The following is a 106,617-nucleotide window of genomic DNA, read 5'->3' as shown; positions in this document are numbered from 1 at the left end:
ATGCACCAAAATGTCTCAATTACCCTTAAAATTTAATTTCATTCCAAACATATCATTTTTCCTACCTTATCACTACCATCATCTTTGTTTGTCACACCACCCTTCACTTTTACTCTCATCTCATGGTTTTCTTCATTGCCACTTTTCACACTTAATATATGTGAAAACATTTCATGCTTTGTAAGTGTGAACTGATGTATGTTCATTCCCTCATCACCTTCTTCCTTTCGTTTTAAGTGTTTCACACTAAGTGATGGTGAAACATTTTCACACTCTTGAGGGTGAAATTTGAAAATATTTAAAATTAAAAATAAAATTCTTAATCGTTGGTTCCTTCACACTCTTGAGTCTTGAGGGTGAAATTTGAAAATATTTCACACTCTAAGAGTATGAAATGAAAATATTAAAAAACCAAAAATTATTTTTAAAAATAAAATTATTAACAGTTCAATAACTCACACTCTTAAGTGTGGAATTTGAAAATGTTTCACACACTTGAGTGTGAAATTTCATTATAAAAAAAACGAAATATTTAAAATTAAAAATAAAATTCTTAACAGTTGGTTCCTTCACACTCTTGAGTGTGAAATTTGAGTGTGAAATATGTGAAATGAAAATATAAAAAAACACTCATGATATTGAGTATGAAACACAATTGTGTGAATCGAGTATGTTCATTCTCTCTTCACCTTCTTCCTTTCGTTTTAAGCGTTTCACACTTAGTGAGTGTGAAACATTTTCACACTTATTGAGTGTGAAAATGTTTCACAATTAGTAGGTGTGAAAATACTATTTCACAACACTTTGATTATCTCTTTATAAGAGAGAGTATTAAGGAAATTTAAAAAATAAAAGAGGGTGTGAAATTAATAAGGGGGGTGTTAAAACTAATGCCACCTCACAATTGGGACAAATATATATGGTAGTGAATATTGTAATATATGGTCAACTTTATTTTATTTTTTTTACGAAAAATTTAAGGTGGGGAGAATGATGCCTCAGTCCAAAGCACGGAAATCTATCGGATTCAAAATAACACTTAGAGTGAAGACTTACACAATCTACCTTCAACAAGAGAACATGTTACTACAAATTACGAACAATATAATGTCTGTGGGCAAGCTAGATTACACTAAATGAAAGGGCATACGTTCGAATGCGGGAAAATCATTTGTTATGAAGTACTGTCACAATTTTCTGAGCTGGCTTTCACTAGTTGAAGACAAGAAAAAGAAAATATTACACAAATCCATTAATAATAAGTGGGCTATATAGCTTTCGTTAGTCAGCAGGATATAATGATATATATAGCAGGAAACTTCTTGGAAATTCATTGAGTCTACTATTATTATTATGATGACCCCCCCATATATATTTTTGTGTCCTTTTTTCTTCCCCAAAACAATTACAATCCATTGGATAGATAGATAGATATGGTAATTTTCTGGTTTCTACTGCTTGTGCTCAGAATGAAAGATATATTCTATATGTCGTAGATGATCATCTTGTTTTGATATTGCTAATAGGGAAGGACCTGAAGCCACTCACATGGGAGTGGGTACACCTATCTTCAGCCATTTTCTATAGCAAACACAACAAAGTGGAAAGTGGAAACCATAAGTTTTGTTTGTTTCCCTTGTCCTTGAACATATATATGGTCTATGAAAACTGAAACTTATCACTAGCGAGGACAGCTCAATCGTACATAAGAAAATTCGTGGCAGTTTCACAAAATTGTCCGTTAGCGCACATCAATCAATCAGTAATCCTAACCCTAATGCGATAGCATAGTTTGACGACACGATGCTCTTTACTTTCAACCTCCAATACATTACAAAACAAGGGTAACAATCGTCCCCAAATATATTGAAGATGCCATGTAATGTTGAGAAATACAGAGCAGAAGCGCTTATCGTTCCCAGAATCAAGAGATGAAGCATTAAATGCATGAAGCAGCACAATGAGTTTGCAAAACCATCAAAATAATGTTGTCTAAATGAACGTTATTTTATCAGTACAACATAATTAAACAAAATTATCAATGGCAAAACCTGCTGTAGCATAGTGCCAATAGCAACCATTACACTGAATTTTCCTTGACAAAAAAATCTATATGGTTTCCAGTCATTCATCATCAGAATAATTAAACTTTATTGAGTGGGATTGTAGATCAATTGGTCCTCCGCGATATGTCCCACGTTTTTTCTTGGTCTTCTCATGACGAAAATCCCTGTATGTAGAAAAAATTATACACATTATCATGATTGAACATATTTCAAACAATTACCATATTAAAAAGATCTGATTTAGGCATAAGAAGGGCTTCAACTATACATGAAACTTGGCATGAAAATCTCAGAAAAGCTAAACTACGTTTCTTAATTGCCAGTTAAACAACAGATTTTCCATTGCAAGATTCACAAACCAAACATTTATTGGAACAAACTTCGTGAATTATTTATAGCCTGACTAAAAAGCACTAATCCTACAATGCTAAATTCACTTAAAATCATTTCATTTTCAAATGCATGACACAAGTTCATACAAGTGGAAGCACAACTACTCCAATATGAAATAACAGACCTTCCTCTAACTTGGCCAAGAATTTCTTGTGCTTTTGCACCATAACCATTCTCAGCACCATCCTGCAAGACAGATACACCGATACAAATTTTATGAGAATGCAACATAACAAAAACCACACCACTAACTGCATGGTAAAGCTATCAATTTATCACACCTTTGCCCAATAAGAGTTATCCTGAAGCCTCTCATCATGAAATTCTATCTTGTCAACTTGTACACGTTGAAATGCGGGCTTTGGCTGCAATTACAAAAGCACGAATTCCAGCATAAATCTTAGCTTCAGTAGGGAAATGGGAATCTTAAATTCATTTTCTACAAATAAAAAACTGTAGAAGAAATATAATAATCATAGGCAAAGAATGAGCTAAGAGTTGACAGATAAAATTTAACCGCAGCTCAAAAAGCACATAAAGAAGAATGGACAGACAGTGAGTAGATATAGGAGAAGAAAATAACTCAAGATAAACATGTAGGAATTTGTAATAGTCAACTATTTCATTTAATGGAACACTAGAAAACACAATAACCTGGAACTTTACCAAGGTTTTAGCCTATATTCAAGTATTGATGTACTAATTCTCCATAAAAAAACAGATTTCCTAGAAAATGAGGATAAAGAATAAACTTAAACTGGCATTAAACAATGTGCAAAAAAAAGGTAGATTCTAAATTCTATCGGAGAACAAATAAGCAAAAATCACTCAATGCTATGATTTCAAAGTATTTAATCTACTATCTAAGTACATATTTACAGAATAATCATTAGTTATGGTATACCTCACTTGATCCCTTGGGCTGTTTCTTCTGAGATCTCTGCCCAGATTTCTCAGTAGCATTCTCAAGGTATCCATTCGCTTCCTTATTAGCTTGCTCGTTAGATGTCTTCTGCAACTTACCTTCATTCAAATTCTCTATTTTTCTGCGTTTGGTTTCTTCATCTGCCTTTATCTCAGCAACTTGTTGACCATTTTCTTCAGAAATTTGTCTTTTCCTTTTCTTAGAATCTTTCTTCTCCTCGGGTGTCACTTCTTTGTTTGAGGCTTTAGAGTCTTCTTTTTTTGAAGCAGTTTCATCAGGATCACCATTCTGCTCTACTGCATCACCTTCACTACTTCTTTTGTCTTTCTTTTTAATTTTATGCTTGGACTTTTTCTTTAATTCAGCACCATTAATAACTTTGGCATCTGTAGGTACATCATCCTTAACTTTATTCTCTGTAACCAAAGTCTGTGACTCCAATTGGTCATCTCCCACATTATCAGCAAGAGATTCAGAGACTAACTTGCTTTTCTTTTTCTTCTTTTCCTTTGATTTACCCTCTTCCTTGTTTTTGGAGGGCACACCTGCAACTAGCAAGAAGTAGAGAAGCAAATATAAAGAGTTGATTGTCAGAGCTCGGGAACCAACAGAATGAGATAATGAGCAAGTTCTGGAAAAGAGGAATTCACCATTACAAAAAGGTTTTTGAGGATTTAAAAGCATACCTTGCTCCTTTTGGTCATTGACATTTGACTTGACATCCTGGCTACTGAAAAGACATGAAACAACAGAAGGAAAAGCTCAATTAACGTATAAACGAGACCTAAATAACACTTAAAGATCCAAAACATCGTTCACAAAGAGAGACTAACTGGAGCAGCAGCGATTAGAAAAGTGACATCAGATTGGACCAACCTTTGTAATTAGTAATTACTACTGATTATACATGGATACTCAACAACATCTGACAAGGCCAGTTATATTGTCTTTTAAGCAAATTAGGAATAGTTTTACATGACATGAGTTGAGGGTTTTCAAAAGAAAACAATAACTAAAGCATCGGTGTGCAGTTTATAGGATTCAGCAGTATGTTAAGATAGACCAGAGTGTCAGAACCCTCAGCGAAATCTCTTTGCCTATATACAGGGGCATAAGGGAAATGATTAAGTTTATGGCTCCTTTCTTTATTTAAAGAAGTTTCACATAGGATAAGTGTAAAAAGATTTTGTAGTGTTTACAATGGAAATTCGGCTCTATGTTTTCTCTTACTTTTTATGATTAGGAGATTACTTGACCTTGCCTCAGTTATAATTTTTCTCATAACTTTTTCATTAGGACAGGCAATACTCAAGAAAATAATCCCATTAAAATATATAGAAAAATCTTTTCTCACTACTTTCCTGAAAGATTTTAGCAACCAGACATTCCAATGCTTTGATGTAAACCAGTGTTTTATTGATCACATGATTAAGTATTAATCTGAAACAGGATTATAGTAACATTATGCATACTTTAATTAAACATAATATATTTGGACAATTATATTCATAATGCCACACCAAATAGCAAGACATTTCAAAAATACAGCTAACGTTGCTAGTCTTACCATGTTTCTAGATATTTGAGGAACAATTCTTCCAGATCAACTGACGACTCATCCACATTATCCTTCTGCAACACAATCAAGAGCGGCAACATAAAACAAGATAAGCAAAATCCAGTCAAATTAATAGCAAAAAGGAAAACATAAATCCAGGATCCTGATAAACTCTAGCTCATAAGTGATAGCACGCATAACGCGCTCACTTTGCTTTGCTATGTATGTACATAATTCAAATAGTTTCTAACTTGTTATCCCAGCAAGAAAAGTTGACAAGGCACAACACCCCTATTTTAGACCTAGTATTACGATTAACATCATGTAGAACTCAGGATATCTATCACAGCCTCCACATACTACTCCTTCCAATTAGTTTTACGAATCAAAAATCATGTTGCATAACCTGAAAACATGCATGACATAAGAGCCACTCACATATAGAGCATAAAAACAGTGAAGACCTATTCCCTAATGTATCACCACAGCACTATTGTGCAATATCCTATACAGTGAAACCCCATTGCCCAATGCTACACCATTATCGCTCAGCATCCAATATCTAACTAAAAGTTGTAAAATTCATCAAGCATAGAGTGAAGCATCATATAGTTTCAACCAAGCAGCAAAACCCACCTCGATTTTGGCTTCAGAACGAAATTTTTTGAGGGATTTGGATAACCCACGTCGGTCGAAGTAACGGGCAATGGATTGGTGAAGAAGAAGCCTCTGTTCCAGTGTCAAGGTGAGGGTGGTTCCATTGTCAGCGTCGTGCTTCATGGTTTGGTTTCTTAGCAGAACCTGACGAGGGGTGAATGCGAAGATGGTAGAGCTGCTTGCTTTGTGGCTTGGTGGAGTTGCAGGCATGCGAATTGGGTTTGGTTATGTAGTAGCAATCACACCAACCACACTGCAAATGGTGAAGAAGGGTTGATTTAGGGTTTAGGGTTTCATCGTTCAAGTTTCCAACACTTTCGGCTCGTGCGGGCCTTTGCCACTGTGTGTAAACTTACTGTTGGATTTTGGACATATTAAACCTAGGTTCAATTGCAGACCAAAAAATCAGGCCCAATAAGATATTGGAAATGAAGTGAGGGAAAAAAGTGTAAGCTTAAATATATGTTTAAAGTACTTAGATTTAGTGACCAAAAAAAAAAAGTACTTAGATTTTGCCAAGATCGGTTGGCACAACTGGCTTCAAGATCCGGGTTTAGCACTCACCTCCTAAAGGTCGAGGGTTCGAATCCCACTGGGTTAGTAAAATCTCAGTTGGTGGGCAACCCTCCTCGGGGAGATCCCTCGGCGCTCCTTCTAAGAGTGGGCCTCTGGCCTCCCCCACATGTCACTAGCGTCCTGCCCGGTACTCTTGGACATCGGACATATTAAACCTAGGTTCAATCGCTAACCCCAAAAACAGGCCCAATGAAATATTGGAAATGAAGTGAGAAAAAAAATGTGTAAGCTTAAATATGTTTAAAGTACTAGATTTTCTAAGACAAATCAAATTTACACATTATGGATAGAATATGATAGGAGATAAAATTACATTATATCATCATGTATATCGTATTATAACCGGATGTGATTTCAATATCGTATTATATCTCCTTACTATGTCCATCTAACGAACTCTTAGTGTTAATTAAGTACGTTGGCACTACCTTAGTGTTACATAAGTGAACGTTATTCACTTGTGCCAATGGCTTAGTGTCGCATGAGTCAACACTATTCACTTGTGTGAATGGTTGACGCTAATGAGTTAAAGTTAGTATTGCGTAAAGAGTTTACCCTCATATTTCAAGTTTGGCATCGGTCTGGCCGATGCAAACAATGACAATGTTAGTTTAATTTTCATGATGATGTGGAGTCTTTTGTTTATTGATTAAGCGTCTTGACTTGGTGGCTATCGTGCGCAAGTTTGACAATACCTCAAACATCATGTTGCTATATAATTTATGATGAATTAAGAGACTCCTGATTCATCTTGGTTCATCCTAAAATTTATAACAACTTAATTCAAAACGTACTAAGAATCCCTGTACAATACTCACTAACTCACATACGCTCAAGAAACCAACAAAAGATCTAGCCATCACACAATTTGGCGTTGTCAAATTTTTAGGTGATATAGTACACAAATTCATATAGATAATGTCTACAAACATCAATTTGTGGAGTAATGATATATAGTTTATATACACACTTCACTTTCTTTTCCATCTCATTTTCACTCATTTTTCTTCATATATTTCTGCATTTTCTGTCACATCACAAATTATATCACTCATTTCTTTCTTTTTTCTTCATCCTTACATGAGGTGGAGGTGGAAATGGATGGTTAAGAAAACATTATTGCAATTTGTGGTTTAGGTTGAAAAACTCAAATGCTTTGTAAACAAAAAAGGAAAATGATGTTTATACACCTCTCCACCTTTACGCATTGTTTGTTTGTGTAGAGTTTCAAGAGAGCGAGTTAGAAGAGAGGGAGTTAGGGAAGAGATGGGTGTTCCACCCTCGTTTGGTTGGCAAAGGGAGAGAAGAGATAAGATCTGAAATGTGGGACCCATGACCTTTTTTAGGTCTCTTATATTTGCGAAGAAAGTTGGAGGGGCTTTCACTAATTTTTTGACTTACCAATTTTACCCTTGGTTTTTCTTTCTTTCTAGCATGTTAATTGCACTGCACTTTGGGCGCGGATTGACAAATCATTTCCGAAATTAGATTGCTTGTATAAATGATTTTCTATTCTCCAAATTATAGATTTCATTCTTTTTCTAAAAAAAGTTTTGCTGGAGGTAATTATCTACATTAAATTTAGTTGTTTAAACTGAAAATAATAATAATAAAAATAATGTTGGGTTAAATGTCATTTCATACAAAATTAATCTTATCTCTTTCCACTCTCTATTCAACCAAACAAGGGGAGAGAGAAGCCACGTCATTCTTTCTCTTCATTCTCTCTTCTCAACTCTCTCTACTCTATTTCTAACATATATCTCTCTACTCTATTTCTCTCTTCTCAACTCTCTCTACTCTATCTCTTTCTTCTCTACCAAACAAAGCATTAGAGAGATGTAGAAATAAAAGAGAGAAAAATAAGTGATATGATAAGTAATGTGATATAATATATGAGAGAGATAGGAAAAAAATAATTAATGTGAATGTAAGAGAAATAGGAATATGAGAATATCAAAGTTTTAAAAAATACATCTGCTTCTACGCAGTTTTTTAAAATTGGGTAAAAAAAAAAAAACTTGTCGTCATTTTCTTATTTTATTTTTAATTTTACACTCATTTATGACCATGTGAAACCACTAGAAATTACATATTTTATTTATGTCCAACGGTAAACTTGTTTTTACACAAAAATGATAAACATAACAATACATTTTTTTCTCACCAATTTCTTGCTTATCTATCTTATCGATCTCTTCTCATTTTCTCCCATCATGGTACGTACAACAAACAAAGGATTTAAATGAGAGTTGTCTATTTGACTAAAGTTTATGTAAATTGCTCTATCTTAGATGTCCATAATAATTTAACTCAAATTTTATGTAGGGTCATCTTTTACACACTCCATTAAAATGTGGTAACCTACTGGTGTGTCTAAACATGAACATATAGTAACGTAACATAGCTTAGATTTTTTGAGTAGGCGATAAGATAAGATATGTATGTATATGCGTGAGAGTGAACCGAAAACAAGTTAGAAGTAAAAACCAACAAATATCTTCAACTTACTTCTATGAATGAAGTAATGAACCAAGAAGCTAAGGAACTCGTGACTAAAAACTTTTGTGAAAATGGTACAGGGTCATTTTCCATGGGCTCACATCTGCAGAAATGGAAAAACCATGGGCAAGGCTTCTCAAATAAAGTGCGGTGTTTGGGTAGCTGTAAATAGTATCTCACAACGCCCCAACCGAATCATGAACCCAATTCACCGATGCCTACTATAACGACAAATCATTGAGAGCAACCTTGTGAAAGCTACTCTCATTCCTTTTTTTCTTCAAATCTTACGTGTTCATCAATGTCTTATTATCTTTTAATGGGAGTTTGGATTTAAGTGTAGTTATTAGAATGATACTTGTGCTATTTAAAGTGATTCTCAAATCACTAGAAAGAGTAATACTCAAACTGAACGTAATGGTTTAAGTAGAAACGATCGTTGAGGTCATTAATACATCATGCTGGATTAATGAAACAAGTTTTTTTAGGAATTTTCTCATCGGTTTAATTTTTATGCACTGCGTCAACCAATCAGAAGCAAAGAGCAGTAGGTAGGAAAATGGCCCGATGAAAGAACATAACCTCTGCAAGGACAAGAGATAACACTGCAAGAGAAGATAAAGATGTTGTCGCAAGAACCTCACCATTAGCAGAATCAGACGCATAAACAAAGACATCAAAATTGACTTTCACTACACCTCGAGGAGGTCGCGCTCAAATAAAAGGAAGCTCCCAAGAGGTTGGTCGAACTGAGAGGTTGGCAGCCACCACAAAAGGATGCAAGGCACCAATACGACGCAACACACGTACGAATCTAGAGAAGTTGATGCTTTTCTCAGCAAGGCATATTCTTGGTTTCATTGCTCGAGATTGTCATGGTTTGGTGTTGACAAATGACAAGTGCAACTTCTCATGTGGAGGCTTTGTCCCTAGACTTGATTGAAGCTTTTGGTTTCCGTTAGGCGTTATCTATGAATTATAATCTGTATTTCCGTCAGATTGATTTACTTTGAGACGGATTGTTATCAACTTAGCTTATCGATGTTCTTGAACTTTTAAATGGATATTCTCAATTTTCAGTATTCAAAATTACATTTTTAATTCTCATAGGGACTTAAATAAGTGTATTTCCAAAATTTAAAGTTATGTTTGTAAATAAATTGAGGGACCAAAATTAATAAATCCCTAGCTATTTGTAGAAATTAAAACACATTTAACCCTTGGAATAATCTTCGAAACATCGAACACATCGTTGTACAAACTTGAAGCTCAAAAAATAAATGGTTGTGGCATAAGCGTTACTGGCGTTTTTGGTTCTTTGTTTGTCATTGTAGGTCCAAACCCCTTCCTGGCACATTATCCAAAAGCCTGTCTTGACATCACACTGATGAATCTCCCAAGGATCCACATGTACCACTCATCACTTTCATACGGATTGCTATGATTCATTTATCACGAAACAAAACAAAATCAACAGAAAAAAATTAAATTAAAAGAAGGAAGAGCAAACAGAGAATTATAATGCAACATGGTTTTCAAAAACCCCTCAACATTTCAGATGCATATCGATAAAATCAAATGCATGACACCTTCAAACAAAGCTTCAATTTCAAACTGACCCACCATGATTCAAGGTTTTGCACAAAACGACATCTTAGAAGTGCAGAATGGGTCCTATGGTAACCGGTTAGACAGCCTGGCCCCTATTCAGAAGAACAATACAAACAACAGAACAAAAATACCATCATCAATCCAATCCTCATTGTTCAAGATGTTTCCCAAATTTGGTAAACAAAATTTCCAATTTCCAAAAGGATTCAAACATTTTGCTTTAAAATGATGCAACAGACACAAATGATCATCTCCGATTAATTCAATGACTAATTAATTACATTACATTACAAAGCATCATCTCAACCAGACACAAATCTCCGACAACCTTAAAATTTACAAGCAACCCAGAACAGGGGAAAACAGAGAAAAGAGAAAACACCATGTTTTTACAAATTCTAGAAAGATGGAGATGAAGGAAACTAAGGATTAATAGCTAGTAACAGTAGAACAGCTCTAAACGACGAGCACAGAGAGTGCAAAAGTACTTCCTCTTGATCTTGAAGCACACGGGTAAAAAGCATAGCCTGGATTGAACCTCAACATCCATGGCTTCAACTTTGCCTCCACAGTGAGGACAGGACCCTGGTGCTTGTTGCTTCCCCAGCTGCTTCTCTTGGTCCTCGCACACACACACCAGCCACATTTTTCTCCTGCTGCAACTCGCTCTCTTCTTTCCAATGGTTTCGGTGGCCAACTTGGGAATATTTTTTGGGTTTACAATGGTTGCATGTGTAGAGAGATGTGGGCGTTTCCAGTGTGCTCCAGGCGGTGATATTTATAGAGAAAGGGTTGGGTTTGATGTGGGTGAATTGATAGTAAATGCTAAATAAAGTAAGTATTTGTTTTTTTTTTAAGAAAGTAAATATTTGTTACAATCATTCTAGTTTTAGATACTCCCCTCAATAATATTGTAACATTGGTTATGAGTTAAAAAAAATAAAATTTTTAAAAGATTATTTAGTCACCTAACCTAAGGTGATATATTATTGATATTGGGTGATTTAGAGGTAAAAAACTATAATTGTTTTAGGAGTAAAATATACTCACAAGTCACACCTCCTAAGGTTTCTCGTAGCAACACTATAGAATAGAACTTTACTATCTAAAATTAATACTTCACTCTGCTCCCTCTAATAAATTAGCCTCATCTAAAAAATTGACGCTAACGGAATATTTGTTGAAACTAAATATTATTTAATTCATATCTTCAAACAATGGATAAAAATAAAAAATATTATATTTTTTTTTTACCTAGTGAAGTTTGAAATACCTTATAAATAATTTTACTATTTGAATCTATTTTTCTTTAAAAACAACACAAATAAATAAAAAAAAGTGTGAATATCCACTTTGTGCATCGTCACATAACGCAATTTTTTTTATAGGCAAATATTAATTGTTAAATTAGTACAAATTATCATTCATCAGGGTTCGAACCCTGACCCTTCACCTGTAATTATTGCACCTAAAAAAGTGCGATTGTTCAGGATTGCGATGATAATTGTTGTTGGTGCAATGATTAGAAAAAAAAAGGCGTTGAATTGGGGGTGGCGATAGTGGAGGCTATAAGGGTGTTAAGCTTGGCATGGCCCTGCTTTGTGTTTGGGATTAGTCATGGTAGAATCTCAGTGTGAAGTTGTAGTGAAGGCAAATTTTGAAGCACAATTTTTATATGGATTTCACTATAGCTGATATATATTGCCAATTGGCAAATGATTTTATGATTGATTCATTTCCTTATGTTGGTAGGAAAATCAATTTTGTGACTGACAACTTGGCTAAGTTTTCTTTATCTCATGATAATGAAGTTTGGAAGGCCAATTTTCTATCTTGTATTTATGTTTGTTCTCTGTCGGACATTATGCTGAATTTTTTCTAATTTTAATTTCTTGTAGAAGTTATAAAACTGAAAATTTTATTTGAGCATAATATGAGTTATAATATATACACACACTTTTTTACTTCTTTTTCACATTCATTTTCCACATCTTTACTTTCTTTCTCCTTTGTACTTATCTTTTTCTTCCTCTACCTTTTCACACCTAAAAAATGAGGTGTGAAGATATAATTATTCAACATACGTCCATTCAACATTATGTTGATATCAATGCTTTCATGTTTACTGCAGACATATATAGGGAAGGTAAAACTAGAGGAGGTGGCAGCTTCATAACTAGGCACTAGCAATTGCATTTTTTTTTAAACTGCAATTTCATCTTGGATTATTATGATTAATTAATTGATTAAGCCTTCTTAAACTAGTTTTGATTGTATTTGAAGAATGTGTCTGAAAAAAATGTACTTTATGGATGACCGAAAGCTAGCCTTTGGTTTAGATGTTGTTAAGTTGATGAATTGATTCACATCATCGTTTTCTCCAATAAGTGGGAGATTCAAATTTAAGTCATACGGAGTAAAATAGTACACTCAACTGAAAAAATACAAGTTGAACCGATTGACTCTTGTAATTAAGTATGTTCTTGTTTTATATTTATGGTAATTCGTAAATTTTGATAAGGTTCTATTTTTTATTTTATATAAGCCATATCAAATATACTGAAAAGAAGTACAATGGATACTTCAATTCAATACAAAAGAAAAAAAGAAAACTAAAGTAAATGTAGCAACTATACAACAATAACACCAAGGATCCACCAACTAGGTGAAAAAAAAACCCACCACCCACCACCTCCAAGGAGAAAGATTATAGGAATCATACCTCATTAAACCTTACCAGGAAAATCCCTCTTGGAAAAACTTAGTGAAGGAAAAAGAGTACATAATTACTATAATCGAAAGGTAATCTTCAAGGAGAACTGAACAGAAGAACATAACCACTAAATTAGCAAAATCTCGCTTTCCAATCCAATAACATCAAAACAGTGCAGCAGCCAAAAAATACCAGCAACATTATTACCATTAAGATGAGCACAGCGCAGCCACCATGCCTTCGAATTCCTTTACAATGCAAAAGGACATCACACCAAGAACAAAATACTAAATAAATAAAACCTTTTGGAGGTTGGAAATTGGATAGACGATAAGTGGGTTTGGGACTTCAAATGGTCTGAAAATGTGACAGGTGAGAAAGCTTCTCAACTCGCTACAATGGTGAGAATTGCTTCATCATTCACATCAGTTAGGGGAAGGAGTGATGCCTGGTGTTGGGTGAGAGAAAGAGATGAGATTTATTCAGTAAAATCCGCATGTGATGCCTTGCGTGTCTTTGATGTCGAGAGGGAAGAAGCTTGCTTCAAATTGTTGGGGAGGATCGGGGCTCCTTCTAAGACAACTTGGTGCGCAGACAAATTACAATTTATGATCCTCGCAGCCCTTTATGTGGTGTTGTAGATGAATCAGTTGGGCACTTGTTTCTTTTCTGTTCGCGTGTTTTGCATGTGTGGTCGATGATATTGGGTTGGCTTGGGTTTTGTTTTGTGGCCCCTGCTTGGATGATATGACATTGATTTATCGTTGATTTATCTCAAATTTAGAAATAGAGAATGAAGATACAAATAAAAAATCTTTAAAGTAAGCAACAAACAATCAACTCATTCAAATACCCTTCTAATTCACACGGGGTCTTCACATGAAAAAATTAGGCGAAAAATTCATTTAAAGTTTCCTCATTAAAATATAACAGAACACAGTGAACGCAGAAGCAATGATTTCATGGGTGAGTTCTAGCTAATTTTGATCCTTCATACCATTAATTGCTCTCTGCTTTAAACGTTTTGATGAATATCTTATCTCATATCTTAACAAAAAAATAACTTACAGTAAAAAAATTATAATTGCAGGAAAAAGAAGAAATCAACATTATGGAAAGATATTTTTTTTGGTGCTTGAACTGTTAAGAAGATGATGATTTTTATAGTCTTTCCTTGAGTGTATGAAAAATGTGCAATTTTTGAAAGAGATTAATGGAAATACACTGTCAGTGTAAACCCACTTTACACTGACATCCAATAGAATTCCATCTTTTTGACACGTCATATTAACATTTTAAAATAATTTCATATTTTTATTCAATTAAAAATTAAAACAGTGCACATCTCAACCCTTACGCCTCCCTCCCACGTCTCTGTGGCTCTGGAGTTGTTGCCTCCATGATCACCACTGGATGAAACTCACACTCTCGTATCATCGTCGTCGCTATCCACCATTGCTCCGGCGGAAGCGTGACGGAAACGTCTGCACTGATAACACACTCGGCGGCCCAAACGTGGATCTCTGAGAAATCACAGAAGCTGCGATTTGATTTCTCACAAGCAACAGAACAGAAAACACGATTCAACATTATTGTGTTATCTCACTCGTTTTCTTTTTATTTTTTGTTTTCTCCCTCTGGTTCTTCATCTTATTTTCTGCACTATTCTGATTTCATTTTGGCCTTTTGGATCTGCAACCAAAGTTTGACCTTTTCATTTTATTGTCACAATAGGGAGATTGGAAGAATCAATTAGAGCTTTGGCTTGTGAGGAGAGGATAAGAAGATAGAGTCAATAATTTCTGATTAGAATCCATGGGGAGGTTGTACCACGCCGCTTGCAGATAAAAGAGAGAGAAGCAGAGAGAAAGTGAAGGGAGAAGAAAACAATTTTTCTTTTTTTTTTATTCAATTCATTTTTAAAAAGACTTTTGTGACGTGGCTAAATGGAGAGATCTTATTGGATGTATGTGTAAAGTCAGTTTACACTGACAGTGCATATCCATTAAACTCTTTTTGAAAATTTTAATTTTATTTAAGAGTTAAAACTAGTTTCCTATTTTTGAAAATGACGCAATTTTAAATTTTTGTATCCATTCCTCTTATTTTGTATCTGTTCCTCAAAATAATCAAATGTGCTTTTTTTCTGAACGAATTCGGCTTCTTGAAAAACATAAGCATATTCTTCTTGAAAATTCCTCAATTTCAAAAAGGAATTAGTCTTTTTTTTTGTGAAGGGTTAAATTGAGGAATGAATATAAAAAAGGAATTGTTTTTCAATTGATAACACACCAATAAATGAAAAACATGTGGCATTTAATATGAACCAATGACAATCAAACATGTGGAAAATCATGGTAAAAACCAATAGGTGTAAAAAATGTGGCATTTAAGTTACAATATAGTCCATTTTGGTGGATGAGCTCTATATATTATTAAGATTTCATAGTGGTCTAAACAGCGTGTTTTGTTCAAACGGCTTCTTAACGTTAAATAAAAATATATATCTTTAAAGATATTTTTGCCTAGTTTTAAGGGTGTGACCAAGTCTAGTTAGCAAAATATCAGGAGATATTCATGTATGTCATTAATAAGGGGAGCTAGCATTCGAAAACTGCAACAAAAGTTCCATGAACAAATTCGCAACATGACCCATCTGATCTGATCCATGATCTATCTAAGATGATTCCAAGTTTCTAACATAATGCATATAATTGTCAATTTCAAAACATAATGGTTCATCAAATTCATTATACGGTGTCTAAGGATCAAATGTCTGATGTGCAAAAAAAAGAATCATAGGAGCAGAACAAGTCAGGATATTGATACTCAAAACCATGCTCGAGCATCGCTCTCTCTTCTATCTTAGCAAAATATCAGGGGATATTCATGTATATCATTAATAAGGGGGAACTAGCATTCGAAAACTGCAACAAAAATTTCATGTACAAATTCGTAACACGATCAAGTCTACTTAGCAAAATATCAGGAGATATTCATGTATATCATCAATAAGGACGAGCTAGCATTCGAAAAATGCAATAAAAAATTCATGAACAGATTCGGAACATGATCAAGTCTACTTAGCAAAATATCAGAGGATATTCATGTATATCATTAATATGGGGAGCTAGCATTCGAAAACAACAACAAAAATTTCATGAACAAATTCGCAACATGATCAATCTGGTTTGATCCATGATTTATTTAAGATGATATCAAGTTCTAACACAATGCACATAATCGTAAATTTTGAAATATAATGGTCCATCAAATTAAGCTATACAGTGTTGAAGGGTCAAATGTCTCGTGTTCTGAAGAAGAATTATCAGAATATTGTTACTCAAAGCCATGCTTGAGCCTCATCTATTTGTTATCTTTGGAAACAACTCCAAATGTGTGCCACCTTTCTCCAAATCCAAAAGTCTTTATAAACGCTTCCTCCTCAAATAAACCATTAGCTGAACCAAACAAGCACGGGTATCGGCAATTGATGTCATGTTCCGGTCTTGATCTAGCATCAATTATTTGGAATAAATCCTAGTTAATGGCCCCCTCATCTAACTTCTCAAGTATTGGTGATAATACATAATACAAAAAATAACCATCTACGGAACCATGCACATGATTACATGGTGTAAAAACCAACAATCCTCCCTATTTCTTCCCCTTCCTTTTGGGCATAGCCTGTGGCTCCATCAAAAAACTAGAGACGTGAGAACTTGCCGCAGACACATCTAAGAACAAGGTCATTCTGACCCTTTTCGTTTTTAGAAGATCTCGTTATATGTCTTCAAAATACTTCACAGTAGCGAGTTTGCTTGCAGTGGTTAGAAGCCCCAATTGATTACCATCAACATCTGGCATCGTGTGACCAATAACATAGACACAGAGTCGGTCATCCTTCTCTGAATTTGCAATAAGCTATGCAATTTCTCTCACTATATTTTGTTTAGAGGGTTCGCTGCCATGTATAAAGTCACACAATAACTTGATATTCTGTTTCTTGAATCCAAACCATTTGTTAAATTTGTTCTTCATATCACGTAATACACTATAGCTCCATGAGAGCTTAACTTCATCCCGTATTTTGAATAAGTTGGACCTATTAATAAAGCTTTCTCTGTTCCTACATCCTAAAAATAAGTATTCGTAAGAAACTGAGAAACAAAATGTGTATTATTGATAACAAAATTAGAGAATATTACAAAATTTACGAACTTATTAATCCAAACACATGTATGAATATTGAGTGAAATATTTCATATTCAAGGTATTATCAACCACAACATATACTTATTAGCTTTTAATAAAATGTAGTGTGAGTGAAATTATTGAACACTACGTTAAGCATCAACTTAAACCTTTCACTACGGATGGTGGTTGTAGTCATGATAACTACAATATAAGAAACTTTGGATAAACTAATTGAGATATTTGATGCGAATATATTGTTAGGTTCTTAAGAGAAGTTAGGTCATCTTGGGCCAGAAAAGTGAGAATTTTTTTAAATAAAGAACATGAGTTGTTAACTTATTAGTAGATCCATACTATCATTCTACTCCGGTTTTTGACATCCGTATTATATTTTATATCTTTTTATAAAACTCTAAGCTTGTAACTTCCCCATCTTCCATCTCATCTCGGAAGAGTGGGCACAACACCACATGTCAAAAATAACAACCATAATCCTCTTTGTTCTGACTGGTGGGGCTTAAGGCCACAAGTCCTTTTCGAGATCTTTTTTTAATAAATTGAAGAATGCCCCTCCATAACACACATTTAGTAAGAAGGTCAACATGACTTTATTTGGTATGTGTTATGTAACTTTTGCAAACAATTTTGTTGTTTCATAAATAATAGGTTAATTATATGAACACCATAGAATTGGAAATTTCACAAATTTAATTTTAAAATTTAAAAAAATTGACATATACCTTGAATATATTCTTGGTTGGCTGCCTCAAATGTAATGTGTACCTACATAAATGACCACTTAAGTAAAGTTTATCATCTCTCTTTCTGTGGTATTACGATTTGGCATCATATACTTCTTTCCAACATCTTGCACCCTTATTATATTCTTTTCTTCAAACTCCAGGTATTTCCATAGATGGTTTGCAATGCACTATATTTCCTGGACTGACCAATTAAGTCTAACTTTTTCAGGTTTTTTGGAATAATACAGCCAACTTTCTTTTCACCACTACCCTAAAACAAATAAATTAGAATTGTTATTTAATTTTTTTTTGCTATATAAAAAACATCAATGGATAGTATATACATGTGTAGCTCCTTTTTTTTTTTTTCTGGAACTTCCATTCCCCACACTAGAACTTCTATTCCCCTCACTCATGTTTTCTCTTTTTCTTTTCAAAGTATTGTTTTTCGTTTTTTCCTGCATTCATGAGAAATCACATGAGTCTATTTATATTAAAAAAATATACTACAAATTACAAAGCCAAGAAACTATGGTCTTTGATACCTGGAAGGCTTCTTCATCATCCTCAAGCCATGCATTGACAATGTCATACAGATTTATGACACCATCACTGCCACTTGTTGCAAGCATTTCTGTTTTTCTTACCTACAACCAATTCCCTAAGCTATATGCGAAATTGAAACTCAAATTCTATAAAAAGTACTCCAATAATTGATATTCATATATTTTTATGTACTAGCTTAAGGACCAAGTCGGCCACAAATTGGGCTCGTCCCGCCAACACGCAGAAATAGTGTGGGTTGGACTACATTGAAACCCCTATTATTTCTTACAAAATAGAGAGGATCAAGGACGTGAAAGCAATTTTGCCTAATTAGTATATTCAACAGTGCATTGGTAGAGCAATTAAGCATGCAAGAAAATAAGGGATATAATAAACAGTCAACTAGTACCTTATTTTCATAATGATTATGTGTAGCAACACATATAGTATCTTGTAGATTCCACACCCTTACTGAATCATCAGTGCCACCGGACACAACTTGTGTCGTGTTGCAAAAAGTGCTTTAAACACGCTTGTGCCAGCTTCAAACTCTTGCAGTTGCTTGCTTCTCTGATGTATGTATGTTTCTTTATTTGCTATGCATTTGAGGTTTCTTTGTTTGCTATGCATTTGAGGTTTCTTTGCTTGCTTTCTTTCTCTGCTTGCTTGATTGAGGTTTCTTTGTTTGCTTGCTTCTCACTCTCTGAACCGTCTTCTATTCTCTTCTGTATGCATTTGATGGTCTCTGATGTATGTATGTTTCTTTATTTGCTATGCATTTGAGGTTTCTTTATTTGCTTTCTTTCTCTGATGCTTGATTGAGGTTTCTTTGTTTGCTTGCTTCTCACTCTCTGAACCGTCTTCTCTTCTCTTCTGTATGCATTTGATGGTTTCTTGCAGTTGTTTGCTTCTCTGATGTATGTTTCTCTGCTTGCTCCTGAGTTCTCTGACCAGTTTCTTTATTTGCTTGCTCGTTTCACAGCATGGAGGCACTGCGCTTGAAAACACGTGTTCCCGCGTTGCAGGAATTCTACGATGGAGGTCCCTTTGTAGTCTCTTTTGATGGATCAATGATAGCCTGCATCTGCGGAGATGCCATCAAAATTCTCAACTCCACCACCAAGTCATCCATCACTTCTGCTCCCCATGGTTACCCAGAATCACCCAAGGCATTATCACTTTCTCCGTGCAACCGTTTCCTTTACACATCTGCCAGCCGCGAAATACATGCATGGGAGGTATCCACCCTCACAAGATCAAAGAATGTGTGGAAAGTACAAATTTAGGTTATTCAAATTACATTACATTTCAATTCAAATTAATATATGTCTGTTATTGTGTAAATGATGATGGAATTTAGGGTACCAAAGGAACTGTGACTTGTATGGAATGTCATCCTTCTGGAAAGTGGCTTGCTACTGGTGGAGATGATAGGAAGGTCCTCATCTTTAATGTGGATTGTGACTCCGGCACCCATTGCAAAAAAATTCTAGTTCATGGTGCAATTGTTTCTTGTGTTATGTTCCATCCAGATCCGGATAAGCTTCTCGTAAGTCTCAAACTTTATCCTTATTCAATCTTTTTTCATGTATCTAACTATTTAACTGATTAAGATCTGATTCGTGCCCACAGCTTTTTTCTAGGAGTAGTGCTGGCGGAGAAGTGGCGGAGACTAAGGTGAAACTGCGTTTACGAGAGAATGAAGAGGATTGTGAATGAATGTGGTGAAAAACCCTAGTCGTCTTTCTTTGTTTTTACTAGTGCTTCAAAACTAATTGTAAGAGTTTCAAAAATGATAAAAACTCATAAATTATTATAAGATTATGTTGAGTTAATACCCAGGAATAAAAGGAAATATTAGTGACAAATAACTTTCATCTCATTATATGGAAATTAAATTTTCACAAAATATGGTAAGTTACATGCATGAGATTGAGATTGTTAAATTCATATTTTATACGAATCTATAAACACTACAAAGGGAGAACTTATTATCTACTGTTCACTAAGAGAGTTTTATACCATGTGTGTTGGTCCACTATAAGGCAATGTGTGGGTTTCTTTTTGTTGCTTTATCTAATTTTTTTGGCCCTTTATTCTACTTTTTCCTACTTTCTTGAGCATGAATGCCTGAAAAAATTTCAACATTTGATTTCACTTTTCTGCACCAATTTAAGTTAGGAGTTTACTTTACATGAATTTTCCTTATATAAGGCACTCCAATTGGGCATAACAATGGTGCAATTGTGTTTCCAATTTATTTACGAGTGAGTGTGAAAGATTTCATAGCAAAGGAAGTGGCTGATTAGGACGATGAAGTGGTCACCGTTGCTCGATTCAAGGCTTTTTCCGGCCAAAGATCTTATTGGAAGCTCAACTTCCTTTTCTGGTGAATTTTGATCATCCAAATCGCCACCCATTTTTTCCTCCTCCGAGTTTGACCTTCCCAGGTATCAAGTACTAGGTTTTCCCCATTTTCCTCCTTTGCCTTTTATGCTCAGAATTTCTTTTCGTCATTTGTGTGTGGCAAATGTTTATTTTGTTCTCACCTCAAAATTCCTTTAAAAACGAACCTTGCTATGGACTAAATTTATGGAGATGCTTGGAAAGACTTGAACTTTAATATCTGGATTTATTAGTCTCTGTTCTACCCTCTGAAACATAACAAATGGGGCATTGAGCTACATGTTTTATCCTTTTGGCAAAATTATAGAATGAGTGTGTGTTGGGCCTTGATTTTATTGCAAGAGGCTTCGCTGGAGGAGGTCACTCGAAAAACACTTGGAAGAAACACTTAGGTCTAACGTCACATGTCATGAAATGAGAATCTTGTTTTGCCACCATCTTTAAAGAACATCTCACATAACCTTATATGATGATGACTATGCTAGTGTAGACACAGAGCATGACGACCCTCATCATCAGCGAGGGAATGATATCTAGTAGAGACGTTAAATGAATTTGTGTAGTTTAAGGCAATTGGATGAATGCTTTATTCTACGGTGGTTTGAAGAAGCCTTAGTTCAAAGACAAATACCTTATTCCCATAAGAACGATTACATGGGATAAACTAAGGACTGAGTTACATAGAGACGAAAGTCACACTCGACAGTGACGAGTTAAACAAAACTATTAGGATCAAAGTCTTAGTAATAAACGACCCCATTGATTACAACTTCATCCTTGGACGACCATCGTTGAATGCATTCAAGGTCGTCATCTCCACTTCTCGTCTACTAATGAAGTCCCCCACAACCCCATTGATTACAAAATCATACATAATGTTGAGAAATTAAATAGACTGGCACATAGGGTTTCTTGGTTCGTAAGAAGAAGCATAACCATGAACTGAAGTTGGAAATTTAAGCAAAACCATAAACGAAACACAGTGAAAACCTATCAATAAAAGTTGAAACCAAAAAGTGAAGTGAACGTAAAAATGAAGGTGGTAAAAGGTCCCACAATTTGAGAAAGGTGAATGTGTATTATTGATATCAACTGAATCACAGAGTTAACAATTGTATACATAGTCATTCTTATATCTACTACTTTTAACAGAGTGAGAAAATTGAAATATTACCTCTGTTGCTTCAGTTGTTTTTTTGCGCTTGGATTCTTCATCATCTGAAATTTTTCATTTTCTTTTCTTAGTCTTCTTTTCGTGTTTATAAACTAAGTTTTTTGTCATACTCACAGGTTTCTCAGATTGAGGAAGAACACTATGATCAACAACAAAATTTCTCTGTTGCCCAACTACTACTTCAAGAGCCGTAAGGACCATTAAGGGTTGTCCACAAAATTTGACAATGAGCTCATTGGCAGCAACATAAAGTGGATGCTCATCTCTCAAAAATTATTTTTTCAATCATTGAACCAAAAGATTATAGTATGATAGATTTTCTCAGACAACTGTATGATATATTAATCAATTAGTTAATTATACTTTTAGTTAGTTATTTGGTTAAGCAATTTTTAACAAAGTAGCTATAAATAGTAGTTACTTACTTCGTACCCAGTGTGAAATTGAATCAAAAGGTCTTCTCAATTTCTCTACTCTCTACTCTTTGTTTCATTTCTGCGTCAATGGTATGAGAGCCTTAGCTAGGGCTCTGCCATCACGATTTTGATTTATCAATGTTGAAGAAATTATCTACTTCTAACAATCCAGAAAATGAAGGGTCAAGCAACAATGATCTGATGCAAAATACACAATCTCCTTTTACATACACCCTGGTAAAAATCCATCTTCTTCAATGGTGAATCAACCTCCAAACATGCGCAATTATCAGGCATGGGCTCCCGCCATGAAGCACGCATTAGTGTCCAAGAATAAATTCAAGTTTTTTATGGAAGCTTTACCACCTTCGAATTCGTCCAATCTAGTGCTCAAAGGAACGATGTAATACCTAGTCCCGATGTAATAACCTAGTCCACTCATAGATTTTGAATTTGGTGAGTCCTTCTATTGCACAAAGCATCGTCTATGTTGAGATTGCTGATGATGTGCGGAAAGATCTCCGAGGGAGGTTTACACAGGGCAATTTGATACAAATCTCAAAGAATTTCAACAAGAAATTTCTGCTTTTAGACAAGGTAATTCTTCAGTCACAAACTCTTTTACTGAATTAAAGACACTTTGGGAGGAGCTCAAACAATATAGACCATTATCGTAGTGTAATTGTCGAGTTTAATGCACTAGTGAAACGCTTTCTAATGTGAAGAAATACAAGGAACATGATTACATAATTAGGTTTCTCTAAATGAGAATTAAGGTGTGGTTAAATATCACGTGTTGTTGATGGAACCATTTCATATTATGAATTGAGTGTTTTCTCTAGTGCTACAACATGAGAGACAAACTGGAAATTTTGTTTAGATAGATGATCACAAATCTTTGGTAATAGAGTGGTGCAAGGAAGTCATTGGCAGAGGAAGAGGTTATGGTTCTTGAGCCTCATTTTCAAAGTTTCAGTTGATCCAGGGTTATAAGGGTATTTTCGTGTAATTTGTATTTTATCTTTATTTATTTTCTGAGTTTTAATTACTTTTTAAGGTATTTTTATTTAATTTTCGTAATTTCTGGTTTTATGATTTTATCATTTTTTATTTTGATTTGTTAGGTTTTATATGTTTTCTTTATTTTTATTTAATACTTGAATCTATATTTGGTTAGGATTTTGATTGTTTTATCAGGAAAAAGAATAAAAATGAAGAGAAATATCTTGGCCCATCATGGAAGTGGCGCGATCGCGCCAAGTGCGTTTAGAAGGGGGCTATATTTCGTTTTAGGGAATTGGGAAGCGTTTGGAATAGTTTGTGAAGCCTTTTCATTTGTAGATCAAAGAGGGGAGAGCCCTAACAAAGTTTGGAGCTTGAAGAACTCCTTTATTTTGATTTGTTCGTTGGATTATGGAAGTCATGCTTGGATAAACTCTCTTCAATACTTGGGGTTTTGATGGATTCTTTTGACCTTGAGTTTTGATTTTTCTTTGTACTCATGAAATTTCAGTTTAATCTATGAATTTCTCATATTTAATTATTGAATCCAAGTGCTACGGATTATTTTGCTACTTTGTATGCGATTGAGAGATCGATAGGAAGTAGAAAACCAATGAGGAATTGATTGAGATAGCCTACGCCTTAAAGATAAGGGTGACTTTCATGTGTTGTTAGTAACTAGGAGCGTTAATCCTCTAGTTGAACTCATATGGGAACTAAGAGATTAGTGATAGCAGTTTGATTGGAAGTTTTGCGTTATCATGTCGAAATCTAGGCAAGTACTATTGATAAGCTAGATAATTCATGAGTCAATTGAACTTTTAAGAACATAAGTTAGAGTGATGAAATCATAATTCATATTGTCCTTTTTTGGACTATTTTTTTCGTCACAAACGTTCTTTAGAATTACAACTTTAATATTACTGTAGTTCACAACATATGTTTTTCACCACCTTTGTTACAAGTCTTTTTAGTAGTTGATTAGGTGAAATTGATTTAGGCAACCGCAATTGATTGTTATTTGCTAGTGCATGCGAGGTGCATTCAATCCAAAAATCGTTACTATTTGATTAAGAGATTGAGAGAACTAATTGTGCCTACGCGCTCAACAAAGAAAGAAGAGCTAGCCAAGTGAATACCACAGTGGAGACATAAGAGGAGATAAGGCTCCTGGGTCGATGATGTCTTGAGGGTATTTTGGTCTTTTCAAGTGTCGTTCCTCCTTTTATTTTCATTTTTTAGTCTTTTATTTTGTTTTGAGTTTTCAAAAGTTGTTGCCAATCTAGAATAAGACTCACGATTACCACACCGTTAACTGGCTTAAAATGAGATAATAATAAAATAAAATAAACAATGAAAAAAATAAGAAGTTTAATGGCAGCCAAAAGCGTAAAGATTTGTATCACATTTCATAACAGGCAACAAATAACCAAATCAAAATCTGTGAAAATAATTTTTAGTGGTAGAAACTCTCCATTTTTGGATTTGCATAAATGAGATGAAAGATCAAAGAGGTAAAAAAAATGAATGTAGCTACTATTTGTCTATGAAATTCAAGATTTGAGACCACCATAAAATAACCAATATACTTAATTGGCTTCTAATTGGAACTTCTTTAGATGAAAAGAATTCAAATTCTTAGATATATTAAGAAGTTTAATGTCACCGAAGGGAATACCAATGGTTGCTTCAATTTTTCCCAGAACGTTCTCTGTCTCCATGTAGGGGAAGGCTAATGGGTCAAGGTTAGAAGATGAAAAGGACAGACACTCGGAAAGTTTTGGCAACTAGAAACCTATTTTTCTGGTTTCTAAAACAGTGTAAAAAAAGTTTTTAATAATTAGTATATACCAAACGGATTGTGTTTTCAAAATAGCATTTAGAAAGAAAAAAAAAACTCGAAACTTGCAACCACCCCAAACCAAATCTAAAATTATATAAGTTGGTGCTTCTTTCTATTTTGTGACATATATATCCATCTAGATTTTAAATTTAAAAACTAAAAACAGATTTCGTATATAAAGTATTTGAAACAACCCCATAAGAGCAATTCATAATGTACATTATTAGATTATTTTATCTCTTAAATTAATTCATAATAGTAAAACATGATAGGTGTTCAAATACAATTTTAATTTAATGTAAGAAAGCACCCGTGCACGGATTACTTCCTGGATATAATACTACCATAAGACAATTAATTCATCATCTTATTGATTAACTCGTTGATGGAATCCTCACGGTTCCCTGCATCTCCACCATTCTTGAATAAGGTTTTTGATCCCTTAAATCCATCTGAAGGTTTGTTGAGTTCAAAGGGCCATATAAATCTGACGACTTCCTTGAAGTGGGGACCAACATTATAAATTTGATGCACCATGTCTTCCATGCATAAAATACCAAACTTACCTAATTCCTGCATGGTGGATATTGAAAATCACAAATGCAGTCAAGTGGAGACAAAGAAATTAAACCCAGTAACGAACCTGTAATGCTATCTATTACCTGCCCAATAATACTATCCGTCAAAGAAACCTTTCGCTCGTCTATTTTTGCATGTCCTTTCTTGTAAAGTAGCTCCTTTATGCTTTCAAGATTTGGATATCTTCAAAAGAAACAGATTCTCAGAAAACAAAAAAAAAATCCTCAGCAAGAGAAATATGATTTTTTTAGGAAGAAATTTAGCAAAAACTAGTGCTCAAGAGGGCAGTGTTATTCCACCCAATGTGAATACAGCACAGAGCATTAGACTTTGCTGAAAGATACTCGCTTGACGCTTCATTCGAATAAAATGTTAGTTGGCTAAACATTGAACATTGGAGTGAATCACTCGGGAAATAAGGGAGCGAGCAATCAAGGGACTAATCAAGGAACCACATAAGGAATGGATTGATATCCGCTTTATAATGTATTTGAAATGTTATTATAAGAAAGGAACGACGCCGAGGTGATGGTATATTCCTCACTTTTTAATTCTAGGGCCAAGTTGGATCATTCTTGTTCTAGCTTGGCCTCCTAGGATTCATTGCATGAACAATTCCTAATCAAACTTACATAGAGAGAGGTACAGCTCAAACTCGCCACACAGAATTTTAGAAGTTCAGGTCATGGGAAAAAGTTTTGATTGGAATTTTGATGATGGAAGAGACAGCTATAATGCAATAATAAATGGATTTTGATCAGCAGAACATAAGAGAATTATGTAACCTATCCATCTACCTTTTAAACTAGAAATATATGAAAGTTCTACCAAGCTACCCTTCCACTAGCATCTAATATCATATCATAATCAGGGATGCATGCACCTTCAGCCCCTACAAAAAAATTCAAATATTACACAAATAGTATACTTAGTATTCGGATATGGAGTCTTATATTGCCTCCACAAAGCTAGAAGTGCCCCCTACAGCTAAACTCTAATGCTTTGTTCAGTTTATGAGAGAAAATGAGAAGAGAGAAGAGAAGTAGAAAGAAAATAAAAAAAAGAAGAGATTTTATAGGCTGTTCAATAAGTAGAAAAAGAGAAGAGTAGAGAAAGCATGATGTGTTTCTTCTCTCCTTTGTTTGGTTAAATAGAGAATGGAAAGAGAGAAAATTACTTTTGTATGAAATGATATTTTTACATTAAATATTTATAAATAAGCATGATAACAATGAAAAGATAAAATAGAAAAAATAGGTAACAAAATTACTCTCACTTTCTCTTCAAATTGGTGAGACTACAAAAAGGTTATGGGTTCCACATATTTTATCTATTCTCTCTTACTCCCTTACCGAAGAAAGTTGGCTTAATCTCTCTCATCTAACTCTCATTCCATAATTAACTCTACCAAACATAATGTAAACTTCTTACTTTTTAAACTTTTATTCTCAATGTTGTGATCCACTCTTTGGTTTTATTTCCTGGTCTATAATATCCATTGGATCATAGCTTAGTTCATCATTTCCTTTCTTCTACTCTAATGGTACAAAACTGAGAGCTCCAATAATCTGAATCCCACTTCTTCATCTAGAACTAAGTTCATTTTGATACAACAAGTAGAAGCTACAAAAGTTGAAAGAGTTTCTCCGCTATGAATATTATCAAGAACTAGATGTGAAATCATATGGGAGATGGCTGGTTAAATAACTGTTTAGTTACTTATATGGAGAAAGAAGCATTTGAAAGTGTTGAAAATGAAACAGAGTAATAGTAATTTGTTATGCTTTTAATGTTACAAATTTTTGTGTGTACCCACAACTCAATTTTTGGATATGTCGTTGAACATAATAATTCATACACATCCAATCCAATATAAAATAAGAAGAGTAGACTCTCACCCATAGGTAACATATGGTGCCACTCTCTGCAGTTTGCTCATGATTTGCTCAGTTGACTTCACAAAAACTGCACTGAATAGTCTTCTCAACCCCAAGCTGAATAAGACCTTTCTGGTTATAGGATGGATGTATTTTTTCCTAAAAGAATCACAAGAAAGATGTTATAACTTTTCACAAAATCAAAAAGATCAAATTGAAAAAAGGGTAAAAGAGAGCTACCCCTGTATCTGAATGATTACTACGGGCTTGAAATTTGAGGTCACTATTGCTGGCGGTATCATCATGACTGCACCAGTTAGGACTTTCCCTCCCGTATTGGGCATCACCATCTAGGAATTAAGCAGACATGAAATATTCAAAATCTATATATAAATTGTATATTGCAGATTAGATTAGATGATGAAAATGAATTAATAGGAAAACAAACAGCTACCCCCTTTATGATGAAAAACTTTTTGGGGCCAAACTTTTTCCAATCCTTTCTGTATTTGAGGCGGACTTGCTTCATTTTTTGTCCATGCACACATGGAATATTCCAAATCTATGAATTGAATATAATATTGCAGATTAGATTAGATTAGATGATCAACATTAAGTGTAAAAGAGGGTTGAATAGATGATTAAAAGAGTTACGTACCGTCTTTTTGAAGAAAAAGAAGCCACTGGCCTTCCTCCTAGATTTGTTTTTTGTGAGTGTCAATGTAAACTATGAATTGCAGATCAGATTAGATTAGATGAAAAACAATGGTAAAAGCTGCTTTCTAATGAAAAAAGAAGCCACACCACACCACACCTTGTTTGCTTCGCTGTTGCTCTTGTTATTCTTCTTCTTCTTCTCTGCAATATTGAAAGCTTCATCTAGTGTGAATTTACGACGGGGTAAGGGTCTCTGTATATACTATAAATCAGAGGATATTGCAGATTAGATATTAGATATTATGATGATGAAAAATAATAGTAATGAAAAAGAAGCAACTCAACTCACTGACCATAATGGTTTGAAATTTCTCCATATCTACCCTGAGGCTGCGTTTCCTCTTCTTCTTATTCTTCTTTTTCTCCATATCTAACCTGCCGCTGCGTTTCCTCTTCTTCTTAGATAAAATAAAATTGCAGATTAGATATTAGATGATGAAAAACAATAGTAAAAGCTTCTTCTTCTTCTTCTTATTCTTCTTCTTCTCCTCTGGAATAGAGTTGAGAGCTTTTGCTTCTTCCTCTTCTTCTGCCATCTTCACTAAAATCAGTAAAACAAGACCTAGAAAAGTTAGCACTGAATCGTCGCCGATCACAGCATAAAAGATGATGACAAAAGGGAGGAAAGAAATCCAACTCTTCTAAGTTAGGGTTTTCCTTCTTATCAATGTAAAATTTATCTGTATCTTCAATTAGGGATACAACAGCTCATAAATTAAAATTTAATCATGTGATTTTTATTTTTATTTAAATAATATGTCATATATTTATTTAAATATTATTTTAATAACCTATCACATTATTCACATCTAACAATCTTCTATTTTTTTTTTTGTTTCTGAAAAATCTAACTGGTTTTTTATGAACTTAAACTAGTACTTTTTACCCGTGCGATGCACGGGGTATTCATTTCGTTTTTGTGTGTATTTTTTTTTTAAATAATTGTGTTATTTTCGTTATGTTTATTGAAAGAAAAACTTAGGAATTAAAAGAAAAAAAATTGAAATATAAGCAAACATAAATTTGTAATTTTTCCCTTGATGAATGTGTTTGTTTTTATTTTGTAGAAACGTAATTATTTTGTTTATTTGTAGTTCCTGTCCTCTTTTTAGTCTGGGTTTTAATTAAAAATGTAATCTCCACTACGTGGCATAAGAAGTCTTTGTCTATGTAAAATATCATCATTCAAATACTCTCTTGTTTCTTTCCAAACAAATTCTTCCCTCCAGAGTTGATATGATAACAACAAAGTAGCAAATGTCTTCTAAGATCGTTTGTAGCAACCCAATGAAAAGCTTCTATTATTTCATCAATGTATTCTTTACCATCTTCGAGTAAACTCATCATATAGCACACGTCCTTAAATGTGTCATATGTAGCTTCATGTACTTCTCATATGTTTGGAAATGAATGAAGCCCCCGTTGTAAAATTTAGCAATAACCTCATATAATATTCACTTTTTATAACATGTAATTTTTCAAAAATTGTGATATTTTTGTTATATTTAATAAAAGAAAGTTTATGAATTAAAAGAATAAAATTAAATTTAGATATAAGAAACCATAAATTTGAAAGTTTTTTTTTTTACCCTAAAAAAAATTTATTTGTAAACCATGAAAAATTAGGAAGCTTCATTTATACATGGAAACTGCCCAATATAAAGTGGAACGAAAACAAAGAGGAAATCATTACGAAATCAAATAGCAAGTTATAACACATTTAGACATTTTAAGCTAATACATTATTTAGTATCTAATTCTGCTTTTTTTATTTGTTTATCTATACTCAACGTTCCAATGCATTATTGCATATGCCATATTTTTTTTGGTACATCGAAAAGATAAATTGCACCTGCTAGGAATCGATCCCTAGACCTTCCCTACCAAACTCATATGTGTTTTAGCTCCTTTCACTTGAGCTGTCCTACGGGGTGCATATGTCACTTTTAATTAGGCAATTCTGTTTTAATTAGTCATAGATTGCATTTATCAATTCCTTGTAGCTGTTTCATGCGTTACACTTCATCAGATAGTTAATGTCATTCATATATAATCTTTTAGAAGCCTTTTTATTTGCCTATCTATACTTAACGTTCCAATGCATTATTGCATATGTCACGTTTAATTAGTCATAGATTGCATTTATCAATTCCATGTAGCTGTTACACTTCATCTGATAGTTAATGGCACTCATATATAATCTTTTAGAATCTTAATTATTATTTCAGCTACTCAAACAAAAGTTGAATAAGTTCCAGTTCCATAGATACATGAGTGCTTTGTTGGAAATTCAGTTGCTGCTCTCAAGGGCTTGGGAGGTTTCTATTACTCATGTTCCTCGAGAGGGCAATGAACCGACGGATTGTCTAGCGGGATTGGGAGCATCTATGCAATGTCCATTTACTGAGCTTGTTGTTCCCCCTAGGATGGTGTTGCATCTCCTGTCTTTGGACAGGGAAGAGCATTAGTTTCTTTGTTTAGTTTTCCTATGTACAAAAAAAACAAAATTTGAATAAGTATACTGGTATTTAACAACTGACTTTCAGTTTTAATTTTAATTTCATTTTAAATTCAAATTTCAACTATTAACAGTTTTAAATTGCATTTATATAAGCTTCATAATTTCACAATTTAATAGAAGGAATTTAGAAAGGTGCACTGTCAGCTTTTAAATGCATTGGTGAGGAAAAAACATGGGGAAGAAAGAAGTTTAAACATATTGGGAAAAAAATAAAAGGAAAACCTATCAAAGGTAAGTCCTAAGTCATGCCTTAGAAGTTCGAAAGTTATCAGGTTCAATAAGCATATTGATTACACCACCCTTTCTTTAAGTTTAGCATGGTTCCTACGTGGGTTGTTGTTGAGTTTATGGGGTGGACCTAATGAAGGACAACAACAAAGTAAGATTAAAATCACATTGTTTTTATTTTCTAATTAGCAATCCCTTAATTATATCACAACCAATAGAAAAGAAGAAACAGATGAAGGAATGACTCATGAATAATAATTATTCTACTAAGAAAATGTTTGGAAAAGAATCATGTGATCTTAATGGTGGTATGGTTCTTACAAATTTTACATAATGCGAATGATAATGCAGAAAAATAGGCTTTGGGTCCAAAGAAGCAACAATGGTTTCATCAATTGCTGCGACATTTATCTGACAACAATCTGTAAGCACATAAAATTGGATTGGCAAGCAAAGATGTTCCTGAAACTACAATAGCAGCTCCCTTCAAAAATACCTACAAATATCAATGACATGTTTCACAATTTGCTGCAATTCATAATCAAAACTTACAATTACAGCCACTAAAAAGAAAATAGCTAAAGGTACATGTACATTTTTTTTGAAAAAATGAACTTATCACCACTAAAATTAAAGTCTTAACAAATTTAAGGGATGCTGTCCAAACATGTTATATTTATGAGAATTGCAGATAATTTCCTAGTGTCAATATGTCAGCAAAGGAGTCTAACCTTGGGACTTTAATATTATGATCTCTTTCAATAGGACAAACATGAGAAACATTTCAAGCTTCAGCACCTCTTGAAAGTAAACATGGTTTCAGTTTCATAATTTTAGGGCTCCGATAAAGAGATGTGAACACAACACACTTCATCTGTTGTCCTTCCAAGCCATTGTCTCATCAGGTTTATTATCACATTTCTTATAAACTGAATTGCTTTGTGAAGCAATCCAATCTTTCTCCCTATCAGTCTTTTTTTTTTCCAATCCTCCATTAATTTCATCACTGTGTGTTACTCTTGCACAAAATCACTGCTTAATCATTCCCATGTAGATCACATTTTATAAAAAAAAACACTACAGTCTGAAAGGGGTGAGACTGCAATTTAAGTTTGTTTATAGATCATAAAAAAAGAACATACTTGTAGTTTGGAAGCAGAAACCATCTTCACTCCTTCGCGTTTTTTTGGATATTCTTCACACTCTTCATCCGGTTATGAACTGCAACATTACATAGATCCATAAATCTAACAGAACAATCAAAGAAGAACAACAAAATTAAGAAAAATAAGGGGAAAAGAAGGGAATTTGATCATCATAAAAAAAGAATATACTTGTAGCTTGGGAGCAGCAACCATCTTCATTCCTTGGTGATTTTTGGATATTCTTCACACTCTTCATCCGGTTATGAACTGCAATATTACATAGATCCATAAACATAACAGAACAATCAAAGAAGAACAACAAAATTAAGAAAAAAAAAAAGAAGGGAAATTGATCATACCCTCTTTAGTTCAAATAGAGCGGAATCCAATTAGAGCTTGGTGTCTGTCAAGAAAGTGGAATCAGTGAGAAAAAGGAAAGGAAGAGAAGGTGCATTGCAGAATTAAAATTCAACATAATCCTTGAGAATGCAAAAGTGAGCCTATGTTAACCTAGCAGTTCATCCCCTTTCATACATGACATAATCTCAATCCCCCCAACTTCCTGGTTCTATAGCCTATGAAACTCAATGGAATTTTACTAATAGATGGTAGTAACACAAAAAATAATCAATGCAGGTCCAGATCCAATTGAGCAACAGAGGAGAAAGGCAACTTTTAGCAGTTAAATGCTTCAGAGCACAAATTAGAATTAAGCATTTAATATGACTACAAAAGAATTTCATTTGCAGAATAAAATTAGTTATACAAAATTAACCAAAAGGATGGCGGTATATGCCACATTAGTGTCATCAACCACTTCAGAATACATGCACAAAAATGATTAAGGATATGCATGCATAAGATAAAATAGTGTGGTTAGTCCATGAGCATACATGAACATTTCCTAAAAAAGCAAGAGGGAAACTATCTTGTATACATTGATAAGGCACAAATGGAAATGAAAAGAAGATGTTCATGACATCAGTGTCATTTTATACTAATTTTAAAGAGCACACTTTTTGTCCGTTTTCTTGGGGATGCACCTCTTATAAACTTTTCAACAATACCTGCTTTTCAGTTTCAATTTCTTCCAATTTAAACTTTCTATACCACACACTCAAAAGCTCTAAGGAATGGAACCATTGATAAGTTGTGCTTGATTTTTCAATTTTGTTGGTGGAATCAAATAGAATGAAACCTATGAGGGTAAAATAGATTTGTAGTTACTATCTTTTTAAAACAAAGCTTGGAATCTCAATCAAAAAACAGATAGCATAAAAAGAAGGTGTAACAATAGACTCTAAGGTGGGATACACAGCACATAAAAAACTCTGAAAGCTTTAAAGTTGTTACCTTAGCGTTGCAGGAGAGCATAAGGCATCCTAAATTGGGCCGATTAAGAAGAACATATGAAAGGCAAATCAAAAGTATGAATAAACATTCAATAAGTTGTTGGGTAGAATTAACACTAACCAAATGGATAAATAATAAAAGATGTTACCTTGGCCTTGGAGGAGAACAGATGGCAGCCTAAGTCAGAATGCAGGATCAATTACGAATAACACATGAAAGGCATATCAAAAGAGTAAGTAAATTTAAATTAAAATTAAAAGCATGAAGCAGTGGCAGCGATGGCTCGGCTGAGGAAGAAGGAATGGTGCCGCGAGTTTGGGTTTGATGGAGGTGGAAGGGGGATCTTATATCGCTGGAATGGGGCTGCAGAGAATGAAGCGGCTGAGTCAGGGGAGAAACAGAAACGAAAGACTTTAGAAGAGGTGGAAGATTGAAGAACGAAAACGTATGGCGCCTTCAAGAGGTGGAAACGAAAACGGCAAACACAATGATAACATCCAACGAAAAATACTCATGGCAAAAGGCAAGGGAACAAATGGCCACGGTTGAAAGGGAAGGACGGCTAAGATTTAATCCACAACTAATTATATTGAGATTTACTAAATTGTCCATAGAGAAATTATCATTCATGTTAAATTGTGTATTAAATTACAAAGTTGCCCTCAAAGCTGCAGAAACTCTGCTTATGTTATACTGAAGCACTTTTAATCTAGTGCCTAAACTTTTTCATTTACAAAATATATATATTAGATTACTGATAAGTATGGTCATAATCCAAATTTTAACGTCTTCCTAAATATAGATTAGACTACTAATTGTATAAGCTGAACATATTGCCTTGCTAAAGTTATGAATATACCATATATGTATATAGCCAAATATGGGACTACATATAGCTTTGCTGTTATGGAAAATATTGAATTAAACCTTTACAAACTTTTAACAATTAATTAAATAGAGGATATGGATTCAATTATCAAAATGTACAGGTTTGGGAAGAAAATGATTCCAAAATTTATATAAGAAAAAACACATAATGGAACAACTTGTAAAACCTCAAAAGAAAAGTAAGAATTTACTCACCGGGTCCGGAAGTGGGAAACAACGGAGGGCAGATTGCAGGCGGGTAAAGGCTGAGGCAGAGGCCTTGCAATAGCATATCCAAGTCTCAGCCTACAAATTCTCCATCACTTATAACATGTTTGAATTCCCTTGATACCCACACTCTTCTCTAGCCAATGCCTTGAGCATGTTATAGCATGTTTGAATTCCCTTTATTCCCAGTTTCTTATCTAACCAATGCCTTTAGCATGTCTAGCTGTGAAGAGTTTTCGATAAGCACCACCTGAATTTGGAAATGTGTTAGTAAAGATCTCAACCACTTGAAAAGTAAATTGTGAACATTTTTCAACTTCAATAGCTCTCAATCTTATTTTTTGAAATGGAGAAACATAACAAAGAGCAACACTTAAAGGAAAAGTAATACTAAAAAAATATAAATCCATTATTTAGCAACCAACCATCCTCCCATCAACAAACAAAATCAATTTAAGGGAGTAGCTACATGGGGGAATAAAACAATCGCTTACACCATAAATAAAAAGAAAAAATCATTTAGATCATTGTAGAATGCACCTGGGGAAGTCATGATTTATGATTTCTTTCAACTTGAAGAAGAAGAGTATAAACTAATCTCAGTCCCCATCTCATCATCTAAAAGCTTTAAATTGTGGAAAACTCCTAAACCTGAAATGGAAAAATAAACATGGCGATTACTTTTCGTTCCTCTCATCATTGTTATCATGAAACCTTTGGATTGACAGCTGCTTATTCACTTATAAGGTCTCCTTGAAATTTCAATCTAATTATCATCTTTGATCCTTCTTATCATCTAATTTAAATATATTGTGAAACGGTTAGAATCAAGTAGAGTTGGGATTTTACATCCTTCAAGTGGCTAAAAATAGATCCTTCCTTAAACAAAGGCACTTCCAAAATCTCAAACTGTAGAACATCAAAGGTTTTAGTTTGCAGAAAGTACAACCGGCACACTTTCCAAGCAATTGGATAACAAAATTGACAATGCAAACATAAGCTTATGAGGGATGCCGAACTTTGGCTGGATTTAGAATCAATCCCTTTGTCTTCCGCATAATGCAACCCATGGTAGAAGTAAGGCTTAAACAACTCATGAAGACATATTTGAGAACAAATAAAAAAAATCAGAGAATGAACAAATAATTTAAGAAATCAGTGGGAGATGTCAAGTTTATGGGGGAGCATTCTCTTTTCTGTGTGAATGAACAAATAATTTCGCAATTTAGAAAGGTGCACTGTCAGCCTTTAAATGCATTGGTGAGATGACTGACACTGAAAGAAAAACTTGGATTTGGAAGGGACTCATTGATTGTTCTTTCCATACTTCTAGGCAGCAACTATTATCAAGTAGTTCATTCTTTATATATACACCCAAGAAACGAAAAATTTATCAAAGATATGCATACATTATAGTGGGCAGCACCTGCAAATCAGTTTCTTTTCTAAAACAGGTGCATCAATTATAGTGAGAATTATAAATAAAGAATATAAAATCCACTCAATAAGCACAAATTGTAAGAATACCTTTGGTGGGCAAGTCACCTATTCACTTTATTTCATAACTTCTAGCCTCATCTGAAATTGCAGGTAAATAATATTAGAGACTGAAAAAAAAATCAGAAGATACTATTAGATAAGAGGGCAGAGAGATCCTTTCTTTAAGTTTAGCATGGTTCCTAATGAAGGACAGCAACAGAGCAAGATTAAAATCACATTGGTTCTATTTTCTAATTAGCAATCCTTTAATTAGTTCACAGCCAACATTAATCATTCTGCTTTGACTCTTCTACTTAAAGCTCTCTTATAATTTGCACAGGTTCTGTTAAAACACCTTCAGACCTATAGTTTTTCTCAGCATTTTCAGTTCTCATCTCTATTTGGTGTTGCAAGCTCTTAGATTCCATGACAACCCATTTGTTAGTTTTGAAGTGAGGGATCTGATTTGGGTTCAGAGAAAGGTGCTCCTAAGATTAAACAACACAAAAACAAAAACAATTAGACTAAAAGTAAGATCTACTCAGTTTTTAAAACTAGGCATACATTAGAAACCAATTATGTATTTGGGACATTAGTAACAAATTAGGACAAACATCCAAAGCTATGTATTTTTTTATGGAAATTCTTTGAGGTAGACTATAGAGCAATTGATGAAAAAGTACCAAACACAGAGAGAACATTCATACCTAAAGCGTGAAAGGGAAACCAACAACAGCAAATTACCCATATCATATAGCCATTCATGAATCTGAAATTCCAGAGACAGTTTGCCTCATGCTTCAACAAAAACAGCAAAGGAAAACCAAAAAACCAATTATGTATTTGGGAGCAAACTGCTTTTTCTATAGGAAGAGAAATTTAAGACCAAATATACAAAAAAGTCTGGCCCTTTCAGGGATAATAAAGAGAGAGGGAGAGAAATTCCAGTACCGTTCCTTTGATTTCTGCAAAGCTAGTGAATCACAATCAAGATCAATCTAGTGAGCACCCAGCCAGCAGCCACCATTTAAGGAACAATGTCCGGTGCCAAACCTCAGCCGTCTTCTACATCAGGATCAGGGAAGAAAAAAACAGAAGGGTAACGATATCAGATCAGGAAAAAAAGGGAACTATATCAGTTCTGAATCCTAGAGACCAACAGAGATGAAATACATACCCAAACGGAGCAGACCACCTTCCGTAGTCTGATTCGAACCCTCCAAAAAATCCCTTGTCTCTGTTTGTTCGCATAACTACTCATGAGATCATAACCCTACTCTGATTCGAACCCTCCAAAGAATCCCTTGTCTCCGTTACAACACTGAAACGAAACAAAAATTCAAAAAATAAAAAAACCTGTGAGAAACGGAGCCTACGGGATGGAAGATGGTGATTCATGTCGCAGCCACAGGAGTCTTTCTGAGAAGGAATGATCAGAACCACGAAAAGGGGAAGAAGGTTCTGCAGAGCGGATGCATCAGGAAGAAATTGTAATTTTTTGTTGTGGAGAGCGGAGACTATTTGTGCATATAATGGATAGGAAGAATGAAAGACGCAATGTGTCTGCGTTTTCAATTTCGTGAAACGGCTGTGAGAGAAGGAGAAAAGGAAGAAGGTAAGGTGAAAGGGAAACTGATATGAATGAACGCCTGAGATTAAACCTGAGTGAAATAAAATGACCTTTTTACAAAAATACCCATACCCAACTCTCATAGATATTAAAATAAATTGCTGAAGGAATTTTTTGCCCCTAAGGCTGCAAAACTTTGCTTTTATAGATAGATTTATAGATATAGTCTACTTAATTAAATAGGCTTTTGCAAAAACCTTTAAGTCTTTAACTGTCAGGCCAAGTAATAAGACTTTATCGAGGAATTCTCGCCGATATGGATGTTGACAGCGTGGGAGGCCAGGGTTTCTCGTTCAGTGCTCAGCCGCCGGAGGAGCAAGCTCGGAAGCCTACGTTTAAAGAGACGGTGCTCGGGAAAGCGTCAGAGAAGAAGGATGAACAAGCTCGAGATCTTGTGGATGCGGGAATAATGAAGATGGATTTAGTGGATGGCAACAACTTCTTTCCCATGTTTGATTTCAAGGATGACGAAACCTATGAAACAATCTGCAAGCCTTGGGAAGGTTGTTTAGTAGTGAAGTTGCTGGGAAAGCATATTGGCTATACTGCCCTATGTGAACGTCTGAGATCCTTGTGGAAACCGTCAGGAGGGATTGAGGTGAGAGACATCCACCATGGTTATTTTCCGATCCAGTTCGATGTAATGGAGGATAAATAAAAGGTTATGATCGGAGCACCATGGATGATTTTCGATCACTACCTATCTGTTAAGCCATGGACACCGGACTTTGTGGCGGCAAACACCAAGATCAACACGACCATGGTGTGGATTCGCATACCGGATCTTGGGTTTCAGTTCTATGATGAAAGCATTCTTATGACACTAGCTAAACCGATTGGGACTCCAATCCGGGTAGACATGAACACCATGGCCATGCAACGTGGAAGATACGCAAGAATATGCGTAGAGATTGATCTCAACAAGCATGTCCTTGGTAGAGTTGGATTGCGTGGGGTTTGGTATAATGTCGAGTATGAAGGTCTCCATTTACTGTGTGCCTCTTGTGGCTGCTACAGTCATCTCGGGCGGAATTGCAATGCACCGCCGAGGCAACCACCGGCTCAGCGGGAGAAGGAGGTGGCGGTGGGTGGTGAAGCACTTGCTAGGGCACAAATAGTGAGTGTTGTAACGCCAGTTACTCCAACAGCAGACCAGGCAATGAATGATGCAATGATTAGGGATGAAGCAATCAAGCCAATTATTCCAATTAAATGTCTTGATGATGCCCATGGTGAATGGCTAGCAGTGACCAAGGGGAAACAACCAGCAAATTCAAAGAAGGATATTCATGCGAAACAAACACAAAAATGGGGAAAGCCAGCTGTACGAGGTCCATTGAATGGCAGTAGTGCAAAGACATCACCGTTGGATGAGGGCAGCGTGTTGAATGATGAGGATGGCAATAAATTGGTTACCAAATCAGTAGCTGTCCAACATGGGAAAAAACGCACAAGAAAGGAAGTTTCCATGCCAGGAGCCAAGGTCCCACCTCTCATGCAGCATGACAAGGGAGGCACTTCGACTTTGAACAACAAGGGGACAACATCGGTGCAGCAGGGAAATGACCAACACACCATGGTGATAGGGAATAAGAAAGTTTATGTATTGAATGATGGAGTGCATACCACAATGAACCTTCAGCCTCAAGGGGGAAACCGATATGCTCTTCTCGAGGACTCAAAGGAACAGCAGGAGAACTCCACTGCCATGGTTCTTCATGGGGCCAGCAACGTTCCAATTGACCCTGGAGATGCCACCACAAACTGCGGGAATTAAGCTCCCTCGGCGGCTAAACTGCTTTCTAATTCAACTCACTGACCATAGTGGTTTGAAATTTCTCCAAATCTACCCTGCCGCTGCGTTTCCTCTTCTTCTTATTCTTCTTCTCCTATAGAATATAGTTGAGAGCTTTTGCTTCTTCTTCTTCTGCCATCTTCTCTACACGTTAGTGTTGCATGCAACTGTAAACTGAGAGACACTGTCGAGTTAGATACAAATCGTGGAGACCAAACAGAGTGTTAATACTCGCCGCCGCTAAGACCAAACAGAGACGCACATGAGAATAACTGAGAGTGAGTTTGATTTTTTTTTTTGGTCAAAAGAGTGAGTTTGATTTGAGAGTCTCTTTTTCTTTTCTTATTGCCTGTGCAATTGGATTGGGCTCGGGGTTGGGGTCGGGCCGGGTTTTTTTAATCCCGCAAGAGTCTGCATAGATTTTACTATTTTAGCTTGTATCTTTTTTCCTTTTTTTGATATATAAATCAAAAAAAAAATCCAATGTTTTTGAATCTCCCAATTAATTTACATGGTAATTTGAATCATCAACCTAACCTATGAGAGAATGAAATTTTTTTTTTTTTTTTGAAATTGAGGATGAAATTTAAACGCGGAGAAGGTTATGATGAATTATTTCAGCCCAAGTTCATACATTTGGTATTTACTCAAGGAGCAGAAAACAAAAATAATTTTGATGATTGAGGTTGAGGAGGAGTGGGAATAATTTCATGATTTGTCATGTCATCAATTATTTAAACCTCAAAGCTTCATCAGATTCGATACGTGTATGCGTGTGTCATCATTCTCGTTCATTAACTATTATTGCTTAAACACACTTCACAAAATCCAAAACCACAAGAGAAGCTTTCTTTCTGCAACTCAACTCACGATCTTTCCAGAACCCCAATCTCTCTGATCTGATCACACCAAATCGCATTCCCTCTCTTCCTCCGAAACTGCTCGGAACCATCGAGCAGTTTCGTTTCAATTCCGATTATGCAGCATGACCTCAATTGAGCTCTGATTCTTCAACCATGTGGTATAATTCATTCTGGAAATCCAGAGATCGTTTCTCCTTGGATCAACTCAGGTCAGTCACACCTTCATATTCGCTTCAATTCTTAGGTCATTCAATAATTGATTATCCTGCTTTCGATTTTCGATTTTCGATTTTCAGGTACTTAACTGACCAATTGACCAAAACTCAGATTGTTAATGAGGTTAACAAGGTAATCAAATTCAAATCACCCCCATTCAGCTTAAACTTCATTTGATTTTGACATTTCGTTCCCCTTTTTTGCTTAATTGTGGTGGTGTTATGTGTTGAAGGATTTTGTTATTGAGGCACTGAGATTGATTGCGGAGTTGATAATATATGGTGATCAACATGACCCGAGTTTTTTCGAGTGAGATTCCTTGATGATTAATGATTATGTTATGTTTTCTTAGTATGATTGATTGTTGTTGTTGTGCTGCAAGTTTATTATTGTATCCTGGTTTGGCTTGTGGCAGATTTTTCATGGAAAAGCAAGTCATGGGCGAGTTCGTGCGGATTCTAAAACTTAGCAGGACTGTTAGTGTTCCTCTACAGTTGCTGCAAACAGTCAGCATTATGGTCCAGAATCTGAAAAGTGAACATGCTATATGTAGGTTGATTATCAAATGGATTTCGTTTCCTTGTTCAGAAGTTTATAAATGGCTTGTAATGATGTTTGATGGATTAATAAACTTCTTTGCTGAAAAATATTTGCAGATTACATGTTTAGTAATGAGCATGTGAACTACCTGATAACGTATTCGTTTGACTTTCGAAATGAAGAGCTGTTGTCTTACTACATATCCTTTTTAAGGTTTGTTTTTAGCCTTGCTTTTTATTGCACTGGTGAATGGTGGTTGGTCGTTGTACTTCATAGAATTAGTTTTCTGAAGCCGGTGTATTTTTTGTTGACTTTCTCTATCATTTGTATAGTATTAGCTAATCAGTTCTCTGGTTATATGTCTTTTGGCTTCTGTAGAGCAATAAGTGGAAAACTGAACAGGAATACAGTTTCGCTGCTTGTGAGGACTCACGATGTAAGTTTTATGCTTCATGAATGTTGCTTGCTGGATATCATGTTCGTGGCATTAGACTTGTAATGTATAGGGTCCTATATTTTAGGGGGGGGGGGTGTTTTTGGCTTGTTAGTTGGATAAATGTTGCTGTTTTTTCTACTTAGATCGGAATTTTATTGAAAATCTATGGTTAGAAAAAATAATAAGGGAAGGAGGAGAAAATGAAATAGATACTAGAAAAACTTGTTTTAGATATTTCCCCAGTGGATGACTTTGTCACAGAAGCCTGTTGGAAGGGAAACATTGTTAATAGTCAGTGACAGTCAAATCTTGTGAGATCATTAACAATTTATTTTTGTGCATTAACACAGTTAATCATTTATGTCTATCAATTCTTTTAAATATAGTCCGTCAAGATACGGACCTATTGGAGCTTATCTACAAGAAAAAGCACTGAATAAGCTCCAATAAGTGCTCTTTGGTTTGCATCCAAATGGGTTAATAGTTGACTTTGTATCTTTTGGCTTGGGAGAAGTTAATTCTGCCTTTGTTTTTGAGCTGGTCCAATGTCTTCAATGTATCTTTTTATTCATTTAGGATGAGGTAGTTTCATTTCCACTGTATGTCGAGGCCATACGCTTTGCATTTCATGAGGAGAAAATGGTTCGCAATGCAGTAAGAGCTGTGACCCTGAATGTTTATCATGGTGAGATTTTATTGTTTCACACAGATCCTCTTCTGTAAATTTTTCTCCTTCCTTCCATTTCCTTCTTGAACTCAATTTTTATGCTAAAACAATTTCAATTTTCTAATACGTTGCTGTATAATTTTCAGTTGGAGATGACTCTCTTAATAGATATATAACCAGGGAACCTCACACGGATTACTTCTCGAACCTGGTTTCATTTCTTAGGAAGCAGAGCATGGATTTAAGTAGACTGGTCTCTACTGCCCTGACGTAAGAAACTTCTTTTCTCTTTCATATACTTGGTTAATATCCCTTGCGTCCTAAGAGAGCAATTGTGGTTACTGAATACTGTGACAGAAATCCAGGCCCAGATTCAACCTCTACTGTTGTTGATGCTGTAGATGAAATTGAGGATAATCTATACTACCTTAATGATGTTGTCTCTGCTGGAATTCCTGATGTTGGGAGGATAATTACAGACAGTATTCTGATGGTTTTGATATTTCCAATTCTTCTTCCTTCCATGAAGATTGTGGTTGATAAGGTATTCAGTTATTCACTTTATGGCTTTGTCAGATCAATTTCATCCACTTTCATCTTTGGTCAAAGATTTTTGAAAAAAATTGCATATGCCGATCTTGATTCTTATGCAACTTGTTCTTATTAATGATTGGTAGCACATTTATCCAGGACATCCAAAGTGGTGTTGTCACGTCTCTGTACTTACTTTGTTGCATCCTGAGGATTGTCAAAATCAAAGATTTGGCAAATACCATAGCTGCTGCTCTTTGTTATCCCTCAGAGGCCTTTGCAAAAAGTTCTGGGGGTAATTTCAATGGCCATACATCTGATCATGATTTCACATCTGAATACCAAGTGTCAGATAATGATAATCTTACCAAGCGTGATACAATACACTCAATGGTTGATGTTCCACGCTCTTCTAGTTCTTCAGGTTATCAAACAGAAGGTGTTCTTATTCCAAAAGATTCTAGCAGTTCAAATTTGTCTTTAAGGTAAAAGCTACTATTTTTCACTTCAAAATGTATAATTTTTGTTACTATTTTTAAAGACTGAGAACAGTTCGCATGCTCAATTATTCAAGTGCAAATATATAATATTGTGTTGTATAAAGAAAAGAACACAGTATGGTTCTAGGCTTCTTGTTTACAGCCTTCTGATGATTTTTTGAATTAAAACATGTTTCAGTTAAATAAAATTTCTTGGTACATTTTTCATTTGTATAGGCTTCAAATCTATTTTGTTACCATTTAATAATGGTGCAGTTGTAAAAATTGAAGTTATGATTTAGACTATATTTATTAGATTTCTTGGATTTCTATGATTGATGTAGGGAGGTTTTGCTTGCATATGTTACAAAAGGAGATGATATCCATGTTTTGGGCTCTTTAGGCATGCTTGCAACTCTGCTGCAAACTAAAGGTTGTGTAATTGATTTTTCCTTGTTAACCATTGCATCCTTTGCCGTTTTCTTAATATATATCTCTCCATTCTCTCGTTCTTTAGAACTTGATGAATCAATGCTAGACGTGCTGGGGATTCTTCCACAACGCAAACAACACAAGAAACTCTTATTGGTATGCGTCATTCTTCCGTTTTGACCTTTTTCCTCATGTGAGCATTTGACAGTTGACATTTGCATGCTTTTCTTTGTTTAAATGTAAGTTGTATTGGGGGTAGGTTCTGTCAAGACAGATGAAAGATAAACATATGTTGAAAACTGTGTCCCAACTCCCAACTATACCACAGCTTGATATTTATAAAATGAATGCAATAAATACAAAGATAATTTTCCTAAATCACATTATTTACATGATATATTGAAGAACCTAGACATTTACACTAAACCTAGACATAGTAATACACATTCTAATGCTCCCCTCATGCGCCAGTTGAAGCAAGTGGCCAATGGGAGAGACAGGTGGTGCGGCAGCAGATGGAACCTCTGATGACGGTGAAATTTCAGGACTGGGTCAATTTGATTACGCTAGAGGCAATGGTAGTGATGGTTGGCTGAACTGTGCATGGATGGGGTGGTAAACATCTTTGAGACATGTGGAGAGAGAAAATGGTCAATAGAAAAGGGATCATCGCAGACTTGGTGATGTACCAGAGTTGAAAATGATCAGCCTGAAAAATTTCACTGGAGGAAAATGGATCCACCAAGTATGAATTGTTATAGGAGTTACCTCTAAATACCATATTAAGAGGATTTAGCTATGCTCAAAATAAAGAGGGTTCCTTCTAACAGTTGATTAGGAAAACAACAATTGGGGTTTTATTATTTTCATAGTTTGTTATTTATGGTAAACGGATCCTATCCAGCCACCTGTCGCTCTATCTCTGCAACAAAAACCATAACCATTCATTTTGCATCCAATAGTCAATTTACCCGAGATTGGTATCAAATTTAGAAATTGGTTAATCTACCCTTGAAATTGATTAATACTCTGCTGCAAAGATGCTAGACGGAAGAGAGGGTCCAAATCCTTATATATGTGCATGTATTTTAATATAATTTCAACTGTTGATTTTTCAACCTTTTTAACTCTTCAATTTATCCTCTAAGGTGAACCTAATGTAGAAGAGCCAAAACCTAAGAGAGAGAGAGAAAAGTATACTAAGTTGAAAACTATGGTTCTCAATTACACCATGAACAATATGAAGAGACCTATTGCTCACGTTGGACCTTGTCAATGGATTAAGTTTTGCCATTGGTGGAGAAGAGGGGGGACACCTAGTAGGAGGGTGTGAGGAAGGAGAAAGAAATTTTATTTTGTGGGTGGTATTTATAGTAATGTGATGTGATATGGCCTAGTGTGTCAAAGCATGATATTCTTGAATGAATATTGGTCCATGTGCTGAGTGTTCAAGCCTTCAAGGAGTAGATGAGGTGCTTGTGACTTGTGAGAAGGGATATATAGTGGAGTAGAGGAAGAGTGTATTCATGTGGGTGGCATGTCAGCTATGTTTTGAAGACACAATCTCCTTTTAGAAGTGATGACTGATGAAATGAAAGAATGAGTGGCTTAGGCTGTCTTGAGTTTCTTGAGAGCTGACTTGTGAATGAGCACACCTATGGCTGATTTGATGGTATAAAATCACGAGTCACGTATTTTTCAAAATACTCCTTTATATGATGTTGTGCCTAAGTGTATATATGTGGTGCATGTCCAAAGGATAACTATCTTTTAAGGGTACAAAACCCGCTGACTTGGCAATTCATTTCACTTTTGATGAATTTGGTTTCATTGTTGAAATATCATTTGATTGGGACTACATATTTGGTGCAGCAAGCTTTAGTTGGTGAGGGTTCAGATGAAGAACAACTGTTTTCTACCAGAAGTAGCTTAACTAGGGATGGAATTGGCAGTGTTCTTGATGTCTATCATGAAAAGATCAAGGTTTGAATTCCTTCTATTCTTCAGCAGTTGTTGATTTATTTTTATTTTCATTACCAATTTTAGAATCTCCTGGTTGGTTTCCTTACATTTACCATGTCTAACAGGAACAGTATGGGGTCTCTTTTCAGTCTTCTGATGTGGGAATAAGCCCTGAAGTACATAGATTTCAGGTAAGTGTTTGTATTTAGTAGTCTTACTGATATACAATTTCTATAGTTTCTAATGATTTTTAAGACATGGAGCTGTAACCTTAGAATACTCAATGTTTGTTCCTTATGGTTAGTGGATATAGGAGCTCTATGCATGTATACCAAATTCACTCAACCCCATTTGAACTGCCTTCTGGCTTCTGGGTTTCACGTTTCAGTTTCGCTGTGGAACACATGCTGGAAAGCTAACTGATGTTCTAGCTGCACATGACCTGTTTGGGATTTTTAACACAAATATGGCTTCAACTTTGTATCAGACAAGCTAAAAGGAAGGTATCCAATGAAAATCATAGATGGGAATTGACTTGTAGTGAAAACCCTACTCTGCGGCACTGCTGCAAACTAAAAAATCAGAAAAATATTGGTTTTGTTGTAAAACAAGAAAAGAGGGGAAAATACATGAAAGGGAGTCCGCTGAGGTACTGCTATGGACCCTTTAAGTCCACACAGCCTCTTATAATCTACTTTTTTTTTTTTCATTAGCTGGAAATGCATTAAGTGGGAGCAGGTAGGGAAGGAAAAAGAGAGGAAGTGACTGACTTTATTTGAATGCAGCACATAGCAGCCACCCCCTAAAAAAAATAGTGGATCATCAGTCGCTGCGCTTGATTTGTTGGCTGTGCAGCGTTGAAGACTGCATCATTGTGCAACTGAAGATAAAATGAAATAGAGAACTAAAAGTCCGAATTTGGTGCTCTATTAGTGGGGCTAACTTAGGGAATTTCACGCCCATTGTGCATCGTGGCTGCTGCAGTGCTCAAGCGCTCTGCTACACTATTTAGGAGTGGGCAAGAGCAGCTCCACTCAGCTATGCTGCAATGGCCACCTAATATCTACTGGAAATGAGTGGTTAATGTATGTGCGTTTGTGTTATATGGCCACCTGTTGTGAAAAAATAAGGACGAAGTGGGCAGTTCATGACCTTTGGTGATGTTGTTAGCGTGAGCATAAACGGTTTCTTATTTTTTAGTATTAAATTAGTTTGGTGGACTGCAATGTACTTAATCTACGATGTACTTGTCTAATTATTTAGAAATCAGAAGACTTAGTCCGAGCTGTAATGCTTTTGTTGGTTTTTCATCTGTTGCTTGTCTGTGCCGTAAAATGGTGAAATGTTACTGGCATCATTTCCCTTTTCTTCTTATTAGCATTTAAAACCCACGTTTTGAAGCTCCATATATTCAGAATTAGAATTCTCCAAATGCTAGTTATCAGTTACTTGTTCTTTTTAATCATGGATGATTTTTTTTCTTCTGTTTTTCTTAAACGTTTGGAGGTCAGCTTAATCTTAGTTTGTTATGTTTTAGTTCTGTACTCTTATTCAGTGTGCTTTTCAGGTGATTGATGCATTAGCGAACCTCTTTTGCCGGTCTAATGTATCTGCGGCGACACTATGGGACGGTGGTTGGCTTGTACGCCAGCTGTTTCCTTATAGCGAGTCAGAATTCAACAGCCATCACCTTCAATTACTGAAAGTAAGAACATATGAGACTTTTCTAGCTATACTGACAATAACTTAATGTCCCCGAGGGTTAGCTCAAGTGGTAAAGAGCTAGGGGACATAGGGTGGGGAGGGGAAGGTCCAGGGTTCGAATCCTGGAAGGGAACTTTGAAGGGATTTTCTAACTTACTAACAACTAACCACTAACATTTGCCTATCAAAAAAAAAAAACTGACAATAACTTAATACGTTCTCTTAAGATTGCATAATGTATATAATTGCTTTGTAGGTTAAAGTAACATTGCTGCTTGCTATTATGTAGATCAAATAATTACTTTCTATTTTCTGAAATATCAGTTCAGTACATCTGTTAAGATGGAAGTTGGGTCATTTTGAGAGAAGATACTGATACAAAATTGCATAAAAATCTAACTTCCTTTTCAAGTGTTGTCATCAATCTAAATTTTATTATCCTTAATTGTGCAAATATGCTAATAATTTAAATGATGAACAATCAACTAATACATAAAACACCTGGCCCTAGATATGTTATCATTCTCATTTGAGTGGCTCACATTAAATGTACCTGAAGGATTTCAAAATTCAAAGAACAATTAGGTCAAAATATAGGAATGGGGTGATGCTGAAGAGAATACAAATTGAAACACACACAAAAAGGAAAACATGAAAAGATATATATAATTATATATAATTATATCTTTTTTCTATACTCCTTTTTTCTACAATGGATTGGCCACATTGTAACCATGAATGTAGAAATTCATGAATACGATACATACCAAGAATGGAAAAGAGATGATCAAAAAGAAAAAGAAAAAACATTATAGCAAGGGGAAATCCCTCTCAGTGCTTGTAGTGTAATCTGTACTATTTGTCTTTCCTAATCCAATTATGTAAATGCTCCTCTAATACAGGTTTCTTACAAGAATTGTTCTTCTGCTCTTGTTGAGGAGGTTAATGGTATCTGGCCTGACTTTCTTATTCCTGTTCTATGTGATGAATGGAGAAAGTGCAAAAGAGGTGATTTTCTTATGATATATTTTTCTGCTTGATTGTTGCTGTGTTTGAAAAGTTTACGTGATCTTGAGCTGGAAGTTTTTAACTGTAGCAATGGAGTCGTCATCTCCTCGGAAAGAACCGGATTGCATGCTTGGGCTACAACGAAAGTTCTCTTCAGAAGGTAAGCTTGTTTCAAAATTCATTTTCCTTCAGCATTCATTTATTTACTGCAAATGATCTCTCTGCTGTTTATACAGACAGCATTCCACACAGGTCATCTTTGGCTGCTGGAGAAAGAATGCACGAGTTGGTGAAGGTCTGTGCTTACTTTTTATCCCCGACCCTAAAGAAAACATTTTAAATTTTTTTACAATTGATTTATAGCATAAAAATGTGAATACTGTGGTATTCTCAATTGTCGTTCTTATGGATTTTGTTTTTATGTATTTATTCTCATTTAGGTATTTGTACTACAACACCAACTTCAATTATTCACTCTTGGTAGAGCTTTACCCGAGCAACCTCCAATTAATCCTCCTGGTGATCTCCCTACAAACTGTCGTGCCCATACTTCTGGGATTGCCGCGTCAGGCCCGAAGGCTGGCACTGAAGTTTGCATTGGTTAGTAATATGAACTGCAGTTCTTGTATTCTCTCCACTGGTCTTAATTAGGCTGCATTTCGAAGAGTTTATTGTATACGTATACAGTAGTTTGCCACTGTTAAGTTCCATGTTATCTGTCATTCCTTTCTGGCCAATAGATGAAGGCTACATGCTATTGCCTTAAACCAGCAATGAACTAATTGTTGTCAAATTTCTTATATTTTCCATTTGCAGTTAATGCCGTGCGTTGTAGAATATGCTTTGAGAGGGGTAAAGAGCGACACTTATGCTTTATAGCAATGTCTTTAGGAGTATCTGGTTGGATTATTCTGGCAGAAGAGTTGCCACTGAAGACGTCCTATGGAGTCATTCGGGCTGTTGCACCTTTGGCTGGATGCGATGTGTGTATTGTTGTCTAAAACTTGTGCATTTAATTTTGAGTGAAGTTGTTTGGTATTATTGACAATTATGGTGAAACTAACAATCAATACTTATCCTCATTGTCTAGCCCAGGATTGATGATGATCACTCAACATGGCTACACTTGTGGATCCGTTCATCCTCTTTACCATTTCTAGATCCTGCCAAATTCAATGGTTACGGGAAAATGAAAAGAAAAGGTTTAGTAGATGGAAGATGGACATTGGCGTTCAGGGATGAGGAGTCTTGCAAGTCTGCTTTATCCATGATTGCTGAAGAGATCAATTTTCTGAGTGATGAGGTTCATAGAAGACTAAGGCCTTTGCTCAACCTTGAAACTGCAACAGATCCATCAAGCTCGCCTGCAGATGACACCCCTTTGTATAAAACACTTCAAAATCCATTGTAAGTTCTCTGGCTTGGTGTACAATAGTATGTTGTTTGCTCATAGGGTTGGAAAATATTAAGTCTCGCCCCTTTTGTATATGCCCCCCAAGATACATACCAGATTTTAGATTAGTAACTGGTACAGTGTCATTCTTTTTGACATTTTGTATACTAGCCTTCCTTTATCCGATGTGTAAGTTTAGCCTTAGTTCTCATTTTAGCAACTCTAACCTAGGCCCTGAATCTTTTTTTTCATATTGCGAGCAAGCTTTTAAGCAAATGTAAATCTGAGGGAACCTCATCAGGAAAGTTTTTTTCTCCTTTTTCGTGTCCTTGTTTTCTCTTGTTTGTAATGAAGGTCTTTATTTTTTATAAATTTGTGTTGATGGTAAGCATATTCTTTCTTGCTCCATTATCCTGCATTGGGGCAGGGTGTTAATACTCTGATTATTTGAATTTCTCACTGCAGCAATTCCTTTTGATAATGTGTACATCCTTTGTCACCCCTTATTTTTGGCCTTGACAAAAGGGTGGTTTTTAATTTTGAAACATGCTATGTTGTTGAAGATTTGCAACAGCTTCAATAATAGGCTGTCTTCATCGGCAATGCAACAAAGTATAGTTCTTATGTTCTCCAGCTTCATCAAAGCAGCTTCACTAAATTTTTCTTTAAATTTTGTCTCGAAGTGAGTGTTAGTATATATTCATTTACACATAACACTGGTCCCAATCAATACCAAAAGATTGTTCCCTGCATCATGGAATTGCTTTCATAATTTGTAGACAATTCAGATACAGAAGCTTTATTGAACTGTTAAGATGACAATGTATAAGAATGGAAGATAAAAAACTACCCAGAACAACACCATTGATATAATAGATAGTTTCATTCATCTTTAACCAACTGTTGAGTCCCAATCAGGGAAATAAAAATACGAATACATGACAAATTCTTCATTGAGAATTGTTCTTAGGCCCATACCTTCGAACCCTCTCATCAATCCACTCCCTCATATCCCCCAACACAAGGTTCGCGGACTCATCAGGCTCCCCTTGAATCAAAGAATGGTACATCCCATCATAAAGCTTCAAGGTCTTATCCTCACAGGAAGCCTTCTCATACAAAAGCTTCGACGACGAAGGGCACGTGACACCATCAGCAGTACCGTGAGCCGTAAGAAACGGCGTGGTCACCTTGGAGAAATTATCCTGCACATACTGTGTAACCCTGAGAAGCTCCCTCATGGTGCCAACCCTAGGTGGGCCCGTGTACCTCCTGGGGTTCGAGGCAATGACCTTCAACTTCTGGGGATCCCTAATGGCCTTCCCTACAATCTTGTTATCAGGCATGGCTGCCCAAGTGTCAGCAACACCGAACAGGAGACCGTAGAGGAAGAGATGCACCCTGCTGGGCTTCATGTCCTCCGGGATCACGAACAGCGGCGCGGAGAAGATCAGCCCGGTCCATACCTCCGGCTCCGATTTGAAGTACATGAGGATGGTGGCGAGCCCGCCCATGGACTCGCCGAAGAGGAAGGCCGGAAGGGCGGAGTAGGACTCGCTGCGGCGGACGTGGAGGAAGAAGGAGAGCGAGGCGGAGGCGACGCTGTCGAGGTCGCCGAGGTAGCCGCGGAGGCCGTCGGAGCGGCCGTGGCCGAGGAGGTCGGCGGCGAAGACGGCGTAGCCCCAGGTGGCGAAGTTGATGCAGATCTTCTGGAAGAGCCAGCCGGTGTCGGAGCCGTAGCCGTGGGTCATGAAGACGGTGGCTTTGACTTGGGTGTGGAGGGGGATGAAGGACTGGGTGAAGATCTTGCCGTGGGGAGTGTCGAAGTGGGATTTGGTGTTGCGGACTCCTTGGGAGGTGTAGTATTCCTCTTCCGGCATGTGGCCCCAGAAGTTAGGGGGTACCTCCGATTCCGGTGCCATTGCGATTGGGTTGTGTGACTCTGCGGTGTTGGAATTGGAAGCGGGATTGATGTGAGAAACGTAAAATAGATATAGGAAAAAAAAACTGAAGTAGGAGGGGGAGTTGGTGGGTGGGACCCATGGGGGTGGGTGAGCTGAACCTACTACCCCACCACCACCAGTCCACCACTATGAAATCGTGGCTGAGGTTGGAGGAGTTGGGTGCGTGCGTCATGCGTGATTTGATTAGGTTGGTGGGTTTGGGTTATGATATGACAAAAATGGCCCATTCAGTAGTTGGCCTGTTAGATCAGTAGAGTCTTCGATGTCACTGTCCAAGTCAACAAAATGAATAGAGCTGACATGTTAACTTGGTAAAGTTTTGTGTTTGGATAATATTGACCCGGAGATGATAATGGATAGTTGAATAAACAGGGGCTATAAATGGACAACCACTAACGCTTTGATTGTTTTTAAGTGATATATTATGAAATATTACTTCATGAAACGCAAGAATGGGAAAGTTTTAGTGTGTTACTGTGTTAGTTGTTGAGAAAACTTCAGAGATTTAACACTGTATGATCTGTTTTATTAGAAATCAAGTCTTTTGTAAGTGATTCAGGTAAACTCAGCCACAATGAAATTGAGTCCTTTTTGTTAGCGTTCTAGACTCTTAAGATCATTTTTTGTCTTTGTATTAGAATGAAGACGCTTAACTGGAATGAGATGCAAGTCAAAGAACTACGAAAACAAGTAACTTGAAAGAACAATGTGTTCTGATCAACACTTACTTTTATCTAGATGTGAAAATAAGAAATGAATTGCCCGGAGACAATTCAAAAGAGATCAGCAATCCGGTGGATATTGATTAAAAAACAAAAACAAGCAAATATTGAAACTAAATTTTTTTTTTTTTTTTACAGAAAAGTAGGATTTTATTAATCAATTACTAGATCAGACGAAAGAATGTCGTTCAAACTGGACGGACATTCTTCAATCCCTACAAAGCAATAATGCGAAAAAGCGAACTTGACTAAAAAGTCTGCAGCCTGGTTGCTCGTTCGACGAAAGTAAATTGATTCAACTTGTCCCCGAGGGTTAACTCAAGTGGTAAGAGCTAGGGGACATAAGGGTGGGGAGGGGAAGGTTCAGGGTTCGAATCCTGGAAGGGAACTTTGAAGAGATTTTCTAACTTACTAACAACTAACCATTAACATTTGTCAATAAAAAAAAATTGATTCAACTTGAATGAGATTGAAATAACAAATTGTATTAATCAAGCTAAAGGGTAAAATGGTCAACTTACTTGACACTCTTGCTAATCACGTAATAGCAAACTTGAGGCATTCAAAGCTTCTCGTAGCTAATCCTACAGATAATATTAAAACTAGAATATAATTTTATAATCTAATGTCATACACTTTATAGTTTATATAACTCTCAAACACAAAGATAAGTAACTTCCAAGAATTACTTTTGAACGTAAATGCTTCGAGTCACTTCAAATGAGTCTTGTATAACATTATTCAAATTAACGTTAAAGACCTGTGCTTGTGTTGTCTTTGGATCTTCGAGCTAGCCGTGCTTATTGACTTGATGTTAAGGGTTTGTATCTAGATTGCCTTAAATTCGTGACTTGGACTTGTCTTCAAATTTGTTCCTCAAGCTAATCTTGAATACTTTGATTTTGACTTGGTTTTAATGACTCATGTCTAGCTGTGGTGACATAAAAATCAACGTTAACATACATAAGCTAAAATATGGAGCTCATCCCCTAACACTAACGTGCTTTGGATTGTATGCCCAACATAAACATAAACATAAACATGGTGAATTACATTAATCTCTCTACTCAAATGGATTATTATTAAATATTACTATATTTGTAAATTGTCAACATGGGGATGTAGCTCAAATGGTAGAGCGCTCGCTTTGCATGCGAGAGGTACAGGGTTCGATCCCCTGCATCTCCACTTATCTTTTTTCATTTTGCATTCCCTCTCGCCCGACCCGATCCAACTCACCTAACCCGACCCACATTGCGTACCCTAAACCGTTGAGAGGCGCGAGGTTTTATCAATTCTGACGGAAACAAACAAACAGAAACCGGAGAGGCGCGAGAAAATGTCTCGGACGCTAGTGCAGCCGATCGGCCAGAAGAGGCTAACCAACGTCGCGGTGGTGCGTCTGAAGAAGCACGGCAACCGCTTCGAAATCGCGTGCTATCCCAACACCGTCCTCGCTTGGCGTTCCGGCGTCGAGAAGGACATCGATGAAGTATTGCAGTCTCACACCGTCTATACCAATGTCTCCAAAGGCGTTCTCGCCAAGTCAAAGGATCTCACCGCCGCTTTCGGTACCGATGATCACTCCGCCATTTGCTTACAGGTCCAGTAACACATTCAATTCTTTATTTCCAGTAAATTACTTTCAATAGTGCTGATTGCTTCATTTTTAGGGTTTAATATGAACAGTGCTGTGTTTTTTAGGGTTTGATTTGATTGTTTTCGCTTTCGTTCGAGGACATGTGTGTGAGTGTGAGAAATGATTTGTGGTTTCAGATTTTGAAGAAGGGGGAGCTTCAGGTTGCTGGTAAAGAGAGGGAGTCGTTGCTGTCTAGTCAGTTTAGGGACATCGCCACCATTGTGATGCAGAAGACCTACAATCCAGAGACTCAGCGCCCTTACACTATCAGTATGATCGAACGCCTTATGAAGGAAATCCATTTTGCTGTTGATCCACACAGCACTTCCAAGAAGCAGGTTTCTCCTATATTCATGTTATTAAATAAATTTTTATGATGGTTTGATGGTGATTATTATTTGTATTGAATGCGATATCGGTATGTAAGAGTGTGTGTATTTGTAATACAGGCTTTGGAGTTGATTCAGGAGCTTCAAAAGCATTTCCCTATAAAAAGGTGTCCATTAAGAATACGCGCTGCTGCTCCTGAGGAGCAAGTGCCTGCCCTTTTAGAGAAGCTGAGTGAGTGGAAGGCAATTGTTATTTCTAAAGAAGGATCTGCTTCTCAGTTATCTGTTGTAAGTCATCTGTTATTCCTAGTTCATGATTTCATTTCAGTCTGAAAGTATCATTATAATTGGTGGTTTAAAGATAAAAGACCATGTTTTCTACAGTTATGTTAATTCCAGGAATATGTCAGTAACTTTCTTTCAACTGCATCTGTTGTGGTTATTACTTTATACTCATCAGCAAAATAAAACTGGAAATAACATGATCAAATATCTGGTAGTTGCTATTAGCTGATTGTATCTGATATTGGTCATCCAGTTGTTGTTTCTTGTAAGTTCTAGCCAGTGTAAAGCAAAGAAGAGTACTAACCGATGTAGAATTGAGTTTAGTCTTAGGATGTCCTTCCTAGCGGCTATCGCCACCCTCATCCCAACCAAATAACCTATTAAAAAAGGCAAAGGAGGAGTCCTTTTGTACAATTGTTCCATGATTCTTCAACTACAAGTGTTATTAATCCCTGATCCCTCTTTAACATTAACAAAGTAGAATGCTTTCTAAAAGTTTGTGGGGGTCTGGTATGTATGTCTAAATATATGTATATGTATATGTATATCGTTTATCTTGTTTCTGCTAACCGTGTTTTAAGGAAGATTGGTGTAACTTCTGTTTGGGTTGCAGATTTTTGAATTGGAACCTGGTCTATATAAGGACTGTCATGATTTCATAATGGATAAAATGCACGGAAGATTTGAAGTTCTTGCGCACTCTCTTTATGTGGAGGGGGATACCCAGGTAGATCAATACAATGATGATGAGGATATGCATGCACCATTGTCCAAAGAAACAAGTGAATCTGTGCTTGAGCTGAATGATAAACTTCAAAAGCAAACAATTTCATCTACAAGCAAGCCAGCAGAGGGACAACAATCAAAGCAAAACAAGTGCAACACATGTAATGTTTCTTTTGAAGACTCTAAGCTGTACAGGGAACACCACAAGACTGACTGGCACAAGCACAATATGAAGCGCAAGACAAGGCAACTCCCACCGCTTACGGAAGAAGAGTGCATGGAAGATATGGAGTTGGGTGACTCAAAATCTGATTTAAAGGATTATTCATTTTGAGATGACAATTTGTGTTAGATATGTTACCAGGGAGATCACTTTATGTGAAGTCTTGTGTCTACACTTGAACCAATTTTGTCATGATAGTCTGGGTTATTGTAAAATGTTCACAGGGAAATCCTTAAATGGAAATTACCTTAAGCATACTACATTAAAAGTTACAAAGATTAATGCACTTCGTTTTTTGGTTTGCCTGGCAGTGTAATAATTACTAATTACCATGCATATGAAACCAAAGATGCTTGTAGAATGTAGATTTGCTTCATCATGGGGCAGTGGTTAAAGAAAATGAAGCTGGTTGTCTTTGATGTACTGTATATACTATATAAACATTGTTGAGTATTTTGGTATATATGTTTAAATTTACAAAATCTAGCAGAAGCATTTTGAATTAACTTTATGATATATACTTAACTTGAGAATTATCCCAGTTGTTCCAGCTCAGACTATCCATTGATATGCCATAAAGTAGACTCAGGAACCAAATTGGCAATTTTGTGTTCTAGAATCTAAAATCACTAAGTAACGTTACAAAAGTTGAGGGTATTTTTAAAGGTCAGGTATTTGCTGATGGTGAGAATAGGTAAGAGGAATAATAATAGTTTTGCCCTTAGTGAATCGTGCATATCTATCTCTCTCAGACTAGCCCACCTTATGAAGAAATTCTACTGCACCAAGCATTTTTTCCAACTATGTTCCTGAACAAGACATGTAATTGACAACCCAATCACTCTCAATTCCAATCTGTTCCAACTTATCAATCAATAAAAATAAATAACTCACTACCTGTATTACAACCAATAAATAACCCAAATTTTCAAAACCCTGGATGACTTCTCCGCAATTATCTCAATTGTATTCGCTTGCACATTGCATGGGTCTTAGTCAATGTGCTACTCAGAAGTTACATATCTAGAGCAGCAATATCAGGAAGTTTAACAGTTCAGAACTCAACCGCGCCCATTGTCGAATAGGAAGAGCCACAAAATCTAAAAAATTTAAAATTGATTAACCCGTTGTCATGCAGTAACTATGCCAAAAACTTAAGTTGTCAGGTAAAGTATACATTACATCTCAAAGTTGCACAACATTCCCATCATATGGTCAATCAATTGACACACAAGAATTTACACCTTGGCAAAAATTGATAAAAACTTAAGTAGAGTGGCTTCTATCTCTACATAGGCCTTTACACCCACATTTATCCTACTACTACAGAAAGAAAGAAAGCTTCCTACTATTCTTTACCACCTAACCACATAACCTGATATTGGAGGTGAACGACAACCCAATTGTAGGTTGATAAACCAGGACAAGTTGTCCTCTATGCATCATTATTCAGAATGCTGGACCAATAAGACAGTAGCAAAGGCTGCACACAGCACCTGGATCTAAGTGGAGAGTAGGGAACTCAAACATATTTTCAGGGTTTGCTTAGTATAATCCTAAAGCCACAACCAATAACTACTTGTAATCTATTCGACCTTCCTTTCTGCCATGTAAATGATGTGGAAATTTCTCTTCTTGGTCTACACTCGATTCCTCTTCATGAGCATTTCTAGTAACAATTCTTAAAGGGTGGGCCTCTGTATTGAACACCCATTCATCAAGAGAGATGAGAGATGAAGGTGAAAACAAGAGATAGAGGTACTTGAGTGTTTCTGCGAGGAAGAAGCTCTGCATCATGTTATCTTTTGCACCTGTGGTCACCTACAATAGAGCACCAAAGATAAATTGAAATACATTAGCTGTCCCAGAGACCAAAGTGTATTACAGAGAGTACTCTCCACAATACTGTATAACATCCCATATATAATCTACAGTACACCCCCTATTATCACATATAATCCTAATAAAAAATTTCCCCTAGTTATTTTCTAATCATAATTGCAATTAAGAAGTTCTGCCACCAATTCTTTTCCAATTGTAACCGCCATCACACAGTTACCCCAACTGTTCAGCCATAGCTTAGTTATGTTATGTTGAACACAAGTTAGAAACATGCAAATCCTTTTTATAGAATCATATTACTTATAATGCATAAGAAAACTTTCCTCATAAAGAAAGAAAGAGAGAAAAAAAAGGAATCTATGAATTCTTGATACAATCTGCAGGGTTTTTGTTTCATGAAGATTATTATTAGAACTTTTTGGCAACGCAATTGTATATTTTTCAAACAAGTTTGCAACAGAACATGAGCACTTGACAAATGCATGCAGCAATTTCATTCAGGGCTAAGAGAGCAAATCATATTGGAGAAGACAGTGAAAAAGGTTTTAAGAATTTTTACATCTTTGAGTCCAACATATCCTGTCTCAGTCCGAGAGTTCTTTTCAAATGCTTGGAAAATATTCCAACCCCATTCTTGGTAAGTCTTGTTTCCAGTGAATCTCCAGAGGTAAAACAGTGACTCAATTGTTTCAGGTCTTAGGATATTCCACGAGGTACCAACAGTCATATCCTACAATTTTATTTACCTTAGCACATATAGTATCTTAGGGGATCAGGAGAACAATATGGGAACTAAAGATCCAAACCTCATCCTTGCGAAAGTAATAGTTCTCCCCTGCCAATTTAGTTGGCGTTGATTGGTAGAAATTGTAACAAGTCCATGCAAGCTGAACAACAGGATCAATGAAATTCAGTATAAGTTTGAAGAGAAAATGGAAATTTCTTGCACAAATTAGTGCTACTAATTAAAACATTTTCTTCTTTGGGAAAAAATTAATTACATAATATTTAATTATATCTAATATTTCAAATGCAGTGTGTTTTGGGCTACAGGATGGAATCTAGTTCTTTACTCTGGTCTGAATGATGGGTGCAATTCCTAGGGGCAATTCCCTCTAATTAACTTCTGATTGATAATAGAACAACTGTGCAGCCCACAACCAAAATTTCTAAGAACTGGATTAAGTTTCAGCTTGATTTTTGGATAAGCCATCAGTCAACGATAAATCACAGATAAAATATCATAAGTAGTATATATGAAGATTAATTCAGAATTTGGTGACAGAAAGTCCTATGCCTCAACCTAGCAGCTAAAGCTTTTAGAAAACTTGAGCCTTTGGTATTATAATTCTTGAACAAAATGCCAGGTCACTTGGCAAAATCCAGGAATTGCAGTGACTATGCCTTTCAGAAGCCATTCTCTTTTCAAAGGGCTTACTTTATTCAATATCACGCATATTTCTTTCTTTTCTTTTCTCCATGACAATGAGGTTACCATAGCATGAACAATTTGAAAAAAGTTTTATAGTAAGAAATTACAAGATAACACAAATAGTTCTAAAGTAATACCTCCTCTGCTAGAGACATATATTTGTCACCTTCCCTGGAAGATCCCAAAGCCAGCATCCCGGGAACAAAACATGCTAATTCATCCATCTGAAAGAGAGACAAGATCTGAGATTCTTTTCATGATATAATCATCTTAGATTGAATAAAATCCTTTTCAAATAGCACCTTGTCAAAGAGTCCATTTCCAAGCTTCTCAGTTATGTACACAAAAGATGACGGTGTTGACTTCCTAATCAAGCTCTCAAGACCTTTCATTGATGTCTCCCACATCTCCCTGAACACACAATTTTCTCACACATTTAAATATACACAGATCCAGATGCAGACATATTTCAAAGCTGAACTTCCATATTAACCAGAAGGTACTAAAAAAAAGGGTGTGTCAGATTATTGTAGCATCAGACCAAATAGAAATTGATTGCATGTTAGTCACAGGTCAGGTGTTTTGTGAAATATACATTGTGGAGAGATCAGAAAATAGCAAAATTAACTTTCTGTTCATTATAAAACTAGTCTCAAGTTTGCAATTTTGGGTACAGAATCTATGATAATCCACACTATGGCTTCTTAGAAAAGTTATGGCAAGAAAATGTGCACATATTGCATCAGGGAGAGGCAGAGCAAAGAGCATGGCTTGTTACACAGGAAAGCTGGATCGGTAACTTCTTACCAAACAAAGACTATATATTTGCTATTTCAAAGGATAGTTGACATTTCAAGTTCATCACCTGTAAAATTTTACTGTTTCAGTCTTGTTCCCTTGTACCCAGGCCTTGAGTAGATACTCATAGAAGCTGCAGCACATAAAATGGCAGCCTTTTTATGCAAAGGATGAGGTGAATGAAAAATACCAAGCAGTCAATAACCCAGCGAAGGTCAAACATGCCAGTTGAAATTTACTTTAAACATATTGTGCCGCTATTACTAACAATTAACAGAAGACAACACTTAGTTGAGTTGAGCAGCTATTCTGGCATTATGCACCAACGTTCTTCCTTTAAAATATGTGAAGTTTATGCACATGCATGAAAACATCTCCAATCATAGGTGACCCATCACTACAACAAACATAAAAATTATTATAAATCACCATCCTCCCTTTCAACCCATAAACATCAATAATTCCATATCTGTGGTAATCATAACACATGAATATGGACTTGTTTAGGTCACTAAAGACTATCTATAAAATTCAACTAATCATACTGTTCCATTCATCATTTCAGGTCAACAACCCATCTGTATTTTCTAAATAAGGCTCTCATAAAAGAGTTCAAAAGAATTTGGCTTCAACTTGCACCTGAATTTTATCTGAAGATATAGTCAACCAACTTAACCTAAATGACCAACAATTGTAAGATCACGCAACAATGATGTTATAAGATTAAGATATTATCAGTGTCATCACCTATCACCCATAGCACCAAACGTAATAGCTCCACTTGGTTTAGTTCCAGTTTTTGGATCAATATATATGGGAAGCAACCCATCTTCAGGAAAAATTTTACGAAACTGTTTGATGACCTTCTCAGCCTGAAATATCAGAAGGGTCATATGTCAAAACTGATATAAAGAATAAACTTCTACTCTCGCACAAAATCACTACACTCAAAATCAGTGTGCTTAGAGATGGGGAAAAAGAATACTTAAAACCAGTTCACCTCAAAGGAAGAGAGACCTACAAAGTTGAAAATTATTGGTTGCTCTAAACGGGAAAAAAAGAAAAAAGAAAAAAAGGAACACATAAAAAGCAGCAAGATATTTATTACCCTTTGCTGGTATTTGGGGTCATTTGTTCTTTGAGAGAGAGCAATAAATTCAAGCTGCTCTGAACCAGAATCTGCAAGAATACTGTTTCCCTAGTAACAGAGAATATTTAATCAAGAACATAAGACAGGCAATGCTAGGAAGCTGTTCCTACTTTTCTTTTTCACTACTCAAGTTATGCACTACTGTGATAAACAGATGCAAGGTGCGCTGATTTTTACTAATCAAATAAAACCAGATAACCATTTACAAGAAAACATAGAAAGGAATACTATTCTCTACAGCAATCCGAATCCTCTTCAGTCTCTATTTATAGCTAATAGGAACTCAAGGTTAGGGGTTAGTTAGTTAGTTAGTTATACTTAGTGAGTTAGTTAGAATGTTATTGAGGCATGTAGCCTATAAATAACAGACATTAGAGAGTTAGGGGTATCTTTTGTATCATTTGGGTATTGGGATTAGGAAGAGGGTGTGGACTCTCTAGAGGGTGTGGACTCTCTCTTGTATTCTGCTCTAGTTCCCAATTTGGGAATTAGGGATTTGTGAGAAATAATATCAGATTTCAGGGTGGTTCTATCAATAGCCCTAGCAACTATTGCAAACAGTATCCAGAGAAACGAACATACCCGTGTCCACCTAGGATTATTTGTATTGCCATTTTCCAAGTTAATTCTGTTGTAGGGGATTCCTGAAGGTGTATCCCAAGCAGGCAACAGCTTATCTGCAATATCCCTAGCCTTTTCAAGGAAGACTTTGTCCCCAGAGAGATCATAAGCACTAAGAAGTCCGCCCAAAACTCTGAATAGAACCAAAATAATACACAGATGAGAGAAAATAGACTAGAAAGCAAAGTATGCTGCAATCCGCAAAGTAGCAGCAATTATCAGCTGAGTGGAGAAAGCACTTAAATAAAAATAAGATTGAACCTTCTAATTCAACCTTATGGTTGTCTCGAACACACTAACTTCAATGTTCTTGTTAAAATGCAATGATTCTGCAATCCACCTGCAATATATATCATATTAACTGCTTCGAATATAACCAATCTTACAATACAGAAACTAAATCATGAAATAATAAAAACAGTATATTAACATTCACCTATCCATATGCACACAAGAAGAGTGCTTATGAAATATCACCCAAAACACAGTAAATGAGGGAAATCCTTTCTTCTTTTTGATTCCTCAATTCAAACCATAGCAGAGTTGAAAAATAAAGTAAAAAGAAAGCAATAACATACACACATAGTTTGAAGCACACATATATAAGCAGGATAGCACCATTATCAACTACATTAAAATAGAAGACAACTCACTCGCTAGCTCTTCTGAACTGGGAATCAAGCCCCATTATAAATAGCGTGTCAAGTGAATCTACTAAAGTTGCTCCTAGACCACCAAAACTGTCAACACCGTTCATCGATTGTGGCTGTGAGAGGAATAGCAAGGTAATTAGTTGCGTAACTCAGAATTTATCAAGGAGGGAATTGAAGAGACAGAATATGAATGAAAGATAGCAAATACTTAGTTACAAGGGGAAACACCATTCCAAAGTCCAAACTTTGAACTATAGCTAGCATATAGGAAATAGAAGCTTGTTATGGTTTCAAAAATTATTTTTCGGTCTTTACTTTCAGGCTGAAGACAAAATATACAAATGGTATGAATATAATCATGCATATTATCAAATTTAGCCTAATGACGCACAATGCGGGGCTAGTTGATCAACTTGTTCAGTCACTAACTTCCCTCTGGTAAAACATAAGATAACTCAAATACCTTAAAAGCATGGGAGAATCAATGCAAGCAACATACATAAAAACCATCCCATCAAGCAGTAGATGAAGAAAAACAACAAAACAAATATTATATATAGTGGAAAACCTTAAGTTCATCCATGCCCCATGCATACTTTTCATAAGCCGTCCATGCATGAAGCATAGCATCTTTGACTTTCTCTCTTCGATGTATGCTAATAGGATCATCCTCAACCGAAACAACATTGGTCAAATCATTCATTTTTTCATCATTTTGTAAACTTTCTGCTTCAGAGCCTTTCATCTGGCCCTTTATCTCTTCCAGCTGCAAATCCATTTCAAACAACCCAAACTAAGCCAAAATGCAACTAAAAGAGCAAAAAATTGAAACTCTGCAGATCTTACTGTATTCTGCAAGCGTGTAACCTCTTCTTGTAATCTCAAAATATCCTCCTGAAACAGAAAAAAATGGGAAATATGATAACCAGATCAGAGTATCATGTGGGGTGCAATTAGACCAATAAACGAAGAAAAACCAACCTGGTGCTCCTTGTTGAGTAACTGGCGATCATAGACAAGCCATGTGAGAGCGATGCAAACGATGATGATCAATGCGAGTCGTTTAGGCCTCTTGATGTAGTAGCGAGGTTGAACGTAGCGCCATCCACGCCATGTGGAGGATGAAGAATAAGATTTCTTCCCCATTGTCTTGAATCAAAGGATGAAGGCAGAAAGGAAGAAGAAATTGGAAGGGAAGAACGTGAGGAAGAAAAGGAGAGTGAGTGGTGAGAAATGGAGTATAAATAGAATGAGAATGAATGAATGGTGCTTGCTACATTGTCGGTGTGAAATGAGAACACAAGTGTAACCTTAACATGAGGAATGCGAGCAATGAATGTCGGAGGATTTTGGAACAAACCAGGTGAATACTGTTCTGTTGTGTTGTGATGTGGTCAGAGGTTAAGATAAACACCCTCTCTTTAACGCCGCATTTTGTCATGCTAATTTTTTTTCTTAGATTTTGATTTTTAAACATTTTTCCACTTAAATTTTCTTTTTATTTATTTTTTGTCACATTATATAACTTCTATTTTTATACTTTTTATGGCCAGTAGTGTCTAAATTTGACATGACCCCAAGCAGTAGAAATAAAAAATGATAATGGTTGTAAATTGTATATGTACCTTCAAAGTTTAGATATTTAGTGAAAGTTTAGATATTTAAACACTATATATAATTATATATACATGTTCCGATTCCGATATACAGTGAAAAATTGAGTACACGGTGAAAATTACGATGAAATTACGGTGATGGGTGAACAATCACAAAAATTAAGAGAAACTATTTTTGTCTTGCCATAATTTTAATTCATTGTCATTTTTCACCATGTGTATTTAAACATGCATGAAGTGAATCCGAGTATACAATTTGCATCAATTTGTGAAAGCATCACTACTCACAAACAATTTGATTTGTTGTGCCCCGCCTCAAAACTAATATTTTCCACTAGGTTCTTTTGACCTATCATAGTTTTAATTGTAAGATCACAATTCAAGATATTGGACATTCACTTCTCATACATGATCTTGTTTTAGTTTCTAATTAACTAGCTAGTCATATCATATGCATTCTTTGTAAAGAAAGACAGAAAAGGACAATTTATTTTACATAGTGAGTTTTTTATAAACTGAACAAAATATCAACATCAATTATTGTTACTACATCTGAAGGAGTTGGGGAATCCAGGTCGGCTTTATCCTTTTTATTCTATTTTACAGTGATTAGAAGTGCTTCCTTTCATGGTCTCAAGCAGTGACTGTTGTCTCCACAGCAGGCTTCTCAGGGCATGCAACTTCTGATTTCATCCCAACCTCCCATAGTTCAGGCAGTGCCTCACTTAGGTTGTGAATGCTTTCCAAGGCATAATCTGCACCTTTCACTCTCTGGGATGTACCAACCTGCACAATGTGACAATCAGAAACTACTGGACAAAATTCTTCTTATGAATTGAGATGAAAATCCATTCACATGATCTAGTATCCAAACACACACTTACCAGCACAGTGTGAAGACCCGTGCGCTTTCCAGCTTGAATGTTGCGGACACTGTCCTCAAAGAACAACTGAAAGTACAATAGTGAAACAAAATAAAAAATGTAAGCAAATTGAAAAAAAATATTGGAGAAGGTAACAAATTTTGACTATAGAAGTCACAAAGGGAGATTTTGTTACGGTTCTGTGTGGGTTAAGGTTGGCTATCTTGAGAGCCAATTCAATGGCTTTCTGTGAAGGCTTGGATATAATTGGTGTGTTTGGCAAGTCTGCACTAGGATCAGGCTGAGCAAAGTGCTCTATGATGTCAAAGATTTTAGAGCAGCTTGCACCATTTGAACCAACAAACACAATGTTATTCTCTTCATCATCCAGAGCAATGCTCTTGTGAATTGGATTAAGGGTCTCAAAGCATGTGATTCCTTCGAAGCAATCTTCTAATCCAAGCCTGCAGAGTACCTTAATTGCATGGACTTTGTCTGCATTTGTGAAGATCTATTGACAGAAAACAAGAGAAGTAAGCTATTGGTGAAGTTTCAAAAATGGTACTTATTAAATGAAAAGTAAGACTTAGTGTATTTGTTTATCCATTGGACAGCTGCATGTGAATGTGGTTTTTCTCGATCCAACAACTTTGGTCAGTTGAAAAAACTGCAGAGTCGAATATGCCAGTTGAGCGTGCTTTCAATTGGAAAACAAACCCACTCTTACATGTTTATAAAGAAATGCATTCCCATTTTGGTTATAAACAACTTACATGTTTCCTATAGGGGAGGCTTAGCAACAAGTTCCTCAGAACCAGGTCTGGTTTCAAATTCTCATAAGGTAATTTCCCATGAATAAAACTGCAAGCAGAAATTCAAAAATCATTATCACCATTTCAGAATAAACACATGAGCAAGGTTTTGAATTGTGGTCGCGGTATCGGTCACACTCAGGTTTCCTTGCGGTCCTTCGTATTGCGAAAAATTGTGAACAAATGTTTTTCCCGGCCGTAATCACGGTCGCATTGCGGTTTCGGAAACCTCCAAAACCTTGACATTACGGCCGAAATCACAATGGCGGACCTTGATTTAAAACCATGCACATGATTAAAAACATAATTAAGAATGTGATGGGGAAAAAAATAAAAAAGTGAACCTGTGATATTCATCATAGTCAAAGTCATATCCAATTGCCTGAATAGAAAATGAAAAACAAATTACAAAAGTTATCAGCATTTTCAGAACTTAATATCTAAACCATATTTAGCTAGAAATAATAAGGAATACAAGGTAATTAATCAGACCCTTAGGCCAGCAATAGTAGTTCCATAGTTATTGTAAAGGAGGTTGGTCAATTCATCAGTTTTCTTTGGTTCTATGCCAAGCTTCTCCACCATGTAATCTAAGATTAATGATATCACTCATGTCAATACCCAAAAAAGCAGCAATTACAAAAGACATTAATTACTGTGAATATTGTGGCACAAGTATGACATAGTTGCTTACCTTTAATATTTTGGTGACATGCTTTTGCAAGACCAGAACTGAGGGGATACAAAGTATCATCTAAATCTGTAGAACAATCTCAATGGTTATATAACATACTCGAATATGAATTTTTTCAATTTGTTACTTGAAAAATGTCCTGATTACAAAACTTACCAAAAAGAAGGCAATCATATTTTGTTCTCTTAGCCTGCTGTTTGAAGCAGTCAGCATACTCCATTTCAACAAGAGAACCTTGGACAAAGAAGAGTGAACAAACTTAGTGCCTGTTTGGTTCTTCGTTTGCGCCTACATATACCAAACAGAGAAGTAAGATTTTGCCTAATCGACTTAAATGTGGATCGGCTTTGAGTTCATCCAAACCTACACTAAGTTTCATTACAACTTGAACCTACTAAAATTTATATGGGAATTCATTTTGATTCTCAATTTTTAGAACTTCAGGGCTTTTGCAAAAAAAAGGGGGTGCATTTGTGAAAAACATAGCTATGTTATGGTACTTGATTGCAAAATTTGTTCCATGCTAGTGAATTTTGAGAATTTCAAAGCAAAACATTACAACATATTAATGTCAGATGTGTTTCAATGATCATGAAGCCATGGTTCATTGAAAATATAAAGCTGAAGGATTCAGAACAATGACAGAAAAAACAAAATGCACTGGATGAAAGAACACCTGAAGCTATTAGTTAATTACCAGAAAGGAAACAATCAATGATGCGTATGGCTTGCGAAGAGAGTATGAAGAAGAAATGCTATGAAAGTAATGTAGATGAATTGAAGGAAGCAAGAGAAAGACCAGGCGGAATGGAGGATCAAGAGGTGTAAAGTTGCAAAAGTGTGTTTGTTAAGATAAAAGGTTGCTTCTGTAGCAGGATCTTTGAAAATGAATATAATAATATGAACTTAATTTCTTCAATAACGTTTAATTTTGAAATACAATCACCATTGAAACTTGTACAATGATAATCACAATTTCAGTTTTACTTCTCAACGAAAGTGGCTGCTAATTTAATTGGTCAAGTTTTTCTTTCCTTTTGTTTGACTGAATAAAAGAATCAAATCCGATTTTTCGTTTTTGTTTTACAGAAATACAATATTTCCTTTGTGCACAAAGGGTGTTCTGAGACAAAAGTCAGAATCTCTTTTGAGAGATAAAGATCATCGAAACGAGTTTTGACTCTCCCAATAAATCATTTTTCATATACACGGTCAGGTCGAGATTCGAACCATTGTCAGCATGCTTAAAGGACCCTATCCGCTATCTATCAAGTGTGTCATGATTTGTTGGTAACAAGTTTCATCATTCAAGTGTAGAATATGCTAGCTGCATCAGCACAAAATGGAGGTTCACCGGACACAAGAAACATGCACCTCTTTTGTAAATTGAGCTATTTGATTGCCTTCCATAACCATGTGTACAATTTAAACACGGCTAAACACAGAAAGCAACTCATTATGTCTTCCATATACGTATCAATGTATTATGTATGTAAGCATCAGATTTTGCATATTCCATCACGAAATTGGTATGGTATTCAGGAACAGAAGTTAGATCTACATTCACAATGCAATTATTGATGACACGATAAATCATGATATTTTGCTAGAAATTGCAATAAATAAGCTCCAATAAGTACTCTTTGCTTTGCATCCAAACATGTAGTTAGTCCCTTAATTTAGCATCACCAAGAAAAACAGCCACATACAAGGTGAATTGCATACAAACATGGCACATGCAATCCTACATTTTGAAGCTTTTCCATCCTTAAGTGTAGAACAGGAAACAAAACATGCAGAGTGATCATTTATATGCAGAAATCATCATCACATAAAATTGACAAACTGGAGGGTTATATATCTTGGGTATATAGCTTGAGCAATTTATATGAAGACATTTTATCATCTTAAAAATGCTGACAAATTTTCCAACCTGAGACTTTCCCCTCCTTTATCTAGCTACAACCACACCAAACATACCTTATTAATTATGAACCTAGCTCATTGGTTTGCTCTTCTTGCAAGCTTCACTTTTGCCTTGCAGCTTGAAACCAAAATCAAACTCTAACATAAGCATGCAAAGTTCTCAAAATCTTCTCCTCTCACATTTTCATTCTCTAGAGCTGGCGAGTGCAAGAATGAATTGTGAAAGTGGTGTCTTGGTAGCTAAAAGGCATGAGTTTTCACGGTTGAAGAGTGGGGCGAGGCTCTCCCTCACATGCATTTGTTTGAAAGCCATCAACACACGTAGCCCTTCCTCCGAAAAAAAAGGCCACCTCACCTTGTTCATGCACTTTGCATGATGATTCTTTCTTTCAGCTTCCCACCTAAGCATTTTTTCATTGTTGTTTTCTATGTTTAAGGAAGTGGGAAAATGATACATCTACATAGTGTCAAGAAACATTTAATATGAGAAAGGAAGACAAGAAACATTTAATATGAGAAAGGAAGACAAGAAAAGATACGTAATAGATGTAATGACAAAAGGGATATGTTGAGAGATAAAAATGGGCGTCTGCACTATTTATATACCTGAGTATCATTTCCGAAACAATTACCATTACTAATGCCACATGAGTGCATCAATGCTCATTGTGTTAATGGCATCCGCCTTAAAAATTAGGTGATTATGTGTGTACATAAAGATTTAAGTGGATATAAAAAAACATATGCGTTAGTGATGGTTTTTAGATGTTGCTAACCTTAGTGGCAGTTAAAAATCGTCACTAACTCATATGTCCCTGAAATTCATGAGTTCATCTAATATTTTTCTAAAAAGTTTGGTCTTTCTAACATAAATTCCACATTAATATTTTGTTTGGTTTAGAACAGATAATGAGTAGAGTAAGTGAGAAGATAAGTAGAGAGAAAATAGTAAGAAAAAAGTAGTTTTTATAAAAAAAAAGGTGAATTCTGTGGTACCCAAAAATTATTTTGGGTATGATACCCGCAATGAGTGATTTAGTAGATTTTTGTTATGTGAAATATGGTTTTAGCCGTCAAGGTTTATTGATAATAGAGAGGACAACATCTGAAGATCGTAACCGGTGAACGATGGTGCCCGACACCTCTGTTTTGAAACAAATTTTTTGCAATGCAAGGAAGAAGAAAGGTTGGGGACTGTCTGGAGGATTACTTTGCAAATAATGATAAAAATATTTAACATTTAAAATTTAGAGCATGTTTTTTCTTGGTACACATCATTTAGAGTATGTATGATTCAATCAAAACATGTATGTCATTGATACACATCATTTTAGGTACCGTTCCTTGATCTGGGTTAAGGTACCACAGCAAACACAAAAAAAAATTGGTAAATAGAAATAAAGAAGAAAGAGAACAAAAAATGGGTAGATTCTCCTTTTTCTCTTCATATAAAATGACATGTTTAGCTTAATTATTAAATATTAAAAATCAGTAATAAATAAATCGTTCGAAGTTTGAAATTGTTACAAGTGAGAAAAACAAAAAGGCTCACTTTATCGGTTCTCTTCTCATATATTATGAGAAGACTACAAAACAAGTTCTGTTCCACATGCTTCCTCTCTTCTCCTTTTCTCCACTATGAAACCAAATGCAGTTGGTGCCTATCTCTCTTCCCTACCTATACATGTGGATTTTCTCTTTGCACAATTCATGTGTAAACAAACAAAGTGTAAATGCAATGTTCAAACTGACAATAGAAAGTGCAAAATAGTGGTGATGATGAAGGTGTCAATGGTAGTAGTTATGGAGGACTCTCAATGGTGGCAGCGGCAATGATGGTGGAGAATAACTGGCAATGTCAAGGTATCAGATGTCAAGCAATAGATCTGATTGAGACCAAGTAGCGTGTGATGGATGCGCCGAAGGGTATCCGATGATGAAAACAATAACAATGAAGGGTGTCAGATGGGGACAATAATTGGCAATGGCAACAATGGAGGTAAAGGTTGTTGACCAGTGATACCGAATGCTAGCGGAGGCTGTGCAAGTTGTCTCATAATGGTTGCAATGGTGTTGAAATAGATAGTGAGGGTATTACGGGTTTTTAAACTAAAAACGATAGTCAAAACTCAAAACAGTTTTTCTAGTTTTAAAAACTGAGCTAAAATCAATTTAAAATAGAGTTCAAAATAATTAGTTTCAATAACTTGGTGTGCTTAACAGCAAGTGTCCATAGTAAATATTCGTTGAAGTCCAGAAAACTAAAGGCTTACTGATTCTGTTTACAAGATGAATTACACAACATCTCCAGTTAAGTAAACCAGCAGAAGGATCAAGGTAGATGCCACAGAATCAGCAATAGCAATCAAAGGATATTCTTATTACATGCCCTTCATTATAATTGATTATATTTGGATTACAACCTCAAACTACAAACTACTAATGATCAATGGCACTAAAAAACATAAAGGATACCAGCATCTATAACATGGAATGTCATCGAATGTGCTGAAGATGTTATCCTTATTGTGACACGAGATAAAATTGGAATTTTCCTAAAAGGGCACGCAGGAAGGAATAGATTATAGGCTTTTAGAATATCAGCAGCTAATGTTCTTTTGCTAACAAGTCCTTTACATATTTGGCTTCCGGAGCCAGCCAATTGCCCCTCAAGACCATCTGCAAAGATATGAGCCAACCTCTGATTTCCATCCGCAAAAGCATTTAAGTGATGCCTGATTTTCTTTAGCAACTCATGTGCATTCCTATAGTCATCTGCGGCAACAGCTAGTTGACAAAGGACCAGAAGTGTTCTTAAATCAATCATTTCTGTTTTTCCACTTCGATTCTTGCTACGTCCCTTCACAGCATTGGAATCTTTTGATTGACTACTGGGCAACACTGTCTTGTTTGTCATATTCTACAAAGCATCACGTCGAGCTACATAATGGTCCTTACCACCCCATGTGCCATATATCAAACATATTTGACCGCATTGTTGATACATAGTAAATTTCTGCTCGCTGGCTGCTTTTATTTTATTCAACATCTCCCCCTACACGGTGAGGAAGCATCCTTCTACATGGTGACAGCAAGATAATTTATCACAGCATCAGCTGGTTGCAGCTATATTCAGAGACTGCAATCCCAAAAACTGGAGTCTTTAGCCCATTGATTAACTATCTACTGAACCATCCTCCAAAGAGATTGTCTTTAGCCCAGAGTCTGTAGATATTATCAGACTCATCTGTAACATTCATAATGACCAGCTAAACAGATAACAATACCAACAAAAAAATAACTGCATTTGCACGACCTTTCTGCATAGTCAGAAAAAATAATCAGTAATTGCCAGACACATGCATGATTGTTGGCAAAATATAGCAGAAAAATACAAAATCATGCTTAACAATGGAAAATACTACTTAACTTTAGAAGGAAGCCACTTGAAATAAATACATAGAACAGATGCCACCAAGATAATGGAACATTTCATAGAGAACTGATCTCACATATGGTTGAAGAGGGCGTGCAGAAGAAAGAGGGGGAAAAAACCCTCATCTCTAGTACAATAAATTCAGAAGAAAAAATATTTCAATAAATTCTAACTTAGCTATACAACATATTCAACAATAAAATTCATTTGAGTGGTCTAGACTCTAGAGATTTTGCATCAATGGAAACGATGTGTATATTCATTTGTTTCATCAAAAAAAAATTGCAGCCTTCTGAATGATGTCTAGCTCAGTTCAAGAGAACCCATATCAAGCTAGATGTTTTCAAATTATAAGAGTTAGGAAACCAGTTCCAAATAATCATTTGAAATATATGTACCATGGAAACTCATATAAAAATAACTTTGCCCAAGCACTGCCATAGTGAGTTAGAATATAGTCTTCTGCTAATCTTCAACATCTTCTAGAAGAAAACCTGTCTCCATCCTAGCATGTCCTATACTTGCACCTATTAATTCCAAAGCGTCTGTGATATGTTCACTTTGTGGATGAGACTGATCCCCAGAAAAAAATGCATTTAATTGATCATTTACATTAACCGAAGACCACCCTGGCTCCTTTATGACTCCCTTTGACTTCATTAACATCCTTATATGTGCAGCTTCCCTCCATCTCCCCCTGGCAGAATATATGTTAGCCAGAGTGATATGAGTTCCAGCAGAATTCGGATCCAGGCGAAGTATCTGTTCTGCTGTCCATCTTCCACGCTCAACATCCCCATGAACCCTGCACGCTCTTAGTAAGGTAGACCAGATAACATCATCACTATGGAATGGCATGCTTTGAATCATATGCTCAGCTTCACTCAAACGCCCTGCTCTGCATAGAAGATCAATCATGCAACCATAGTGCTCTTTTGATGGACTGATCCGGTACTCATTAGTCATTAACTTAAAGTAGTAGAAACCAAGATCAACCAATCCAACATGGCTACAAGCTGTCAAAACCTCAATGAACGTTACAGAGTCTGGCACTAAACCAACACTGCAAAAATTTTCAAACAAACTAATGGCCTCTTGGCTATAGCCATGTTCGGCATACCCATTAATCATTGCTGACCATGATACAGTATCATTGTTTTTTATCTCATCAAAGATTTTTGAAGCCTCATGTAGACTTCCACATTTTGAGTACATACTAATTAGAGAACTATGAACCCTTGCTTCATGATCTACGCCCATGCACAGGACATGAGCATGCACCTGCTTCCCTTGCTCAAGAAGTGCCATGCTCCCACAAACACTTAGCACACTAGAAAGAGCAAATTCATTTGGTTTCGGCCCTTCCCTTCTCATCCATGAAAGATAGTTGAAAACTTCTTTTGCATGTCCCGCTTGAGAATAAACAGAAATTATAGTACTCCAAGAAATAATATCTTTTCCAGTCAACCCATGAAACACTACCGAAGCTGGCGCTAATAGCCCACAATTTGAATAAAACTTAATCAAGGAATTTGCCACCGACAAGTAATCTACAAAACCTAGACGCAATACATGGCCATGTATCTGCTCCCCCCACTCAATGATAGCAAGATTTGCACAGGCAGTAATTACAGCTGCAAAAGTGTATTCATTAGGATTGACATCAGATTTCCTCATTCTTTTAAACGCTCCCACTGCACTTTCCTCTTCACCCCTCTGTTCATAAGTTGTTATAAGGTTTGTCCATGAAACTACATCTGGCTCCCTCATTTTTTCAAAAAACTGAATGACATAGTCTGGTTTCCCACATTTACTATACATGGTAGCAAGGCTATTAATAATGAACATGCTTTCATTGAACCCTTGTTTTATTGTTTGTGCGTGTATGGCCTTCCCATCATGTAACGAACTTGAATCGGCAGATGCTTTTAGTGCAATGGCAAATGTGTATGAATCATAGTCAACTTTTGATCTCCACATTTCAGAGAAGTACGATAATCCCTCCATACTATATCCAGCCTGTACAAGCCCCACAATGACGGCAGTCCATGATACTACATTTCTTATTGCCATTCCTTCAAAGACTCTACAACCTTGTCCTATTTTGCCTACTTTCATATACATGTCGACCAGGGCACTGCTGACAAATACTGAGTTTACCAAACAAGATTTCACTGAAAAGCCATGCAACAATTCTCCAAAACACACATTCATGCCACGTGCGCAAGCCTTGAGCGCTACACTAACCACGAATTGATCTTTTTGAACTCCAGGATGATGGGTCCACATACTTGAGAACAAGTTCAACGCTTCATTGGAGTCCGAGGCATTGACATATCCCTTTATTAAATTGGTCCATGAAACCTCATCTCTGTGAGGCATTTTATCAAACATCTCCCTCGCTTCACGAAGTTGGCCCTGTTTCACTAGTTGCTGCAATTGAGAGTTGAGTTCACGCATAATATGAAGAGGGTATGCATTTGGAGCTAGCTGTTCTGGTTTTTCTTGCCAGGTCAATTCTCTACATTCAGTGGCAGTTCCTGTAAATATACTAACTGGAATGAGATTCAAACAGGTGCAGAAACATGAATACATTGAAATAACCATGCAAATCTTACGTGTATAGTTTCGAACTGTTTACCAATTCATACACAATTTGATAGAACAAAAATAAAATCACCTGCATAGGGATAATTGAGAGTGGAGAATAGGGGAGTGTTTGGATGGAGAGTGGATGAAGAGTGGAGAGTAAGGCCAAGTCGCCGGAAGCAGTGTCGGAAAATGCGCATCCTCTCTGGCTTCGAGAATGAAACCTCAAATTAGAGCCTCGGCGGGAACATGTTGTGGTGGGAGGGACACTTCTTCGATCCTGCCTGCAAGTTTAGTAGCCTTTGGAAGTAACTAGCAAACCAGCTTGCACCGTGTTTGAGGTGTTTTTTAGGAAAATGTTATTTTCCTAAAAAAGTTTGATGGACCTTTTTTTTTTAAAGGTATACCAACCGGCCATGAGATTCGCAATGTGATAGAGGATGAGGAATGAGTTTTTTCTATTCATAATGGTTGAATTTAGGATTGTCAATCACTTGCTTAAGAGTCGAAGTATTGAGTCATTGCATGAGTCCAATTGATTAGTTTGATTTGATTTAATAGTTCTTTCTGTTTTTTGTTTAAGAATAACAAAAAATGGTCTTTTATTGAGTTCTTTTTTATTTTTGCTAATTGTCTTTTATTGAGTTCTATTCTTTTAAAAATGTACTCCATTCATAAAGAAGAACCGGACATAACGGTCAATACATCAAAGTGATCAAACACAATAAGAGAAGAGAGCTCAATGGGTTCATCAATCCAAACAACATTGTTCAATAAAAAAGAAATCAACTAAACAAATATTAAAATGAGGAATAAACAAAAACTAAAAAAATATCAAAGCAAGAAAATAAACCATTACGGTCACAAACAATAGACGTAAAATACGAACTACGTGTAGAATGGCGGCGCTTTTGGATCTCAACCAATTGAAGATAATTTGCTCACAGCACACTCTCCTAATGCAAAGCTCTTAAGTCATAAAAGAGCCTACCTGTTAGAACAGCAACACGAATACAGATTAAGAGTAAAGAGAAACACACGAAAGCTTTGTTCACGCAGTTCAGCCAAATTGCGTACCTCTGCGACTATAGAGCAGTTATAGTTCTATTTATTGATTCTCTTTTGAATACAATAATTAGGGTTACAGAATTACAAGCTTATATAGGCATGGTCTGCTACGCAGACCCCGACCCATTGCTCCAATGATACTGCCTATGAGTCATACTCAACAGTCAACACTACCATAGGCTAAGAGCCTCCACGATAGCCAAAGACAAAAACCTCTACCGGTGACAACATCGTCGCTGGGCCGCTGCTAATTCCACCTCACCATGCTCATCTTTAGCAACAAAATCAAAACTAGTCAAGCTCAAAAGAGAGACAAATGCATCAAAACTAAGCTTAATAACCTCCCCAACAAGACAACACTTGGATGATGGAAGAATCATTTGAGCGGAAAAAAAAGGTAACCTTGCCTCCTAAATACAGTATAAAAGAGCGAGGAAGAAATCAATACCAAATGAATTTGCTAATGCGAAGAAACATATTATAAACATGAGGTACCTAAATATTTTTTATGTTGAGTTTTAAAATATTTATGAAATTTATTGATAAATGAATATACCGATTTTTATGTAAGTATTGCAAATTGTAATAAAGCTTGGGGTTTACAAAATTCATATCAATTTTTTAAAAATTTTAAAAATAAAATAAAGCTCAATTGTTGTATTAAAAAAAAAAACTCAATTAAGAATATGAAGCATTGTCGTCAAAATCAAAATGAATCATTCATCACAGAGCATCTGGTATCCTGGTTAAGACAAAGCGTATAGCTAGGGCTTGGGTGGTGTCATCATCGTTATCTTGTTTTGCTCTTGGTAGCCATGGATTCTCTGCTAGCAAACTACGCCTCTTCAGACGAAGAACAAGATCAACAACCACACAAACCAACCCAATCCACAAAAACCACAACGACGTCGTCTTCTCCTTCTTCTTCCTTCTTCTCCACTCTTCCTCCTCCCAAATCATCATCATCATCATCATCTTCTCTCTTTCAATCTCTTCCTCCACCCAAACAACCTTCTTCAACCGAAATCCCTAAACCTAAATCCCAATTCCAGGAACAACAACCCAAAAGGGTTGTCCAATTCAGACCCCCAATTATCCCTCTACCTAACCCCACCGATCTCGACGACGACGACGATGACGAAGTTGATGAAGAAGAACAAGAAGAGCGAAACAGAAGAAGAAAATTGGAGTCGTCCACTCAAGCACCGTCGGTGAAATCATTCTTGTCCACCATTCCTGCACCCAGGAACACCGCCACTCTCGGTGTTCAATCGAGTTCCGGTTCTGGCCGGAGATCCATCATCGAAACCGATGCACCAGCACCAGCACCGGCACCGGTACCCGCACCGGTACCGGAGCTGCCGGCGTCAAGTTCTGCAGGAGAAGAGAGCGTTGATCAAAATGCTGCTGGTTATGAGAATTACCAGTATGGCACTGAACAGTATGATAGCTATGGCAATTACAGTTGGGGTACTGAGCCAGAGGCTGGAGCTGTTTATGGAAATAATGGTGGTGATGATGCCTATGCAAATTATGCTGCCTATGGGGATCAAGGACAAGGACAGTATGAAAGTAACTGGATTGATCGCTCCGTGCCGCCGGAGGCATCTGGGGTTAGTGATACTACGGTGATATTTCCTAGCAAGAGACGGAGGAATGAGATTCCCACGGAAGTGATTGAGGTGAAGCAAGATGAGCTTATGAAGAATCGGCCAAGAGAGGATCAAGCTAAGATCACTGGGATAGCTTTTGGACCCTCTTACATGGTATTGTTTACTTGTGTTTTTTATTATTTAGCCTTTGATTTTCTTAATTATCGATTTACATATATCTTGGTGCATAATTCAAAATGATGGGGAAATAAAGAGGAGATGTAAACCATAGAAAATGTGATAGAGGAGTAACATTTTGAAGAAACATTTGACCACAGGATATGGATTATGGAACTGAAAATGCAAGCCAACAAAGTATACTCAGCATTGTTTAGATAAAAATATTAGATGGATGGGTGGTTACATAAGAAAAGATAAGATAAGATGAGGCTGGAGTCATACTTATTGTAGAGTAAGTGTTTAGACATGTGTGGAGAGGGTAGGCTAAACGGAGGATAGTTCAATAGTTAAAGTTACAGAGAGACCAAAGAAAACTAAAGGTCAAACCATTAAGTAAGATTTGTAGTTAATTGGTCATTTCTTAGACATGAATCATGATGGAGTATGGTGACCACCTAGTGGGAAAAATCTTGATTGTTGTTGTTGGTGTGCACATATCTATCATGGTTTTTGTGAAACCTGAATTGGATTAACTAAATTTCAAGGTTAAGCTACTGCTGTTTGTGTGTTCGAGTGTGTCTTGGTTTGTAGTGGCTAGGTATTCAGTTTTTTGTTTGTTTAATGTTGCTTCTAATACAGCACACATATCAGTGTTGATTTAGTTGGGAATTTTTTGAATTCACAAAAATATGTCTGAAATAATTTTTGAGCCTCATTAAATCTCAATTTTATGGGAAAATATGCTTGAACAGTAGAGGAAATCTGGTAAGCTCAGTAGAGGGCTGGTTTTTTGGTAAACAGTTAGGGGAATATAGAAGGAAAAGTGGAAAACTGAAAAACTTCAATTTTTACTTAGAAAAATCTAAACTCCCTTGTTAAAGCCCCAAAGCCCTTTCTATATAGCACAGAAACCATTAAGAAACATCTAAATCTTAGACTATGTCTAATTTTAGCTTACTTAAATAACTTGAATTAATAGAAATTAAAAAGCATAAACAAAATACAAAATAACACGGCTATAAGATCCATGCTGAAGTAGGATGAACAATACCCATCTACAATAGTCCAAAGGCAATCATAGGAGATATGTAAAGGTGATGCACATAATGCTTACTTTGGTCCCCAAGGAAGTGGTTCTGGACACAGAATAGAAGGCTTCAATTTAGTGTCTTGCATTTTTGTGAGCTGCAGAGGAAATTCATAGCTAATAGATTTCGAAATAAATAGTCAGGGTATTTTATCCTCGGTAGTTATTCCTGGAGGAAGCTGAGTGTTGGGTAGATCATTTTGGCTCAGTTTAATGTATATATATTTTTGTGATAGAAAGAAGGGTAGACCTTAGGAATTTTGATTTGAGGAAGGATGATTAGATTTCATTAGACCGGTGAGAAGTACAATGGTTGAGCTGTTTAGAGAGGAACCTTCAGCATCTGCTAGGAAGCAGAGTGGTGCAGGAAGTCTTTGTGTTCATCTCTGTCTCACACTCTCACCACTAAGGCAAGTGACAGAAGGAAATGGAATACAACTTATTTTGCTGAGTATGAAAAGGATATATTTGAGTCCATCAATTATTCTAAAGCATTATAAATTTTGAATATTGGATATATTTAATTAGCTGTCCTAGAAATTTCTTTAACAATTCATAACTAAATTTAGGAGATTGAGGAGCTTCCTCTTCAGCTATACCGTGTTGAAAATTACTGATAACGTGACTTTTTGTTTGAAGAGTATGTGTAAGAAAAAATTTAGAAATATAGCAACCTTGAAAACTATAACCAATATTAGCCCAACATAACTGTTATTCCTACACTTAATTTTTCCGTACCCTGATTCTACACACCTCTATGTTATGGGAAGATAGAGGGGGGGGGGGGGAGTGAATTTTTCTCTCCCCTTTTGCCTCCAAATGGTAGGTGGTGTAGGAATGATACATTGTGGTTTGCAGAAACTTTGGATGTATGTGTGGTATGAATGAAAATCTTTCAAAAAGGTGTCGGCTTGAGTATTTTTCACATGTCAGTCAAATGGCTCATGGGATAATATTATTGGACTGTTTCTATACTGATATATGGGAGCTTTATCTTCTGCTGTAACTATCCCTACCAAAAATTACACACAAAATTTGAAGATAATATTAGCTATGATCAAAATTACACACTTGTAACTTTCTATCTACTCCCTATAAAGGTATGTTTCTATTGTTATGTTGTATTTATTAACTTTTTCTTCTGTAGCCTGTCTCGTCGGCAAAAGGAAAGCCCACAAAGCTGCATAAGAGGAAGCATCAAATTGGTTCATTGTACTTTGATATGAAGCAAAATGAAATGAAACTGGCCGAGCGGCGGGCAAAGGGCATGCTTACCAAAGCTGAAACACAAGCAAAATATGGATGGTGATTCAGGGATGATGCTGAACTCTGTGAATGCATGTTTGAAATCACTCTACAGTTGATTATGAAGACAAAATTAATTATGGGGAGGAACTTTTGTCTGTAGTTTTTTAGTGCTAGAGTTTATTCTAAGCTTACACAAACAAGTTTTGTGAATTTGTACCATGATTTACAAAGTGAAGCCTTTGTTTTTCACTGTTCTGAATGTATTCTTCAGCTCTGTTTTTTTAGTTCAAAGGATGAAATTTCATCATAATCTGACCATGGAATTTCAGACAGTACAAATTTTATCCTTGTGTTATGATATGAGTCGTGATAAATGGAATCATATTTCTTATTTTCTTTTCTCATTGCAGATTTTTTATAGCCATTTTTTATTTATTTTACACAACTTTAGAGGTCAGGTTTTTTTAATATAACTTCTGTAATTTATCTTTTTATCCTTGCATTTTGACGAGCCAGAAAAATAATGAATTTGATAAATTTAAAATTGATCAAATTTCATATGAAAATGTGATGATATAAAGGTAAAAAATAAACAATCTAACCGTTTTTGGTACCCTTATTGGCCTTATTACTCTATGCTTGGAAATGAAATAAAAAATGCCTTTGAGAAGCACTCGCTCGCATATGTAATGTGGTTTGTAGAGATGTTCATGCCATTGCCAGGATATAATTAGGCAATATGAGTAACGTTGACGAGCAACTATCATGAAGAACAACAAATTGAAGGCATGGATTTTGAAAATATCAAAATGAGGGACATAGGAGGACGCAATTTCCCATTTTCATATATAAGCTGTACTCGATCATTACAATCATGCATACAAATTTGTGATAATCCACAGAAAGATGAACTAGACACTAGACAGACTCTTTTCCATCTGAAACTCCCCAATTCCATGACCAGAAAGAAAGTCTGATTAAAACGTTGAGCCATTGAACCCAAAGAATGAGCGCTGCATGCATCAGAAAACCAATAAAATGAGCAAATAAGCAATGAACATATATTACAAAAAGCTGTGACTATGACATTCAGCTAATGAAAATGAAGCTGTTTGAAAGGGTGTTATTGAGTATTGACACATCCACCACAATAACATGCAAATTCAAAATAATGATGAAAAAACAAAACCATAATACATCAATTTTGTATGAGAAGAACAATTCAGGAAATAAAGGACCACATGATTAGATAATTGTAGCAAAAATACTCTGCTTCTGCAGACAAAGTATTGCTAAACAATGACCAGAAATCAATCTCTGCCTAAATAACTTGCCATCAATTCCTTGAGAAAACAGCACTAACCCAATAAACATTATTCAAATCATGATTGGATTGAATGTATACATAGGAATCCTCCAAATTCAAAGAGTCAAACCGTTTCAATGCATGAAATCGCTTCACATTGAATAAGAATACTTCAAACAAGCTAAACAGTGTGGACAGGAAGTAAGTACTAGTAAGTAGTAACCAATGTTGATTTGCAATCTTCTCAGAATCATATAAGGCTATAAGCTTGGCTTATCAAAAACAAATATAAGGCTATAAGCTATGATCACAGAGCAGAACTGCAGAAGAATGCAGCAATTTACCTGAACATCATAAAACTTGATATAGAAACGGGAGCCATCAATATATAGCTTAGTCTGAAGAATTTCCGCAATTGTAGAACTCAATTTTCCATTAACACTTGGACCAAGACCCCCAATTGAGATGAGTTCTCCATAAGCAGCTGGTTCTTCAGTGCCACCAAATGCAATAGGCACTCCCCCATTCAACAAAATCATCACATACTGAAATAAAAGCCAATAAGTAAGAAGACACAATCCAATTGCTGAAACATAAAAGAAGTGTTAATTGGTAGCACTACTGCTAAGTGTTGAATGAAAGTAGCCTAGGATAAAAGTATTTGCATTGAGAGAGTAATTTCATCAAACAATTGGTGTTCAAAAATGAAGTGAAAAGGGGAAAAGTGGGGCTTTACAGATTCGGGTTTTCCGATGATCTTTGCAACGGCTTTGGTGGCATCCCTGAGAATGTCGGAAGCAACCACAGCGTCCACAGGTATGTTTGTGAAGAGGTTTAAGGTGGGCATGGTGTTCTGGTTCTTGTTGCTGTTGGCAGCTATACTCACAGTGACCCTGGTGGTTTGAGTCAAAGCCTTCAAGATAAGCTACCTATCCCTTCACATACACACAGACCAAGTTAACAAAGCATAGGGGGAAATTACAAATTAGTCTCCTTATGTTTCAGTTATTTTTATTTTTAAATTGTGTTAATTTGTTTGGACGCGTTTACTATGGACCAGTTTTTGCTGGTCCATGGTTACACCACCTGCTTTTTACCTGCTACTACAGGTTTTGCAGGTAATTTGTAATTTTTCAAAAATAAAATAATTAATATATTATAGTATAATTAGTTATATAATTAGTAATGTTAATGTATGATTTAAGCTAATAGGATCAGTTCATTCATCATCAACAACCTTCACCTCTTTCCTTTTGTTCCTCATCTTCAACTCCAGACCACCATCCCCAAGAACCCACCAGAACCAGAACCAAAGTTTATGCATCTTAAGTCTCTTTCGTGGTGGGTATGGCTCGATCTGACTCTGGTTCGTCTGGATCTTGCTCAAACAGGGTCAAGAAGGAGGTGGTTGGTGGAAAGGGGGAGCTTTGGGGGTGAGGGAGGGAGGGTTTGAAGGAGATGCAAACAGCCAAGCCACACCCACCTAGCTTGGTTTACTCAGGGACAATAGCAAGAGGAAAAGAGGAAGAAAAGGAGAAAATTTTACCATCTGCTTGTATCGTTTGTCAACCTGGAAATAATAGGATTTTGAAGGAGGTTGAGTGGTGGAACTTCCAGATCCTGTAGGCACTAATCATTCTATTATATATTAATTATTTTTTTTCAAAATTTCAAAAAATACAAAATTACCTCCAATAACAGGTTATCAGGTAGTGGTCTAAGTTTACACCAGTGAAAAGTGGTCCATAATAAATTTTTCCAATTTGTTTGAAATATAGCGACAGTTCCTCCGAATAAATGATTTCTCCGATTTTACGAGATCTAGCTTGTGTATCATTAGGCTAATACATTGTTCTTGTTGGTTAAACAATATAAGACTTTGAGGTTTATTTATTTATTTCTATCCTTTATATCTTAATAATTCTAACTATTCACTTTTTTTTATCACCATTAAATTAAGGGTAATATTGATAAAATATAATTAATACTCTCTTAAAATTATAAAAGTGGTAAATAAATACAAATAAGAAAAGTCCTTAAAAATTTGATTAATTAGTATATGACCCACGAGAAAATTTTAAATTATATGTAAGTTTCATTTAGTTTATAAAGAATTTGTTAATTTTATTCTGTAATTAGTTTGAAAATTTTATGTATTTTGTCACAATTGTGTATATTTCATCTTAGTTACGATGAATGATCCTAATATGTTAATTTAAAATTTTAAAAATATTAAGTTTTTGTCAAAAAAAAAAGGTAAATATTGGCGTAGTTGATGTTGCAAAGCACATTATTTTAGGATCAATTTGTGGCGATGTCATTTTTCTTTTGTAAACTATAGAATATATGTTTTATAGATTGAAAAAATGAAGCAAGATGAATCATAATAAGACAATTATTTGAAATAATGAATCCTTCAAAAAGAGACATGCTATGCTAAACTTTTTAAAATTCAAAAGTAGTTTTTTTTTGTATAAACATATGGTACCGGTCACCCTTTATATGTCGCTAGATTCGAGATTTAATCACAGTTAAAGTTCTTCATCACTTCCCAATAGTGTATTAGATATTACTCCTAGATAGCTAAAAATCACAAAAATAATTAGATATTAGATCAAATTTGTTTTTAAATACCTAAGAGTTTCCAAAATTACTCATCAGCAAATGTAAATGTAAATGCAAGTACATATGACATCACATCACACGTGATGAGCAGGTGAGGCATGACATTGTAGAAAGTGTGACGCAATCCCCCAATTAAACCCTTTCCTTCCTTCCATTTCATTCTCCGATGGCCACACCGGACCCAATCCTCAACGGCACCACCTCACAACCACTCACCGAGCCACCCCCCGCCGCCGAACCTGAATCCGCCGACAAAAGATGGCCGGGCTGGCCCGGCCACTGCGTGTACCGGATAATCGTGCCGGTCCTCAAGGTCGGCAGCATCATCGGCCGCAAAGGCGAACTCATCAAGAAGACTTGCGAAGAGACTCGAGCTCGCATTCGCGTTCTCGATGCTCCCCTTGGTACTCCTGATCGAATCGTGAGAATTTTCCTCTCCTCCTACTTCACTTCACCACCTTCCTAGGGTTTCCATTTTTCCATTTTCATTTCCTCTAAGTTATACGTTTGCTTCGTTTATCGGTTTCAACTTCATTTTGATTCATGATTGTTTAATTTGTTGATCACTTTCAGTTTAATCATGAATGTTGTTTAAATTTTTTGTAGGTACTTGTATCAGGGAAAGAAGAGCCAGAGGCACCTCTTTCTCCTGCAATGGACGCGGTGATAAGGATATTTAAACGCGTCTCGGGATTGGCTGAAATTGAAGCAGCTCCTGGGGCTACATTTTGTTCCGTCCGTTTATTGGTGGCGTCGACTCAGGCTATCAATTTGATTGGAAAGCAGGGCTCTTTGATTAAATCCATACAGGAGAGTACCGGTGCTGCTGTTAGAGTATTGACTGGAGGTATGCTTGCTAGTTGCTACCGCAGTTATCCAATTATACATGATATATGTCTATGTTGTTTAATTGTTTACTTTACTTCTTCATTGCAAGTTAGCAACTATTGTTTTGTGTATTTTCTTTTTTGTCGTTTTGACTAATGTATTATAAAATTCGCTGAATTGTATCTTTAATTACTGGTGTTTGGTTAATTGATTTTCTATGGCATGTTATTGAAATAAAGGGACTTCTTGTCTTTTCAGCCTTCCATTTGGTATGTAGTTGCCAGGTGCTTCTGCAAGGATTTTTTTCTTTGTTGCACGCATCTTTGAGTGGAAATTCTTGAACATTCATATATTAGTTATGCCATGTGTGAGATTTATTATTATTATTATTATCATTCTAAAATAGTTCATTGGCTTTTCTTTTCTTTTTCTATTTTTTGAGCCTAATTAAATTGGCTTACCAAATGCTTGCTTTTGGAGCCTAGTTTGCTTGTGAAATTCAATATGACTAGATATTAAGAGCATGGATAAGACTCTTTCAAATGAGCTTATTTCAAAGCGATAAGTAATGATGTATCCACCCTAGATTTAATTTAAAATGTGCTGTGATCTTAACCCACTAAAATTCTTAAACTCAAGGGTTGATAATACATCTTTATTTGCTCAATCAACGACAAACTCAACATAAAGTTTTTTCCTTTAGAGCTCTGTTTTTTTTTTAATGTTCCTAAAGAGAATGAGTTTTTTTCCCTCATATTTTTGGTTCAATGATGGAAGTGGTTCTGAAAACAAATCATTTTCGTGACAGATGAGCTTCCATCCTATGCTGCTGCTGATGAGAGGATTGTGGAAGTGCAGGGGGAACCCTTGAAGGTCCTTAAAGCTCTGGAAGCAGTAGTTGGACACTTGAGGAAGTTTTTGGTTGATCATACTGTTCTTCCCCTATTTGAGAAACCTGTAAGTTTATAGCTTTTAAATTTTAATTTTGGCTTAAAAAGTTGATTACAGTGCATATCTTGTAAGTTGGGCTGCTTTTTTATCTAGGTGGTGGGTTTAATATAAATATGTATTATGTAATCAAAGAATGTGTAGAATTTTTTTTTACTGTTTATTAACGCTAAATATGTTTTTTTTTATAAGGGCAATGCTACAATCTCCCAAGACCGCCAGACAGATGCCTGGGCTGACAAACCATCACTGCATAGTGCTTCACAAACTAGCATTGTTGCTGATATTCCTCTTTCAAATAAAAGGGATTCTTTCTATGCTGACCGTGAAAGTCAATTGGAGTCATTTATCTCTTCCTCGTCAATGTCATTATATGGGCAAGACTCATCACTTTCTGGTCTGCGTTCTTCAGCTCTTAGTCGTGCCACCCCTCCTATTGTTACAACGGTTAGCAGTTTTAAGCACTCGTATTTTATTTATGTACTATTTCATATGAAACTTCCTTGGAAATGTGAAAAGTATCACATTTTGCTTTGTTTTGGGTCTATTTTTACCACTTTTTTAAAAAATAATCATATATCATAATTTTCTACTAGGAGCTTACGCAAGGCGTTTTGTTAACTTCACTTCATGTCGTTCAAATTTTAATCGCTGTGATTTATGTTGTTTCTACTTATCAGGTAATACAAACAATGCAAATACCACTGTCCTATGCAGAGGACATAATTGGTATGCAAGGGTCAAATATTGATTACATTCGCCGTACTAGTGGAGCCATATTGACTGTGCAAGAGAGCCGGGTGCCTGATGAAATCATTGTGGAAATAAAAGGCACCTCATCACAGGTTCAAATAGCACAACAATTGATTCAGGTAGGAGATTTGGACCTATGAAAAGAAAGTTACATTTTTGTTGGGTTCTTTGACGCTTAGTTTTGTATGATAGTGAGATTTGCATAAGAATATGAACATGAACATGCACATGCTTGGATAGGTATTTCCATATTTGTTTCTTTCAGCAAATGTTATGCGCATTAAAGTCATTTTTTCAGCAAATGTATTGCATTCTGTAGTTTTCTCTTAACATGTTTCTTGCTCATATCTTTGGTATCATGCTTCACTTGCTGCAATGCTTTAGGCACTTCCTATTTGTTGATATTCCCTGTTCTTCATCTTAGCAAAAAAAATTGTAACACTTAGAAGTTACCACTCAATAGTGCAATGGTAATACAAGTAGAAATGAAGTGGATCTATCTGTTTTTAAATATAGAGTAGTAGGAAATAAAAGAAATGAAGATGGTTTCACCTGTCTAGCTTAGTTGGGCATTTGTTCTTGGTATTTTGCTAGGAGTTGAAGTCTGCGCAAGAAAAAAATTAGTTTCCAATTTTTTTGTAAGTACGAGTTTAAACTTTCAGGATATTATTTTGTGGGCATCACCTCGAGTAGAAATATGATCATTATTCAGTGGGCGTCAGCACAAGAGAAATATGACCATCAATTTTATTATTTTTGGATACACAACCATTATTATTGAGTTTTACCTGACCCAGTCTGAATAAACCAATCCTTTGGAATTTTTTTCTCATCTAGCTGATGAGAATCGACTAACTTTTCCTATTCATATGCTAAATAGACTCATTCACCACTCACCAGACAACTTTGGAAAAAAGACACATTTCATCTTATTCTGGGTTTTTGCTAAATTCATTTTGTTATCAGACAGATGAAATTAGTAAATTTTCCAATATTGATGTGTTCCTCTTGTAGCTGGTAGGGTGTGTTATATATACTTTAATGTCTATAAAGCTCCTCATTATATCCCGGCTGCCTCTTATGCTGGACTATGTTACTAATCTTCTTGGAAATAAGGGTTTACCATGATTATTATTCTTTTCTTTCAAACTTATTGCTCTTAATTAACACCAAAGTATAAATTCATCTTGGAAGAATAGATTAATAAATACTTTGCTGATAGAAATGTCTTCCTGTGTTACAGGATGCTATAACCCATCACCAGGAACCTGTCGCTAGTAGTTACAGCAGGTTAGATGCAGGTCTGAGATCTTCTTACTCTCAATTGGGAAGTTCATCGTATCCGTCGTCTTCATTGCCCTCGCAACCCTACAATGGGTATGGATCTTCTGGTCTAGGAGGAGGCTATAGTAGTACTTTCAGACTATAAATTGGTCTCCCTATGTTCACCAGGATTTCATAGAGCTAAAGTGTTATAATTGGGCCTGATCGGAGAGAATTGATGTATTAAGCCACCAAAAATACGTTCTTTTATCTGATGTAATGGGGCAATTTTCACTGTGGCTAAGAGTTGAGTAGTGCAATAGAAAATGTAATGAAATATTAAGTTATTAACCATTTTCATGATATTCAGTTTCCTTGTGTATAAGTGCATTGACATGAAAGCTTAGCTTCTATAGGGTTTTGAAGCTATATTATGTATCTGTTATTTTAGGGTTTGCTCTGCTTATTTTCTTACCTTGTCACTGTTGTAATATATTTGCTTAAAGCTGCCCTAATGTTAATGTGAGGAAAATTTTCAATGCTATACTCCTTCGCAGTAAATTCAGACGCTTTGTATGTAAGGTCGGTTATTTGTCATTTTAAATTTTAATTAAAAATAATAACTATCAAAGTTGTTCTACAATAGAATAGATGGCATTGGTTTATGGATTTGACTATTTTGCTATTTCAACAAAAAGTGCATTCTAACGGCAAACTACTAAACGAACTTTAATTATGTGTAGGATGCATTTTGTCGCTGTTTTAAAGTTAATTTATTGGATTGGATGTCTGTCCTTGCAGTTTTTGTAACCTGATATTGTCTGACCAAAAATGAAAAATATTACAATTTCACTGTTAAGGTCAAAACTCCAAATTTCAAGTATATCTGATAACTACTGATCTAGAGACATTTACATTTGAGCTAAGATGTGTTGAGAGGACAAAATGAGCAACCAAGGCTGTCCATGCTTATGGATGCTGGATCCAATATATGGTCCCCAATCATGTGTTATTTTGTAAGCATATGTTTTGCTGTACAAGATAGTGACACCCTGCTCACAAAGGTGGCTGAGGCTGGTGACCCATGTTAACCTTGTAAGGTCATTTTAAATTTCAAAACCATTTAGGTTTCTTCTTTCTTGGGTATGTATGTATGTATGCTGCAACTCCCTTGCAATTTGCAGAGATAGATACCGGAATGAATGGGCCTCATTTGGAATGAACTGAAATATATATAACCAAAGAACAGTGCCTCTACATAGATATCTTAGAGTTCAAGTGATGATATTTCTGTTTTGATTGCAAGTGCTATCTACTTTAGGTAATTTTGTTCGAACCTTAAAAATTACTATAAGCGGTTAAACTTTGCTTTTTGAGCATTTTCAGTTTAGATGGAGAAGACATAAAACAAATTATAATTTGAATGGTAATAGTTTTTATTGAAAGTAAATCATAAATGTTTTTTTTTATAGGCAAATATTAGTAGTTGTTAGTAATGTTAGTAAATTAGTCTTCCTCAGAGTTCGAACCCTCTGAACCTTTCACCCTTTACCCTCTCAAACCATTATATCTCTAGCTCTTACCATTTGAGCTAACATTTGGGGACCCTGCAAATTGTAAATGTTACTTATACATGCTTTTTTCATCGATACACAATTGACACTCATATAAGCAAGCAATGGATTTTAAATACGATAAGAATTAAAATCTTTTTCCCCTCCTTTAAAACAAACTTTGTTTTCCCTTTCTTTGTATAATTCACACAATTTATCTTGTACTAAATATCATACCTTAGGTGTCTGTACTGTATACACGCAAATGAGCAAAATTCTAGTCACAAAGGCTTCAGGTCGTTTGATAGTCTCAATTTGTGCTTATCCCATTACTATCATATTGTGTCAATTTCATTCATTTGAATTCAAAATTTACGGCATGTGTATCCTAGATTTTATCTTATGTTCATTATGATTATTTGCGTGGAGATAATTCTTTCAACTCAATAGAAGCCCTTAAGTCCACAAAGAATCAGATTATATCAAGTGTGGCTAGCTACAATCCACTCGTTAAAAAACTTGTACGAATTGAAGATAATATTTTGATAACATGAATAACTAATGTGTGCTTGCAAGCATATCATAGAGTCACATGTTTTGATTAAATTTGTACCTTATATAATCGAACGCTCCCTCTGCCACGAGTTTATCCAACTTCAATGGCTGTGGGCATTCCAAGTCACTCGCATGTGATGATAAGATACTGACAAATATCAACTATCACCCTATCATATATTAGTGGGCTCTTCAAATAAGTTTCTTTGGATTTATTGCACTTAAATATGTGTCTAAAACAACATGATGTTCAATATAATATAATGTATGATTAGTGATTGAAGTAAGAATTTGTGTCTGTTTTTCCAGATACTATCAGAGTACCTCTGGCTAATGTGTGCCAAAGCACAGCGGAGTAAGAAGCACAGAGCAAGGATATATGTAAACGAGTCAATAAAGAAATTTTGAGAAAATTCTCTAAGTATATAAAATCTATGAATGTGCGCAATAATGAATAATTCTTAATATTGAATGATTAAATATGTATTTATAGTGTTTTACATATGCATCTATTCAACATTTGCTAATTAAGTTATCTCATTTATGACTTTTTATAACCTAGCTATTTTTTTTAGTTTGGAAATAAAAAACAACAATAACAAACAGCAAAAGAAAAAAAACTAGCCCTTCTCCATAAGATTGGAGAACTTCGGTATAAGGAGTGGACCAATACTTCATCTCAACCTTCTCCCCATCCCAAATTTTACTAAAACATCTGCTGTCGCATTAAACTCTTTGGAGACATGCTGGAAAACAACCTCTCAATCCTACTAAATTAAGCTCCTAGCTTTAGCCAGATAAACAGTACAACAATAAAGATTAAGGCTATTAATAACATCCAGACAATCAAGTTCACAAACCAGCTTTTACACGCCCATATTCCAAGCAAAGGCGAGATTACGAATAACAACTAACAAGTCTGCCAAGTAATTGCCTTCGGCTCTGGTCACGCGTGAGACCACTCACGCCCATAACCGAGTCTCTCCTATTATAGTTCTCATATTTATTCAACTTTAACTCACCTGTATCAAGAGCTGTCTAACCCCCTAACCCGCGCCCCCACGGTAGCATCCACAACATGAAAGACCAAACATCATGACTCAATGTCATATTCTTCCTCCATCTCTATATCCACCACAAGTGATGGAGAAGGTTGATCGCATGTGCATGCTCAATAATAATCTAGCCATTTATCTGATGGCCATCAGTTTTATCTTTAGACAAACATAAACTTTTAGTCTTTTGATTGTTCTGACTGATTAACATAACACTCAACTGTTCAATAGTTTGCTTATCAAAAAAAAAAAACCGTTCAATAGTTTGAGTCAACCAAAACAATTATGGATTGGCATTTATAGTGCCGAGCGAAATTAATGCCTTTTCAATTAGATTTAAACAAGTGAATGTAAAATAGCTATCTATATTATTTGGCGAACTATGTGGTACCCAAATTTTTTTTTGAGTATGATACCCGCATTAAGTGATTTAGTACACTATTGTCATGTGAAATAAGGTTTTAGCCATCAAAGTTTATTGATGATAGAAAAGACGACATCTGGAGATTGTGACCGGTGAATGATCGTACCCGACACTTTTGTTTTGAATCAGATTTTTTGCGATACATGGGAGAAGAAAGGTTGTGCACTGTTTAGAGGATTACTTTGCAAATAATGATATGAATATTAACATTTAAAATTTAGAGCATGTTTTTTTTATTAGTACACATCATTTAGAGTATGTGTGATTCAATTAGAACATGTATATTATTGATACACATCATTTTAGGTATCATACCTTGATCTGGTTTAAGCTACCAGCTACCAGAGCAAGCAAGCAACCATATTATTTTATCTAGTAAAAGTGATATGTTTGATAATTTAGTTTATATATCGAATTCTATATATACATGAGAAATGTTTCGGTGTGTACTATAGAAACTATGCGGATAAAATGTTTTCTTCTATTTCATGATATCGGTAAAATATATAAAATAAGTTTTTTTTGAAAGAAATATATAAAATAAGTAAATATCTCGTAAACAATATTTTGATTTCACCTAGGAATATGCATCTGGATATTTTCTCTAAATATCTTATCAGAAAAGGTCATTCGACACCGAAATAGAAACAAAAAGTGTAGTGTTCATTTTTATATTCAATTTTAATTTTATGTTGTATTTCATCAAATTGAGAAGAAAAAAAAATCAAAATTAGTTAGTGAATCAAGATAAAAAAAATCAATAAATTAATATGTTAATTAAAAAAATAAAAAGAGAGTAATGATATATACACACCTCCTTATTTATACACTTCATTTCCACCTATTTTTATTTTTATCTCTCTCCTCTTATCATCTATCACATCTTATATTTTCTCTCTCTTACTTTTTCTTTTCTTCCTATCTCTCTCCTCCCCCACCTCTTTTCACCTCAATTTAGAGGTGTGGACAAATAATTATTGTTTTTTATGCCATATCTGTAAATGTTATTGATATGATTTTTATCTTGTTGAAAAGCTAAAACAGATGTTTACGACTTTTATAAACACTCATTGACCTAAATTATATGTCTACTGAGTCATTTTTGACTTAGAATAATTAAGAGATTGTAAGAATAAATAGTGTGTTAAGTAAACCAACGATCACGTTGTATATTAAGCTCATTGTTATCTCTGCAAGTTAATGGGAATCCTTTATGATGGATCTTTTGAGCGCAGGGTTGGTTTTAAGCCGCCTTGGTTCTTATATCATAAACTCGACCGTTGCATGGCCGCTTGGGCTCTTGCTGGGATGGGTTGTTCATTTGCTATGTCATCTTGTCCGCCTTTATGGCACTCACTTACTGTGACACTTTTGGTCGGTTGAGATGTTGTTGGCTCTTTTGACTTTGTGAGCCGACCGGAACACGTGTGGATACCATAAAATCTCATATTATACTACGATTGAGTCCTTCTAAATCCTTCCACCTAATGTAGAAGCAAAGGAAATGAGCGTGGAAGCTTGACCTTGCCACACAGGTGAAAGTGACGAGACGTAACCATGAAATTTTTAAACAGATAACAAGAAGTGTCTTTTTTTAACCATTGACCAAAGGAGGAAGGCACTCCAACGGTCTGAGTTCACTAAAGACCTCAAGAGGATCAGACCGAGAAACTAAAGAAGTCAAGACCCTGAAACCAATGATCGACTTGAAGTAGCATGAGCCTAGTTCCAAAGGCTTTTGTAGCTAGCCTCTAGCTACAAGCCTTGGGGGTCTGTGTACCATCGTGGATTTGGATTGAACCGAGCGTGTGTCCAAGCTGGATGAGCGATCTAGGTCCATAATCAAGTTAGTCGACGTAGAAGGAAGACTTGGCCCGCTAGAAGATCAATCGTCCATATATATTCTCCCTTATTGGTTTAACAAATTCCTTGATTTCTTCCCCTCTTATGTAACTTATTTTTCCCAGTAAATTATCGGGGTATAATGTATATAGACTTAGGTTTGGGGCTCTCTCGCCTATATAATAGGAGTCTGCAATGCTTATTGTATGTTCACTCTTTTAGTCGAATACGACTCTAACTTTGTTTCTCTCAATAGACTTGACTTTTGGGTTTTATTCCGAAACAACTTAAACATTTCATAAATTTTAATTGTATGAAAAAAATTCAATGTTGGCAAAACTAGATCGGATGGTCCGACTGCAAAGTGAGAGCTTGACCAATTGAGTCATTTCCATAATCGAACTGCACGTTAACCAATCAGAACCAATTTAGGCATTTTGTTGTATTTTTTAAAGGACTCCAATGTCAGGAAGGAAAGATCATCTTATCATGGTGCACCATATTCTTAAAATTGAATGTTAAAAAATTAATTCTCTTATCGGATGTAGGTTAAAAATTTACACATTTGGTGCGATTTTAATTATTTATATATTTAAAAAATATTTAATTAGCACTATTTCGACTGAAGTCTAATTATTAAACTTTTAACTGTTATCTCGATTAGTTCAGTAACCATCTATAAAAACCCAAAATCTCCTTAGCCTCTCTTAAAAGTTACTCCCTCCTTCCGTTCCTTATTAACTGTCAATTTTGAATAAAAAGATTTGTTCATATATATATCTGTCCACTTAGAATTTCAAGAGAGTATTAAATAATGTTTTTCCAAAAAATGCCCTTGTAGAACAATAAATGAGGAAAGATAATATACGTTTTAAATGGCGAAATATGAAATCAAATAATACTTTTATGAAAAGTAACAAAATTAATTGCACTCCTTAATATGTGTGTTTCTTCTCTTCCTGGACAGTTAAATAGGAACGGAGGGAGTATAACATGTCACTCACAATATCATAAGTTTTGGTTAACATGGAATTGGTGTATAAGGATAAGAGAATTGAAGAATAGTACGGGTTTGATTCATTCATTGTAGTGTGGAGAGAGTTGGAAGGTTGTGGAGAGTGGGGGAGAAGAAAACACAAGATTTAGAGTTGGAAATCTGGAGTCATTGAATATAATAACGGCAACGTATATGGCTGAGTGCCACAGATAAAATGCGAAAGGCAACAAAAAGGTTGAAATCATTGGACACCACCACCTCTTCCTCTTTCCTTGATACACGTGAAAACTGACGAACCGCTATGCCAGAAAAGGTATGCCACGTAAGCCAAGAAAATCTGAAACATCCAATCAAGTCATGCCACATCACCAGATAAGAATCCTTCCCCATATATATCTCCCGTAAAGCCCTTGCATAGGTATGGCTTGTATGAAACAATTCTGTACATTCATGCTTGTGCTGGCCATGCTTAAAGATTATTTCCATTACTTATTTACTAAACTGCCCACTAAGTTCAACCATAACATAATAATTATGATAATTTCATTAAAATTTTAGGGTTGAATGTCATTTTCAATAAGTTTGATTATCACCACAAATTCCAATGTCATGAAAATTCACAAATATCTTTTGTTTTTCCACTGCAAAGTTAAAGTAAGTACAAGGAAATGTCATCATTCAAATTTCAAACCATTGTTTATGCAGCAGTTTCCATTCTACTAAAAAAACTGGGTTTGGATCTCTCCATCCATGTTCCCTCCATCCTCTCTGCATCTAAATCTGAGCCATTGATTTTAAAATTTAAAGGCTTGGATCAATTTAAGAAGAGAGAGAAAACATGAATTAATCCTCACCTTTAAAATTTAAAATCGATAACTCAGATTTTGGATAGAGAGGGGATGGAGAGGATCCAAATCCAAAAAAACTTATAAAACCGATGAGAATTTTCCTTTTTCAGTAGAAGTACATAATTTCACAGTTAGTGCTGTACATAATTTCACAGCTAGTGCTGTAATCAAATGTAGCACTTCACAATACTCCAAATACCAATAACATCAACACATTTATTTATTTAAAACTATGTATGCAAGCCATATGAATATAATTTAATGCAGATAGTAAAAATGGAAAAAATGCCGGCTCGGTGTATTATATGTACCAAAAAAAAGTGTGTTATAGGTAACAAGATACAACAACTATACTAGATAATTGATATCCTGAACAATGTATATGAAGAAAATTTTATTAGAAAAAATCTACCAACATAATGCGATCGAGTGAATTAGTCGGTTGTGGAAATATATTGTACACAAAAAGAAATTAATTGCATAGGTTTGGTCTCCGAAAACCAGTACACTTGGGGTTTGCCTAGCACACACAAAATGTAAAAGAAAAATATCTAAGAACTTAACAAGTGAAGGATATTAACGTTCCTTAAAAAAAGGACATTAACGTAAAAGAACAAGGTAGAATAATTGAAGAGGTAAAAGAGAGAAGAAAAAAGAAAGCTAATAAATGGTCCCCATCAGTCGGAACAGCAGAGAAACTGAGTATTGTCTCTTCCTCCGTTCTCATCCTACACACACTCTGTGCTCCATTCCACTCCACTGCAATACAAGTGATTCAGTCGGTGGGCTTATTCCCTTCTGCCAGTTGCCTATATCTACATCCTCCCAAACAAACCTCTTCCTTTTATCTACTTCGCCCCGTGACCTCTCCATCATCTTATATCTCACTTACTCAAAATCAATCAATACTCCTCTGCTCTCTCCTGCTTTCATCTCTTCAATCCCTTCTCATTGGCCACCTTCCCTTTCCCTTCATTCTAGGCAACACCAATTTTGGTATCTTTTTCAACTCCCAACCAAATGCCCTCTTCTCTTCATAGTCCTAATTCATAAACAACTAGCTAGTTACACCCTTCCTTCTTGTGTGTGTTACTGTTTTCTGTTCTGTTCTCTAAACCCCTTGGCCTTTTCTTCATTTATTTATATTTTTTTTTAAAACAAAACAACTTTTCCTTCCTTGTTTTCTTTTGGGTTTAGGGTTTTTGTACCTTTTCCCCTGTTCCTCAATTCTCAGCTAACTTCACTTCACAACCATGTCACTGCAATTCTAGAACAATATACAGTTACAGACATCATTCATTATATGAATCTAGAAATGTCTTCTTCGTGTTTGAGTGGTGCAGGAGGAAGAGCAACCTACGGATTCGATTTGGATTTTGTTAAATCTCCATCTTCATGGAGCAGAACCTCACAGTCATCTTCTTCACCTTCTTCCACCATCTCTGAATCCAGCAATTCCCAATTAGCAATCGCCACCAGAAAACCCAGAACCCCTCGGAAACGACCCAACCAAACCTACAACGAAGCCGCCGCGCTTCTCTCCACCGCCTACCCCAACCTCTTCTCCACCAAGACCCTCAAACAAACACCGTCACCAACCAATCACAATTTCATCAAGGAAGCATCAGCAGCAGAATCATCGGAATTGCTTTTCCCTTTCAGGGTTTTGGACACGTCGTCATCGTCTTATCTACTTCACGGCCCAATCCAGCACAACCCACCGCCGCCGGAGCTCAAGGCGGTGGGTGTGGTGCCGGAGAAGCCGTGTCGGAGCCCCGGGGAGATAAGCTCCAGGGTGAATTTACTCGATTTGGTGGAGGATGATTGCGGAGATGATTTCGATGCCGAATCGATTCTCGACGAGGAAATCGAGGAAGGGACGATTGACAGCATCATGGGAGGGAGGGTTCAGGAGGATTCCGACGGAGCTTCCTGGCAACACCACCCGTGGATTGGATTTGGCGGGAAATTCGATTTCCGGCTAGGGTTTCCGAGGGCTGGAGTCAGGGCTCTCCGCTGCCATGTCGATGACGGCGATTGGTGGAACTTTCCGCCGGTTGACATCCTCCAGATTTCGCCCAAGATTATCGGCGGCGGTGGAAGCAAACATCCGCCGGAGAAGAAGAAAAAGAAGAAGGTGGCGGTGGCTGCGGTGGCGGAGAAACCGAAGGTGGAGTTGAACGAAGCGGAATTGCCGAAAGCGAACGCTAGTTTGATGTTGAAACTGAATTACGACGACGTTCGGAGTGCTTGGTCTGGCCGGGGCTCGCCGTTCTCCGATGACAGCCCCGCCTCCGATGCGCCGGGAAATGACGTCACGGTATGTTTCTTAACTCCCATTGGCCATTGAAAATTCCATCGCTTTATTCTAATTTATTCTCATTAATAATTAAAAATCCATTCAATGCCGTGTTTGGTTGGGGGAGATTTATGATGAAATAACATTATAACAACTTGTTAACATCAAACAAAGCGTTATTTTTTATTTCCTCCCTTTCAAATTCTCCTGATTAATTAATTTATTAAATTAAATTAAATTAAGTTTTCATTTCAATCTATGGTTGACATTTTTAATCAAGTGGAGTGTGGGAGTCACACTTTTTACACTGAAATAGTAAAGTAGTTCATGTATGTCATGCCTCAATTCCTCTTTACTTTACTTTTCAAGGTCATTTTAAAAAAAAGAAGGAAACATTCTCTCACAATATTTAATGGTTTTCAACTTCAATTGTAATGCCCATAAAAGGTTAAAAGTAAAAAAAAAAAACATATTTGTAGTCAACTTCCAATTTCAATAGCAATTGGTCTTTGCCCCGTCTGAGTTGAGTCAACTTCTTACTTCAAACTGACATTGTAGTGTGGGCTTGTTTAGTTTGTTATTTATTGTCTTTAATTTCATTCATTCACAAAAAAACCTTCCATTTAAAGTGCTAGTGTTGTGGTGTAGAAAAAAAAACTTTTGGTATTTATAATATGTTTCTTACATATTGAAAATAATTTAAAATTTTTTTTTTTAATTTATATAACATGTTTTTGTTGAGAGCAAATTGTGTAATTTTAAAGTTTTGTTTTTGTTTTTGGTATGCAGGCACGGCTATCACAAATTGATTTATTGTGGGACAATGGCGGAGTGAGGGAAGCTAGCGTGCTTCGCTACAAAGAGAAGCGACGTACGCGGCTCTTCTCGAAGAAGATCAGATACCAGGTCAGAAAAGTCAACGCAGATCGACGGCCTAGAATGAAGGTACAACCCAGTAGTTGAAGAGTAACAAACACTTGAATTGAAGAGGTTTGATTTTGTGTCAGAAAAGAAAAAGTTATGGGAAATCTAGTTTACGATATGGTTATGATAATCGGATAATGAGATGCGTTGTAGAGTTTTCTTTTTGTTATGGAGAGTGGACCCCACTGTGATGGTTGGTCACCCTGTCCAACTTTTGAGGATCTATCTTATTCAACCACTGCTGAGCAAAGCAATGTTGTTTTGGTTTTCTTTTTCCTTTTTTTATTTCAATTTCAATTTCTTTTTATATTCATCTATTAGTTTGGCCTTTTGAGTTTTGATCCCTACCTATATATTTTATTGATACCTTAGAAGTGTTAGTTGCAGTCACAGTTGTTAATTCAAAGAGTTTAAGAGATATGATATTCACTATGAGTATTTCCGGGTCAATTTTGAAAGTAATTTAACACAAAAAAATTCTCTTGAAGTGAGATTCTCTAATGTTTGAAAATAAAAATATGTCGGTTTTTGTCTACTATATTGTTATGTAACATTTTAAACCTTCAATTTTTAAATTTTTTTGCAATTGGAATTGGAGAGCTCAAGAAATGATGTTAAAAAAATGAAGAAGTTGGAAAATGAGTGTGTTAAATTTGGAATTGGATCACGGAAATTTTCATATGAAACTTGGGGGAAAAAAAAGCAAGAGGGGGGAAAGCGAAAAAGAAAAGGAAGATACACAATGAGAAAATAAAATTGTGGATTATGGGTTGGTTCATTATGTTTGTCACAGTTGAGGTAACACGTACCTTGTTTGTGATGTGGCAGGGGCGATTTGTTACGAGGCTGAATTCTAGCTCAAATGCACACAGATGATATGAAAATGTAGGAGCAGTAAAGCACATCCTTTTTTGATACTTCATTTTGAAAAGAAAAAAAGTAAGATACCATATACCATCTTCAGAAGACAATCCCCAATGCTGTAAGAAGCCTAAGACTATCATTATGGAGTCAATTAAGTAAGATCAATTAATAATTGGTCTTCAGACTCACATTTTTGCATAGCTCTGTTCAGAGTTATACCAAGTCCACATTATGGGCCTTGTTCTGGGATAAGAGGTTCTTTGAGGCCAGAAATGACCGTTCCACTGCGATTGGGCACCACATCCCTTCCATTGCCATTAAACCTTATGAGTTATGACTCTTCAAAAGAATAGCCAAATCCTCTGTTGCTACGTTACAAGATTGTGAACCAAATGTAGCAACTTCCTTAAGAGATCGCCATTTCCCCCAGGCTTCTGAGATTGTAATTGGACTCTCAGTTGCCATACTAATGCAAGATTAGTTTCCCCTTATTTTGTCTTGGAAATGAAAAATGTCACATTTTGTGCACCAAAAAATTTGTTGGATCAGTGTAAACTTCTAAAGACAGATAAATTTATTAGTACATTAGAAAAGTAACCAAGTGCAGCACAAGAACAAAGATATAACCAATAATGATTCTTTCACACCTCTAAGAGAGGTGGAAAGAGGTGAAATGAAGAGAGAGATAAGAATAAAAGAAAAGTAAGAGAGAGAAAATATGATATGTGATAGATGATAAGAGGAGAAAGATATAAATAAAAATATGTGGAAATGAAGTGTTTAGAAAATGAGGTGTGTACATATCATTACTCAGATATAACTATGGAGCCAAATTGACCAAGAAAAGTAAACAAGTAAAGCACAAGAACAAAGAACAAGCATGCCATACCAGGGCAGAAAAATTGCAAGTGCTCCATTGACTCCACCATGCGAAGGCAAAAGGGGGCCAATATCAGATTTTAACTCATAAATTAATTTTTTATTGGCAATTGACAAATATATACACTCAAAAATTATTAAACTAACATATAATCATTAAAAAAATGATCATAAGTTATAAAAATAATGTTGGAAATTCGCTTTTTCATTTTTTCAACTTTTTAATCCTCCAGTTACTTTTTGCATTTAATTAGTTTTCTATTTTTTAGATTCTCAAAAGTTGTTTCTCTTGAAAAAAAATATATTCTTTTACTTTTGATTATTAGTGTTTTTACGGATATTTATATATTTAATGTTATGCTCTAAGACTATTAGCTTAAAAAAATATATGTCAAGTGGTAAAAGTTAAGGGACATATTAGTTGGTGAGAGAAATGTTCAGGGATCAATTCTTGAAGAGCTTAATCTTTTCGATATAAAAAAAATATTCTAAGACTTCCAACACACATTTATTTATGGGGTAAATAGCCAAGTTGGTCCCTGAAAGTATACGACGCCTTCAACTTTGTCCCTAAACTTTTAAAATGACGCGCATGGTCCCTGGATGTGTCAAATCTCATTCATCCGCAGAAGAAGGGTTGAGGTGAGGGAGAGCGTCAGAGCGTAAAAGGGAGGGGATGAGGGTGGAAAGTAGAAGAAGAAGGATGAAGAAGATGGAGATGGAGAGAGAGTGATGGTGGTGGAAGGAGGTAGAGGAAGATGGGGAGAGAAAGATCTTTTTTCAAATTGAGGGACTAAATTGAGGTTTTTAAAACTTTCTCAACAGTCAAATGCCACACAAGCTTCAATTTTGACAAAAAAAAAAATTCAAGTCACACTTCCGTTAACGGTGTTAGCTTTTTTTAACCTAGGGACTGCTGATGAACGAGATTTGGCACATCCAAGGACCACGCGCGTCATTTTGAAAGTTTAGGGACTAAGTTGAAGGCGGCGTACACTTTCAGGGACCAACTTGGCTATTTACCCATTATTAATGTGAAAAATATCATTGTGATTATTTTAATTCTTGTACTAGTATAAAAGTTATTAAGTAAAATAATATAATGAAAATTGGAGAACATAGGAAATTTTGACAAAGCCTGTGTTGATTTTGCATCCTCCCTCAATAGTTATTTTCTCTCTCCTACACATTATTTTGACAAAAATGAGAAATTGTGTGATATCTACTACTTCTTATTTGTGAGTTTCATTTTCACTATTCCTACAAGACCTCCAATCGTTGCTTGCCACGTGGCATGCTCTCTTTCACATTTTTTTTCAACTGGACCCTGCAAAACGACGTCGTTTCTTTCTCTGCTCTGTTTCTCTCCCAACTCTAATCAACCCTAGATGGCAATCACGTGTTTCTTCTCCCTTTCTAGCCACTCCATCGTACCATTCACCTTATCCCTTTCTCTTCCACAGCTCATAGTTTCTCATCTACTGTCGTCATCTCGCGTATGTCCTTCCTTCATTACATCATCGCCGACGCTCGTCGTTCCGTGTTCAAGGAGATTTCACTCGCTGGAAATGGAGGAACCAACCAGATTTCGACAAGCTCCCTTCATTACTGTTGATTGCTCATCCTTCTTTCTTAATTTCTAGATCGGAATGCATTCCCTAGGAGCAAATCACGGATACACAATCCTTTGGTTAGTAAGCAATCTAAATCGCCATTATTTTTACGGATTTTCTTTTTTGTACTTTTTATTCATCTTCATCTATAAATACTCCATGTGTGAGGATGTTCATTCATTCTGCTTTTCCATATCCCATTTGCACCTTTGTTCAACCATTTGTGTATTTTCACTTATTTCTCCTATGTCTGGTCCTGCTTCAGCAAATTTGAAGCTTATGCCCTGGAAGAGTATGCCCTAGAAGAGAAGCATGAAAGATCAGAGAAAGGGTTATCAGAAAGGGAGTTCCATTGTTGGTAATTATGATCTTGAATTTGTTGAAGTAATATCTGCCACTGGTAGTATGTAGTTGTTTTTGTTGCTTATAATTTTAATTATTTTTTTCCATAAATAGGTGATTAGGCATAGTTTATATTTTTTCAATTTCTCAATCCATAATGTTTAGGGATTCTGTGTTGTCATTGTGATGTATTCACCTATTCATGTATTATATTTTGAATAAGTACGAAAGTATTTTTAGATTCACCACCAATATCTTATTGAAAACTTGACAGCATTTGCATTTTGTAGTGAGGATAACATGCAACTTTTTTTGTCATGTTTATGTGTGTCTATTACCAAGCTGGAAGCTAAGCTGAAAGAATTTGTGCAATGATGGATTCAGGTAATGGGAGGAAGGACAGTAGCATGTTTCCAGAAGTTGACAGTACTTGAAAAGTATGTTACAACTTCATTCACTGATAGTTAATTCATCTTTACTATCATATTTTAGTATTTTCATGACTTCAATGCAAATCCATTTAAGGAAACAAAGATTCATCTTGCTAATACTTAAGGTTATAAAACAGATTGAATTTTAATGTGCTGAGTTTTTGGTAGTCAGACCTTAGAGTGCTAGACTGGCTTGAATACTCAATCCATAATGTTTGTGAATCATGTCTTTTCTATGGTATATTGTCAAAGAATTATCCTTTTACATGGTGCCTAGATACCAGAGTATTTGCAAGGTTAAACATGAACATTGTAGATCATATAGATAGGGTAAAGAATCCTAGAGTAGATACTAGAGAAAATAGAAAACTCTTTTGTATTTATCGCATATTACAGCCATTAAGCTCCTATTATATAGCCTAGAAACATTAAAGCATTTGAAGGAGGTAAATCCAAATTGCTTAACAATACATATATAGTTTATCAATATATTTTAATAGTTAAAAAAGCAGCAACTAGCATGGATAGTTTATTAGATGAGGATGCAAAATAAGATTTAACCATAAATATATTTTAGTTGTGTTCATTTGTCTTAATTATTGATTTTATCCATGTTGTTGTGTATCTAATCGAATTCTCATATCCCAATCCTTCTGCTTCAAACCCCCACCTCTATTTTATCTCACTCACTTATCTGTTTGAATTTTCCTGCTCTTTTATTTATTCTGTATCTGCACACATGAATTCCATTCGAAGCTTATGCCATGGTAGAGAAGAATGGAAGATCAGAGCAAGGGTTATTAGGAAGTGAGAGATGACACCTACTGCTGAACCTTGACTATAAAGGTGGATAATCTGCCTATAATTAATGTTTCTGAATTCAGATTATGAGTTTGGTGCTTGAGACATTGTTTATAAACTAGAAGGTTTTGTATTCTTGTGGTGCATGTAAATTTTATGCTCTGCACTATATATGGCAGGTCATAGTGATAATATTTATGCCAATTAGGATTAAGTAAAAAAGCATAGCACATTACTGTCATGCAAATAATAATAGAAGTGTTATACAAATGTATGTGGATTACTTCAGGGGTGCATTGGATCCCAAAACTCAATTGATCCTTTGAATAATTCATGTTAAATAAAGGATACTGAGCAGTCAAGGGCTCACAAATATAGGCAAGTAGACAATGTGATGCTTCGTTATTATGAAGCATGTATTTTTCTGATGTCCCATTGTTCTCTTAAGATTTTGTGTCCATATATATTGCTTTATTTTTGGACATGAACTCTAATAGGTTTTCCAGTGAATTATTATAACCAGCTTGCTGTGATTGGTTCATTTAGGAAAAAAAATCTGATTGTTTGGTTAATATTTTCAAATTTGTTTTTTTCTTATCTAAACTATGCTTCGTGAAGGGGGTTTTTGTGCAAAGGAAAGAGTTTAATTAAAGGTTGGTTTACTCAAGTGTCATGGTTCTCTTCCAAAGTGTGTTTTTCAATTGATATTAGTTGTTGCTTAAAAGATAAGGGCGGGAGAGGTGGGTAATGTAATCTTTGGGTTGAAGAATTAATCAGTCATTTGATCCTTCAAAAAAAATATTGACTGTCACCTAATTTTGTGACTCACCTATGTGTTTCCTATGGAAATTTATTTAGCATCATTTTCATTTAGTTCCAATGTGTAAATCTATTGATTCTTTAATAATTTCTGATATAAAGCTCTAAATTAGAGAGAGGGCAAACTATAATCCGCTTGATTTATCAACATTCACTTCCAAAGGTTTGTATTCCCTGTTTTCTGCCACACACATGAATGCTCCATGACTGTAGCATATCTCATCTGTTATATAAACACAGGTTAGTGAGATTGTATATCATTACTAATTTCTTTGTTTTTGTTCTGCAGAGTGTAAGATTGGTTTATTCGAGGGAGTTCAAGTGATTTGGTTACCGGGTATATGGACTATAGAGTGGATGCCATCATAGAGCAGTGAAGAGGAAAAGAAGTAGGAACAAACTTCTACCAGAGATAGAATTAGTTGCTTTCTTAATCTAGGCTTCTCCTTCCTCAACTTTTCACATTTTTTCTGTGAATTTAATTTACATTATGAATTCATTATTGATTTGGGTTCGTGGAAAGTTCATGTGTTCTAAGTGAAAGTAACATAATCTCCTAGGATGAGAACTAACTAAAGAAAGAAGAAAAAATAAAAGGCAAATTTTAAGCTATTATAGGAATGATCAAATGTTAGAGCCAGTAAAAACAACTAAGCATCATTGTGACAAGCAAGACACATAAGGTGAAGTAGAAAAAGCTAAAACTAAGATATGACCATCAAAATCAGAACTGATATCACAATTTTCCTTCTTAGAGTCTGCATATGAATTTCTCTTTTCTCCACCTAATGTACTTCTTCTATCAATTTTATAACTCAATGATGAATCTAATGTGATCCTTTTTTTGCTGTTAGAAGATCCTGTATCTATCTGGTGTCTCTTTTTAAGCAAAATTATAACTCCATTTCTTTGTGAGTATAACATAGCTGATTTTATGCAATATTTTGTAGAACATGGTTACTATCTTGTGTGGCCCTGGTGCTATCTATGACCTCTTCTACCGCATATAATAATTGTTGAATACAAAATATGACATTATATTTATTTCTCAAGATGGCATGTCCCTGATTATGTTCACCAACACTGAGATTTTATTATTAAAGTTTTACACTCCATTAAGTACGCCTGAGATAAAATGACAAGTTAAGCATGAGCTTGACAAGCTCATGACTTTAAATTTTCCTTTCTATTCAAAGTTTTCCAGTTTTGTTTGTTCCATTCTGCCTCATGTTTTGCTCTCTGTTTATCCCCCCTGTGTGGTGAAACATTGCTTTCTTTTTATGATCATTGTGTGGTGGAGCAGCATGCTATGTGACTTCAACTTATCTGCATCATTTGGACCTTTATTTGATGGGTGTAATACAATACTTTCTTGAGCCATCTTTTAGCTGTTATGCATTTTCTAGCTGATCTTTTTTAGTTCTAAATTAATCTCATTTCGTCAACATGGTTCAACAACCCATTACTTGGCTGTATATTATTGATTGACATCAACATGTGTCATTTTCTGCTAAGGTCCCCTCCAAGTCTATGCCTTTTAATGTTCTGTTTTTGTAAGATGATCGGTGCTATTGTTTGATTTAATTTTAAACTCATCTTCTGCTACTTTTTCAAGGCATGTCCCAGTTATCTGATGCTGCTGTATAAGTTGTTGGCACTCATGATCCTTGCAAGGTTTAGATGAAGCTGGTCTCACGTGCAAATAGGTTCAAATGAGGATGCTGCTTATATGGTCTCTACAAATCGCTTTTCTGAGGCCATCTAGAATAAGGCCATCAAGAGATAGGCAGTGAAAGTCATGTTTGATATGAAGCATTTCGTTATGGAGAATGCTTTGGGGTCTCTTTCGTTTTGGAGAATGCTTTGAGGTCTCTCATTTTTCATTGTTTAGGTCTCTACCATTTGGGTTTTAGTGGTTTTTTGTTGGTCTTCCTTACTTTTATATATTATGGTTTAAGTGTATTTGAATTTTTTTTATGTACTGGATGACATGAACCATTTTACCCATAATGTTATGATCTATTTTAATCTCTTTTAAAGTTATATGATCATGTCTCTAATATATGATCTGATATGAGTATGAACATTTTTAAAATAATCATATTTTTTATTCAACTATTTGGAAAAATGTACCACATTTATTTTTTTAATTGTTTAATAATTTCATGCTGAAATCTATTTTTTATATTTTTGAAAAAAGACAATTGTGATACCTTATCATCCTTTTTCTCAAATGTAATTCAAGTACAAGTATGCTGTCTAATTTTTTTGTTTAATGTTAAAATTTAACTCAAATTTTTATTCTATCATTTATATACAAATGACTGTTAATTTATTTGAGATGACATCATGATTATATAACTCATGTGTTTATCACATAATTAATCTGAGCGAATTGTTGAATATATTTCCCGTGCATCGCACTATATATGATTACAGAAGGATCGAATGAACATAAAAATAAACAATGGATAAGGAACTACATAAGTAGCTTAAATAAAAGCAACTTCTGTAACAAAAAAAAAAGCAACTTCAAATAAACACATGTCTTGGAAATTACACATTAGAATCCCTTGGAATACTAAAAAATGGACATCTCCTAATCTTACAATATATAATTATATAACATCTAACACCCAAACACATAAATGTGTGGGATATTGAGGGTAGATTGATTTAGGGCTTTATCATACTTAGAGATACAAAATAAAATTTGATATCCATGAAAGTACAACCATAATATTACTCTGAAGATGTCCATTATAGATACATAAGCAACTTAACTTTTCATTCTTCATATGGATCAACCTCTTCTTCATTGCAGGTTTTGATGTACTTGCCTCTTCAGTGCCTGGGTTGGAAGGTGGTAAAGTAACTGCTGAATCTCCACATGAAGAAATGTCATCAAGAGAAACAGTGGTGTCAGGAACTGAAGACAGTCGGCTAGAAGAACCAATAGAGTTTTTTTTTTTGGAAATTCAAATATATTAATATATTAATAATAATAGAGAAGAGAGCGGCTAAGATCGAGAATAGGACAAAGAGCCAGCAGAGTTATCACTAAACAAAGGTTCTTTTATTTTGTAATCTCATTACTCTTGGATATATGTATAAATATTTTCTTTTAGTTTCAAATATCTCCCTCAAGGTCTAATATGTTATTACATTTCAGCCA

General features: G+C 35.6%; 13 protein-coding genes, 1 long non-coding RNA gene and 1 other non-coding gene across 49 annotated transcripts; 6 read left to right on the top strand and 9 right to left on the bottom strand.

Annotated features, from left to right (window-relative positions):
* Positions 1 to 1,965: 1,965 nt before the first annotated feature.
* Positions 1,966 to 5,946, bottom strand: LOC130714097 (uncharacterized). Of its 4 annotated transcripts, none has more exons than XM_057563978.1 (7): positions 5,579 to 5,946; positions 4,952 to 5,016; positions 4,071 to 4,111; positions 3,364 to 3,935; positions 2,741 to 2,824; positions 2,584 to 2,645; positions 1,966 to 2,230 (listed from the first exon to the last, which is right to left on the bottom strand). In XM_057563978.1, the coding sequence occupies exons 1-7, from the start codon at positions 5,807 to 5,809 to the stop codon at positions 2,125 to 2,127; spliced, it is 1,161 nt and encodes a 386-aa protein (XP_057419961.1). In that variant the 5' UTR covers positions 5,810 to 5,946; the 3' UTR covers positions 1,966 to 2,124. The 4 variants fall into 4 exon arrangements, with proteins under 4 accessions (XP_057419961.1, XP_057419963.1, XP_057419960.1 ...); XM_057563980.1 differs by having other exon boundaries at positions 3,364 to 3,929; XM_057563977.1 differs by having other exon boundaries at positions 4,071 to 4,114; positions 5,579 to 5,945.
* Positions 5,947 to 10,485: 4,539 nt separating this feature from the next.
* On the bottom strand, positions 10,486 to 11,070 carry LOC130713631 (uncharacterized). Its single transcript, XM_057563412.1, has one exon. It carries the CDS (start codon positions 10,932 to 10,934, stop codon positions 10,725 to 10,727), a length of 210 nt encoding a protein of 69 aa, XP_057419395.1. The 5' UTR covers positions 10,935 to 11,070; the 3' UTR covers positions 10,486 to 10,724.
* Positions 11,071 to 25,535: 14,465 nt separating this feature from the next.
* Positions 25,536 to 29,183, bottom strand: LOC130714819 (60S ribosomal protein L7-3-like). 2 transcript variants are annotated; one of them, XM_057564778.1, is made up of 8 exons: positions 28,795 to 29,183; positions 28,599 to 28,694; positions 28,443 to 28,511; positions 28,239 to 28,346; positions 28,025 to 28,134; positions 27,806 to 27,943; positions 25,991 to 26,090; positions 25,536 to 25,901 (listed from the first exon to the last, which is right to left on the bottom strand). In XM_057564778.1, exons 1-8 carry the CDS (start codon positions 28,867 to 28,869, stop codon positions 25,683 to 25,685), a joined length of 915 nt encoding a protein of 304 aa, XP_057420761.1. In that variant the 5' UTR covers positions 28,870 to 29,183; the 3' UTR covers positions 25,536 to 25,682. The 2 variants fall into 2 exon arrangements, with proteins under 2 accessions (XP_057420761.1, XP_057420760.1); XM_057564777.1 differs by having other exon boundaries at positions 28,599 to 28,703; positions 28,795 to 29,181.
* Positions 29,184 to 30,543: 1,360 nt separating this feature from the next.
* Positions 30,544 to 37,951, bottom strand: LOC130714818 (uncharacterized). Of its 23 annotated transcripts, none has more exons than XR_009011448.1 (13): positions 37,500 to 37,947; positions 37,274 to 37,387; positions 37,030 to 37,120; positions 36,686 to 36,810; positions 36,371 to 36,421; positions 35,384 to 35,494; positions 34,832 to 35,093; positions 33,897 to 33,925; positions 33,749 to 33,777; positions 32,755 to 32,798; positions 32,585 to 32,662; positions 32,393 to 32,471; positions 31,492 to 31,746 (listed from the first exon to the last, which is right to left on the bottom strand). It is a non-coding gene; the product is annotated as an uncharacterized LOC130714818 (long non-coding RNA). The 23 variants fall into 23 exon arrangements; XR_009011449.1 differs by having other exon boundaries at positions 37,030 to 37,091; XR_009011456.1 differs by lacking the exons at positions 31,492 to 31,746; positions 36,686 to 36,810 and adding exons at positions 30,544 to 30,987; positions 31,982 to 32,268 and having other exon boundaries at positions 37,030 to 37,387; positions 37,500 to 37,951.
* A 2,488-nt stretch (positions 37,952 to 40,439) lies between these two features.
* Positions 40,440 to 50,366, top strand: LOC130714815 (protein TRANSPARENT TESTA 9-like). Of its 4 annotated transcripts, XM_057564772.1 has the most exons (21): positions 40,455 to 40,819; positions 40,907 to 40,958; positions 41,059 to 41,135; positions 41,242 to 41,375; positions 41,483 to 41,579; positions 41,745 to 41,802; positions 42,379 to 42,487; positions 42,616 to 42,739; positions 42,827 to 43,013; positions 43,160 to 43,485; positions 43,824 to 43,912; positions 43,997 to 44,067; positions 45,784 to 45,894; positions 45,999 to 46,064; positions 47,441 to 47,578; positions 48,480 to 48,585; positions 48,674 to 48,745; positions 48,822 to 48,880; positions 49,026 to 49,185; positions 49,402 to 49,568; positions 49,676 to 50,366. In XM_057564772.1, the coding sequence occupies exons 1-21, from the start codon at positions 40,764 to 40,766 to the stop codon at positions 49,994 to 49,996; spliced, it is 2,580 nt and encodes an 859-aa protein (XP_057420755.1). In that variant the 5' UTR covers positions 40,455 to 40,763; the 3' UTR covers positions 49,997 to 50,366. The 4 variants fall into 4 exon arrangements, with proteins under 4 accessions (XP_057420756.1, XP_057420754.1, XP_057420755.1 ...); XM_057564773.1 differs by having other exon boundaries at positions 40,440 to 40,958; positions 49,681 to 50,366; XM_057564771.1 differs by having other exon boundaries at positions 40,452 to 40,958.
* Positions 50,367 to 50,842: 476 nt separating this feature from the next.
* LOC130714816 (caffeoylshikimate esterase) lies at positions 50,843 to 51,965 on the bottom strand. Its single transcript, XM_057564775.1, has one exon. It carries the CDS (start codon positions 51,898 to 51,900, stop codon positions 50,929 to 50,931), a length of 972 nt encoding a protein of 323 aa, XP_057420758.1. The 5' UTR covers positions 51,901 to 51,965; the 3' UTR covers positions 50,843 to 50,928.
* Positions 51,966 to 53,779: 1,814 nt separating this feature from the next.
* On the top strand, positions 53,780 to 53,852 carry TRNAA-UGC (transfer RNA alanine (anticodon UGC)). The gene has a single exon. It is a non-coding gene; the product is annotated as a tRNA-Ala (tRNA).
* Positions 53,853 to 53,955: 103 nt separating this feature from the next.
* On the top strand, positions 53,956 to 56,168 carry LOC130714684 (uncharacterized). The gene is made up of 4 exons (XM_057564607.1): positions 53,956 to 54,267; positions 54,441 to 54,641; positions 54,753 to 54,920; positions 55,531 to 56,168. Exons 1-4 carry the CDS (start codon positions 54,004 to 54,006, stop codon positions 55,975 to 55,977), a joined length of 1,080 nt encoding a protein of 359 aa, XP_057420590.1. The 5' UTR covers positions 53,956 to 54,003; the 3' UTR covers positions 55,978 to 56,168.
* Positions 56,169 to 56,993: 825 nt separating this feature from the next.
* Positions 56,994 to 63,823, bottom strand: LOC130715612 (mannosyl-oligosaccharide 1,2-alpha-mannosidase MNS1-like). The gene is made up of 14 exons (XM_057565731.1): positions 63,344 to 63,823; positions 63,209 to 63,256; positions 62,931 to 63,128; positions 62,363 to 62,475; positions 61,984 to 62,049; positions 61,671 to 61,842; positions 61,047 to 61,136; positions 60,686 to 60,810; positions 60,006 to 60,071; positions 59,443 to 59,551; positions 59,278 to 59,364; positions 58,515 to 58,595; positions 58,268 to 58,438; positions 56,994 to 57,687 (listed from the first exon to the last, which is right to left on the bottom strand). Exons 1-14 carry the CDS (start codon positions 63,506 to 63,508, stop codon positions 57,442 to 57,444), a joined length of 1,737 nt encoding a protein of 578 aa, XP_057421714.1. The 5' UTR covers positions 63,509 to 63,823; the 3' UTR covers positions 56,994 to 57,441.
* Positions 63,824 to 64,449: 626 nt separating this feature from the next.
* LOC130712687 (uncharacterized) lies at positions 64,450 to 68,625 on the bottom strand. Of its 3 annotated transcripts, none has more exons than XM_057562507.1 (9): positions 68,328 to 68,625; positions 66,504 to 66,635; positions 66,348 to 66,413; positions 66,146 to 66,243; positions 65,998 to 66,035; positions 65,615 to 65,702; positions 65,038 to 65,352; positions 64,863 to 64,928; positions 64,450 to 64,764 (listed from the first exon to the last, which is right to left on the bottom strand). In XM_057562507.1, the coding sequence occupies exons 2-9, from the start codon at positions 66,565 to 66,567 to the stop codon at positions 64,612 to 64,614; spliced, it is 888 nt and encodes a 295-aa protein (XP_057418490.1). In that variant the 5' UTR covers positions 66,568 to 66,635; positions 68,328 to 68,625; the 3' UTR covers positions 64,450 to 64,611. The 3 variants fall into 3 exon arrangements, with proteins under 3 accessions (XP_057418490.1, XP_057418489.1, XP_057418491.1); XM_057562506.1 differs by lacking the exon at positions 68,328 to 68,625 and adding an exon at positions 67,045 to 67,186; XM_057562508.1 differs by lacking the exon at positions 68,328 to 68,625 and adding an exon at positions 67,045 to 67,169 and having other exon boundaries at positions 66,504 to 66,581.
* Positions 68,626 to 70,648: 2,023 nt separating this feature from the next.
* Positions 70,649 to 74,780, bottom strand: LOC130715158 (putative pentatricopeptide repeat-containing protein At3g47840). Of its 3 annotated transcripts, none has more exons than XR_009011562.1 (3): positions 74,390 to 74,780; positions 71,704 to 74,249; positions 70,649 to 71,593 (listed from the first exon to the last, which is right to left on the bottom strand). XR_009011562.1 is itself a non-coding variant. In XM_057565221.1 (2 exons), the coding sequence occupies exons 1-2, from the start codon at positions 74,496 to 74,498 to the stop codon at positions 72,175 to 72,177; spliced, it is 2,184 nt and encodes a 727-aa protein (XP_057421204.1). In that variant the 5' UTR covers positions 74,499 to 74,780; the 3' UTR covers positions 70,649 to 72,174. The 3 variants fall into 3 exon arrangements, 1 of the variants encoding a protein (XP_057421204.1); XR_009011563.1 differs by having other exon boundaries at positions 72,108 to 74,249; XM_057565221.1 differs by having other exon boundaries at positions 70,649 to 74,249.
* Positions 74,781 to 76,049: 1,269 nt separating this feature from the next.
* LOC130711672 (uncharacterized) lies at positions 76,050 to 79,869 on the top strand. The gene is made up of 2 exons (XM_057561382.1): positions 76,050 to 77,132; positions 79,373 to 79,869. The coding sequence occupies exons 1-2, from the start codon at positions 76,182 to 76,184 to the stop codon at positions 79,532 to 79,534; spliced, it is 1,113 nt and encodes a 370-aa protein (XP_057417365.1). The 5' UTR covers positions 76,050 to 76,181; the 3' UTR covers positions 79,535 to 79,869.
* Positions 79,870 to 80,297: 428 nt separating this feature from the next.
* On the bottom strand, positions 80,298 to 82,147 carry LOC130716212 (uncharacterized). 2 transcript variants are annotated; one of them, XM_057566412.1, is made up of 4 exons: positions 82,017 to 82,147; positions 81,516 to 81,714; positions 81,124 to 81,324; positions 80,298 to 80,486 (listed from the first exon to the last, which is right to left on the bottom strand). In XM_057566412.1, exons 2-4 carry the CDS (start codon positions 81,624 to 81,626, stop codon positions 80,451 to 80,453), a joined length of 348 nt encoding a protein of 115 aa, XP_057422395.1. In that variant the 5' UTR covers positions 81,627 to 81,714; positions 82,017 to 82,147; the 3' UTR covers positions 80,298 to 80,450. The 2 variants fall into 2 exon arrangements, with proteins under 2 accessions (XP_057422395.1, XP_057422394.1); XM_057566411.1 differs by lacking the exon at positions 82,017 to 82,147 and having other exon boundaries at positions 81,516 to 81,736.
* A 1,362-nt stretch (positions 82,148 to 83,509) lies between these two features.
* Positions 83,510 to 87,740, top strand: LOC130714263 (RNA-binding KH domain-containing protein PEPPER-like). The gene is made up of 6 exons (XM_057564162.1): positions 83,510 to 83,825; positions 84,011 to 84,251; positions 85,041 to 85,189; positions 85,373 to 85,627; positions 85,861 to 86,052; positions 87,177 to 87,740. Exons 1-6 carry the CDS (start codon positions 83,571 to 83,573, stop codon positions 87,360 to 87,362), a joined length of 1,278 nt encoding a protein of 425 aa, XP_057420145.1. The 5' UTR covers positions 83,510 to 83,570; the 3' UTR covers positions 87,363 to 87,740.
* Positions 87,741 to 95,174: 7,434 nt separating this feature from the next.
* Positions 95,175 to 99,100, top strand: LOC130713855 (protein CHLOROPLAST IMPORT APPARATUS 2). The gene is made up of 3 exons (XM_057563672.1): positions 95,175 to 96,790; positions 97,559 to 97,714; positions 98,522 to 99,100. Exons 1-3 carry the CDS (start codon positions 95,774 to 95,776, stop codon positions 98,567 to 98,569), a joined length of 1,221 nt encoding a protein of 406 aa, XP_057419655.1. The 5' UTR covers positions 95,175 to 95,773; the 3' UTR covers positions 98,570 to 99,100.
* Positions 99,101 to 106,617: the final 7,517 nt, after the last annotated feature.

This window comes from Lotus japonicus, chromosome 4 (genome assembly GCF_012489685.1).
Source record: "Lotus japonicus ecotype B-129 chromosome 4, LjGifu_v1.2".
Classification (NCBI taxonomy): Eukaryota; Viridiplantae; Streptophyta; class Magnoliopsida; order Fabales; family Fabaceae; genus Lotus; species Lotus japonicus.
This window is presented reverse-complemented; position numbering and strand designations above follow the sequence as displayed.

What these genes read in the sequence shown, in the direction of transcription:
- LOC130714097 (XM_057563977.1), bottom strand. Translation starts at nt 5,809, where the DNA reads ATGCCTGCAACTCCACCAAGCCACAAAGCAAGCAGCTCTACCATCTTC. An exon ending in CTCAAATATCTAGAAACATG is followed by an intron (nt 4,115 to 4,951) that starts GTAAGACTAGCA and finishes ATGTCTTTTCAG; the next exon opens with TAGCCAGGATGTCAAGTCAA. An exon ending in ATAACTCTTATTGGGCAAAG is followed by an intron (nt 2,646 to 2,740) that starts GTGTGATAAATT and finishes TCTGTCTTGCAG; the next exon opens with GATGGTGCTGAGAATGGTTA.
- LOC130713631 (XM_057563412.1), bottom strand. Translation starts at nt 10,934, where the DNA reads ATGTGGCTGGTGTGTGTGTGCGAGGACCAAGAGAAGCAGCTGGGGAAG.
- LOC130714819 (XM_057564777.1), bottom strand. Translation starts at nt 28,869, where the DNA reads ATGGAGAAAAAGAAGAATAAGAAGAAGAGGAAACGCAGCCTCAGGGTA. An exon ending in TCTTTTTCTTCAAAAAGACG is followed by an intron (nt 28,347 to 28,442) that starts GTACGTAACTCT and finishes TTCAATTCATAG; the next exon opens with ATTTGGAATATTCCATGTGT. An exon ending in CGGATAGTATTATTGGGCAG is followed by an intron (nt 25,902 to 25,990) that starts GTAATAGATAGC and finishes TCCACCATGCAG; the next exon opens with GAATTAGGTAAGTTTGGTAT.
- LOC130714815 (XM_057564771.1), top strand. Translation starts at nt 40,764, where the DNA reads ATGTGGTATAATTCATTCTGGAAATCCAGAGATCGTTTCTCCTTGGAT. An exon ending in CTGGTCTCTACTGCCCTGAC is followed by an intron (nt 42,740 to 42,826) that starts GTAAGAAACTTC and finishes ATACTGTGACAG; the next exon opens with AAATCCAGGCCCAGATTCAA. An exon ending in TGGCACTGAAGTTTGCATTG is followed by an intron (nt 49,186 to 49,401) that starts GTTAGTAATATG and finishes TTCCATTTGCAG; the next exon opens with TTAATGCCGTGCGTTGTAGA.
- LOC130714816 (XM_057564775.1), bottom strand. Translation starts at nt 51,900, where the DNA reads ATGGCACCGGAATCGGAGGTACCCCCTAACTTCTGGGGCCACATGCCG.
- LOC130714684 (XM_057564607.1), top strand. Translation starts at nt 54,004, where the DNA reads ATGTCTCGGACGCTAGTGCAGCCGATCGGCCAGAAGAGGCTAACCAAC. An exon ending in ACAGCACTTCCAAGAAGCAG is followed by an intron (nt 54,642 to 54,752) that starts GTTTCTCCTATA and finishes TTTGTAATACAG; the next exon opens with GCTTTGGAGTTGATTCAGGA. An exon ending in CTGCTTCTCAGTTATCTGTT is followed by an intron (nt 54,921 to 55,530) that starts GTAAGTCATCTG and finishes TTTGGGTTGCAG; the next exon opens with ATTTTTGAATTGGAACCTGG.
- LOC130715612 (XM_057565731.1), bottom strand. Translation starts at nt 63,508, where the DNA reads ATGGGGAAGAAATCTTATTCTTCATCCTCCACATGGCGTGGATGGCGC. An exon ending in TACTCAACAAGGAGCACCAG is followed by an intron (nt 63,257 to 63,343) that starts GTTGGTTTTTCT and finishes TTTCTGTTTCAG; the next exon opens with GAGGATATTTTGAGATTACA. An exon ending in GGGGCATGGATGAACTTAAG is followed by an intron (nt 62,476 to 62,930) that starts GTTTTCCACTAT and finishes TTCCTCTCACAG; the next exon opens with CCACAATCGATGAACGGTGT.
- LOC130712687 (XM_057562507.1), bottom strand. Translation starts at nt 66,567, where the DNA reads ATGGAGTATGCTGACTGCTTCAAACAGCAGGCTAAGAGAACAAAATAT. An exon ending in ATGTCACCAAAATATTAAAG is followed by an intron (nt 66,244 to 66,347) that starts GTAAGCAACTAT and finishes CATTAATCTTAG; the next exon opens with ATTACATGGTGGAGAAGCTT. An exon ending in ACCTTAACCCACACAGAACC is followed by an intron (nt 64,929 to 65,037) that starts GTAACAAAATCT and finishes TTGTACTTTCAG; the next exon opens with TTGTTCTTTGAGGACAGTGT.
- LOC130715158 (XM_057565221.1), bottom strand. Translation starts at nt 74,498, where the DNA reads ATGCGCATTTTCCGACACTGCTTCCGGCGACTTGGCCTTACTCTCCAC. An exon ending in TCTCAATTATCCCTATGCAG is followed by an intron (nt 74,250 to 74,389) that starts GTGATTTTATTT and finishes GTATATTTACAG; the next exon opens with GAACTGCCACTGAATGTAGA.
- LOC130711672 (XM_057561382.1), top strand. Translation starts at nt 76,182, where the DNA reads ATGGATTCTCTGCTAGCAAACTACGCCTCTTCAGACGAAGAACAAGAT. An exon ending in CTTTTGGACCCTCTTACATG is followed by an intron (nt 77,133 to 79,372) that starts GTATTGTTTACT and finishes TTTCTTCTGTAG; the next exon opens with CCTGTCTCGTCGGCAAAAGG.
- LOC130716212 (XM_057566412.1), bottom strand. Translation starts at nt 81,626, where the DNA reads ATGCCCACCTTAAACCTCTTCACAAACATACCTGTGGACGCTGTGGTT. An exon ending in TCATCGGAAAACCCGAATCT is followed by an intron (nt 81,325 to 81,515) that starts GTAAAGCCCCAC and finishes CTTTTATTTCAG; the next exon opens with TATGTGATGATTTTGTTGAA. An exon ending in TCAAGTTTTATGATGTTCAG is followed by an intron (nt 80,487 to 81,123) that starts GTAAATTGCTGC and finishes TGATGCATGCAG; the next exon opens with CGCTCATTCTTTGGGTTCAA.
- LOC130714263 (XM_057564162.1), top strand. Translation starts at nt 83,571, where the DNA reads ATGGCCACACCGGACCCAATCCTCAACGGCACCACCTCACAACCACTC. An exon ending in TTGGTACTCCTGATCGAATC is followed by an intron (nt 83,826 to 84,010) that starts GTGAGAATTTTC and finishes AATTTTTTGTAG; the next exon opens with GTACTTGTATCAGGGAAAGA. An exon ending in TTCCCCTATTTGAGAAACCT is followed by an intron (nt 85,190 to 85,372) that starts GTAAGTTTATAG and finishes TTTTTTTATAAG; the next exon opens with GGCAATGCTACAATCTCCCA.
- LOC130713855 (XM_057563672.1), top strand. Translation starts at nt 95,774, where the DNA reads ATGAATCTAGAAATGTCTTCTTCGTGTTTGAGTGGTGCAGGAGGAAGA. An exon ending in CGCCGGGAAATGACGTCACG is followed by an intron (nt 96,791 to 97,558) that starts GTATGTTTCTTA and finishes TTTGGTATGCAG; the next exon opens with GCACGGCTATCACAAATTGA. An exon ending in ATCGACGGCCTAGAATGAAG is followed by an intron (nt 97,715 to 98,521) that starts GTACAACCCAGT and finishes GTGATGTGGCAG; the next exon opens with GGGCGATTTGTTACGAGGCT.